The sequence below is a fragment of the Carica papaya genome, chromosome 2, assembly GCF_054855325.1.
Source record: "Carica papaya isolate Zhongbai chromosome 2, ASM5485532v1, whole genome shotgun sequence".
In the NCBI taxonomy this organism is placed as follows: domain Eukaryota; kingdom Viridiplantae; phylum Streptophyta; class Magnoliopsida; order Brassicales; family Caricaceae; genus Carica; species Carica papaya.
In genome coordinates, this window is record NC_142310.1 from 7,988,508 (window position 1) to 8,131,523 (window position 143,016).

The 143,016-nt window shown below is 34.0% G+C and overlaps 13 protein-coding genes and 1 long non-coding RNA gene across 43 annotated transcripts in view; 6 read left to right on the forward strand and 8 right to left on the reverse strand.

Moving 5' to 3' along the window:
• Positions 1-2,673: 2,673 nt before the first annotated feature.
• On the reverse strand, positions 2,674-4,737 carry TKPR2 (NAD(P)-binding Rossmann-fold superfamily protein). Of its 2 annotated transcripts, none has more exons than XM_022054436.2 (6): positions 4,497-4,737; positions 4,190-4,359; positions 3,617-3,805; positions 3,348-3,510; positions 3,069-3,258; positions 2,674-2,972 (listed from the first exon to the last, which is right to left on the reverse strand). In XM_022054436.2, exons 1-6 carry the CDS (start codon positions 4,600-4,602, stop codon positions 2,831-2,833), a joined length of 960 nt encoding a protein of 319 aa, XP_021910128.2. In that variant the 5' UTR covers positions 4,603-4,737; the 3' UTR covers positions 2,674-2,830. The 2 variants fall into 2 exon arrangements, with proteins under 2 accessions (XP_021910128.2, XP_021910127.2); XM_022054435.2 differs by having other exon boundaries at positions 4,190-4,362; positions 4,497-4,734.
• An 18,419-nt stretch (positions 4,738-23,156) lies between these two features.
• On the forward strand, positions 23,157-27,583 carry LOC110824112 (basic helix-loop-helix (bHLH) DNA-binding superfamily protein). 4 transcript variants are annotated; one of them, XM_022054649.2, is made up of 9 exons: positions 23,159-23,506; positions 24,234-25,213; positions 25,311-25,535; positions 25,624-25,689; positions 25,778-25,846; positions 26,181-26,252; positions 26,359-26,571; positions 26,888-26,975; positions 27,066-27,583. In XM_022054649.2, the coding sequence occupies exons 2-9, from the start codon at positions 24,293-24,295 to the stop codon at positions 27,101-27,103; spliced, it is 1,692 nt and encodes a 563-aa protein (XP_021910341.2). In that variant the 5' UTR covers positions 23,159-23,506; positions 24,234-24,292; the 3' UTR covers positions 27,104-27,583. The 4 variants fall into 4 exon arrangements, with proteins under 4 accessions (XP_021910343.2, XP_021910341.2, XP_088069226.1 ...); XM_022054651.2 differs by having other exon boundaries at positions 23,157-25,213; positions 26,368-26,571; XM_088213100.1 differs by having other exon boundaries at positions 23,159-25,213.
• A 674-nt stretch (positions 27,584-28,257) lies between these two features.
• Positions 28,258-40,067, forward strand: LOC110824135 (pentatricopeptide (PPR) repeat-containing protein). 20 transcript variants are annotated; one of them, XM_088213103.1, is made up of 5 exons: positions 28,258-32,120; positions 34,604-35,323; positions 36,595-36,667; positions 37,551-37,626; positions 37,806-40,067. In XM_088213103.1, exon 1 carries the CDS (start codon positions 28,455-28,457, stop codon positions 30,684-30,686), a length of 2,232 nt encoding a protein of 743 aa, XP_088069229.1. In that variant the 5' UTR covers positions 28,258-28,454; the 3' UTR covers positions 30,687-32,120; positions 34,604-35,323; positions 36,595-36,667; positions 37,551-37,626; positions 37,806-40,067. The 20 variants fall into 20 exon arrangements, with proteins under 20 accessions (XP_088069229.1, XP_088069232.1, XP_088069228.1 ...); XM_088213106.1 differs by lacking the exon at positions 37,551-37,626; XM_088213102.1 differs by lacking the exon at positions 34,604-35,323.
• On the reverse strand, positions 37,585-39,779 carry LOC110824551 (uncharacterized). Its single transcript, XM_088213122.1, has 4 exons — positions 39,627-39,779; positions 38,809-39,422; positions 38,291-38,399; positions 37,585-38,206 (listed from the first exon to the last, which is right to left on the reverse strand). Exons 1-4 carry the CDS (start codon positions 39,777-39,779, stop codon positions 37,871-37,873), a joined length of 1,212 nt encoding a protein of 403 aa, XP_088069248.1. The 3' UTR covers positions 37,585-37,870.
• Positions 40,068-41,896: 1,829 nt separating the features above from the next.
• Positions 41,897-45,042, forward strand: LOC110824556 (amino acid transporter AVT6A-like). Its single transcript, XM_088213123.1, has 5 exons — positions 41,897-42,657; positions 43,168-43,320; positions 43,479-43,682; positions 43,924-44,389; positions 44,706-45,042. The coding sequence occupies exons 1-5, from the start codon at positions 42,246-42,248 to the stop codon at positions 44,842-44,844; spliced, it is 1,374 nt and encodes a 457-aa protein (XP_088069249.1). The 5' UTR covers positions 41,897-42,245; the 3' UTR covers positions 44,845-45,042.
• A 2,456-nt stretch (positions 45,043-47,498) lies between these two features.
• On the reverse strand, positions 47,499-61,133 carry MGP3 (male gametophyte defective 3). The gene is made up of 19 exons (XM_088213124.1): positions 60,018-61,133; positions 58,331-58,561; positions 58,103-58,236; positions 57,931-57,997; positions 57,745-57,803; positions 55,802-55,919; positions 55,515-55,628; positions 55,160-55,291; positions 54,655-55,071; positions 53,702-53,752; positions 53,533-53,603; positions 50,682-50,766; positions 50,283-50,435; positions 50,064-50,138; positions 49,496-49,585; positions 49,329-49,376; positions 48,912-49,026; positions 48,702-48,805; positions 47,499-48,308 (listed from the first exon to the last, which is right to left on the reverse strand). Exons 1-19 carry the CDS (start codon positions 60,834-60,836, stop codon positions 48,198-48,200), a joined length of 2,994 nt encoding a protein of 997 aa, XP_088069250.1. The 5' UTR covers positions 60,837-61,133; the 3' UTR covers positions 47,499-48,197.
• Positions 61,134-69,407: 8,274 nt separating this feature from the next.
• On the reverse strand, positions 69,408-78,233 carry CR88 (Chaperone protein htpG family protein). The gene is made up of 19 exons (XM_022041917.2): positions 77,807-78,233; positions 77,334-77,407; positions 76,973-77,098; positions 76,782-76,875; positions 76,587-76,670; positions 75,577-75,720; positions 75,131-75,247; positions 74,478-74,525; positions 74,308-74,388; positions 74,090-74,194; positions 73,878-74,018; positions 73,549-73,641; positions 71,871-71,948; positions 71,525-71,779; positions 71,000-71,102; positions 70,713-70,887; positions 70,530-70,635; positions 69,978-70,067; positions 69,408-69,877 (listed from the first exon to the last, which is right to left on the reverse strand). The coding sequence occupies exons 1-19, from the start codon at positions 78,074-78,076 to the stop codon at positions 69,671-69,673; spliced, it is 2,391 nt and encodes a 796-aa protein (XP_021897609.1). The 5' UTR covers positions 78,077-78,233; the 3' UTR covers positions 69,408-69,670.
• Positions 78,234-78,929: 696 nt separating this feature from the next.
• Positions 78,930-81,889, reverse strand: LOC110814446 (alpha/beta-Hydrolases superfamily protein). The gene is made up of 6 exons (XM_022041928.2): positions 81,280-81,889; positions 81,164-81,200; positions 80,418-80,654; positions 80,278-80,325; positions 79,356-79,804; positions 78,930-79,221 (listed from the first exon to the last, which is right to left on the reverse strand). Exons 1-6 carry the CDS (start codon positions 81,582-81,584, stop codon positions 79,149-79,151), a joined length of 1,149 nt encoding a protein of 382 aa, XP_021897620.1. The 5' UTR covers positions 81,585-81,889; the 3' UTR covers positions 78,930-79,148.
• A 1,694-nt stretch (positions 81,890-83,583) lies between these two features.
• Positions 83,584-85,426, forward strand: RGF2 (root meristem growth factor-like protein). 3 transcript variants are annotated; one of them, XM_088212312.1, is made up of 3 exons: positions 83,584-83,715; positions 84,814-84,925; positions 84,998-85,426. In XM_088212312.1, the coding sequence occupies exons 1-3, from the start codon at positions 83,710-83,712 to the stop codon at positions 85,249-85,251; spliced, it is 372 nt and encodes a 123-aa protein (XP_088068438.1). In that variant the 5' UTR covers positions 83,584-83,709; the 3' UTR covers positions 85,252-85,426. The 3 variants fall into 3 exon arrangements, with proteins under 3 accessions (XP_088068438.1, XP_088068439.1, XP_021897630.1); XM_088212313.1 differs by having other exon boundaries at positions 83,591-83,715; positions 85,010-85,426; XM_022041938.2 differs by lacking the exon at positions 83,584-83,715 and adding an exon at positions 84,371-84,675.
• Positions 85,427-87,091: 1,665 nt separating this feature from the next.
• On the reverse strand, positions 87,092-91,486 carry LOC110814428 (Tetratricopeptide repeat (TPR)-like superfamily protein). The gene is made up of 3 exons (XM_088213125.1): positions 90,702-91,486; positions 87,500-90,031; positions 87,092-87,374 (listed from the first exon to the last, which is right to left on the reverse strand). Exons 1-2 carry the CDS (start codon positions 91,156-91,158, stop codon positions 87,978-87,980), a joined length of 2,511 nt encoding a protein of 836 aa, XP_088069251.1. The 5' UTR covers positions 91,159-91,486; the 3' UTR covers positions 87,092-87,374; positions 87,500-87,977.
• Positions 91,487-98,231: 6,745 nt separating this feature from the next.
• On the reverse strand, positions 98,232-100,687 carry LOC110824105 (uncharacterized). The gene is made up of 2 exons (XR_002541498.2): positions 100,555-100,687; positions 98,232-99,703 (listed from the first exon to the last, which is right to left on the reverse strand). It is a non-coding gene; the product is annotated as an uncharacterized LOC110824105 (long non-coding RNA).
• LOC110824104 (DNA glycosylase superfamily protein) lies at positions 99,697-102,579 on the forward strand. Of its 2 annotated transcripts, none has more exons than XM_022054642.2 (5): positions 99,697-100,852; positions 101,576-101,645; positions 101,737-101,820; positions 101,917-102,058; positions 102,181-102,579. In XM_022054642.2, exons 1-5 carry the CDS (start codon positions 100,477-100,479, stop codon positions 102,457-102,459), a joined length of 951 nt encoding a protein of 316 aa, XP_021910334.1. In that variant the 5' UTR covers positions 99,697-100,476; the 3' UTR covers positions 102,460-102,579. The 2 variants fall into 2 exon arrangements, with proteins under 2 accessions (XP_021910334.1, XP_021910335.1); XM_022054643.2 differs by having other exon boundaries at positions 101,588-101,645.
• A 3,385-nt stretch (positions 102,580-105,964) lies between these two features.
• LOC110824081 (phosphatidylinositol 4-kinase gamma 5-like) lies at positions 105,965-109,667 on the reverse strand. Its single transcript, XM_088213126.1, has 2 exons — positions 109,416-109,667; positions 105,965-108,551 (listed from the first exon to the last, which is right to left on the reverse strand). Exon 2 carries the CDS (start codon positions 108,269-108,271, stop codon positions 106,328-106,330), a length of 1,944 nt encoding a protein of 647 aa, XP_088069252.1. The 5' UTR covers positions 108,272-108,551; positions 109,416-109,667; the 3' UTR covers positions 105,965-106,327.
• Positions 109,668-137,719: 28,052 nt separating this feature from the next.
• The window catches only part of BIM2 (BES1-interacting Myc-like protein 2), a 9,307-nt gene continuing 4,010 nt past the window's right edge, over positions 137,720-143,016 (forward strand). The window contains exons 1-5 of one of the 4 annotated variants that reach the window (XM_088213128.1): positions 137,720-137,878; positions 138,026-138,163; positions 138,362-138,446; positions 139,370-139,439; positions 139,537-139,632. In XM_088213128.1, coding sequence (XP_088069254.1) covers positions 138,034-138,163; positions 138,362-138,446; positions 139,370-139,439; positions 139,537-139,632 — 381 coding nt within the window. In that variant the 5' untranslated portion in view covers positions 137,720-137,878; positions 138,026-138,033. Of the gene's footprint in view, positions 137,879-137,916; positions 138,164-138,361; positions 138,447-139,369; positions 139,440-139,536; positions 139,633-143,016 lie in introns of those variants that run through there. The other 3 variants (XM_088213129.1, XM_088213130.1, XM_088213127.1) reach the window with 3 other exon arrangements.

Below are 143,016 nucleotides of genomic sequence, written 5' to 3' on the forward strand. Positions count from 1 at the left end.
GGAACGTGACCGGAGTTTGATTTTCTATGGATGATTATGTTATGCCTCATCGTTTTCCCAATGGACAAAACTTAATTCTACTTGCCTAATTTCTTAGGATACTATTAACATATATTTGTTCTCTAATAATAAATACATACATATATATGATAGCAAACATCACATTTCCATTAATTATTCAATAAATTAAAAACACGATATTCTAATAACGGATGGTTCTTATATCAAATAAGATCAAACTCGAAATTGGAGGATTGCTGAATGGGAAATTGGTTGGAATTGAAAAGGAAAATAAGCTTAATGAATATTTTTGTAATTAGCGAAAAGGAATGGTGACGTCGCGGAGTTACTTTTTACAACGAAATAATGAAGATAAAATAATATTAAAACCGAAAAGCAAAATGGCATGATCCTTCTCTCACAATTCTATACCTTAATAAATTATGATGATTTAATATAATTTAATTACGTCATTTATAGTTTTATACATAATTTATATACATATATATATAAAAAAAACACGATAGAGTTTGTTTAAAATTGAGATTTATACGTCGTGTAAAATTTAAAGATTTCATAATAAATGCGAAATTATTTATTGTAATTTATCTTTTTCAAATGACTTGGAACATAATCCCCATCTCGGTTCTTATTTATTTTATATAAATATAATAACTAAAAATGGGTTGATTTGTCATTATCTTGGAGGAAGATAAATATACAAAATAAAAAACAAAAGTGTTGGGAAAGAAAGAAAGAAAGGTGGGTTTTTATTATATGAAAGTATTTATTCCATTTTTGAGGGACCAAGTTGTCTTTTACTTTATTTTATTTAATTAATGTATCATCTACTTGCCCGACCTTTTTATTAAAATAATATTATATTACTATCTCATCTCCTTCTAATTTAAATAATCAAATATTTTGAATGATATTTTTAACATATTTTATACTAAATTATCAACATATTAATTTAATAATTAAGATTTTAGTAATTAATTTTTAATTATAAATTTAAATTTGACTAAAAATATAAAATTTATTATTTTATGAATATATTATAATTAAACATACCCCAAAAAAAAAAAAAAAAAAACCGAAGGAATCCAAACACTACTTTACCGCACCTATAGAATCCATAAATTTTTTGTCCACCAAAAAACAGAGAATCCATAAATTAAGTTGACTTGAATGCAAGCTAATAAAGATTGGGGTAGTTGAGGTTGAATATGTTGTAGAATTTAGGGTTTTTTTTTCCCTCCCCCTCCCCCTTTTTGGAGGGATTAAAAATAGGAGATATGTATTGACCCACGTATATAGATGTGTAATGTAGTGGGAACAGGAATAACATAAAAGAACCAAGCACTTGTTTGGTTACCCGGAAACTTCTTGACAGAGAATTTTTCTCAAGAGGAAAACTTTGAAAAATTAGATTTTTAGGTCCACAGGGTGTTTGATATTTTCTTGCTTGTCTATATGTTGTTATGTGTGTTAATTTTTTTTTTTTGCCATTGAGTATATGAATTTACACAACTTGTACGTGGAATAAGTATATGTGGGATGGATGAAAATGATATTTTTTTTTATAAATGTTTAGAATAATCTTTTATTATCCAATATTAAAATACTAAAATTACATTGACAAGATAATTATAATATTTATTTTAGTGTAGCTGATCAACTCATAATAATCAAATACTTATCTTTTTCATAGCTGATAGGGCTCCTACAGTCTGAAATTGTTAATTACTACTTAATCATGGTATTAATTATGGGTAAACCAAGTAATAAATAGTAAACCTTCCAAGTTGACTTCAAAATTCTTGGAAATTATTAAGGATTTTCAACTTTGAATTATTTGAGACAGAAGCTATACGTTCCTAATATATATACCTTTAGAATCGAAGTTTATAATATATATATATGTATATAATTGGGCTGCAATTAAATTGCTTTCAGCCAGTCCGGGAAAATATAATGAATGAGATAGTGGGTGGGTTTGGATTTTGAGGAATTGAATGAGTGGGCTTCTAAATTTGATTCTCTACGTACAAATTAATTAATTAATTAATTAATTCAGTCTTTCTGTTTCTGCTGTATTATTTTCTATACAATGATCATGTTAATACAATGATTATGACTAGGCAGTGATCCCCTTAGCTAGTATTAAAGAAGACAAATTCAAAATTCTACAAGTAAATTGTAGGGTAGATGGGCCTTAAATTGGGTTAACCCAAAGCCTTGGACTTACAATGTCCACATATGGGTTTGAAGCTTCGCTATTCAAGAACGCCTCCAAACCCAAATAGAGGAATCGTAAAAGACAAAGAGTGGCTGCCAGAGAAACCAAAATAGCAATTGGGTATATTTAGAGCCTCCCTAACTAGCACATGCACTATCTGATGTACAAATCTAAGAATCCAAGAGAAGTAGAAAGAGTTTAAACATTTGTTGAGTTATCAATACACCTAGTTCATTATATCATGTGAGTATTCGGGTAAAGTGAAGCGATGAGTTTTTGTGAGTGAATTGCCTTCTATTAATTAGTTGTGAATAGCCCTGAAGGCTGTAATTTCTGCAGTCTCCAATGAACTTGGTGAAGAGATCCTTGGCATTCCAGCAAATCATCCCCAATCCCATCAAGCCCCTCAATTGCCGTAGGATGCCTCTGAATTTATCTAAAAAGAAGATGCTAGGCTTTTCTATTTCAAGTTCAATACTAACTTTTTCTTTAAGGAAAAAGTAACAAACTTGAGGGACATTTATGGAGAAGAAAAATTAAGCATGTCAGGAGTCCACATACAATGACAAAACAGAAGAAGATTAAGATTCAGAGAAAACCCTTGTCTTGAAAGCTCTTGATGCACTCATAAAACATTTGAGGGATTGTCTTGAAAGCAGGGAATCCAAACTCATGAATCTTACTTGTATCCATACTATGTGGGTTATTGTCTCCATCTTTGCTGCTACACCTACACACCCATCCACACACACACACACATATCCATGTATGTCATGCTTAAGACTTTGAAATTCATAATGGAACGATTATTTGGTGGGTCACTCACTTGTTTTCATACGGGTAGGATGGATATTTTGTCCTCAACATCTCAATTATCTCTGACCAATTTGCTACTGAGCTTGAGCATATAAGCCTTCCAGAAACACTGGTTTCCTCCATCGCCAAAATGTGAGCAGCAATTACATCATCTATGTGCACAAACCCCACTGTTACATTTGGGTATTCTCCTACAACACCTGATCAAATACATGTATAAAACAAAAATCAGAACATAAATATACCACAAACTACAAAGCATATAATTTGCTTGTGATGGAAATCTGACCTTTGACAATGGACAATATTGCTAGAAGTGTACTGGTGGGTTGTGGTGCAAGTAATGGACCTACTACATAAGAGGGATTCACAACCACTAGGTTAATCCCATTTTCATTGGCTACCCTCCATGCCTCCTTTTCTCCGATAGTTTTTGCATAAGCATACCACAGCTGCATATAGATGTATAAATCACACCTCACTTGAAAAGTACAGTTCAATTACATACTTCTATATAATTAAAATGCAGTATGTGTATAGGTATATATTGTTAGTTACATCATAACGTTTGCAATATTCTGGGTCGCTCCAGTGTGATTCGTTGAGAGGAGAAACTTGCTGGACATCATAGCGATATCTAATAGAAGAGCAGGAAGATGTGAGCACAACCCTTTTCAAGCTTGTCGATTTTGCACAGGAATTCATCACATTCAAGGTGCCCTTTATACAAGGATCAATTAAAGTTGCCTGCAATGTGATTTACAAGTGAACAAAACTCTCAACCAACTCTGTGTGTGTGTGTGTATCTACAAACTCAAAGACCATCAAAATTTCTGCTTGCCAAATAGCCACAAGGCAATATTGAGAGAGATTGATTATGAGTTCATCTAATTCCATTGGTTAATCTTAAATTTTAGAGATTCCTCCAACAATCCTAAACAATATTCCAACTTAGCAAACATTGGTTTGTACAAAATTAATTAAATCTCAATAGTTCGCGTGGTGGTCATTTGAACAGTCTCTGGGTTTTTTAATAAAAAAAATTATTATGTTAAAGATTAATTTGGGTAATGCAAAAGTGGGTTAGATGATGAAAGTGATGATGAAGTAAATGGGTAAATCAAGTCTTGCCTGAATGTTGTCATCATATGGAACCAGCACGGGTGATGCAGTATGAAACACTCCATCAACACCTTGTACAGCCTCATCAAAGCTTCCGTCCACTAATAAATCAGCCTTCAGTACCTTCAGTCTCTCTTTGGCTCCATTGAACTCCCACAAAAACCCTACTTTCCCAACATCTCCTTTACATTCGAATTGCAAGAACAATAAGTAATTGAAATTACATAATGAAGTTGATATGGGTAGTACGTATTTATATATAATCAAGTAGAAGAGATTAGTAAAAGAGTTAATATTCATATATATACACAGATACCTGGGTCTCTTACTGTTGTCCTTACAGCATGTCCCTTCTCCAGCAACGACTTTACCAAATAAGCAGCTATGAATCCCGTTCCACCAGTTACACAGTACTCTGGCATCTCTCTCTCTCTTCCTCTGTCTCTGTAGTGCTGTACTTTTCTTGGTATTGATGATTTGATGTTATATATATGCGAAGGTGATATGATTTAGATGAAAAAATTACAGAAAAGAGTCATGTGGCCGGCATGTAGATTTATTGATTATTAATGTGGTTATTTTGATGTTGATGAAATGTAGATGGGCAGGTGATTCATTCGAACCATGAGGTTGGGTGTTGTTCACCATTTCTTCTCTAATCTTAATGTCCAGGCAATTTTAAAGGCCTATCAAACTTTCGGGGCCACTTAACATCTAAATGGTCTGACACATTTCAAGACTCATGGCCCAATTAATTTTTATTTTGTAAAAATGCTCCTACTGATTTTTAATATTTTAAATTTATTTTTATTATAGATTTATATTTTAAATCTAAATTATTGTATGATATAATTTATATAACATCCTGTGATCTAGCTAGAATCACAATGTTTGTTTGTACTAAATCATTTAATATACAGTAGTTCATTTTGAAAAATGAAGAATTTAAGCGAGTTCTATTTCAAATTTTATTACAATTATTTACATCACTTCATCCCGATATCTACATTCTCGAAACTAAATAAATTTTTAAAGTTTGGAAACATATATCAATTTCCTTTATGGACTATGTGGTCTCTACATGCGTAAGGGGTCTGGTAATTGCTTTAACTTATTTGGATCTGATTGTGAAATATCTTACTTTGAAAAAATACAACGGGGTGAGCTACACGTGCTCAGTAAGAATAATTTAATAAGTTAACTTACAAATTGTAATTAATACAAGTGGGTCTTCCTACATTTTACCTCCAAGAGCGTTTAAATTATTATGTTCTTTAATCTCTTAAAAGTTTGAGTGCTTTCTTTGTAACTATCCACATGTATTAATATTATCCCTTATATTTTTACTATTATTGTTCATTTACCCTTATCTCACGTAATAATTAAATTTTTCATTGAGATATCAGATAATCTATAATTATTAAGAGTTTCAAATTTTCAATTATTATATTCACACTATAATTATTCTCACTTTTCTTCTAATGAATGCAACAATCTCAGTGTTAAGGAACTACAAATGTAAATATTTATTTAACGTACCATTAACCTCTTATATCATAATTGGATATCGGTGTCTCATCGTACGATGCCGTTTACATCATTATCAAGAGAGAGTATTCAATGCTACCACTAATACGAGAACATAAATCACCAAGCAATATCAATGGAAACCATATGATACTACCAACAGACGGGCTCACAGTCGACCGTGACGGCCACATACTCATACTCGCCCCTTACTGGCCACCTCAAGGTCGCACACACACACACACTGTTCTACCATCCTTGGTACTCACCAGTCACTTCAAGGCCACACACACACAGTTCCGCCACCCTGGCACTACCGGCCACCTCAAGGCCACACATACTATTTCACCATCCTTGGCACCCACCGGCCATCGCATGGCCACACACTCAGCTCACTTCGCCACTCCTGGCAAGCGACCCCTCACCCCATTAATATCCCTTTTATTTATTTAGGCCAATTGTTTTTATTGTTGTCCCTTATTTCAATTTCATTGTTGTTTATGTTCATGAGCCATAACATTATTATTATTATTGTTTCATTTTATATGTACATATACTTATCTCTGCGATACTATTTTTTATGTATCTATATATAATTTTCATTTAAAATCATCCCTTCCATTTATTTTGAATTATTTGGTCTATTAACTCATTGTTCCTGTTATAAGCCTCTTTCCTTTTATTTTTACCGAACTTTAAATTTTGACACAACTCGTTATTTCATTATTAGCCTAGTTTGTTTGTCATATTATTCTTAAATTTTATCATGGATCTAGGCCCACATGTAGATCCATTTTCTTAATTATCACTTGGTTTATTTTAATTAATGTTCACCATTTTTTAAAGGGTTTTTCTTTTAGCTTCACAAGTGAGTTAGGTTTATTCATTTGGGCTTTTTGAAATAAGCCCGTTCTAAGACTTCAAGATTAAATTTATTAGGACCGAATCTCTTTACTTATTAGGCTTGGCCCACTAAAAAATTTTAAAATATCCTAGACTTCCTGCTAGGTCATGATTGTTTCCCCATGTTTGGCCCATTTGTGATTTGGCTTAAGCTCACTATCAAGCTCAATATCGACTCACTAGGAGCCCAAAACTAAACTCAGAGCCCAACCCACTTTGAGCCTTCTACTTTGCCGCTCTCACTGGCTCTTTTTATTCGCATGAGATCCCAATGGAATCACAACTTATATACATTCCAATAACGACAATTAGCAATCCCTTATCTCTTATAGCTTTCAATTTTATCAAAATTAAACATGGTTTAGATTGCACTAATTCACAATCTAGGTTAGCAGGTTAGATGAATCTTACCATTCTTAAGTCTTTGGTGGTTGAGCTTTAATCACAGTGATGATTCTTTACTACTCTTTGAGCTGCACTAACACACACTAATGTGGAACCCAAGATTAACCAATATGATCAGAAACTCACACAATTTTATTTAAAAGGCATCAAAAGAATTGGTCATATAGAAACCCTTCCTACTTAACTCACTACCAAGAATGATAGGAATTAAGGTCACTGAAAATGAAAGAAATAGAATGAAAAAATGCTACAAGATCGTACCTTGATAAGTAGATCCAGTTCTTACTTAACAAGATGGTAGAAGAACCTCTCTTGAAAAGAAATACTCTTAATATTATTGAAATAATTTTTGAATATCTTACAATAAAGACTTGATGGTCTATTTATAGGTTAAGCCAAGTAAATAAAAAAAAATCTCTTAATTTAATTTACAATTACATAGGAAATAAATTAAAAATTAAAAATTAAAGACTAATTTTCTAAGTAAGATGGATTTAGTCTTCACTTTTGATTAAAAGAGATTGTGGTCAAATTAAGAGGGTAGACATATGGAAATAAATTAAATATTAAAAGCTAATTTCCTAACTAAGATAATTTTAGTCTTCCTCTTTAATTAAAAGAGATTGTAGTCAAATTAATGGAAAGACATATAAAAATTTAGGGTCGGCCATAAGATCTCATTTTTGGCCTATTTCATCATCTTTCTTTGGATTGAGCCTTCTTTTTCTAGTCTATGTCCATGCTCATATCATCCCCTCCCCCTTCAAAAACGATTCGTCCTCGAATCAGACACTTCTTATGCAGAGGTTTCACCAATTTTATTTTCTTTAAGAAAATATCCTGCAGTAACATTCTTTTTTCATGTTCCTCAATCATTTATTTCCTCTAGATTTTATAGAGTTTTTGCGTTGCTACTAATCTTTGAATACCTCCTCAGGTGATAGTGGAGTAAGTGTAAAATTCTGACCACTCATGCTGAAGGAATAACGATTCCTATAGCCATCATAAGTTGCATACTTATCATACTATCAAGGTCTTTCAAGTAGGATGTGACTAGCATGCATGAGCACAATATCACAACATATTTTATCAGTGTATTGTCCAATAGAGAAGGAAACTAATACATGCTTAGTCACTTTTATCTCTCTACAATCAATCAACCACTGCAACTTGTAAAGATGAGGATGGTGCGTACATGCTAACCCAAGTTTATCAACTAGAATAGTACTAGCAACGTTGGTACAACTACCCCCATCTATAATGAGGTTACATACATTTTCATTTATAAGGCAATGAGTGTGGAAGATATTCTCTCTCTGGTTACTTTTTTCCGACTTGACTTGGACGTTTAAAACTCTCTAGATAACCAAAGCTTCCCTCTTAGCTGGATATTGAATAATTTCCTCAACATCCTCTAATGGTGGCATGCTATCATTATCTTTGCTCTCATAATCATTAACACTATTAATTCCACCATCATTTCTCAATAACATGATCTTTTTATTTGGGCACTGAGAAGTGATATGTCTAGTTTCGAGATACCTAAAATATTTAATTATACTATGCTTTTAAGATGAGTTAGGTATCATACCTCTTGTATCAAGTAGTGCAAACTTTTCCTTCTTTTCATTTGTTCCCTTGTTTTCTTCTTTCTTAGGTCATTCTGAGCTATAAGTAGGGGTTACATATGATATGCCCTGCATTTTTTACTTGAGTTGTCTCTCAATTTTCATGGCCATGTGCAGCATGTCTTCCACCTCCATATAGTGCTGTAATTCCACCATGTTGGTGATGTCTCTGTTGAGACCTCCATGGAATCTCGCCATGGTTGCTTTAAGATCTTCTTTTATATTGGCCCTGATCATGGCCATCTCCACCTCCTTGTGATAATCGTCAATGGACATAGACTCTTGCGTTAAGCATTGTAACTTTTAATGTATCTCTCTATAATAGTAAAAGGGTCCAAACCTTTTTCGCATGATTGGTTTCATCTCTCTCCAAGAGGAAATTAGTCACTCTCTATTACGCTGTCTAGTGAGGAGTAGTTGATCCCATTACACTAAGGTGTGGTCAGTGAACTCTACTGCTGCTAGTTTGATCTTCTTTTCTTCGTGATAGTTATGACAATCAAAGACTAATTCTACCTTCCTCTCCTACTCCAAGTATGCTTCAACATTATTCCTACTATTGAAAGATGGTATTCTCATCTTGATAGAGCTGATATTACTGTCACTCCTCTCTTCTTTCCTCTCCACCCTATTTTTCCTCTCATCATTACAGGACTCGACCTCATTTTTAAGATGTTGAGTTCTAGGCCGCCTTGTATTAGGGGTCCTGTGTTTTGCTTCACTTCGATCACTACTCAAGTTATCTATCTTTTGACTAAGTCGTGCAAATTCTGCATGCATAGCCCCTATAAGGAGCATTATGTTAGTAGGGCTTTGATGCTCACTTGATATTTTAAGAAGATTTCTTACAAAAAGATTAGTTAAGAAAAAAGTTTTCTTTTTCACCAGTTCTCTTGTATTTTACTCATTTGGCTTTTATCCTCTAATAATCTTACACACTCTTGCCTTTTACCTTTCTATCTCATTTCCTCAAGTTGAGTGCTGGATAGATCCTCTTGAATCAAAATATTATTATTTTAAGACATTGCAAGGAGTCCTATAGAATAAATACTGCACTAATACTAGAAGAAAGAGTGTAACACACAAAGGAAGAGGTAGTATGTTATCAATTATACTAAGCTCTAAGATATAATTAAGATGCTTAGATGTATCAGAGAACTAAAGTTTAGAATACTAAAAGAAACTGAGAGTAAAAAAAATTGACTGTTGATATAAGATGCAAGGATTTGGTATTGCCCCAAGGAAAAATCCGAAAGATATTCCTACCAATCTATCCCAATGTACGTTATGTTATATAAAAAAAAATGTAGCCTTTAATAAACTATGTAAGTGTGAATGCACGTAGCTGTAAAAAAATTGTAAAATAAAAAAGGTTTTACCTTATTTAAAGGTGGTTCTTGCACCGTTTCAAAGAAGGATGATTAAGTACCAAAAAGGAAAGTACTTTTCTGATGGGATTTCTTTCTTTTGTTTCCTTTCTTTTCTCTATTCTTTTCTTTTTTTTTTCTCCTTTTTTCTTTTATTTTTTTGCACAAAAAACAAAATTGTATGAAAACTAGATTAAAAAAATTGGTACTCAACAACGATTTTATCAAGCCAAGAAAACGTCAATTGACATTATGTCTTACTTGAATCGAAGTATGAGATAAATTTTTTTTTGGTAGATGAACAAAAAATAAATAAATAAACAAATAAATGGTGGAAGAATTTAAAAGTATAAAAGTAAAATATAATAGGTCTAGATGGAGCCAAAGCTCTGATACCAAATGACGCGGAACCCAAAATCAACAAACGTGATCAAGAACTCACATAATTTCATTTAAAGACATCAAATGAATTTATCCTATAGAAATCATTCTTATTTAACCTACTATCAAGAATGATAGGAACTAAAGTCACTGGAAATGAAAGAAATAGAATAAAAAAAATACCACAAGGTTGTACCTTGATAAGTAGAGTCACTCATTACTCAACAAAATAGTAGAAAAACCTCTCTTGAAAAGAAATACTTTTAATATTATTGAAATAATTTTAAATATCTTACAATGAAGATTTGGTATCCTATTTATAGGCTAAGCCAAGTAAATAAAAAGAAAAATAAAATCTCTTAATTTAATTTATAATTACACAGTAAATAAATTAAAAATTAAAAATTAAATACTAATTTTCTAAGTAAGATAGATTTAATATTTATTTTTAATTAAAAGAGATTGTGGTCAAATTAATGGAGAGACATATGGAAATTTAGAGTTTGACCATAAGATCTCCTTTTTGGCCTATTACCTCATCTTTCTTTGGATTGAGTCTTCTCTTTCTGATCCATGTCCATGCTCACATCACACACACAACAATACTATGTTGCTGCGAAACCCTATCTAAAAGGAATAGACATGTTTTAGGTTCCGGCATGGGCAAGAGAAAAATGAATACTCACCTCTTATTGCGTTCGCAAGAGTTAGAGGAGCTTGTCTATAATACCCAATTAATTTTAATGTATTTAAAGTTAATTTATAAATGTAACTTTTAATTTTTTAATTTTTTAATTTTAATTTAATGTAAAAATAAAGAAAAATATGTGAATGATGAAATTGAAAATAATTTTGGAAAAAATAGGTGAAATTTTGGATTCTAAGAGTATTTTCAGAAGAAAAATCAGAAACTGAATGTCAAAACGCAATTTAAGAAAGTGTGCCAAGTAGGACACCCAGTCAGCAGCTCCGACGAACCGGAGAGCGCCACGTGGTAATGGACGATGATGCGGTGCCACGCTGGAGGCCACGCTAGCGATCCACGTGCCTGCAATTGGACAACCTAGATTCGCTCCTGCGCGCACGGACGGTCCGAATGCGTTCCCTCCCCAGACGTGATCAGACGGTCAGATTTAAACGCAATCAACGGTTCAGATCCACTTTTTATTTAAATGTGATCAGACGATCCATATCAGATCACGATGAACGATCCATATTCACTTCCTATTTAATCACGATCGGACGGTCCAGATCAAATGCGATGGATGACCCAGATTAAAAGGGGATGAATTATAAATAACACTCTTCACACCAAACCCTAACCCTAGCCCTCCGAGCCCCACTAGAGAAGAAGAACCAGCCACCGGGAAGGAAGCCACCGCCACCGGCCGCCGTGCCAGAGCCACTTCCGACCACCAAAAGAGGTAAAAATTTCTCAATTTACTCGAAATTCAATTTTAAATAACCCCATGGAAAAATTAGAGCAAAAAGACTGGTATATTAGTCAAAAACTGCGGGCAAAGTCTGGCGGTGCCGTCGTGAGAAATTATAAAAAATACCTTTGATAAGGTCCTTTCCGATTCTTGTTCTGCGTAATTCTTCCACAATTGTAATCACTGTTTTCTTCTCTACAGCTTGATTGAAGCAAAATACCCAACCGCAAAGGTGAACCGGTGGAGCCGCTGCACCGGAGAACCCCGTTGCCAGTGAGTTTTGATTTTTTTTTTATTTTTTCGGCCAACCGAGGCCCCTTAACGTATTTTCTCACAGGAATTGATATAAAACTAGCCGAAAAACAGCTGGCCTGAGGCAAACCACCGTCACGGACGGTGGTGTTGTCATCGAAGCACAGGGGAACAGTAGTGCCGACATTCCAAAATTGGCCAAAAAGAGGTTCTGACACCAATTTTGAATTTTTTAGAATATTTTTAGGTACTTTAAATGCGTTTTAATTTTCAAAGAAAAATTTAAGGAACCCGGAGACCGCCAGTAGGTGCAGTCAACAAGTCTAGCATTTCGGGCATCAATTTGAGTAAGAATCCTTCACCTTATTCTCTGTTATGGAATTGAAGTCTAATTAGTATTAATAATACGGTATTTTGGACAGTTTAGAAAATATCCATAATTAATTACTGGTCACCAATGAAGTCAGAATCAGAAATTATTCACTGTTAATTCTGTTGGTTTATTTTACAGTTTGAATGCATGATAATATCTGATTGATTGATCTTATTGTTTGAATGCATGTATGGCTTGCTTTATGTGATTATGGTTGAAATGAGAAACTGATAATTAAAGGAAGTTAGAAAACTATTTGATTAAGTGAATGGATGAAACAATAGCTGTATTGGATATCTTAGGAGATGGTGGACGGACCGGGTACATAGGAAACCCTACCATGAACATTATTTCATACCAGATGGGGTATCGAAATTTGGTAATTTGATACTCATACCGGATAAAGTATCGAGATTTAGTAATTTAGCACTCATACCGAATGGGGTATGAGAACGGTCCGTTAATTGAAAATGTTAAAAGAAATGGTTCACGCGTTGTTGGGACATCCCTATGAATCTCCATGGATACCAGTAGGTTGATAAAAGAGAAAATTGTTATTCTAACCGATTGCATATGAAATTATAATATGTACTATGTCATTGCCTCTATAGATTGTTTTTATAAATCTCGTTACGGTAAGTAGACGATAAATGATTCCATTTATAATAAACAAATTTGCTAAATTAAGAGCTCCATTAGTTATTTTTATGATTTCTACCAATCTTCATTCTGTGTCGGTGAGTAGCGTAATATTCTTATTGGGCTAGTGTAGCTCATTCTTTCATTAACCATTTCAGATCAAGAGAACTAGGATCCAGAGCCTGATCCAAAAGAGAATTGCGAGTAGGATGTTCAATCATTTACTTTTAATTTATTTTCTTTGGTTATTAATTGTTGTTTTAAAAGAGTTATTCACGTAAGCCCTATTTGGTACTTTCAGTTATTGTGTAAGGAATGTAAACTCTAACTATTTATTTCGCTTCCACACTAAATTTATAATTTATTTCCTTTAAAATTTTTGGGGTCGTTACATTGTCTTCGTTCTTCCGCCACTCCCCTATACTCGCCTATCGGGCCTCCCTTTCCTCTCCCTTATTTCACCACTCTCTCTTTCTCTCTCTCACTCTTTCTCCTTCTCTAGATAAATGGAGGTTAGGGTTTATTTGAGAGTTAAAAGGAAGCTTTTATATGGGGTTTGGGTGACTTTGGGCCATTGGATCCCAAGATCAATTTTTAACCATTCAATTTTTCAGGGCATCCCAATTTATTAGTTGGTTGGTTCGGTCAAATTAATTAAAATTGAACTGAGCTGGACAATATAAGTCAATTCGATTAATAATTAAATAATCGAAGGATTAGCTCAAATTTTTATTATTTTTTTTAACTTCAGATTTTAATATATTATTTATGTATTATATATATATATTGTGTTATGTACAATACATATATTTTTATGTATTGTATTATATGTAATATTCTCTTTATCATATATATTATATGCTTTATATGGATATTATATTATATTATATATTTAGTATTATTAATTGATTATTCAATTAATTGGTTGGATATATGGAATCGAAGATTGATATGAGAAATAATTATTTTATTAATAAAAATCAAATAAACTAGCTTAATTAGTTAGCTTACTAATATTCTTAAATTAGTTCGGTTTAATTAGTTAAATTGGTTTACTTTAGTTTTTGTAGAATCTTAACCATTTTATAAATTCTTAGTATTTAGTAGTATGATTGTGCATAAATTAACAAAAATGCTTTAATCAGAGTTATATGTTGCATGACGCCTTTGATCTACTTGTATTACTCATGATAATAGAAGCTAATCTAGGATAGAGGAGCCTTTGAATTCTGTCACTTATTTGACGATAAACTCATTTTGGAGATTATTTATGATTATAGAAATAATATGAACTAAATTTTATGCCAATAATATTATCAACATAAATAACAATAAAATAAATGCTTGAACTTTTTTTAAAGATTAATAAAAAGTAGTTAGCTTTCTAAGAAAAAACTCAGTTGTCTACAAAAATTGACTTAATGGAGCAAACTAGTAGTTGGGGCCATAAAGAGTTTTCTGAAGTTAATCGTATATTGCTTGGAAGCATTTTATTATCAAATCTATTAAGTTGTGCTATATATATTTCCTCTTTAAATGGTTGTGTAGAAAATATTTGAGATATTTAATTGTTACAAATGAATGAGATGCAAGTAATAAAACTAATTTGAGAGTTGTGTACATAACACCATGACTAAATATCTCTTTATAGTCAATTCTATCGAGTAAGTTTGTCATAGAATGGATACCTCAATTTCATATTTGTACCTGTTATTGTTATATTCTTAATTTTAAAGATATCTTATTTTATAATAATTTGAATTTGTATATTATATATAAGTATATCTAAGTGAATATATATATATCTAATAGGTACAAGAAATGTAGAACTAAATAAATGGACTTATTCATCTTTATAAATGAAATAGATGTATAATAATCCACTTTTTTGATTATTTATTATTATTATTATTCTATTGTTCCTTTTTGTCTTCTAATTTAAATTAATAAAGAAAGAATTTATTCCATTACAAATTCCCGAAAGATTTATTTGAATCTGATCCAACAACAGAATTTTTATTAATAAGCATGGAATTGTAAAAAAATGTAAGACTCTATATCTATATTTTCATTTTCTATATTTCTCTATTTGAATTATATATACATACGTAAAAGAGGAAGATGAAATTCTTTTATTTGCCTCAGACTAGTTAATTATAATTGCATGGAAGGAAGAATTCGCTTTTGATCTTGTTGATAGGGGTCAGTAAAGATCTCTTTATAGTCAATACTATCTCTTTGATTGAGCTCTTTAATAACAGGAGTTCTTTTTGTTTTCAATATTACTATTTAGGTATTTTTTGAGTCAAAAAATTTATTTATTTCTAATTAGACTTGTAATGATTCCAAAAATTCTAAAGAAAATAAATTATAAATTTAGTGCGGAAGCAAAATAAATAGCTAAGGTTTACATACCTTACACATAAACTTAAAGTCCCAAATAGTGTTATGAGAATTAATATTTTGAAGGAAATATACAAAAATTAAGGAAATAAAATAAAATTAAATATAACTAGTATTCTACTCGCAACCCTCTTGTGGATCGAGGTTTAGATCTTAGTTCTTTTGATCTGAAATGGTTAAATAAAGAATGAGCTACAGTAATCCAGTAAGAATATCACACTACTCACTGACACAGAAATGAAAGTTGGTATAAAATCAAAACAACTAATGAAGTACTTAATTAAACAAATACATTTATTAATAATAAAATCATTTACCATCCACTCAACGGAATGAAATTTATAAAAGCAACCTATAGAGACAATAACATAGCATTTATCATGATTCCATATGCAATTGATAACAGGCACACATTATAAATCCATATTCAATAAATCAAACAATAACCTTTCTTTTTAGTGGTGGTGGTCTGCCTCGGGTCAACTATTTTTGGTCATTTTCGGTCGAATTCGGCCGATTATACTTTAATTCTTGAGAGAAAAATACATTAAGGGGTCTGGTTGGTCAAAAAAAATACAAAAAATTGAAACTCACCGGCGGCAAGGCTCTCCGGTGCGGCGGCTCCTTCGGCTCACGTTGAAGTTGAGTATTTTGCTCCGGTCAACCTGTAAAGAAGGAAACAGTAATCACAATGGTGGAAAAATTATGTCGAACGGAAATCGGGAAGGGCCTCATCGGAGGCGTTTTCTGAAATTCACCGCGGCAGTGCCGCTGGGCTTTACCCACAGTTTTCGACCAATCGACCGGTCCTTTTACTCCGATTTGGCCATGGGAGTGTTAAAAATTGAATTCCGAATAGAAAGAAATTTTTTTTACCTCTTTTGGCTGTCAGAAATAACTTCGGCACGACGGCGGGTGGCGACGGATCTCATTCCCGACGGCTGGGTCTTCTTCTCTGGCGAGGGTGTCTGGCAGCTAGGGTTAAGGTTTAGTGTGAAGAGGGTTATTTATATCTGTACCCATTTAATTTGAGTTGTCCATCGTGTTTGATTTGGACATGTCCGATCGTGATTAAATAGAGAGTGAATCTGGACTGTTAATCGCGATCTAATTTGGGCTGTTCATCACGATCGAATCTGGACCGTCCGATCGCGTTTAAATCTGACCGTCCGATCGCGTTTGGGGAGGGAACGCATAGAGGTCATCCGTACGCACGGGAATGGATCTGGGCCATTCGATCACAGGCACGCAGATCGCCCGCGTGGCACCGCGTCAGTGTCCATTGCCACGCAGAGCGTTCTAGTTCACCGGGGCTGCTGACCGGGCATCTACATGGCACAAATTTTCTGAATTGTATTTTGACTCCCGTTTTCTGATTTTTTTTTCAAAAATACTTTCAGAATCCAAATTTTCACTCATTTTTTCAAGAATCATTTTTAATTTGATCATCTATCAAATTTTCTTCATTTTTACACTAAATTAAAATTAAAAAAATTGCATAAATTAATTTAATTTAGATCAAATTAAAAATTGATCATTATAAGACTGCAATCAAGAAGCTTTACAACTAAAAATTAAGTGCGATTAACAATGAGGAGGATGAAATTATGTAGTTATTATTTTTCTCTACATATATCAAGATTTTTAACTAGTGAGTAAATTATAAATTTAACTTAAAAGTACAAGTATAAAAGTAGGAGAGAGCCAAAAGAGGTTGATTTAATGTTCACGTGAAAAATATGACTTTAGAATCATATAGTGAGTTCAGTAGGACCGTGTTCAAGGCAAAGGAGGTGGTAGTGGAGGTAGAGATAGTGATGGAGTGTACCTTCCCTTGTTTTTTTTTTTTTTCAAATTGTTCAAGAAAGCCTCTATTGAACTTCATAAGAAATCCCCTAGTAGATTTACACATGGAACTTATAGGAGAGAACAACTAATTAGCCTTCACCAAAATGAAAATATAGCATTAAGTTTTAACTTACAGTGTTAACTATAAACATATATTTTATAGGTATTAGACATTAAAATTCAAGATAAATTACTTTCAAAACTTCTATTTTCCAAATAAAAACAGCTTTTACTTATTAATTGAGAGTAATCACATTGTTTAAAGGTCAACCCAAGTATCCAAAACCACAAAACTACGGGAGAAACTAGTGGTCAGCTCTTTAAAAGTATATAGACATAGACACATATGAGCTTTTCTTTCTTCTCTTTTTTGAAGAATTTATGTAATTTACAAAAAGAAAAAAGAAAAGTTTACAATACAATCAATCAAAACCCATATCTAATCAATCAAAAAGTGTAGGGTAAGGTACCTGATTCCCTTAATAATTGGTTCGATACACCAATTCAGCTTGTTGTAGTCACTACTACTATATTTTGAGAAAGATAAGTAACATATTAATGTGGAAGATGAAGATTATACAAAGAAAAGCCAATGAAGATTCAAAATTATGATAACCAACATCCATTGTTCTTGAAAAGCCCATGAAGATTCTTGAAGTCTGTATATTATTATTATTATTATTATTTATGTAACAATATTTCCAACTAAATAATAGAAATTATTGACATTAATTTGACGCCCTTTTGAATCTGAAATGAATTTCATTTGCATTTTCACAATTGATGTATACCCACTAAATGCATGACTTCTTTTCACCCATTAATTTCATTTACCAACATCAAATTTTCAAGTATGATGACTTCTAGATATAATATGTGATATTATATGTATGTTATAGCTAATATATATATATATATATATATATAAAGGTTATGATATGTAATGGGGACAGTCATATCTAGTTGGAGGGGACAAAGAGTTGGAATATGAGGTACACTTTTATCACAATTATCCCACCAAACGAAGGGGTCCCATACCCTACATTAATAATTTTGATATATACTTATAACACACATGAGTGGTGTGAGTGAAATAATAAGAAAAAGTAGATGAGGAGGAAAAAGTTGGTAACATTTTTCAGGTAATCAAAAGAATCAGAAGAAGAAGAAGAAGAAGAAGAAGAAGAAGAAGAAGGAGAGAAGAAAAGGTGAATTGAATCTTATGGTATTAGGGTTTCAGAAAGAAAAGTGTATAAAAGTTGGAAAACCATCATTCACCACCATCTCATCATGCCCTCTGTAATGATGATTCCGTTAAACTCATAAAATTAAACCTATTCCAAATTCTATACATTATTAAGTTATATCTATCCTCTATCTATACATACATATATATACGTACACCTTTGAGATACCTATCTCATTAATTATTCTGACTTAAATACATATACACATCATATTCTTAATTTGTTATCTTAGCATGAGCAATTAGTCAAAGGACAAACCGAAATGAGCTGTGATTTCAGAGGTTGCTACATTGATTTGATTAATATTATATCATCAACACCCTTTTTTGCCCTTAAAATAAATATTACAATTTAATGGGTTACCTGTCCCAAGAGAAAAGGTCATGAGAAATCATAGGTTAAAATTAATTAATTATGAACATATATATAAGGAATTAAAATTATTATCGATGGACACCTTCCTTACAAATAATTATAAACAAATACGTATATGTTATACTGAAATGCATATACCTAGCAATTATATAATCACTGTTATATCATTATTAATTCGTATCGTTCGAATTACTTTCCAATTGAGTTTTTTTGTATCACTTTTTTTTCTGTTCTGATGATGCTAAAGAGTACTTACGATCTGATATATGTGCACGTAAACTAATTTCTGCTACGGCACGTTTTAAGTAAAATATATAATGTGTGTGTGTGTGTGTGTGTGTGTGTGTGTATATATACACAAGTACGTACCAGTACAAGTACCACCGACCCCATGTATATACATCGTTAATTTAAACAATAATTGTTATGGCTAGATACTTGGCATGCATAATGGAGTATGGAGACGCGCTTCTGATTTTTAATTGATCATAATATAAAAAAGATGATCGGCATGAACAGAAATTAATATTTATATGTTTAATTAAATAAATTGATTAAGACCATCACTCGTCGGGAAGAGTATGTATATATGTGTGTATAATGTATGTGTACGTATATATGTATATGTATGTACACACACAAATTAAAGGGGGTTAGCAGTTGTGCATTTAAGAAGATCTCATATATCCCAGGTTGTAGATGGGATTTGGTTGCCAATTGTTTTTGGCTTTCCCAAAAAAACACCCAATTGCCAACCATGAACCAACTCTCTCATCGATCCCTAATTTATTTAAATATATATATATATATATATGGTACTACTATATTTATTGAATATATATATATATATATATTTGCCAGAAGGGTGGGCAATTTTATGATTAATTAAATTATTCACAAAAAGGTGACGCCAATCAAAAGGTTTCCTATAAAAGGGTAACCCCACATCTCCACGTGGCAATTCCCCATTTGTCATTCTTGGGTTTCTCATTATGAAATTGAAGAAAAAAAATTGTACCAAGGAATCTCAACGTATCCCATCTTTTCTTTAACATAATTAATATATATGTAAAGATGTATACTTTTTATTTTATTTTAATTTTTATGTTCCCTTTGTTTTCTTTTTATAATTTTCACGTCTTCTTCTTTGGACTATTCCCCTCTAGATTTTTGTTTATGGTTGCTTATACAATGTATATATATAATTACCATATCCTCTTAATTAACTAAACCAATTATAACTAATCAAGGTTCTTCTCTTACATGAAGATTGAAATAGAAAAAGAAAATTAAGCATGGGGTTAAGTAAAAGATTAGGGTTTTTTTTTTTTTAATAAAGTAAAGGGTGATAGAGATTCCATTATTCTAAGGCTTAGTTATTTGAGATTGTAAGTCCCAATGCCAACTAATAATGACATGAGAAAAAGAGAGGAAGGGACAGTCCAGTAGTGCAAGCTACGTAGTAAATTAACATATATATATATATATATGTATGTATAAATTTATTATTATTATTATTATTATATGGTTCAATGAATTATCTTTCCTAGGGAAGCCTTGTTTAAAGGAGAAAAAGATAAGTGTGTGTTCTCAGTATATATTTGTGGGTCAACTCCGAGAATGTAAGTAAATTTGGTAGCCACTCCCCCCCCCCCCCCATTTATTTGAATAAATTTTTGAACTAATATACATCAAATCTATAAATAATTCTACTAATTTTGTGGTAATTTCGTTTTCTTTTTAATTCATATTTTAAATAAAAATGATGACAAGTGAAATGGGATTAGGTTGTAACTTATTGCTAATTAATCATCCGAAAAACAATCACGTCGAGAAACAGTGTATTAAGCATATTAATAATTATATTTTTGACTATTTAATTTGTTGACGAAATTATATTATTACTATGTTTGATTCTTTTCATAAAATTTAAAATAAGCGTTTCGAATTTGAAAAAACAAATATCATACACATGGTTCGACCTTCAAATTGAAAAATGAAAAACATACCGTGAGTTTAAAAATAATTTTATTTTTTAATAATTATACATATCTTTATATATAAACATATATTTTAAAATAAAATGAAATAATAATTCTATAATTCAACAAAATCATTATATATATATATGTAGTACAATAATGTGAATAGTGGACTGGTTTATAAAAAATAAAAAAAAACCCATAAAATAATTATAAAAAAAAAGAAGAATATGCATATATAATTAAGTTTAAGGTACCTCCTATGGATGATGGGGGGCGAACATCACAATGTAGCTGCTCAACTTTTGTTTAGTAGCTAAGAGTTAACTTTAATAGGTTATTATTTTTAGGAAATTTACATTAAACACCTTCATTTTTACCATAACCTATACTTAGCCTCTCTATTTTTAGACAAAAATATTTAATATTATTAAGTACAAATATGGTTTTCCAAAATTACAGTAAAAAATTACTTCAAAAAACTCACAATTCCAACATATCTAATATAAATTGAAAAATATAAATATCTAAATTGTTCATAAGAAATTTGAGTTTAATAATTTTAGTTGATAAATTTGTACACATTTATATATAAAATACAAAACAATATAATTTTACTATGGTAATCAAGGATAAGGATTTCATTTCTCATATTCATTTTCTAAGTTAAATGAATTAAAAAATATTTTTTACATTCATTTAATTTAGAATTAAATTGAATATTAAACTTGTATCTATTGCAATATTCTACTAAGTCATTATTAAAATTTAGTAAAATTAAATTTTTATTCTCTGATGCTTCTAAAAAAAAATTATAAGTAGAAAAATCAGACTGAGTCTACTAATACCTTCAATTGTCATAATTCAAAAATTTATATAATTTTTCCATCAATTTCAATTTTTTTGTTTCTCACTCACTATATATTCAAGTCGTAGACACTTATTTTTATCTACAATTCTTTAGTATCTTTAATGAATATTTAATCATAATTTTGAGTAAATGATTAAAAAATTACGAAATGGGAATTAAGAATAAGTGAACCCTGGCTATGTATGCTTTGAATATTTGTGAACCCAGTGATTCCAATAGAATTAACTTCAAACTTAAGGAAAAAACCAAGTAAAATTGTTTTAGAGTGAATTATTTTTTAAAAAAGAACATTGAAATTTTGTACTTATACATACGAGCAAAATTGTTATTTTAAAACTCAGTGTTGAAAGTTAACAGAAACTACAAATAATAGGGGAGAAAGAGTATATATATATATTTTTTAAAAAAGAGGTGTAAGTGGAGACCATTGTAAACTAAAGGGTATTTAGTGCAATTACTTATATATATATATATATATATATATATTATAATCATACCTTAATGCAGAATATTGAGTTTATAAAAAACCCACATTTAATTATCAATTAATTAAAAAGAAGAATCGATAATGTTACCTACATTATTAATTTTTAATCATATAACAATTATGTGATGATAATGTGTTTAAAAATATAGTTAAATTTAACAGATAAATTAATTAGAATTTTAAAATTAAAAATTTAATTGCAACATTGATATGCCAAGTTTCAAAATTTTCAAAAAAATTATTGTGAGAGACAACCATTTTTACAATTAAGCTTGTATATTATATACATTGAAAAGTTTATGATTTTGTTTTTCAAAAAAAAAAAAAAAGAAAAAAGAATTAAAAAACCCTTAGAAAGGGTTATTTGTCCTAATTTTATAAGATGATCGCCTAATAAACTTTTTCACTAAAAGAGTTAATTAAACATACAGTTTCTCCTTCTTCAAGTAAGAAATTTCTTCAACTAAGAAATTAATTTAGAGGATACATGTGAAAGCATAGATAATACAATAAAAAGATCATAAAAACTCCCAGTGTGAAAATTAGATGTACACTGCATGAGCCATGTGGGTTGTAATTTAATTAAATTAAATTAAATTGCTAACAATCTTAAATTAGTAGGATTAATAGCTTTTTGAGAAAAGGAAAGTGTGGAAATGAGGTTGCTAGATTTTGGCTTCTTGACCAAACAAACCCCCCCTCCATTAAAGATACTAAAGCTCACTTCCCAAGGATTAATGCAATAAGATAATCTCCTAATGAAAGTTGGCATCGTCAGTTGCTAGAATAATTGCCCACTATAATAATGCATATTAATGGTAAACTAAAGTTAAGGTGAAATCTAAAAAAAATTCAAAATCAAAATGCTTTTGATGGAGGGAGGTCGCACAAACAAGCAATTACTTATATTTTACAGTAGCAGTGGCGGTAGTTAATGATCAAAGCTCTCTTTTTGATGCAAGCGTGGGTATAAATGGAGGACCTTTGCCATTGTTTCTTTCTTTCACTCTCCCTTCAAAAATACCCACTACTTTCTTTATCTCTTTCTCTCTCTGTATCTTCACTTTTCTGTATGCATTGAGTATTGACAGTGGAGCAGACTAGGGGGTGTTTGAACAAAAGTTCAAATTCCATAAGGTTTATGAGAAGTGAAAAGCTTTGAAATGGAGAGCAGGGTACCAAAAGTAGCACAGAATCTCAAATGGGTATCTTTCTCTGCCCACTTTTAGTTGGGTTTCTCTCTCTTTTTTCTCTCTGTGTTTCAGAAACTCTGACTAGGGTTTTGAATGGGCTGGGGATTATTTATTGTTCTGAAATCAATGTCCTTTTGTTTAATTGACTGCTTCTATCAGACTTCCTCTATTTCTCTTTCTCTCTCTCTCTTTTGTTGACAGGTCCTTTTGAACTTTCTTTTTCTGTGTTTCTTTTTCTTTGAGGAAACCACCTCGTTGTGTTGCAATTTTGGTACTTCAAGTGCCATACTTGCTTTGGAAACGGAGGCAGATTACTTCGTTTGATCTTGGCCACATAGGTTCACCTGTGTTTTCTGGGTGCTCAAGGCCCTAAATTGAGTTCATTTCCGTGGTTACTTCTCCACAACTATTTCTTTTTGTAGCTAGCTTCCCTAGTTATAACTTTGCACATGGTTTCTTTCCTTGGATTGAGCTTTTGACCGAGTCTCATTGAGACCAGAGGCAACTTGTTTCCATTGCAAGTCTCAAGCTTTGTAGTTGGGCTGGGGTTTGGTTGTAAAATTAAAATTTCTTTAACAATATTGCATCTTTGGATTTTTGTTTTTTAAAATTTTGTCTTCCCCCCTTCCTCCCTCTTCGAGGGCTTTGATCTTTGGCTAACCTTATCGAATCCCTTGAGTTCTGGATTTGTATTGGTCAACTTTGGAAGCTCAGTGTCTGTTTTAATTTAAATTTTTAGGTGGTTGAATTGGAATTTTAGGAGAGGTTTCGGCTTTAGCTATTCCCTGTTGAAGACAGATGGATATGAGTGAGAAGGATAAATTTGAGGTGGCAAGGGGCAATGATACTAATCCAATGAATTATAATTCTCCTACTGTTGCTTCAGACTGGCGATTTGGTAGCGGCAATCTTTCTAACACGCATATGGGTCTAATACCATCTGATAATCCAATGGCTGTTTGTTCTTCTTCCTGCTCTGCTTCAATGGTGGACTCATTTGGTCAAAATCTGTGGGAACACCCTCCCAATTCACAAAGCATGGGATTTTGTGATATTAACGTGCAAAACAATGCAAGCACTTCAAACGCAATGGGAATTAGTAAAGGCAGTCCTGCATCTTTGAGAAGTAGCATTGACAGATCACTTGATATGGCCTGGAATCCACCAAGTGCAATGTTGAAGGGGAGTATTCTCTTGCCAAGTGCGCCTGGAATGCTTCCACAGAGCCTTGCTCAGTTCCCAGCTGATTCTGCTTTCATTGAGCGTGCTGCCAGGTTTTCATGTTTCAATGGTGGGAATTTTGGTGATGTAGTCACTCCTTTTGGCATTCCTGAAGCTATGGGTCTGTACACTCGGACTGCGGGCATGATACAAGGACCTCAAGATCTTTTTCTAGGAAGTGAGTTGAAGTCAGTGTCTGGAGGGCAATTTCATAAGAATCAGTTGAATGTTGGTGAACCTTCCAAAGATGCTTCTCTAACAGTAGAACGCGGGCCTACCGAAGGGAGTCCGCTCAAGAATGACAGAAGAAGTGAGAGCATTGCAAGGTCCCAAGATGAAGCAAAACAAGTTGTACCTGGGTCTGGTAATGAGTCTGATGAAGCTGAGTTCAGCGGTGGTGGCGGTGGTGGTCAAGATGAACCATCTGGCATGGAGGGTACTGGTGGGGAAACTTCTGCTAGGTGTCTCAGCTCAAAGAAAAGGAAGAGGGCTGGACAGGTAGAAAACGTAGAAGCTTTTTTTCCAATGTGTCTTTCCTCTTTGTTATGCTTTTCAATTTCTGTAGTTCGCATGGCTAACTTTAAAATGCTTGGAGAATGAGATTGATCAATCCGGAGGAGGCCAACAACCTGGTGAAACGATGAAGGATAATGCTGAAAACCAGCAAATGTGCGAGAAAAATCCATCTTCAACTCCTAACAAGACTACTGGGAAACATGGCAAACAAACATCACAAGCTTCTGATCCTCCAAAAGAAGAATATATTCATGTCAGAGCTCGGAGAGGCCAGGCCACAAATAGTCATAGTCTTGCCGAAAGAGTAAGACTTAACATAAGTTTAAGTTAAAATGAAGCCATCTGCTCTTTTAGTATTAGAGTGGTGGTAGTTTAACTGATTCTGATTACAGGTAAGGAGGGAAAAAATTAGTGAAAGAATGAAGTTTCTTCAAGATCTTGTACCCGGTTGCAGCAAGGTTTGTTTTCTAGAGGATAACTCTGCTATCAAAGTAAATAAATACTGCCTTCCAGTTCATTTGATCTAGATTTGATTTATCATTTCAGGTCACCGGCAAGGCAGTGATGCTAGATGAAATTATTAATTATGTGCAATCACTGCAACGGCAAGTTGAGGTATGGGAATGATAAGTGATATATTCTCCATTTCCAGCCAAGTGATTCTCAATTAGTCAACTTTAATTGGCTATTTTTATGTCTTCATAACTCTGCACGAGCTTTCATCAGAAAGGTTGATACATATGTAAACTGCCCCTTGCAACTAGATTTAGGTTGTTTTAAGTGAGACAATATAATTATTTCCTTGTTATTTTATGCACGAGCCATAATTTGAGAAGAAGACAACTCATAGCTATTTCTCCCTTCAATTTTTTTGATTATCTGTCTCCCGGAATAGTCTTTCTTTGGAGGAGCTCATAGCTAATGCATCTTTTTTCTTTTGGGTTTCCAGTTTCTGTCAATGAAACTTGCGACTGTAAATCCACGACTGGATTTTAACCTAGAAGGGTTATTAACGAAAGACGTAAGTAAATTTGCATTTGTTTCATTGATGCATATGCCATCCTGCGTTTCCTTTGTTTCTCATCATATCCACCAAGTGTTTCTTCATGTAACCAATTTTTATTCAGATCCTTCAGTCAAGAGCCATTCCATCATCTACATTGGGGTTTCCCCCAGACATATCTATGGCTTATCCTCCAATGCATCCATCTCAACCAGGTCTTATCCCTGCCACTCTCCCTGCCATTTGCAGCCCATCCGACATTCTTAGGAGAAATATCAACTCCCAGTTGCCGTCCATGAGAGGAGCCATGACTGGTGGATTCAAAGAGCCTGCTCAGGTATATTTCAGTCTTTTACCAGATTCATGATTTGCTGATCACTCACCTTTTACATAGTTCATACCTTTATTTGGTTGAGAGGAAAGGAGCTGTAGAACTTGCCTATATGATTAGATGCTAGGCAGTGATTAAAGTAATAGAGTTCATTGATTGAAATGGTAAAACACTGACCCTTGATCCGTGAGGGACTGGAGAACATCATTCTCATGCAGCATATGAAGAGAAATTACAAAATTATATTCTGATTGGCTTAAATGTGCAATCTTAGATAGCTCACGGTACATTGTAAAGTGATAGTAATTTTCTTGTACCACAGATGCCAAACGGGTGGGACGATGAACTGCACAATGTTGTCCAGATGAGTTATGGATCCACTGCCCCTCCTGGCGACCAAGACGTAGATGGTATAGTTCATTGCTTTTCTTTCCCTTGCATATATGTATGTTCTTATTGGTGAAGTAAGCCAATAATGCAACCCTCTACTGCTTCTGCAGGATCTCTGCCTTCTGGCCACATGAAAGTTGAGCTCTAAACCTACTTTCTCAAGTTGTACTGGCACCATCAGCGAGGAAACAAAGCTCATTTGAATTTGTTACGAATGCGAAGCTGGGAAAAAACATTCATGGACAATGCAAAGCTGCTATTTCAGCTTGTAGAGTGAGTTGCATAGGCAAAGCAGGCAATCATCTGTAGCTTAAAAAAGCCCGAAGTAGAAGAAGCAGTAGCAAACTTCATGTTTGTTTTGCTTCATTCATACACAGGCTTAAGAAGGCGAGAAAAAAATTGCGGAAACATGTGCTTGTACTGCGAGAAGCCTTGTTCATGGATCAGAAAATGTATAGATTGATATTTACTAATCCTATGAGATGGGATAAGAGAGAAAGATCGTATTTCATCATGATAGGATCTGGGTCTGTTATCTGTGTAGTTTATAAGATAATCTGGGAGTATGCTGCATTATTCAGCTCGGTGTTGGAAGCCATATGCAGTAATTATATATTTACAGGCGCAATGCAATTTCCTTTTTTTTTTTTTTTTCCCCTCCTTCCCTGAAATTGTTGAGATCTGTCGCCGTAAGCAATTGAATGGTCAAAGCTTATCTCTGCAGTAGTCAGGATGATAAATCAGGGTAAAAAACTGATGATATACTCTAGCAGATCTGTAATGGTAATTATCATGAACAGATTCTCTGCTATGAGAATCCATTATTACCTGATAATATTTGCAGAGATAGCTCTGCAGTGGTGGTGGAGACACAAAACATTGGGATTTGGAAGGAGGCAATTAACAACTATAGCCTCTCTTATACGTAACTTGGAAATTTCTTATTAAATTCTGATCATCACCAAATTAGTGACTGCTCATTACTTGAATTTTCTGGATGATTAATCTGCTCATGCCTGAAAGGGAATTGTTTATGTTGATTATATGTTTTCTTGATATATATATATATATATATTTTAAAAAATCTATATTTATTTATTATATAATTAATAAATCTATAAAATGAAAATAATGCGTCCAAAATAGAAAATGGTTGTATATAATTATTTTCTTGACAATAATTTGTTATGATTTTAGATAATAAAAAATGATATTACTTATATTTTAAATATTGACATAATTACTCATATTAATTATGTTATGATTTTAGAGATGATGGTTTGCCAGAATATACACAAACAATATATATTATATATTTTATATAAAATTGTATCAGTTATTTTCTGATTATATATATATATATATAATAAAATGAAGTTTTAAGTAAATAGAAGATGCCGAAGAGATTGGAGAGGTTTTTGTTCCGTTTTCTTTGTTCATTTTCCTACTAATCTGAAGCTTCTTCCCGCCAAATAACGCTTCAGGTTCTACGAACTCAAATGTCTTGGCTCTCTAACCACTACTCTTCACTGTTGAAGCTCTGCTGCGAAACAAGAAACCAGCATCAAGCAAAGCGAATCCACTGCCACGTAATCAAGACCCTCATAAACCCAGAACCCTTTCTCTGCAACAACCTTATAAATGCCTATAGCAAACTGGGCAACATAGATTATGCACGTCGCGTGTTTGATAGAATGGCTCGACCAAACCTTTTCTCATGGAACACTATTCTCTCCGCGTATTCCAAATCTGGGCATCTCTTGAATATGGAAGATATGTTTACTCGCATGCCAAGTCGAGATGGGGTGTCTTGGAACTCGCTTATATCCGGGTATGCCTCTCATGGTTTGGTTTCTGAGGCAGTTAACGCTTACAGTTTGATGTTGAAAGATGGGCCTATCAATTTGAATAGAATTACATTTTCAACGATGCTTATATTGTCTTCTAGTCGGAATTGTGTTGTTTTGGGTAAGCAGATTCATGGGCAGATAGTGAAGTTCGGGTTTGAGTCGTATGTTTTTGTAGGTAGTCCTTTGATAGATATGTACGCCAAAACGGGGTTGATTTCTGATGCAAAGCAGGTTTTTGATGAGATGTCAGATAGAAATGTGGTTATGCATAATACTATAGTTACAGCATTTTTGCGTTTTGGGATGGTTGAGGAGGCAGAAAAGTTGTTTCGAAGTATGAAGGAGAAAGACTCGGTTTCATGGACAACCATGATTACTGGACTTACCCAAAATGGTTCGGAGAGAGAGGCTATCAGGTTGCTTAAAGAGATGAGAATGGAAGGCTTGGCCATGGATCAGTTCACTTTTGGAAGTGTATTGACTGCTTGTGCGGGGCTTATGGCCTTGAAGGAAGGGAAACAAATTCATGCTTTTGTTTTTAGGACTGATTATCAGGATAATTTATTTGTGGGCAGTGCTCTTGTTGATATGTATTGCAAGTGTAAAAGCATTAAGTCTGCTGAGGCTGTTTTCAAGAAAATGAAACACAAGAACGTTGTATCATGGACTGCAATGCTTGTGGGTTATGGTCAAAATGGGCACAGTGAAGAGGCTGTAAAAATTTTTTGTGATATGCAGAGAAATGGGATTGTTCCAGACGATTTTACTCTTGGAAGTGTAATTAGCTCATGTGCAAACCTGGCAAGCTTAGAAGAGGGTGCCCAGTTTCATGGTCAAGCAATAGTTTCTGGTTTACTTTCTTTTGTTACTGTATCAAATGCACTTGTCACTCTGTATGGTAAATGCGGCAGTCTTGAGGATTTTACTAAGCTCTTCAATGAAATGAGCGTCAAGGATGAAGTCTCTTGGACTGCACTTGTTTCTGGCTATGCTCAATTTGGAAAAGCGAATGAGACAATTGAATTATTTGAAAAAATGTTAGAACAAGATCTAAAACCTGATGGGGTTACTTTCATTGGGGTTCTTTCAGCTTGCAGCAGAGCAGGACTGGTGGATAAAGGCTGTGATTATTTTGACTCAATGGTGAAAGAACATGGGATTACACCAACTCAGGATCATTATACATGCATGATTGACCTCCTCAGCCGAGCTGGAAGGTTGGAAGAAGCAAAAAAATTTGTAAATAGGATGCCCTATTCTCCTGATACTATTGGTTGGTCCACCTTACTTAGTTCGTGCAGAGTTTACGGGAATTTAGAAATTGGCAAATGGGCAGCAGAATCACTTGTAGAGTTAGAGCCCCAGAACCCTGCAAGCTACATCTTACTTGCAAGTATCTATGCTGCTGAGCAGAGATGGGACTCCGTGTCACAATTACGGAGAAAAATGAGAGAAAAGGGAGTGAGAAAGGAACCTGGATGTAGTTGGATCAAATATAAAGGAAAAGTGCACATTTTCTCAGCAGATGATCAGTCAAGTCCATATTCATGTCAGATATATGTTGAGTTGGAGAAGTTAAATCAGAAAATGTTAGAGAAAGGTTATGTGCCAGATATAAGTTCTGTTCTTCATGATGTTGAGGAATCAGAGAAAATAAAGATGCTTCACCACCATAGTGAGAGGCTTGCAATTGCATTTGGGCTGATATTTATTCCTCCTGGCCTTCCCATACGAGTTGTTAAAAACCTTAGAGTCTGCAATGATTGCCACAATGCCACTAAATATATTTCCAAAATCACCGAGAGAGAAATACTTGTGAGAGATGCTGTTCGTTTTCATTTGTTTAAGGATGGAGTGTGTTCGTGCGGAGATTTCTGGTGATGGTTTTCACTTAAAAGAATGTTTGGTCTTTGCTTAGGAGAGTGTTAAAAGCTATTGCAGGTTATGCTAAAACATCTCATTCCATTGGTAAACAACCAAGTCCATCAATCAGTACTGAAAAGAGGCTACTTAATAGGCATACCAGAACAGCAGTTGGAGCGCAGTGGGCTATACATATCCCTATAAATGTGATTTGAAGGAGGTTACTTCTCGAACTTGGTGAAATTAAATAGAGATAAATACCTAGTGAGGAACTGAGCTTAATTCAGACCTCTTGGTTTTGTGAGGTCTAGAGGCATTCATTTACTGGATAAAGAGTTTTACATTCTCTGCAAGAGCGATTCAGATATCTATTGAACAATGCTCTGATGGACTGTTGTATTAATTGAGGTAAGACATGCAATCATTTATTTTAGTTTTACTAGGTGGAATTGCCGAATGGGAGGGTATTGTTGCTTTATTCAACATAGAAATTGATCAAATATGTGCAAAGAAAAACACTTGTTTAACACATAATTTACTTAACCACATATACCAGGTGACATTTGATTCTTGACATTTATCCTGATTGATAGACTGATTAATTTGTTGCAAACTGCGAATGATAAGTGGGGAAACTTTTCTTGGTAGAGAGAGCATGTACTATGCGGGACGAACCAAAGCATTAAACTCCTTGAACTGGTCAGGGTCATGTCAGACTGTCAATTGTTTGAGATTTATCCTCATTGATAGGCTTATAGTACTTCGTTGCAAGCTGCCCATGATGAGTGGGGATGCCTTTTCCTACATAAAAAAAGAATGTGCTATGCAGATGAAAGAGGAGAGGCGAGACACGAGGTCAGTTATTTGAAGGACAGAGTTCTTTAGGAAAGGACGACAATGGATGCAAAGAAGAAGGAAATTTGAAGCAAGAAAAGGGAGGCGATCTGAAAACCCAATGGAAACGGTAACAAGCTTGAGGGTGTCACGTCCAGATGGGTTTCTGGAGCAGAAGAGGGCACTGATCTCTCCATAAAAGGGGAACCTGAATGATGATTTGCACCCCTGCGTAGGGGGAGGGAGGGGCCGGGCAGTTCAAGAACAAAAAGGGAGAAAAACTAAAAACTCAGAGAGAGAAGAAAAACCCTAAGCTTCTCTTCCTGTTTCCTTCAAGAATCAAAGGAGGAAACCGCAAGAGGAGCTAAGGTAGTTGAGAAGAGAGAAAAAGAAGCAAGCTAATAGAATGAGGAATGAAAGAGTAAGAAAGGAGCAAACTCTTCTTGTTTCCTTCAAGAATCAAAGGGGGAAACAGCAAGAGGAGCTAAGGTAGTTGAGACGAGAGAAAAAGAAGCAAGCTAATAGAACAAGGAACGAAAGAGTAAGAAAGGAGCAAAGACCAAAAGGTTTCATCAGCCAGCAAATTCACTCAGGAGATTTCCAGTCTGGGCCCCTTAGGTAAATTTCTGTAAATCTTAAAATTAATTGGCATATGCTTTTACAAGATTGCAATGGAAAAGTTTTAATTCTGGAATTGATGAAAGCATGTTGTAATCTGGAAGAATGAAACTCAAACTGCCATGAACTTACATTTGACTAGTATGACTAAGATGAAAAATGTGGAACTGATGCTGTTTGATTAGAATACCATGAAAGGCCTCTGCAATTCACTGTGGCCAATATTTCACTGAATGCATGATTCCAGTTAGAGGCACAATTCTTTTATATGTATAAGGTCAATAGATCAAGTATTATGATTAGATGGTAAAGGGTTAATTCTTTGACGTAGTGGGAATTGATTGGTCAAGTAAACTGTGAAAGAACTCTCTGATTATTACCTAGCTTAGGGCCATTTGCTTTCTTACAAATCTAACAAAAATCCCAAGGACAGCTATGGTGGAATTTGATTTTCCTTGGCTTGGGCACCCTCTTGATGGACTGTGAATGGCTTCTTGTTTTGACAAATTCAGACTTTGGATTGTTTATCTCTTAGTTGCCTCTTATTTCTTATTTGTTCCTCTTAAAGCCGATAAACTTGGCTGCTATGTCATAAAAGCCCATAGGCGTAAACACTGTTGAGAGGTAGTATGGACTGATTAATCATGATTTCAAACTTTGGCTTTCAGGTCCAAACCTGATCATGGTCTAAAACAGCATGGACACTGAAAATTTTTCTCAATTTCTGTATGCCGAATGTCGTTTGCTGTTTGGACTGATTTCCCTTCTTGCTCCCTTTTACATTCTGCTTGGGATTCCTTGGTGTGGCACCGGCTTATTGATGCCCCAACACAATGTCATGTAGCACATTTCCATACTAGGATATTTTTTATCTACACCATACATTCAAGAAATTTTTATTTCTGTTTGGTCCATATTTATGTATGTTTTTCTGTTTAGAAATTCATCTATTTCTGCAAATTATATTGTGGAAGACTGTGCATTATTTTCTTAATGAAATTACCCCACTACATGGCCTACTTGGTGCTTGAATGCACTGTTTTCCTATCTCTATCATTTAGTCTTCCTTACCTGCTGCCTGCTCACCTGTTCTGGGTCATCTTAATCCTGTTGCTGTTAGACTCCCATTTATGCCCTACTAATGATTTGAAAAGAATGAGGATTCTATTCCCTGTGTTTGTCTAAGGTGATATGAAAGAAAACACATGCTTCTTTTTTCTTTGAAAATGGCGACGGCCCTCTTACTTCCACCAGAAATTTTTTTTTTTTGAAATAAAATTATTTGGGGAGTTCTCAGGCAGTTTATGTGTATTAGAGGTTTGCAAAAATTGTAAATGAATGAGGTGTGGAAGTCTTTTGCATAAATACGAGTTTCAAAACTCAGTTTGGTTTAATCTTTTTTACATGATCTGACAATGCTTTCTAGATGTTGTTTCATACCCAAATTTATTTTTGGTTTCACTTTTAGTTTGGTGCTGTCTCATACAATTTCTTTTAGGGCTCTAGGATGTATTTTGGTCCAATTTTTATGAATTATTCTTTTTTTTTTCAGAAATTTCCTCCCTTTAATTGCTATCTTGCTGCTGCTCATACTTACTATTCCTCATCTATTAACCGGAATTTTATCTTTGTTTGTTTATCATTCGTGTAAGATTTTGTGCTGTCCATCTTAAGTATGCTCTACAATTATTTAGGTACCTGTTGGGCTCTGCTTTTAGCAATCCCATTTTAAAATGTCCTAAATGAAAGAAAATTTGGTAGTCCATGTTTTTGGCTTTACTTCCCATTTTTTGGGCTAAAAAAAAGAGTTTTGGGATGTCTAGGTAATGGTTGTTGGGCTGCCATTTGGTACATGCAGAGGTGTTTAGGGAGTACAAAAATGGTAAATAATCTGTTGAATGGAAATCTGCTGCAGTGCACTTGTCATATATAAAAGGGTTGTTGTTTATGGGTCTTAGGACAAGAACCAAAGGCTGTCAATAAGGTGTCAATAAGGTGTCCAGTTCAATAAATTACTTGCAGTTCTTTCTTAAATCAGTTAAATTTAAATGCTATACTTGCTTAAAAATAGGATCAAAATGGGAATAAGGATATAGTTAGCTAGCTTATACAATAAGGTAGGCACCCAACATCCTCCCACCCTATGAAATTTTGACTTGGAATCTTGGGTAAGGACCGGTGCACATTTTTGATGTCTAATTCTGCTTATAATAAGATTAGAGGTGACTCCTATTGCCTTTTTAAATAAAACTTTGTTTTGGAGTTTCGTCCCGTATCACCCCCATTATGACACTTCCTTGATAAGTCATCTACAATCACCTTACTTGATTGGTAACAGCTAGCTTTGTGCTTTATATCATTCTTTAAATAAACCATATAAACTCAACTTTAAGATCTTTCACATGCAAACTAATTATACATGAAGGCATGTTTTGAGCTTGATCACAATTTTATTCTCATTTACTCGAAGGTTTGTGATGTAGGCCGGTGAGTAAATCTCTCTCTCTCTCTCTCTCTCTCTCTCTCTCTCTCTCCTTATCTTATAAAGGGATTGTAAGGAAGCTTGTAACACCCCGAATCTTTGCTTTTTATGCTCAAAACTCTATTATTTGGGTCTAATTGCCATTTTAAATTTCTATTGGTATTTAAATTCTTCGTATTTAATTATTGATAATTTTATATTTTTTTTACTTTTATTTTTTACTTTATTAAATTTAGTATTTTGGTTTATTTAAATTGTTATACTTTATTTTTAATAAATTTTAGGAAAAGACAAAAAAAAAAAAAGAGAAAAGAAAGAATAACCAAAAAAGGGGAGAGGATCCCCCAAAATCCATGGACTTGACAGTCCTTGGTCACGTCGTATCCGCAGCCATGCTCCCCATGCTGCGCGTGTCCCACTGCCGGCCACCCACTCCTCAACCACCCACCACTTGTCCTGTTCGGATGAGTGCCATGTGTCGTCCATCCATGGCCCCTCCATGGCTATTTAAAAAGCTTTCTTCCTTCACTTTTCCACCATTTTTCCCATTCTTCCATTTTAGAAATTTTAGAGAGAGAGAGAGAAAGAATTTAGTGAGAGAAAGAAGCAAGAAGGAAGAAAAGAAAGTAGAAGTTTGAGGAGTTGTCCAAGGAGTACGACGAGTCCTTCCTTTCTCTTCCCAAAGATTAATTTGACTTCAATTTGGTTAAGCGATTATTTGGTATTTTCTCTCACATTTCTGAGTGCATTTTCTAGTTAAATTAATTTGAAATATCGATGGTTTTGATGCATGGACTTATGTGCTTGTTTGGTGACTAAATTATTTGGACATAAATATGTGAGGTATGATGGTTGTACCATATGATGAAATGACTATAATGCATGAATTTCTACAAAAATTGATGTTTGTTTAATTAGATAAGTGACATGATATTATTGAGCATGATGATTTGATGCATACATCATTTGGATAATGGATTATTGCTTATTATGGAGATATTGAGCATGATGTATGAAAAATAAGATGATTGGTAATTGCATGCGAGTTTGACCCTTCGGCTTACTTTGGTGATGGAGAAGAGGGTTATTCTAATAGGTCTTGGTCCAAGAGGATGACTCGAAGGTTAAGACCGGGGAAACATGGGTATTCGAGCTGGATATGTGAAATGGGCCTTTGGACTGGGTATGTGAAATTGATCCCCACTGGATTTGGAATATAGAAATGGTTGTGTTGAACACGAAATATGCAAAGAAAAGAATAAGGAATTTATTGTGAACATGTAATAAGCAAGTGAAAAGAATGGAAAAATCCGTTAGACTATTATCTATGAGGGATTTCTGTTTCTCCCTCCTCTAAATAAATGTTGGAAATGGCTCCCTGTAATGATTTGCGTTTCCTCTACGAGAGTGGATTCGCGTTAGGATATGTAGGGTCATAGTGATGACGTACGACTGTAATCATAGTTTATATATGGAACTGGAATTGACTAGATAAGGTATCGGTGATTCACAGTGGTAGTCAGGGATCTCCTTTGTCCTCAATAGATATATGTTGTAACAGTTTCGCGTGGAAACTAGTAAAAGACTTAACAAAAGATACATAAGATTAAAAATACTATATGAGACTCTATGATGTTCTTGTATGATGATTCTTCTACTTATCTTGAGATTATTGGGTTTGCTGCTTATTTAATATCTATTGAATATTTGACATGCTTGGATATGCCTGATGTGATACAATATGTCTGCTTATGATGTTGATTAAATGTATTCTTTGCTTGGTTATACAACTAGTTCACTAGATTTTCTTAAAGAAAAACAAACGTTTTCTAAATATACGAACGTATTCATCTTGCAGCAGTCCTCTAAGGTAAGAAGTTTATATGAAAATATTGTTTTAGTTATTTACTTTTTAAATCTTAGCCGTCTGGTTCAAATATTATTTCCCTTACTGAGTTTATATGGAACTCACCCCTAATCCATACCCCCCAGATGATGTGGAAGTTGATGATTTGCTCTCCGAGTTATCTCTTGAAGTTTGATTAGACTCATTCATGGATTCTTGGTAATTCTTTATAACATAATTCGAGTGTAATAATTTTATTTCGCACTCTGATGAAAATTCTGTACAGACTCTATTGTTTGTATTTAATACTTAGAATTGCTAATTTATGATTTTTGATGTAAGTATTAAACTTAAAATGCTTGTGAGAGATATCTAAATTTTCGCTTCAATGTTAAACTTATTTTTAGCACTCGTAATTATTTAATAGTTGACTCGCTTCTATCCATTAGGTATTTGGGATGTTACAAAACCTTTCAAAATTTATCATAGGAAAAAAGTAAAATGGAAAATAGTTGTAAAAGGAAAGGGTAGGAGAGTATTTAGACCATGCTCCCACTTGATCAAACCTACTTGTTTGAAGTAGTTCCACCACTTGATCAAAGTAGTTCCGGCTGTTGTAACTAATAGCCCCACCTCCCCAACTAGCGTATAAATATGACTACTGTTGTGAGATTTCATTCAAGTAAAAATTCAAATTCAAATCAGTTTAAACTCTCTCTCTCCCACTCTTGACTAACTCTCTTCTCTCTCTATTTCTCCTTCCCCGTTTTCAACCTCAAAGACTCGAACAACGAGCAAGGTTCCTGACAGGGACCAACTTGTAAGTGGAACTTTACAATAGAGCTTTGTGTTTAAGTTTATTAAAATTTTAGATAAATGTCTAGAACTTAGTTGGATACTTGTAAGTGGAAAACCAATGCTGACAGCAAATTTAGTCAACCTGTTAACTCGATTTAAAACCTGAGTGTTCTTGTTAGGTTGTCAAAGTAGCAGGCACAATAGTGGTCATTGACTTCTTGTCATCGACATCTTTTTTCTTTTAGCTAAGCTGTATGCTATTTCTTTTTCTTTCATCTAAGCTGTATGCTAATTCTTATTGCAGAGCAGATTTGAACTATCAGAGTTCAAAAGGAATATCATTAAAAACTGATGATTCTTATAAATATAATCCATTCAAGGTAACACAACTCAGGATACTACAACAAAAGCAATCCTAAAACTAGAAGCACTCTTGAGTCTTGAATAAAAATTCACTAAACTTAAATTTTGGAACACACATGGAACATAACACGCTTCGTTCTTATTCCTTTGATGAATTTATGGCCTCCCTCTGATTCTGCTGTTGGTTCTGCATCAGGTTGATGAGAAGTTGGTTAGAATAAATCTCTTAATGGACAGCAGGTGTAGTATTCGATAGAGAAGCTAGATGATACTTTCTTGCAACTGAGTGCAAATCTCAATCACTTCAGCTAGAGGTGCCCAATCACCAAAGTTTCTCTCGATAAATTGGTAAGCTATTCCAGTCTTTCCGCTGCCAACAATAAATAGACCACCTTTAATTTCACCTTCTCCTCTAAAATTATGGTCCATTCCCATAGCTTTTGCCCTCTTGTAATTTGCAATGGCCCGAGGATTTAAGACAAATCCTGATAGAAACTTTTCTTTGAGAAGTTTTCCACCTCCAAGAGCTTTAAAGAATTGCATGGCTTGGTCATAGACTACTATACCACCCCAGTATCGAGGCCAGAAGTCTTTAACCTACATCATGCAAATAAATGTGAAGTAACCAAGAAATATAGTTCCCTTGAAATAGCAAGTTGTCGATATAAACTTACTAAATACCTCTGCTTCTATGTGCTCATGAAGAACAGCAAAAAGTTGAACTCCCAATTTATCAAATATGGGTTTTTTCGCATAAAGGCGGTGCGCTTCAGCTCTACACATGATGCACCTGTTGGTAAGTCCAGAAGATGCAGAGAAATAACTGTCAGTAACATTATTTACCGAGAATGTATAATAATTTGAAGGGGAAGTGTTTGTTGATAATCTTTTAATACTTATGTCATCAGGATTTTGCATTTAGTTCTTATTAGTGATCTTTGGGAGGGCAAGGCATCGTATATCATCTATATTTTTCTGTTTGCATCATAGAATAGAGTCGGTATTTTTTAACCTCTTATCGGTTACCATCACTTCAAATTAATCCAGGTTTTTTTTTTTTCTCTAAACCATTACATTACAAATGAGATGTTCATATTGCCTTCTTACTTGAGATCTCAGTAGAGTAGTTTTTGCTATATGTAGATGATTGAATTGATAAATTGCATAATAAACCCGAGCTAAAATACATGGTAAGTTACCCAGGACGTCGGATACAGAGGAGGATAGCTGGCTTGTCTCGCCACAGTTCTGAAGCCTTCATTGGAGGTGTCTTGGTCTTTACTAAACGGTCCATCCCCACCTTATACTCGGGGGTTAGTTTTTGAACTGAGATGTTTTCAATTGCAGAGTAAGGAGCTGCTTCCTCTACTAGAGGAGTAGGCTGCACACAACCACAGGCTCGAGGCTCCGCTGGCTCTGCTGCAACAATCCCTTTAAAGACATATCCATCTTTAATCTTGAAATCAGCTAGTGATTGTTCCGATAATTTATCATTTGTAGAACTCCTGGGAAAAGATTTTGTCTTAGTTGGTGCCTTACTGGAGTTGACAGATTCAAAATGCTTGTAAATGCTACTGGTTCTGGACGCCGTGCCCCTTGCTGAGATGGAAAATGACTTGGGAGAAGGGTCTCCGCATGCATTGCTTCTGTCCACAAATCGAGCTGCATGACCTCTTCTCAGACCATACTGAGAAGCTAGCTCTGCAGTGCTTAAGTTAAGAAGCTCAGGCAGACATTTTCCAGAGGCCTCTAGTCTGTCTCCATATTGCATCAAAGCACGATCATGCAGGTATGTCCTGATCTCTAGTGCTTCCTGGAGTATATAGAGCACAAACTTAGAATCAAATTAGTTATGATGATCTGCACTTGCACACCAGTACCTCGTTCCTAGGAGACTGCTATTATGATTTCTTCAAGAATAAAAGTCATGATGAGTTTTACTGAAAGAGCTGAAATAATCTTTCTGGACAATTCTAGTGAAAGAATAAAGAAACAGTGGTTTTATCGATAACCAAACCTTTTGCTGGTGTGTCATGTTGATTGCGTCCATCTCCTCTGCATTCATAATCTTCAAGGTCGGTACATCATCCCATCCTTCCTCCACCAATTTTGTAAGCATCATCCTCAAAACTCCATTTCCGACAAATTCTTCCATGGAATATGAAGCCATTCTCTTTGGATCAAAGGTATAGTCCAGGTGATTGAATGTGTTTTGTAGCTTCAAGTAGTTTGGATGTTCAAATTTTGTATTATGATTGTCAGGCACAAGCACTTACGGCACCTGATAAGAGGTCTTGATTACCTTACAAAGAGGTGGTATAATGCAATAAATATGCTTATGATTCGGCAATGTCAATGTTCTAACGAGTAGGTTTATTTTTTCATTTTTTTTTTTATTTTTCAATGTCATTAGCATTGCTGAATTATTATCCTTGAAATAAAGAATTCATTTCATTTAGTTAGGCCGCCCAGTGGGTGTGATAATGATTTTTATATGTAAAAAAAAAAAAGCTATTTTAATGTGAACCAATAAGTGTTATTTTATTTGACTTAATTTGGATTTCCATGCATACGGTGTCAGAAAGTTACTTGCACAATAAGCAGATTGATGCTTATAGGAAGGATATGTTTATTTCAAGAAAAGCTATCCGACGACAGAGAAGAGAAAGTACAAAAGCTAGAAAACAATACCTGGGAGATATGTGGAAACTGTCAAAAGATGCTAAGAGAGACTGAGGCAATGGTTGTTTTCTGAGGTTGCCGGCCAACAAAAACAGAGTTGTAACTTGTAAATATTATTTTTATTTGAATATCTATTAAATTTTTATTTTTATTCTAATAAAATTAAAATTTAAACAAAGTTTTATTTAAGCCTATTATATTCTCAATTTATTTGTAGATTTTAATTTTTTAAAAATAAGGAATTCGTTTATATATGATTTATGAGTATATTTATATCTTCAATTTGCATTATATTTTTATTAATTAATAGGAAAACTGTACAAATATCTATTTTTAAATTGAACACGAAGTGAACTCTAATAATATATCCCAAAAAAATTGATAGATTGGGTATCAAGTAGTGACATATGGTAGCCACTTGGGAGTACGTATGAAATGAGACTTTGACCATATCAAGGAGAGAGTTGGTAACAGATTACCAAAGAAGTTTATCCTTGTCTGCGAAATGGCTCCTACACGTTACTATAAACACACATATTGAAAGTGAATAATTAAAAAATAAGTGGGCCAATATTGTGTAAAATTATTTCTTACACTTACTTCTTTCACGAATGACTTAGAAGCAAAAACGTATATTTGTATTAAAATATCACAGTGTTTTGATCGGACTAATTAATGATACCAAATCTACTTTTATATAGTAATCAATAAATATTTATAATGTCGGTGAGAAATAACACGTGTAAATGAATTGAAATTTAATAAATAACTTAATATAAAAAAAATTAGGGTGACTCAGATAAAATTTATATCACACTTCGCTTCTATTAATAACAATAGTGCAAATTAAATAGTAACATTACCAAGAATTCATATCTACAATGGAAACAAATATCCCACTAAATTGCTCCTTTATAATTACTAAATCCTACACACAACAACTATCACAAGAAAAACTCATACTAAAATTATTTTCTACTAAGTGTCTCACTTAAAAAAATAGTATAAGAGAGTCAGGATTTATAAAAGTATTATTGAAAGTTATTGTAATATTACCAACAACAACGATAAAAGTATATAATTTTTATTAGCAATTCTAATATATATTGAATAACAAATAGGTAGATGTTTTTAACAAATTAATTAAACTAATTATATGATTTGATGTGTCATAATTAATAAACCAAAATTTAAATGAAGAATTATATTATCTTAAAAACTTTAAGATTAAAAATTAGAACAAATCAAACAGAATCTAAATATTATTTGATTCACACTAATTCGATATTTATAGAGAATTGAAATGCAATAATTAAAAAAAATTAAAACTCAAAATGTGATGAAAAAATAAAATTCAATCCATTTTGATTTAATATTTAATCTAGACATATTCTTTTATTTAGTTATAGATCTAAGCCGTTCAATTTTAAATTGGTGAACACTCTTAAACACGAGTACCGCAAATATTAATTATTAATATAAGTTAAAGAAATTTTATGTAAATTTTGTAATGTACTTAATATTATTTATGTAAGATCCTAAATATATAAAAGACTAAAAATCTTATTCAACTATATCCCGATTCTCTTCAAGAATCTTTACCGGGGTGAATAGAAGTGTGCAAATTCCTTATTAAATTATTTTAAAGTTTTGGCCTTAAAATTCAATTTCTCAGAAAAAGGAATCGTGATCAATCTATCCACGTCTCTTCGGCTTGTTCCCGATTTTCTTCCGTTCCAGTTTGTCCTTCGAGCAACAAACATGAGAAAGCTGTATGTACGACAAAAGGAAACGAAATCACTGTTTGAGAATGTCATGACATGAAGAAAACAGATGAGAACGTCGTGTTTTCAGTTTAACAAAGAGCTCTACTTATCTGCTCCGAAGTGCCAGGCAGCTGATAACATTTTTCCTAATATTTCCTGTAACCAACAAAAATCATCGGAGCAAAACCATGGCGATTCACGATAAGCCAATTAAGAAAACAAAGAAACCCAACGGACCCAACACCGAAAAATCACCCTTGCTCCCAACAAAGTGCGATGATCATGATAGCGGTTTCAGTGGAGCTTCGTTTAGCGGCGCAGTCTTTAATCTATCTACCACCATTATTGGTGCCGGAATCATGGCGTTGCCGGCCGCCATGAAGGTGCTGGGACTCGGCCTTGGCCTCGGTCTGATAGTTTTCGTGGCTGTACTGGCGGAGGCATCTTTAGAGATTTTGTTGAGATTCGGTAAGGCGGCAAAGGCTGAGTCTTACGGAGACGTGATGGGCGACGCTTTTGGGGTTGTTGGGAAAAGGATACTTCAGGGGTGTGTTCTGGTTAACAATGTTGGGGTGCTTGTTGTTTACATGATTATTATTGGTGAGTTCATATTCCGTTGATTCTTTTGATCATTCTTTAATCATAATGTTGCCACTGTGATTCATTTCCTGGGTTTTGGTAATACTCTGTAAATTCTGCTTTTCTGTGATTGCTCCATGTGTTCCAGGAAGTGCTTATTTAGCTTCGTGAGTTTGTTTTATTCTACTAAACTGGGGAAATGAGAAGGGAAAAGTAAAAGGAAATGGAAGATAAAGTTACGTCTTATTCTAAAGTATTTAACTTGCTATTTTGTTATATATTATACTCCATTGTTTCCTTAGCGTACCTAAAGTAGACACAATTTACAACCACTGTCCTCTTCTGTTCATTTTTCCTCCGAAACATAGTGCAAGTTGAATGAGTATTTTCAGAAGTTAGAAGTGAACGTGAGCCTTAGCTTTATCTGATCTAAAAGGTAAAAAGATCATGTAATGTTGAGAAACTATTCCCTTTTGAATCCATCATTTTGAACAGATGTCATGAAATTTTAATCATGTGTGTTTTGGGAAGGTGATGTACTATCTGGAACATCTTCTAGCGGAGTTCACCATACAGGTGTATTGGAAGGTTGGTTTGCAGAACACTGGTGGAATGAGCGCATCGTTGTTCTTCTTGTTATCACCTTTGCTGTTTTTGCTCCATTGGCAGGCTTTAAGCGCATAGGTTTGTGCACAAGTTCCTTTGCACTTACTGTCTTAATTGAAAAAGATGCTTTATACGTTACCTCTAGCTGCTTTATTGCCATTTAGCAGCAGCAATTTTTTACGCATGATACAGAAATTGAATTTCATTCTTTGTTTAATTGCCTTGTTATTTTGCAGATTCATTGAGGTTCACTTCTGCCTTAGCTGTCGCACTGGCAGTTGTGTTCTTAGTCATTACCGGAGGGATTGCTCTTGTCAAGTTAGTTAGTGGAGATGTCATTATGCCCCGGTTTCTCCCAAATATCGCAGATATTACATCAATCTGGAACCTATTCACTGCTGTTCCAATTCTTGTGACAGCATTCATCTGCCATTATAATGGTATATTGTGTAATTGATTTTCTTGGGAAGATTTTGGGTTTTATATATTCGTGAATCAATTACTTAAATGCGATCATGATCTCATATTCTTACGGATGACATAAGTATCTGCAAGCAGTAGTGATATTTTCCTTTGATTTTACCCTTTTAAGTATATTGTTCAAGGAAAAGGGTGGAAAAGAACGGTGATGTTAAATCCTTGCTGAAATTGCATATGAAACCCAATTTATGTTTTCTGCAGTTCATACAGTTAGCAGTGAGCTTGAAGATCCTTCTCGGATACAACCAGTTATCTGGACGTCATTAGTTTTATGCACTGTTGTCTACATAATGACTAGCTTCTTCGGATTCCTCCTATTTGGTGACTCAACTCTTGGTGATGTGCTGGCCAATTTTGACACCGATCTTGGCATTCCTTACAGCTCTATCATCAGTGACATAGTTCGCTTAAGCTATGCTCTACACCTCATTCTTGTCTTCCCAGTCATCTTCTACCCGCTGCGTTTAAATTTGGATGGCCTCCTGTTTCCTTCTGCAAGGCCTTTGGTGTCTGATAATTGGAGGTTTGCTTTGATGAGCATAGGCCTAATCTCTCTTATCTTCCTAGGTGCAAATTTTATTCCCAGCATCTGGGATGCTTTCCAGTTCACTGGAGCTACTGCTGCAGTTTGTCTTGGGTTTATCTTTCCCGGGACCATTGTTCTAAGGTGAGAAGTTTTATTTTACAAAAATGCAGTGATTACTAAAATATGGGGAAATAGATGTATTAGCATAGGACTCCACGGTTAAAATTATATTGGTTGTGTAGGTCCTACTCTTTTTTGGTCCTACCCTCATGTGACGGGGAACTTCTAGGATGATTCAGTCTGTGTTTTTTGCTAGATTTGGATATAAATATGCTTAATGACTTGATCATCAAGTAATTACAGTGACTTGATTAAAATCATCTTAGACTGGACTTCTTCATGAATTTACAGAGGCTAAGATCCATCAGTTGACTGACTTCCATTTTTGTGGTTTTAGGGATCCGCATGGCATAGCAACAAAGAAAGATAAGATCATGTCAGTTTTCATGATTAGCTTGGCTGTATTTTCAAATCTGATAGCTATATTCAGCGACGCCTCCAACCTGTTAAAGAAGAATTTACCCTCACATGCCTAGTATCATCACTGGGTTGAAGCTTTTTGGAAGATGAAATTGAGTTCTGACTTAAACAAGCTGTTCCGTGTATTACCTGAAGTGAATCCTTAATGAAATGAATAACATCACCATCCATTTGCAGGCAAATCATTACATGTAGGATGTGTTTGGAGGAAAGTTCATTAATGTATGATATGGTATTGAGATGGTTTTACCTTATTTGGATCCTATTCCAAATACGTTGTATGATTTTTTTAATGGCTTTTGCATGGTTTTCCAAACCATCGAATTGATGGTTTTTAGGTGCTAAAAAATTTTGCTTCCATTTTTAATATCACCAATTTTTGTTAATTCCTTATTTAACCGTATAAAAAATTAAAATATCCCATAAAAGAAACAAAGCTTTTCTTCTCATCTTCACGGTTTTTTTCCTCCAAGCCGCGTCTCTCCTCCTCCAGGCTCGGCCCCGCCCCTCCAGCCTCTGCCAGATTCGACGCTGCTGGCTGGTGAAAACCAAGACTTTCTTCTCCATCACACCCGCGGCTTTCCATCATAGCTTCCTTGTTCGAGTTTCTCCAGCCATTCCTCGTTTTTCTTAGTTGCAGAGATATGAACCATTTTGACAACTCTGGAACAATCAGAGGCAAAGCCAAAATTTTGATGAGAAAACATACATATTGAAGAAGAATACCGTCAAAAGTCTGAACTTTTCGTCAGAAAATTTATGGGTTTTGAGGTCTCCTTCCCTTTCAATCCACCCAGTTACAATGAAGAAGAAATGCAGGGACTGTACATAAAAAATATAGACAGGGAGGGAAGGGGGAGAAGAGAGCTATGGGGTTTCTTTTTTTTCTCTTTTAATTTTTTCTGTCACAAAAGCTCAATTATTTCAAGAGGGTTTTAATTGTTCGGAGTTCGGTGTGTCCCCTCACTCATCCACATGCCTGCTTCCCCTAGCCCCAAGAGTTTCTCTCCCCACTGTTTTTTGTCTTTCCCTCTTTTCCATTTTCCAAAAAAAATATATATATATATATATTATATTAATTTCCAATTCTTAACTTTCATTATTTCCAATTCAAATAATTAAATGTTAATATTCACAATTTCTCACTTTACATAATACTGCTTATCTTTAAAAACTATTTATACATACTTGTGCTTATAATTTAAAGCAAAAACTTTAAGACTGAATAAATTAAAATTAAAAAATAAAAGATATTTAGAAAATAAATTACAAATTAATATTTTTGTACATAATTATAAAAAATTAAAAAAAATTTAGAAGTAAAAACAATAATATCTGAAAATGAGATGCGTATATATATTTGTTTTCTTTTAATTATTTCAATCTTCCTATATGTATATTGAATTGTAGTAATTCATAGAAATAATAATAATAATAAATGTTATGTAATAATTAATTTAATTTTTTTAATTTATAATTATAAATAAAAAAAGTATATTTTAAAATAATTTTTTTATATTTATCATTAAAAAATTAAATTTTTATTTTTTTAAATTTTTTTTTTTATTTTTAAAAAAATTATAATTTAAATAATTTTAAAAGTTAAATGATTAAATTATAAATTAAATTTCTTTAATTTATTATTACATATAAAAAAAATATAACTTTATAAAAAAATATAATTTAATTAAATATATAAATACATTATTTTATTAATTTAAATAAAAATAATTATTATTATTATATATTAACATATAATATACTTAAGCATGATAGAAGTTTACCACTACCATACTCATTATCATACAACACCATATATTAATGAATCACCTTAAAATTTATCAAAACATATGTTTAATGATATGTTTAGATAATAAAACATAATGTACTGTACGACAATTCACTGGATTTATCTTGTTTAATTACTTCCAAATAGATACTATAGTTGGTTGGATGATTTTTAATAGTAGATTATGTCTTTTTTTTTTTTTATTTTTCAAACTACTAATTTAGTGATTTTTAATGATTAAATATTTTTCTTCTCGTTTTACCATCACAATTATTTATTAATTCTCGATTTAAGGATAAATCGAAATTTTATTTTTCTTATTTTAAGTATTAAAAAATTAAATTTTTATTTTTAATAGTAAATTTATTTTTTATTTTTTTTAAAAAATTATTAAAAAAATATAATTTAAATAATTTTATAAATTTAATAACTTAATTACAAATTAAATAATTTTTTTATATATTTTTTTATTTAATATTACATATAATAAGATATACATAAATTAATAATTTAACTATATAAACAATTAAATCATCCTATCATTTCAAACAAAATAACTGTCATTGTTATACATTAATATGCTATAACTTCGTAATTGTTATCCTGTGAAACCTTGCCGTACATGAATCACTCATAAAAAAAAATCAACCAAAAACATCATAAGAAGAGTATGGACTTCAAGTGTATTGAATAATCAGGGTATCATAACTCAGAAAAAGGAAAAAGGTCCAGAGAGTTCTTTATATCCTAATTTCCACATTACCAACCACAGCATAATATTAGCCTGCAACTGCAAATACATCTGCGGAAGACATTTCCTGTCACAATCAAGAAATATATGCTCGACTGTAAATGAGTGTGACATGGTGTTATCAATAAGATGAAATGGAGATTAAACTCTCTAGTATTCTAACACGAATATCACGGCAATTATTCCTCTATACAATCATAGGAACTTTATGACCCGTTTAACTTACAAGTCAATTTAGTTGTTTAAATGACAACTTCAATGTAAAAAATGCTATTGATACCCAATCATACAAAATAATTATTACATAAAAGGCAATCAAAGGGCATAAAAACACTAATCCTAAGCCAACTTCTGTAATCTTCCAACCTTTCGTAAAACTTATTGGGAGTTAGCAACTACTGCTCTCATCATGTCCAAAGAATTGGGGGCTTTCTATGGCACCTGAAGCTCCAATCTTGATCCTGTTCAAATCACTGGATCTACCCCTTGCTGAAGCTTTAATTTCCTACTTTACATAGAATGTAAAAAAAACAGCTTCCGATTGATGAATACTTGCCTGTTGCATCATCTTATTTTCCTTATTACCTTTTCGATGAGCCAATAAAGAGTACACAGCTCAATCAAGTGCAGGGCAAAACTTTTTGGGAAGAACCCTGGTTTGGTAAAATCTTGTCTTCTCATATATACAGTATCCAAACGACAATACGAGCAGCCACAACTGGAATTCTTGTAATTCTCCCAGTTTAGTGCAAGGGGCCAGTCGCCTTTGCAATCTCATGCCCACGAGTGAAAGAAACAACTTTCATCACATTTTTCTGTGGATGGTATCATTGTCGAATAAAATATCCAAGAGAAGCATGAGGTTCAGACTAGTTGAAGAAATAGGGAGATTCCAGAACTTCCCTGAGGTCAAAGTCTCCTCTCTCTGGTAAAGGCGGAAACTTTAGCTTAGGGAAAGATTTTTGAAAGCTCTCCAGCAACTGCAAGCACAAATTCGACAGTCAACCAATCACAAGTACAAAAATATCATAGCGAAGCATATACAAATATCTGGCTCAGAATTTCTTAATAGATGTCATTGTATCCCAATAAACTTCTGAACGAGCCCAAGTGAAAAAGGTGAAAGACTCCAGCCTTGTTCTGGAGGGGGGCAACATACTAGCTTCAACCCCAAAAAAAAAAAAAGCTCAAGGAATTTCCCTACTGATCTGTACTTATCTTAACAAAGTAGTTTATCCCTCTAATATGCTATTACTAACCACAATTCAGTAGATCAATCGAGCCTGCCAACAAGGACCAATTCTTACCACCTCTCTGTATAATTGAAAAGGAAATAAAACATACAGTGCAGTATAGAAGAAACAATACTTTACATTTTCCAATATCGGTGCCTCGTAGAGTTCAACAAACTTTTCTCTGAGTATTCTATTCATTTCGTCAACATCACATGCATGTGTCCAATATGAATCATGCACTCCTGTAAATCAGACATTGACATGAAATAGTAAGAGCATATACAAGTACGTGAAAAACATATATCTACATATAATATTGCAAAATACTCAATCACGGCAAGTACAAACCTGCGAAGTTCAAGCCTGCTTTTTTGCAAGCAACAGCAGTCATCATCATGTGGGAACCATCAAGGGAATGTACAAAATTTGGGGGGAAAGCTGTTCTCTGCCGCTTAACCATGATCTATAAAAAACAAAAAGTAAAAATAACAAGGGGATACTTTTCCAGTCTAGAAAAAGTGACAACTCAAGTTGCTTGATGCATATGAGTAAGAGAAAATCAACAAATGGTCAGAGAAATATGAATCAATGAGTCAGTCACTACTTGGAAATTACACCAAAGATCATGACTGAAAGGAGTTTTGCCCAGAATCTTTCTCCTTGTACAGAGAAAAAGATGATGTAAAGCACTCATAATACTTAGCTTTAACTTTAGTTCTTACAGTTGTATAATGACTAAAATTGGAGAAGGAAAAGAAAATTCACCTTGTCAGTTTCTCGCTGTAGTGTTAACACCTGAAGGGAAGTTTTAATCTGCATCCAATTAACATAAAACATTTTAATGACATTCCAAAAAGGACTAGTCCTCTGAAATGGAAGCACATTTAAAACAGTAGTCATTTCAAAATTGCACCAAGATTCTTAGAAATTACAAGATGCCTTCCTAGTTGCCGGTAAGGTTGTACAACAGGAAGTCCAAGAGGAGTAATCCAACACACAGCTTTGTTCTCAGAAGCAATCACCTGATCATATTGGAGTTTAGCGTTAGGTTTTTACAGAAAACTTATACGTCAAAGATAACACAGAGATAAGGCTTGCCAACGCATCAGTGAAATGAAGCAAAAAGACTTTCAAATCAGATTGTGAAAAAAATATTAAGACATCCGATGCACCAATAATCTGAATGCAAAACCATGAATTAGTGACAAACAAATTGCAATAGCAGAAAGTCCCTAACATTACATCTATGTAGGTCACCCTGAAGCTCCAACATCAAATATCATATTATGATGTTAACATCATTGTTGAAGTACACTTAAATTAATTGAAATCTAATAACATGGATAACCCTGATTCCTGCATGTCCATCACCCAAAAACCACACTTAACACCATAGAACATGCTCACCTTTCTAAGGTATTCTGGACACAATAAAAAGAAAAAACAATGTCAACTATTCTGGACAAAATAAAAAGAAAAACCAATGTCAATGGGACACACCTTTGCACATTCACCAAGCCAACTCATGATACTTCTTGCAGCTTCAAACATCTCACCCAAGGCAGTCAAGGTGGTCTGCTCATGCAACAAAACAATCAATTAACTAACCTTCCACGCACACCCAGAGACGCTGATACGTGATCAGCACATAAATGTGCCTGCGAACCCGTGCTTATACACTCACAAGCACACAGACGACAGAAAATGCTTGAATCTTACTTTTGCAGCATAGCAAGACGCAGCAAACAGCTCTGTATCATCTGCAATGGCACAGCGCTCTTTTAACCTCCTCTTGATTTGATCACGGGCACCAATATATGTGACACCATATACTGATGTCATCACTGTCTGCTTTACCAATTTCCGATCCACCTAATGATTTTTGGTTAACGGAGATCAATTTTTAGAAACAAAATATATTCAAATGCATGATTCTGAGTGATGGAAAACCAGCCACATTTTTTTTTGAGCACATTTGGAAAAAAAAAAAAAATCAAAGTCAGCCACATTCGGTAAGACAAAAATCATCAATAAAGTTATTTGTTACACTACTCAGTTGTAGGTTTGTATATTAGATTGATACAAGCCAACATAATAAGCAGAAGAGAAAATACAAACCTGATTGATCAAATGCTTGGCATGTAATGCATTTGGATTAGTTGCAGGATCCTTTTCTGCATCTCTCCGCATGATTTCAAGAACTCTGCACAGAGCAAGATTATGTAATACCAGTATTATTGCTTGAAGCACAAAAACCATTTTATAATTACATTACATAGCAGGACTTGTTAGATTGATATTAAAACATAATGTATAAAGGCTTTGACAATTTAAAGGCTAAGCTACTAAGACCATGTTTAGTTGTAAAAAAACTGTTTTAAGTTCTAATTGATATATTTGTACACAGAAATCTAGGAAGTTTGAAAATAAAAATGAGGTTTGAAAATGATAGTGAAATTTTGGCAAAAGTTTGGAAAGATAAAAATGAAGTACTAAGACCATGTTTTAAGTTCTAACTGATACATTTGTACACAGAAATCTAGGAAGTTAGTGAAAATAAAAAAGAGGTTTGAAAATGATGGTGAAAATTTGGCAAAAGCTTGGAAAGATAATTACTATTTTTCAACTTATATCATATTTTAACTGCCACCTTTCAAATTTTATATACTTTTATGCATATTTTTATTGGATAACAAAAAGCTAGATGAACTAGTTACACAAGCTTCCTACACACTAAACAACTAAAGGTTCCACCGATGCAGTTATAGATACTAACTAAAAAGAATATATAGGATCAAATTCCATTGTAGACAGGCCCCAAGATTGGTGGTACATGCAAAATAGATCATGTAACCAATCTCCTATTGACTCATTAACTAAACAAGAATATCAGCATCACCAAAAATTGGCTAGCTGCCAACAAATGATTTGGTGCTGGAAAATTATCCACCAGAAGTGATGGAAAAAATGAGAAATTAAAAAATGGATCCATAGAAGTTCCAGAAGTTGAATCATCATTAGGTTAAAAGCCTTGCTAATAGGACTAATCTCATAATAGTCTATTTCAATGGAAACTTATTAATTTGAAGAATAACAAAACAGAAAATAAGGTGTTCAACAGAACAGGTCAAATGCATTGTCCTTTATGCAGATCAATCTGTAAGCAACTTGAGATCATAGTTATAGGTATTTTTTCAGCAAAAACAAAATTAGAAGTGATTCTCAAACTTAGTTGATTTAACTAGTATGAGTTTGAACTGTGTAAGCTCACTCTCTTCACCTCTTACAAATTATGTGGAATAGTTACACACAGTGAATTGGAACGCTTGAGTGTCTAATCTTTCCACATTGAAGATTTAGATTTCAGAGTTGCTAGTAGTTTCTATGATTTTACAGTGAATTTTGATTCAAAGTTAATCTTTGCGTCATGTGTTTGATTCTTTTAAATGGAGGTGTTAAATCTATTTGCACAAATTGCTAGATCATTAATTTTATTTTTAAAAATAAAATAGTATGGTATGATTCAATTCACATGCACTAAGGAGGTGCAAACCCATGTGTAAAATTATTTAGATATCGCTCAAAATGTCAATAAAATTCCCAAAGTCCTCAGAATGAATAGAGACACATAATCAAAAACATTATGGTCTGGATCCTTGCACATAAAAATCTAGCAACAAATTTAGATGCCCAAAAGGTTCCATGACGAATTACCATTTACATTTCTCTTATTAATAAAGCTTATTTATCTATGCACCAAAAAAATTACAACTTATAAGGAAACATTAGCACAAAAAGGTCAATGGAAGTGGAAGTGGAACTGGAAGTTCCAGCAGCCCACAAGGCAGAAGAGATGAAAATCTCTAGAGTAGAATGATACACCCACTCAACTCCAAACAAAGAAAGCACTAGTTTACAAAGTGCCAGCCTTAGAAAAATAATAAATATATTAACAAGACTCCAACGAAGAGCTTTCCATATACATAAAAAGTTACATAAGAACGTCAGCCAAAATATCAACAAGGTTCATTTTGGGGGGTCTCCTGAGCTAATTTTTAAAGAGATAGGACACTTATCCTACATTATTTGTTTTCTTTTCTACCGATGTTGGAGGATTCCTCATCCTCCATTTATGTACTTTCTCTTTCTAAAATTATTATTCTCTTACAACATATATATACAGTTATATCAACAAGGTAACCTGAATCTTCCCTATCACAAGAAAAATGACTCTTGAATGAAGTACATAAGCTCAGAAGAATCTTTGTCCTATAAAACAAGTGCAGATACCTTCAAAAACTCTTCTATTTCTCCCTTCTAGACAACTAGAAAATAGCTAAGGGTTGAGGACAAGGGATGAATCTTCCAATCTTTGCCTGTCCTAAAGCCACCACACTCCTTGAGCTTATATCCATTGATCCAAAAAACCAGCAAACTAAGATTAAGAAGATTTGAGGGCCAAATCCAACTGCCCCCTGTATATGTTATTACATCATTGAATAACAGTGCATATCATAACATGATAGTCAGTGCAAAATTCCTCAATAAACAATCTAAAACACATTTTAGCGGTCTATTTAATGAGTTTTATCCTAGCACCTTATGGATATCGAAATATGATTTTTATTTTATGAGGCTAAATATTCCAAAATTCCGTGCTTTCAGCGAACATTTCACAATTATCTTTTACTCTCTTGGCAGATTGCCAAAGGGAAGATGCACTTATCCTATTTCTAGTACCAGAGGTTTCTTTTCTTGGAAATAAATTCTATTCCCAAGCCATGAGATACTCAGAAAGTAGTATCTGTAAAATCTTTAAACAAATCCTTCTTAAACTCATTCCATCTCGCTCCTTTATGCAGAATGGTTTAGCTCCACACCTTGCCACCATTCTCTGATATACAGACACACAAATGATACATATATATATATATATAGAGAGAGAGAGAGAGGGAGAGAGAGAAATTACCGAGCAGCAATTCCTGAATAAACATCGGCAGGTTTCTCTCCTGCTACAAGGTTCACTGCAGCAGCTCCCAACTAAAGAACAAAGCAGTTCAGTCAAAAGGCAGAGAAAAAAAGGTAAGAAAAGGTTCCAGAATAACATTAGGCAGCATTTCAGAAGAAAAAAAATTTACCTTGTCTCTCCCAAGGGCAGCATAATGTTGTAAGCCATTACACGAACCATCCTTGCAAATAATACGACAAAAAAGCTTTTTACTAAAAAGCAGGAAGTAGAGCAAGAAATCATAAGACCAACTATTCCAGAACTAAAAAATCATGATATCTTAACAGAATGGATCAGATCTGATCAGTCAACTTCCATCAGATCTTAGCAAATATTCCCCTTGAAAAAGAGCACATAGAGAATACTACCTCTGTTGCCTCTTAATATGGACCATAATATATCATATGCTGGCAAGTGGCAGAAATAGCATCAGATGATCCAACTCAGGGACACCTTACAGTACAAATACATTAAGGCTATTCCGTCAAAGGGAAAATAAGATTTCAAACATAAATTAATCTTCAACCTCCTGCTTACCATTTGTTTCGGGAAAAGCTGGACTTTTTTCCAATAAATTTTAAAGGTAAATTATTATTAAAAAAAACCTAGTTAAAACTAGGCCCACAGTTTTTGGAAAAAAGTAACAATTTAATCCTTCCATAAAAGATATACACATCAATTAAGTCCAACTTTTTAATAGATGTTAAATGATAATATAATATTTATCACAGTGATAGTTATGTGATTGTTAAATAATAAAAACATAAACTTCATAAGAAATTCTGCTTTTAAAAAACAGGGGAAGAGTTATGGTTTTAGCTAATATGATAACAAAAAAAATCTATAGGAATGTAAAAGGAACATAGAGTGTGTGTAGAACCTATTATAATTTCAAAAGTTTTGCAAGCATAAAATAATGAAAAGACTAGATTTTTATTTTTTAAAAGTTGTAGATATGTTTGTAATCATATACAAACCTTAAGGACTTCTAAGTAATTTACTTATTTTAAAATTAGTGTCAGCTGAAAAATTGCAAATTTTATTTAAGAGAAAATGCATTTAATCTCACTGAGAAAAAGATACCTGGTGGACAGGCATATGAGAAATAGTAGTCTCTGGTGAGGAGCTTCTCAATGCTTCTGCAAGATTAATACACGCTGCCAGGCATTGAAAAGGATCCTCTGCTTCCAACCACCACCGTTCACCTTCAAGAGGTCTGTCTGCAGAATCAAAGATGTCATCCAGATGATTTTCAGTAAATCTTATTCGATCCTCATAGGATAACTTGTCCACACCACCAGCAAATAAATTTGCCAAATGTATCTTCAGCCAGCACAATCCTGACTTTCCAAGAGGTCTTCCCTCAGCAAATTCTAGGATGCCTCGGCAGAGATCAGAGCCTAGATGATTAAGATATGGGTGCATGGGGTATGCACGCCCTCGGAAATCAAGGTTGTGCGGGTAATAAAAACCTTCCTCGTCCATCATTTTTCGAGCCACCTGCTCCTCAACAGCAAAAAATTAATCATCTATCTGAAAGAGGATGAAGTAGTGTTGACTAGATCTAATTAAAAAAAAAGCCTCTTACAGAAAGTTTCAGTTCTATATCACACCGCTGTGAGTGCCTCTCACTATTTTCCTTTTTGGCAGCCTTAACTTTCCATTTCCATTTCCGAATTTCTGTTCCATCTTCAGTATCAGGTTCCTCAGGCAGAGAGACCTAGCAAAGATGGAGATGAAAAAAAAAAAAAAGAAAAAGGATTAAGTATGAATGATATAAACATAAAGCCAGCACCACTCAACAGAAAAAGTAAAGAACAGAGACAAACAAACAAAGAATATTTTCTTCGATCCAAAAGAACAAGGAGAAAATGGACATAAAGAATAGTTTCTTTCATCAGAAAGAGCAAAGCGCTCAAACAAGAAGAAAGTGGAGAGCTCACATCTTCACGATTAACCAAGCCAGCAATACAACCTCCATTAGCCCATATTCTGTCAATGACACCTAGAACTCTCTTGTTTACCCTCCATTTGGTGTTTCCCAATGTATCCAAGGCCTGGTTAACAAAATAGCAACAGGATCATTGGCAGAAAAGATAGTTGAAAATTATTTTCCAACAACAAATGTATATGAACACAACATTCCTCATCAATATAATTATTTCAAACATGAAGAATTGGTAAGTGATCACATTGAGACTATATTTAACAAATCAATAGGGTTTCAGACCTCAAAAACTGGCTCTAATTGTGTTTTTGGAGTTCTTTTAACTGCTTCACGTTGTTGTTTTGCTCCATGCGTTCGCATGACATATGAGGGTAAAAACAAGTACGCACCTCGATCATACCTGTAAAATATTTCCAAGCTTAGATGTAAGAAAAAGGTTTAGAGAAACATCATGAAGTTTGGGATTGTCTCGATTAGTGTCATGTACGGTTAGTTGAGACAACTTTCACCATGCACTTTATGTCTATAGAAAATAGACCTTTTTCAAATTTTAAAATTACTTTTACTAAGAATACAAATGTATTGCATGTGAAAAAGTACATTCAATTTTGGATGTATCAGTTAACACTAATACTTTTAGTTTGAGATAATTTTCACCCTAGACTTTATACATGTAGCAAATAAACCCCCTACCGAAATTTAAACATTAATTTTTAGATGTATACAAATATATTGCATGTGAAAAGTACCTTCAAGGGTAAAAGGATAATTTCCACAACACCAAAGGCAATAAATATTGTTACAAAATTCTCAAATCCCATTATCTATCTCTTCTTTCCCAAAAAATCCCAAATCGCCCTCCCTTTCCTTTTCTTTAAATTAAAAAATAGAGAGGAAAAAGAGAGAATGCATTAATAGGTTGCCATGTGGCTGCCGCACAAATCTCCCTTTCTTACCTGAAAAATGTCAAATATTCATCCACTTTTGTTTGTTTAATTAATCCCTCTTCTCTCTTTCTTTTTTTGTTTTAGCCTTCTTGGTGCAAAGAATGAAAGCTAAGAGACTTCAAGGAAACTATGAAGACTGGGAGATTTTTGAAGAATGATTGATCCTTTTTTCTTTTTCTTTTTTTTGAAATAGAAGAATGATCAATCTATAGAGATCTTTGGATTCTTTAAGAAATAATTATTACTAAATCTAGATAAAATACCACTTTTATTCAAAAGTATTCTGTTCACATGCAACATTATTTTTTTTTCTGAAAAATATAAAAAATAATGTTGCATGTGCAACATTATGTATTCACATTAAATTTCAAGAACTCATATGGTTTGAACTTATGATAGTTCATACTTGTTTTTTTTTTTTTTTAATTTAGTCTGTGTGGTCCAATTTTAAAGTTTAGTCTCTGTGGTCTAATTATCTATCATTTTATGTAAAATCATTACTTTCTAAAAGTAATTTGTAAGTATTTGGATTTAAAAACACAAACATATGGAAATTCAAGGCTAATCCAATCAAAATTAAAAAAAAAAAACATAAAATTATAAAATAATAACTGTAGAAACTAATTACTTTAGGAAAATGAAAAAAAAAAAAATACAAACCACATGTACTGAATTGTCACAGAAAAATCATAAAATTTAAATTGCACTAAAACCAAATCACAGGGGACGAAATTGTAGTTTTTCCTTACATATTAATCTTTTGCAAATATTCAATTTGCAGCAGAGTTACATGTCCTAGTTATGAAACGTCTATATTAAAAGAACTGTGTTAATTGAGAAAATTCCAAATGCAAATTTATAAAATGTCTAATTAGAAGTAGGGCGTGTTATATTGAGATTATTTGGAAAGCATATACCGATATTTGTAACTTTTCCAACAAAAAAGGAAACATAGATAACTCATAGAATTATGAATGCAATGTGATGCAAGTTCATGGAGTATATACATAGTGACTATGATGGACACAATTCATATAAAAAGAAAAAGAAAACAACATAAATTTCCTTTGTGATTCTTTAACAATCCAATATGTCAAAAGTTAAATGCAATCTGCTCCAAGATTTTTTTTTAGAAGAACAAGAGAAACATAGCATAATTCACTGCTTACCAAGTTGATGGCATGCATGTGTACCAATCTGATCCATAAATTAAAATAGCAAAGAACCTAATATAGTTAGAAAACTGGAATGTATAAACATAAAACATTAACGCCATACCCTGTCCAGCTTAGAGGAGGCACTAGCATTGGCATGTAAGGAATGACCATGTGTCGAGCCTGTTTAAACAAACTGAGATTAGCAAGATCCTTACACCTCAGATATCTCCATGTATGCGGCAGGTGGGCAATAGACCATTCAACTTGAAACTATGTGGACTATATGTTTAAAAGGTGTTCTGATTACCGTTTTTTCAAGCCCTTTCAGAACAAGAGGGTCACATTCAATGACACCATATCTCCTGCTGCCTTTCCTGCAGAAAGACATCAACATGTATATGTATTTATTAGAATAATGGGGAGAGGAGACGCAGACAAAGAGTCAACCTGGTTAAGTTAAATAGAGATGATTTTCATACTGAGCTTCTTTCGTGACAGTTTTAAGAGTGTGTACAAAGGCAGGCCTAATATCAGGCGGATCGCCACCTAACTGATCAACAGGAGGTTGAATATAGGCTGTTTCAGTCAACAGCTTAATTAAATAGCAGCCGACCTGGGAATACCAGTACAAAGATATAGTATCATGATTAACACAGGAAAAAGAAGAAGAAAAAACCTTACTATCTACAACACCAAAAAAATCCAACCTTGACATGGACTTCTTGACCCCATGGCTTTGAATCATCATGTCCCTTCACTATTTCTCTTACTTGTTGCACCTTTTGCTTTTTCATCAGTTGAGTAACCTTCTTCCTCAGCCTTTCCTGCTCTTTAATCATATTGCCTTGATCACTGTTTACCGGTTCAGATTCACCTTCAAGTTTTTTCTGTGTTGCCATCTTCTTCTTTGTCTTGTCCAAAAACTTATGAATTCTGGCCTGAGCAACATACAGAATAGTTCATGTAAGTTCTCACCAACATGGAACAGTTGACTTCTACCCCTTTGGTACAGTAATCAATTCCAGATACTACATCTATAACAAGTATGTTCTCGCAACCCTCACTAACCATCAAACAATACAATATAGGTGACTGATTTTGAAAACCAAAGGACATATGGTATTTTGTCAATATGGTCAGCTTAAGTATATAAGCCAAGTTTTGAAGTCCCAGCCTTCAGGACCAACTTTTAGGAAATAAAGATGGGCAAAATGTTTCAACAGGCAAGATCTTGATCAAGGAAGGAAAGCTAACATTCACAGGGAAATCAGCAGAAGAGAGTTATTTTTTCAGAAAGCTAATCACAAAGGAATTCCCCTTTTTCAATTTAAGTAGGACGAAGAAATTTGATCTTAATCAGGAAAAGCCTGCCCAAGTACCAAACATAATGGTGCAGGAGAGACTTTTTTCTTGAGAAGTGTGGAGAACAGACTTTCACAAATAAAGCTGACTTTCTAGAAAAACATACTTTCTTTCTTCCCAGTTGCCTGCAAATTGAATAAATCACTATAAAAAAAATACCAATATATGCATGCAATCCTTTCCTAAAGCATTGCTTTTCAACCATTAACAGAAGTGAATCACTCTACATTCGACATGCATGACATAGCAACTAACTTACTTTTTGAAAGGGTGCAAAACTGATTCTGAAAGGTGACTGATAATAAACGTAACTATAAATTTTAGATTTAACTCTCCAAACCTATTCTCAACGAGAAATATATAGGTCATACATCTGTAAGTAATAAATATATAAGGTATTGCTGAAATTTCCAAAAAATAAATGTACCTATGAAAACACCAAATAAGACACAAAGAATGAATAAACTCCAACTGCTTTACTAAATGCAAATACTTACAAAAAGATGATTTCTGAGATACAAGTTACTTACTAGAATCAAAGAAATAATAATTAGACAGATAACAAACACAAAAAGGCAGTAGCTGTAAAATAGTTAAAATTTTACGCCATTCAAAACTAAATGGGAAGGATAAATTTTGCAGGAGAACAAAACAAGAGGGGCAGCACTCGGGATTTCCTAAAGATTACAGACCTCGATGAACAGAAATAAGGAGAAAAGATATCATCCTTGTTTAGTAAACGCAAATGGTATCACTTACAGAATATACAATTATAAAATCAAATTTGAATATAAGTCTGCAGTAAAATGTTTTATATGCCACCTAATAAGTTGTAGTACAATGTAATACAGTATATACTGAGAAACTTAAGACAGTAGCATGTTTTATTATGATCTGCTTATAAGAATGCAATAAATTCCCTAAATTCGTTTCTGATGTTTCTAAACAAAGTTAATCCTACACTGAAGCTCACTAAAGCGACCAAAATACTGGAAAGAAAGCAAAAACATGAAGGAGTACAAGCTTACGAACCTCATGCTCGATGGCTTCACCTATCTGGCAAGCTGCTTGGACGACCCTAACACTGCCGATTCCTCCAGTGTTCGTCATCAACAGCCCCATCAACTTATGCATGGTAATAACCGCCATCATATCTGAAGGTAATTGCTCGAAATACGGTGCATGGGGCGGCTTAACCTTCTTATCCTTGATTGATTCTTGCTCTGCGGCAATGGCATCACGCAGAGGCTCAAACCAACCAAGGAACAAGGATTTCATATAAGGCAAATTGGGTGCAAGCTTTTGCTCACACATGTCCTCTAGGAGCTCCTGATACTCCTTTGCTGCCTCTTCCCATGCCTCAGTCTCCATCTTTATCTGCCTCTTCTTTAGAACATTATATTTTGCTATCCCCATACCGGCCACCATTTTTTTCGGCTGCTTCAAGTAAGATTCCATCTTATTCTTCTCTTCTTTGCTAATTTCTTCTTGGACTTCTTCGGATCCCGTGAAGTCCTCTTCAGGGTCCGTTGAAACTATTGCCTCTGCAACACTCGCGTAGCCATTGACTTTGTTGATTGACCCAGATATACCAAAAGCGCTATTACACTGGACAAAATTCAATATCCCCAGTTTGCTACTCTGCGGGGATAATAAGCTGATTCGGCGGAAACCCGCGGCAGAAAACGAAGAATTTGCCCAGGTCTGGGTTTCGGAAGGTTTGATTTCCTCGAGAAGTTTGCATCTTTGAGATATTTTGCTCGAGGTAGAAGCAGCAGATAAGCAAGAGCATGACTCTGAGGAAATTCTAATCTTCCTCGAAGAAGCTTGCTTTGCAAAGTTCCTCCACATTTTCAGCTAATGGCGTCTGGTTAACTGATAAAGCAGAACATAGAAGCCAAATTCGGGCTGATCAGGTAAGTTGAAGGTAAGGACAAGGAGAATTTCCTCCCCAGGATATTCTAAGAAACTACAGATACAGAAAGGAAATTCAGATAGGCAAAGAAATGTTCAACCGAAAAAAATACAGAAGAGAGAAACGCAGTGAGAGTGTTAATGGGGGATCAAGAAATCCCAAGGTACAGACATGAAATGGAGAATGGGATTCAAGGTGTAGCCGCCTTTAAACCCTTCTAAAACCTATGTTCACTCAACTCTCTTTTTAGACGTTTTTTCTTTTTTCTTTTTTTGGGAAGCGGAGTCGATCCGATGGGTTCGGTTCGGGTTCGGGTAAACCATTTTTCAGTGAGCATTTCTATGGATTTTCAGAGGCTCGCCGGCTTCGTGATGTCTTGCAGGGCCGTGGCCCATTTCTCTTTCTATTTCTTTTAATTTTTAAAAAATAAATTATAAGCTATTATTTGAATTTTCATTCCAGAAATCCATCATTAGGATGGGAAGTTTGAGTGTGAAGAATTCGGATTCTGTAATTCCAAATTATATCAAGGCATTTGTCTTTAGGTAATTCCTTAGTCTTCAAGTTCAATAATATTGTAATTATAATTATAATTTCGTAAGTTTTTATATATTTTAAGAATTTTCTTAAATAAAGTATCAACTACCTTATAAGATCAATGAATCCCTTATCATGTGCTAATATTATTTCATATAAGAGGATTTGGACTTCAGTTATCTTAATTGAGGAAGGTGTAAGTATTTTTCTCATTCCAACTGCAACTATATTGCTTGAGGAGTCACAAAATATTCCGGTAAAAATACTTCAATTTCTAACAACCAACTTTGAAGAGGTATAATTAAATTTTAAGAGTTTACCCAAATCTGTTTATACACTTAATTATTCTTTGTATGTCAAATTTTCCGTAAAGATTAATATAAAGCATGATATTTTTAAGGTGGAGGTCATCATCAATGTAAGGATTGTAAATTGAAATATACGCTTAGAACCAGTTTTTTCATTTATTTACTAACGACTCTTTGTAAAATATAAAAATAGTCTTTTTGCTACTTAAACAAACACCTCTTGTGGGATTATATTTTACTAATTCTAACCTTTATTTTCAATCTTTAATGTTGATTGAACAAGTTTCTTAAACGAAAAATGGCAAAAAAGTGTCTGACTATTTTTCTGCAGTACTTCAATTTTTTCTCCTGCTTCTATTCGGGTTCTCAATCATAAAGAATGAGTATTTCAGTCAATTAAAAAAAAAAGGAGAAAATACAAATGCTTCGGATTTTCGCCATATGTACATTCACTTAGCTTCTATATACATCGATGTGGCAAAAAAGGAAAAAAAAAAACAACTACAAAGCAACATCAAATACCACATGTAGATATACAAATATTTTGTACATGGGTTAGTATTCTCTTGGTGCTAATTTTTAATCATATTTTTTATACTTCGTAATTAAAAAAATATATATCAAATACCACATGTATAAGGTTTGAAAAGTCACTAAATGGTTATAATAGGGAGAGACATATTTGACTTAGCCAATTGTGTATTTTAGTCTAAAATGAAATAACATTATCCAAAACTCATGGCTAGTATAGAGCCAGAAGTTTTGGGACAATCTTGAATCAAACTAGTCATGGCGCACTTAAAGGCCTGTTTGGACGATGATTCAGTAGAGGTGGTATGATTTTTTCACAATTTCTTTTTTTTTTTTGTCTGCGTTTTCAAATACAATATAATTTTTTACTGGTTGAGTCATGGTTCTCAATACTATGATTTTTTTCATCATTTCAAACCACTGATTTGGTACTTTTATGATGGTTCGATTATTTTTTCTCATTACACTCTCAAAAAAAATTTATTTATTAAATTACCCTTCATTTTATCATTCTTCTTCTGTAACACCCTAATTATTTTTTTTTTGTATTATTTTTATTTTTATTATTATTTTTTTGTATTTGAATTTTTTAGATTTTAATTTAATTTAATTTAATGAAAATAAAAATAATAATGATAATAAAATTGGGTAAAATTATTATTGAGATTTAATTAAAATTGATTTTAGGAAAAAAGGATGAAAATTTGGATTCTGGGGGTGTTTTGAAAAGAAAATCGAAAACTAGGGGTCAAAACGCAATTTGAAAAAATTGTGCTATGTCAGCAGTCACGTCAGTAGCCCGGTCAGCGGTCCCGGGCCAACCAGGACACGCTGCGTGGCAAGAAAACGCTGACACGGGACGGGCCACGTGGGGGATCCGCGTGCGCGCGATCGGACGGTCCAGATCTGCTCCCGCACGCACGGACAACCCAGATCAAATGTGCACACGGATGGCCCAGATTTCACGTGTACGGACGGCCCAGATTCAATCAGGCACGAACGGCCCAGATCGCATCGCGATGGACAGTCTAGATTTAATCTTGATGGACGGTTGAGATTAAAAGGCAAATGGTATAAATAACCCCACCCACACCTGACCACAAAACCTTAGCCGCTAGTGCCTCGCCGGAGAAGAAGAACTAGACGCCGGAGGAGCCGACCGCCGCCACCTGCCGCCGCACCGGAGAATTTTTCGACCACCAATTGAGGTAAATTTTTTGATGCTGAATCCGCCTATGGCCAAACCGGAGCCAAACCACCAGCCAATCGGTCGGAAATCCCCGCTGAAGTCCGACCCCGCCGCCGAGGCTTCCCTCTGTTTTTGCCTCTGATGAGGCCCTTCCCGATCTCCGTTCGATACAATTTTTATACCACTGTGATCACCGTTCTTTTCTCTACAGGTTGACCAGAGCAAAACATCAAAATGCGACTCATGCCGGAGAAGCTGCCGTACCCGAGAGCATCGCCGCCGGTAAGTCTCAGTTTTTCATAATTTTTTGGCCCACCGAGGGCCTTAGGGTTGTTTTAGCCTAGGGACCAATGCAAGTTTGGCTGAATTCGACCAAAAATAGCTGCAACCCGAGGCGGATTGCCACCGCAGGCGGCGGCGCCGTCGCTGGAGCACGGCGGAGCCGCCCTGCCGAAATTTCTATATTGGCCGAAAGGGGCCTTAGATCTGATTTGGAATTTTTTGGGACACGTGCAGGTATCGGTTATGCGTTTCAGTTTTTCGCAAAAAAAAATCAGAGAAATTAGAGACAGCCTATAGGCGCACTGTAAAGCCGATTTCAGACCCCGAAACAAGTAAGGACCCCTCACCCTATTTCCTATCACGGTATTAAAGCTTAATAAATAATTAAACGGTATTTTGAGACTTTATAGATGTATAATTGATGGAGGTTGCCAATGGAGCTCGAATCTGGTACATTGTTGGTCAGTTGTTGTTTGATCTATTTTTCAGTATTAAATGCAGTGTGATGTTTGATGTATTTATTTTATGGTCTTGTATGCATGAATCAAGGTTTTCTTTATTATGGTTGGTATTATGGTTAACCCGATACTGTGTTGTCTTATTTGGTGTTGATGACTTGTTTACATGTTTGTGTATGATTGGATGATTGAGACCAAGAAAAAGGGCAAAAAAAAGTTATGTGAATTGATAAGTGGATAATGTGGACTGCCTGACTAGATATCCTAGGAGATGGTGGACGGACCGGGTCCGTAGGAAACCCTACCGGGAACGTGGTCTCTCATACCGAACGAGGTATGAAGATCTTATGTGTTTTGGCGCCCATACCGGACGGAGTATAGGGACGGCCCTAGAATCAGGTTATTAATGTTCATGGTTCATGTGTAGCGGGGACCCCCCTATGGATCCTCATGGATACTAGTAGGCTGGTAAAAGAGGAAATTTATTGTCTGATTATTGAAGTGCAAAAAGTAGGACATGTGTTCTGTTACAAACTGTATATGATTTTATGATGATTATCATATTTTTGTTTTCATAGGTTATTTTCATGAATCTCACCGAGGTAGGTGGACAGTAAAAGTTTTTATGTTAATAAATTAGTTTGTTATAAATTATACTCTATTGGTCGTTTTTGTTTTCTACCGACCTTTACTTCTGTAGCAGTGAAATAGTGTGATGTCTTTACTGGGCTAGTGTAGCTCATTCCTTACTTAACTATTACAGATCAGGAAGACGTGGTTCCCGAGCTCGTTCCGCAGGAAGACGGCGAGTTAGACGTCTAAGGACTTTATAGCTCCATTTATAGTTTTTATTTCGAGTATCACTTTTAATTAGCTTATTCTTTCATGTTTTGAGTATGTTTTTAGTTATTGTGTAAGGGATAATCAAAATTTTTATTACGCTTCCGCATTTAAGATTTTTAATACATACATCTTTATTTAAATTCCGGGGCCGTTACATCTTCTTTACTTCTCTAAGATTTATTATTCTTCTTCCTCTAAACCCGACACTGAAGAGCCGCACACCACAAATAGTGATCATCTCCAGCTTCTCTTGTTCGATCAGGTAACTAGACATTAATTTCTCTCTCCATTTCTCTGGCTTCTCTTGTTCGACCAAGTAAGTAGACATTGATTTCTCTCTTCATTTCTCTTTTCTTTTTCTGTTTTCAGTTTATTCTCTCTCCTGGTATGTGTTTTCTATTTTTTTATTTTTTTCGTCGTCGTTTGCATTTTGTTTGTTTGGTTTCAGTTCTTTCATGGTCGATTGAGCAGAGATTATTATTAGATGTCGTTCTATCTTGGGAAGCCTGAATAGGCAAGTTACATGTGTGTGCGTGCTCATTTCTGTTGTGGTGTGTGTGTGGCCTGTGTTGGCCGAGATGATGAATTGAACTAGCTGACTAATGATCAATTAGCAGAGAGGACCAAATAATAGATGGTCCGAAGGGGAGGAGATATGGTAGATGTATGCTGTCATTGAGGCCAGAGACATAGTCGTTAAGTGGAGGTCGTAAGAAGAGGCCAGAGACATGCTATAATGGTGTGTAGTGGTTGTTGCTTATTCTGGAAGCCAAACTAGCAGTTTCGTGTGTGTGTGACCATGAGATTGTCAGTGTCTATAAGAGGCTATTGTTTGGTGTTCTGAAAAGCCATTATGGGTGTCTGTGTGGGTGTGTGGTCAACAGATGGTCAGTTTGTGTGTGAGGACGTGCTTTGAATATTCTATCATTGTGGTAGGGTCTGTTGGTGTGGTTGTAGATCATGTTATAGCATGAACAATGTGTGTAGTGAGTGTGTATTTATGTTTTCAGACTGTGTTGGTGCTATGTGGATCGGGCACAACATTGGGGACGAGAAGGGGACAATTGATTAGGATGCAGATTTTGTGAAATATATACACACACAACACCATGATATTAACATTAGGTTCCCTTTAGTAGTAAATAAATTGAAATTGTGTTGTGGATAGCTCGTTGAGCTTTCAAAGTTGTATGGATAAGAACTTACATTACACGAATACTTATTGAGGTAGTGACAAAGATTGACTTACATACACTGAATGATGTATAACTTCCAGGTTGAATATCAAAAAGCGACAACACCTTTGAATATATTTTTGGGTGTTACAACTTTGCTTGTTATCGGCATTGGTCTTGGATCGCTAGGTTCTTTCTACTTTGGTGCTTTTGACTCTTTAACTGCTTATTGTTTTATATTGAGAAATTTGAAGTTTTGGTTTTTTTAAATTGAAATTCAAAAATGAGTAAAAAATGTTTAATATATAATTTTGTTGCAAAAGGAATGGTTATTTTAGCAGAACACATTATATTCAGGAAACTCTTATGTATGTGAGAATTATGACTCCTGTTCTGCTTTTCTACTCTGTTAGAATTCAATTCGATTATTTTTTGATTCATTGCTGTTAGAATTTTTTTCTTTGTCTTTATTTTTTTCTTTATTTCTCATGCTACTCCATATAGGGGAGAATTGTGCCACTTGAGTGAATACTCCATGAAACTACCACTAAATGCTCATGAGTTATTCAATCTTCATCATTTTTTTTATGTAATGCGATTGAATGTGCCATCGAAATTTTCAAAAAAAGCTTTCCAATTATTTCAAGCGCTAATGAACCGCACTATCGGCTAAAGAATGTCAATCGCATTATATTTGCATGTTGTATTTTACACAACTTTTTGCAGAAAGAGGATCCAAATGATGAACTTCTAAGAGAGGTTGATGAAGAACTTAGAAATGCTTCTCATAAGGAATCTATTCCATTTGGTGTTAGGGACAACCATAAGGAAACAGGAAAGGGAAAAGCTATTAGGGATATGATAGCAACTGATATGTGGCTTGTTTATAATAGTTGACTGCTTTACTATGGTACTTGTATTGCTTAAGAATTGTGTTCTGCACAATTGTTGTATTTTGTATAAATTTACTGTATTATATTAACGTTTTAATAGTAATATTGTATTTTAGATTTTCTACTATTGTTCACACTTTATATTTTTATGAAATTCTATTTATTGATAATGATAACTTTGTCCACTAGACTGATGTGTTCTTTATTCTTAATGATAACTTTATATTTTTTGGTTTTGTATTATAATATTGTACAAAATGAATAGTAGGAATAATTCTGCAGATCGAGTAGATAACATTGTCCACTAGATTGATGTGTTGGATGATGCATTAGTAGAAGTATTTTACTCTCAACATTGCTTGGGTTGCAGATCAGGTGGAACATTCACCACACAAGCTGTTGATTGTATCGTTTCAGACTTGAAGCGCACCTACCCAAACATGCCAATTGCAAAAACGCGAGTCCACAATTGCATTAAAAATTTAAAAAGACAGTTTTCAAAATGGTATGATATATTCAAACAAATGTCGAGTGGTTTTGCATGGAATTCGTTAACTGAAAATTTTGACGATGAAGAGGAGGTTTGACAATAACTAATAGAAGTAAATCAAAAAGTGAATCATATGTTATTTGTAATATTTTATATAGTTTAAATAATAACATCATACTTTATAATAGACTAATCCAGAAGTAGCTGAACTTAAAAACAAACGGATTCGAAATTACGGCAAAATGTTATAAATGTTTGAAAGAGATAGAGCTATCGGAGTTGATAGCGACACAACATGTACCTCTCGAAGAGAAACAAATATGAATGTTAATACAAATGCAACAGGAGTGAAGGATGTGATGAGTATAAGTCTCGAAAATGTCAGTATTAATATCAACGTCAATAGTGAGTAATCTTTCCATGATCGTTCAATGTCTCAAACTCCTACTTCACAACTCGAATGTGAAACTCCAAGTTGTTCAAGCTCGAACAAATCAAGATGTTTGGGTACTATCCCAAAAAATGATTATCTACTTGAAAAAATTAGAATGATTGCTGATGCACTCAATAATATGGTATCAGCAAAACATATTTCATCGACTCGGCTGTACGAAGAGATTGGTCATTTAAGTCTCACTAAGATCAAAAATCACAAGCTTATATTTATCTTTTAAAAGAATCAAACATAGCCTGTAGTTTCTTGAGTTGTCTCTTGAAGGTCACAAAAATCTCCTAAAGAATTTGCTTCGAAAACTAGGTAAGGATATATATTAAAACTCAAGTTCGTTTATAAAAACTTGTTAATTTGTAATCTTTGTTTTTTTTTTAATCTTCTTTATTTTTGTAGGTATTTGAAAATGGAAGATGTTGTTATCGACGTGCAAGACTCGAGTTTAAATGTAGGAATATTGTAGAATTTATGTTGCATAATGTATCATTTTTTTTTTATAGTTGGTAGAAATTTATGTAAACACCAATACTTATTTACTTTATTACAATAACGTAATTTATATTTTAATTTATATTTAAAATTGAATGATAATGTTATAAAATGTTCGTATTTAAAGTAAGTGAACTAGTATTATATTTTTGAAGCTATTATATTTATGAAACTATATATATATATTTTTTAATTTTTAAACAATACAATTTATTTATTTTATTATATATAAATATATATTTATATATTCAATTAAATTCATATATTTATATAATTTATTTAATTATATTAATTTTATTATATCTATATATATTTTTTATATATTAATATATATTTATTATCTTTAATTAAATTCTTCTAATTATATTTTTAATTATATATACATATATATAATTTAGTTAATTATATATAAATACATATTTATAATATTTTAATTATATATATTTAACTAAATATATTTATATATTTTTACGCTACATAATTTTTTAATATTTTTCATATATATATAATAAAATAAAAATAAAATAAATAATTTTTTTAAATATACACCCATATCTTATTATCAATTCAAACATAATTACCACTATCGCACATTAGTACGCTATCATCTAAATATAATTAAATTTAAACATTAATAAATTTTACACATACCGAATCGTATTTAACATTAATAAATTATTATCCAAATCATCCAATCAAAGACTATCAGTAGATCAGTTGATTGATTGCTGCGGTAGTAATTTGAAACAAAATGGCATAAGATATACCTGAAGAATTCCTCCAGCGGCAATGTTTATCAGTAAAAATAACATATTCTCTTTTGACATCATGACTAAATGAACTAATATGAACTCTAGTATGTAAACATTCAATAAAATAAGAATTTAATAGAATTAAAGCCTTAGACATCTATAAGGCATCAGTAGAGTGTAATGAGTTCTTTGAAGTGGGGCTAAATTTCATTATGATTTTCGGACATTTCAATCTAGATTCCTTTTTCTCACATGATAAGCACTCTCTCTTCTCCCCCATCGCCATGGAAACAAAGTATCCCTATCTTCTCGTTAAAGTATAGGATTGGTCCACTAAAAAGTCAAAATTTTGGCTAATTCTTTACCTATTAATTAATCGTTCCATGGGTCATTCTCTGCTCTCACCTCTGATGGTTCAATTACTTCTGCCTCAGAGGCTTCTCCCTCGCCTGCATTAGACTCGGTAGCATTTTCTTCTGATGCTTCCTTTACCTCATCTTCTGCTCGACCCCATCTTCCACCAAGGGCCATGGCCATCATGTCATAGATCTTGTTCCCCAACTCCGCTGGGCTGTCAGGCTGCACAATCCAAGGAAAAAATATGAGACCTAAGGTTCTTAACCTAATTTCAATTTTGTTAGACAGAATAATAGAAAAGGAAGATGTTTTTTATACTCACGGTGAATCCACTTGAGATCAATGCTGTATCATATAAGAGGTCAACAGCTTGCTTGGCATCGCTGCTATCTGGCGAATTCTTACATGCAGCCTGCAAGTTGATAATCAAATTAGGTCATGTCAGCTTTTTTACACATCCCATAACAAATTCCCAAGAAAGCATCCAAAGCATCTTTATGAAATTTTAGTAGTAGATATTTTGTGCACTACTAGTCAGTTCAACATTATTACGAACACCATTCTCTGACATATTAGCACCAAGGTGAAAATACTACATTTTCCATATTTGCACATCAAAAATAATTCCCTATATTACTAGTTCTCCATGATCTATATGAGTTAGATAATATTTAAATCTTTCTCTGCCATTCTTTTTCATGCATAGACCTTAAGATTATGAACAACCATCTAGTAATAACCAAAGTATCTTCCCATGCACGGCCCTTACCTTATAGATTAGTAGACTATGGTTCATACATTTCTCAAACTATAACTTACATGTTAACTAGCATCAATTCGACAGAGTTAATCGGAATGAAAAGGGCAGCCATACATTTAAGTCTTTTATAATTGGATGCTCTGGATTAATCTCCAATATTCTCCTGCCCCTCATGAACTCCAAACTTGAAGTGTCTCCAAGGGCTTGAGCCTTCATCAGCCTTCACAAAGATTAAGAATGGGATCAACCATATGTTCTTTAGTTTTCATATTGAACAATGAAAACCAGTTTACCAACCTCTCCATATTAGCCGACCATCCAAACTTGCCAGAAACAAGCACACAAGGAGATGAGCTTAGACGCTTTGAAACTTGGACTTTGGCAACCTTGTCACCAAGCTGTTGCTTTATCCAATCACAGAGAAGATTATACTCCTGTTTTGTTTCTCTTTCCTTGACCTCATCCTCATCACCTGGAGCAACAGCCTACCTCATGAGGAAAAATCCACGCCAGAAACCTCAAGAAGAAAGCTATATGAATAGAGAACATTATGACTGTCGACCAGAAAAAATATAAGCACTAACCAAGCTCCAAATCTTCCTTGCTGATATCAACAAATTTTTTTTCTTTGTAGGTTTGCAGATTCTGGATGGCAACTTCATCAATAGGCTCAATTAAGTACAGAACCTGAAAACAAAAACCTATCAGCTATCTGGATTTAAGTGGGGCAAGAAAAAAATGCGCCAAATATGCCGCTAGACTAAATATTGTTCAACTACTGCATGCTTTATTTTGGATTGGCAGAAGGCAAGGAAAATGAGGATGGTAACCCCACAGATTAAAAGTAACAAATAGCCAAGATAAAGATGATAATGAAATTTCAAGCAAAAGATAGAAGTCATACTAAATAACAAATTAAAAACAAAAAAGGGCTAAATCTTGAGGAATCATGCATTTCTAATTTAACATGAAGTAAAATGTTTTTCCAGAAGTTGAAAACAAACAAACCTAGACTGTGAGTAATCAAAGACAAAAAGCATGCAATGCATAAAAATGCCCTAATACAGCGAAATTTGCCAGCTCACACCAAATCAGCATGAAGGCAATACCTCAATGTCCTTCTGAACCAATTTCTCCAAGAATGGAGCAGTTTTTGCACTTTTCAAGCTGTCTGTTGCCAAGTAATAGATAGCCTTTTGGTTCTCAGCCATGTTCTCAACATACTCATCCAAGCTTATTAGTTCCTCTTCACTTTTGGAAGTGTAGAACCGTAACAATGACGTTAAGCGCTTGTGATTACCAGTGTCCTCAATGCATCCTAACTTTAAAAACCTGCCAAAGTTCTCCCAGAACTTTTTATAATCCTGTAATCAGGTGATCCATATCCAAGTTATAAAAATTGCAGGCATAACAGTAATAAGAAAAGGCAAACAAGGCTCAACTGCTACCAGTTACCTCTTTGTTTTCACTCTCAGAGATCTCTTGAATCATGTCAAATGTTTTCCTGACAAGTCTCTTCCTCATAATTCTTACCTGTAAAATATCATGTAGAAAATAAATTTCATGCACATAATAACAACAAAGCAGAAATTCATTAAAACTGGCACAAGGTCACCCAGAAATTCTGAACTAAGAAAAAACCCACTGATAAAGCCCCAAAGTCAGACTCAGTAGCTGATCTATTTACAGGGATTACAGACACTCACGTGACTCATGGTAATAATGCTGTTGTTCAGTCTGGTCTGGACCAAAAAGGACCAATTCTTCAATATGTTTGAATTAAAAATCAATTATATATACGTAATCTCCAATCCTATCACTTCTTTTGACATATTGTCCAGAACCCTCTCAACCACACTTTTGTCCAGTGGCTACTATCCCATCACTTTCTCTCTCTATTTGTATACCATATACATATTTCCCTTCCCAATGCCATCACTTTGTCTCCCTATACTTATACCATATACATATCTCCCTTCTCTCTCTCTCTCTCTCTCTCTCTCTCTCTCTCACTATATATACATGCACCAAATGCACAATAAGAATGCTGATTGAATTTTTTTTTTTGAGGATTATAGAAATGTTTTAGGGAGTGATACATTTACCACACATTTACATGCTCTCTTCATCTCGGGCCTTCTTTTTTTGGTGTTTTCGGCAATGGGCGCAAACTCAGCGGTGGAGGAGAGAGAAAGGTGGCAGCCACTTAGTCAATCGAACTCGTTCCTGATGATAACAGGGAGCCAAGTAAACTGAGCAGAACTCCACATTCACCACCAGTTGGGAGGAGATAAGAGGTGAGAATGAATGAGAGGCTGCGGCCTGAAAGAGTGAGTGAGATTTTTGCAGATGTATTTTTCAGTGGCTGGGGGTTTTTTCCTATTTATATATCTGTTTTTTTTACCAGTTCAGACCAGGGCCAAGAGCGGACAGGAACAGACCGTCTTCCCGGTCAACAGCCTACTGGACCAAGAATCAGACCAAAAGGCTTTTGGTCTGGTCCAGTCCAAAAGAACGGTTTGGTCTGTCTTTCCAGTCTGGACCAGCAAATTCACACCCCTACAGAGCTGGAAGAAGAAAATTTTTTTTTCTTCTAAAATAAATTTTCAAAGGTAAAGATAGGCATCATTGTCTCCAAGGACAGGAAAAGAAGCTGGATTTTCTATGAGCTCTTTCTCTACAGTTTGGTTAAGATTCTTTAGCTAGAAGTTGTTACGACTTTGTGTAAGAAGTCACTTAGGACTTTGGTTTAGGAATCTGGATCTTATCGGTATTAGAGTTTGACTAAGGAATCAGTAAGGGTCATAATGTAGGAGCAAATTGCCATTGCTTGTCTATAAATATATACATATATATATATATATGCAAGTTGCAGCAATGAGATATCAAAAAATAATTCATCAAACAGAAGTCCTTGAATACCTAAATCTCAAGATCGAAGGGTCCTCTCAAACGAGTCTAAGTCCTAATTCAAAACAAATCATTAAGGAGATAATACGTGAAACAGACTGAATGCTTGCGCCAAGACTTCAATCTAACCCATAACCAGATCTCAAAAGATTGGTCCATGTAACTCATCCATAAGTCAACAAGAATTATATTATTAAGGAAACATGACAAAATTCAGTCTTACAATTCGGCTTTCTTGAAGGATTTCTCGAGAAACATTAAGAGGAAGATCATCCGAGTCCACTACACCCTTAACAAAGCTCAAGTACCTTGGGAACTGCAAAACAACATGCAAGCTTATCAGAAAGCTTGAACCCAGGTCAAATTTGAACTGAAATGTCTAATTTTTTCTCTAGGGATAATATACTAATCACATTTTTTTACATGATGTATACATTTTAAGTACAATGTTTAGTACTTAATGCATCAAAACAAAGACAAACAATCAAAACACCATTATATGAAGGAGATATTACAAAGAATTTCAAGCCTCAATAACACTTGCCCACTTACCAACTCTCCATCAAAATCATCTGAGATAAAAACACGCTTCACATACAAACGAATGTTTTTTGTTTTTGGATTTATCACGTCTTCGTTGTTTAGAGGCCCCATTCCTGGAATGTATAGAACACTCCTAAACTCAACTTCCCCCTGCACAGCTTTTTCATAGTTAATATCCTAACCAGATAAATGGTCAATTTAGGCGATTGAATAGCCAGTACCTCTGTGGTGAAGTGAGTGTATGCAAGTGGATCCAAAAATTCATTAAAAGTCTTCTTGTAAAATTCATGATATTCCTCCTTCTGAACTTCCTTTGCATTACGCATCTAAAAACAGACAAAAGAGTTAATAGATTATATTGCATAGACCTCCAAAAGGACACGAGAACGGACCAAATAATCAAAAAGAATGAATGTGATCATGATCATTTTCCACTCACCCATATGGGCTTTGTTTCATTGGCTAATTCCCAATCCCAGTACTTCTCAGTCTTGGTGGTTTTCTTTGTTTTCTTTTCACCCTAGCATAAATTCAAAAATAAACTTAAAATTGTAATCATAAAGAAAGGACAGGGCAACAGCCACAATTAAGGCATGCACTAGTAATTACCTCTGGCTTTTGTTCCTCTCCTTCTTTTGGTTCTTCCTCCTCTTCCACCTATTCAAAATTCCAATTAAGGACCCATCCATCCACCAATTCAAGTAAACATGGCAGGAAAATAAATAGCATGCATTATATACTAAGACTAGGAGATGAAGAACAAAATAATCTTAATGAGGATTCAAAGCATATAAACGAGAAAAACCCACAGTCGAGAGATGTTGCTTTAAATTAACTCGTTCCAATTTATACGCATTCTAAAGAAGAATGGCTAGAAGAAAGTAGTACTAGTTAACACTGGACTTAATAAAGAGGCAAGTGATAACTGCAAAGAAAATATTTAGATATCCTCGACCGTTGTCCACCAATTCAAAATTCAAATTAAGGACCCATCCAACCACCAATTCAAGTAAACATGGCAGGACAATAAATAGGATGCATTATACACTAAGCCTAGGAGATGAAGAACAAAATAATCTTAATGAGGATTCAAAGCATATGAACGAGAAAAACCCACAGTCGAGAGATGTTGCTTTAAATTAACTCGTTCCAATTTATACACATTCTAAAGAACAATGGCTAGAAGAAAGCAGAACTAGTTAACACTGGACATAGTAAAGAGGCAAGTGATAACTGCAAAGAAAATATTTAGATATCCTCACCTCTACGGTCCTTGATTTTTCCTGCCATGTATAGATGGGAAACGAAACAAACTGAGAGTAATTCTTCACCAAGTTCTGAATTCTAGTCGGCTCTGAGAATTCGTACTTGTCATCCTCCTGCATGAAATACTTGGAGGTCAGACCATTGATTTCTTATAGAAACAAATAAAAAGTTACCAATTCTAATATTTTGTTCCTAAAAAAAATGAAATGTTGACAATTGGTAATAGTATGAAACACCATATACACATTTGATGTTGACTAAAATACCGCATATGAACTTAAAAGGTAAACCAAATTAACATGGCAATGAAAGAGATATCACAACCTAAAACCTTACGGTTTAGTGACTAGCTTACTTTGCCAATTAACATAAAGGTCCCAGTTGATCCTTACAAAATATCAAATTACGCTCCAATAAGAAAGCAGAGAAAGAATAGGATTACCCTTAAGTAAAGAGTGATTTGTGTTCCACGGGGTAGGACCTTGTCAGGATCGGTTTCTTCCCTAATCACATATGAACTACTGTCAGCTTCTGCTTCCCAAACATATTGCTTGTCAGACCTTGGGCTCTTTGTGGACACAACAACCTGGTATCATATAATACAAAATAAATTCGAGTTAGCATAAAGATATGCACACATGAAAAGATTCGATGATGTTTTGATTGGCTTATTTCAGTAGAAAAAGGTGCTTAAAGCTTTTTTTTTAAATAATGTGTTTGGATGACCTCAAAGAAAAACCTCCCAAGGCCAGCTTTTTGGAGAAGTTTAAGTTAATAACCTGTTTAACAGTATTTTTACCAAACTACTCCTTATCAAAATAAATATTACATTCCAATGTACAAAACACACCCTCCTACATAATTAGCAGTTAAAAATTAATAAACATCTCAAACAGAAAAATTTTAATGATAAAAAGTTAATATTCTTATATAGTAAATACAGATAATAAAAAATATACTTACTTTAAAATTATTTTTAAGTATTATTGGCATAAATAATACACTTAAGAATCTAAAAGTTAACTTTTATGTAAAGAGGAACTTGTGCAGAACGAAGTATGTATTTTATGAAATATGAAGCACCTATTTATACATATTTACATGAGAAATAAAAGGAAACAACTTAATTACAATGAGAAGGCTATATTACTAATATACCATTTACCCTATTGTAATACACTTTTACACTATTCCCAACAGAACTGATTTTCATTTTGTCATTTTCCTATATTTTTGGCTTCAAATGCTAATTTTGACAAACATTTAAGACTTATTACAGTGTGAAGGCCAGGGGGGAAAAAAGAATCAGGTAGCCAGAAATTTTAACTGCTTAAAGCTCCTTGGAGCCAACAACCAAATGACTCAAATGAGCTTTTAAGTACCAAAATCCAATTAAAACACCAGAAAAGCAGAAAGCTCGAGGCCTTAAATCAAAAAGGCAAATCACATTACCTTTTCAGCAACTAGAAAGGCAGAATAGAACCCAACACCAAATTGGCCGATCAAACCATTGTCTGCTCCAAGATCGTTATTTTCCTACGCTCAAACATGATAGCAGGTAAGCTACAACAGCCACAGAGGCCAAAGCACTTACTACGAGTTTTTTAAAAACATATAGTTACTTAGGGAAATACAGAAAAATGGTACCTTAAGAGCCTTCAAGAATTTTGAAGTACCACTCTGAGCAATAGTTCCAAGACAGTCCACAAGTTCCTCTTTGGTCATTCCAATTCCAGTATCTCTGCAAATTCATGGAAACTCAGTCACCGCTTTCCTATTCATATATCCAGTAAAGAAGTAACAAAAAGTTAGCATGTTTTAACAAATGATGAAGATACCTGATGGTAATGGTCCCGTTATCAGGATCAGGCTTGATGCGTATCTCAAGATCCCCTGCTTCTCCAAGCAAAGAGGGCTCTGTCACACTTAAGAATCTAAGCTTATCCAGGGCATCACTTGCATTGCTGGAGCATGAGATAGAAGCAAGTCAGGATGCAGACCAAATGAAGAACAGCAGCTTGCACACAAAAGATTCCTTACCAGAACATGATAGATATAAATACAATTGGTACAAAAAAATTAAAAACACACTCTTATGTCTTCCCACAACATTGAAACAAAACATCCAAACAAGAGCAAAGTCCATATTACAAACTTCATTATGCTCCACCATAGCTGACGGGAGAGGCAGATACTCACCTCACAAGCTCCCGAAGAAAAACCTCTTTGTGGCTGTATAAACTATGAACTATCAAATCCAAAAGGCGACTAACCTGCAATACAAAAGTTTCAATCCTTCAGCATCCACAATTCATAACAAAAGTAGAATCCAAAAGTTCGAAGTCCAAAAAAGAGAAACAGGGACTATATTTTGAAGAACCATTCAATCATCCAAGAATTATAATTTGTTTATCTACAACACTAGCCAAGCAATAGCTATCCGATCATTTAGAGTATACAGTTGTACATTAAGCTACATCTCAAATTACTCCATCACAATAGAAGTGCGAATTAGAAAAAACAGGTAACATAAAATCAAACGAGAGAACGTAAATTAGCAATGTCCGTTTACCGAGTTTCAACTTTCATTTCTGGATTTTGTGAAACCAAAGAGAAAGCCGAAAACCAAATGGCTGAAAAACCCAAAATTCATGAAAACTAAAAAGACCCACCTCAGCTTGGTATTCAAACTTCTCGCCCGAGCTCTCAGTCTCTTCTTTCTCCGCAACCGCTGCCTCGCACCTAACCGCAATCCGGTTATTCCCCTTCTCAAGCTTCCAGTTCAATCCACTGCAAGAAAGACCCTTTTTTAGACCATTTGGCGGCAGAAAAACGCTCCTGAGATTCAAGCTGCCTCTAGGGTTTTTAAACGAAAACGGAGTTGACAAGGGAAGAGAAGTCAAAGAAGCAGTCAGTAAGCTTCTGCTTAGAACGGGAGCCATGGACTCCTCGAGAGAGTTTACGGAGCAGAAGAAAGAAAGATAGTGTTGTTAGTCGAGAAGTGGAAATGCTGTAATAACCCGTATGGCCAGTGAATTGAGGGTTTAAGGGGAAAGCAGAGAGTTCTAGAAATTGCAAAGAGAGAGGCGTTGGGGTTTTGGATTTGGAGGTATTTGGATGGAATTGTAAGGTGTAGATGCTGCCATTTCAGCAAACTACCATACCATATCCCTGTCAATTCTGAATTTTACTCAAGTAAGAAAATTTTTTACACTTTAGTAGTATATGATATATTAAAAAAAGATTTTTCTACCCAGTGAATTTAAAAAGCTGGTCATGATTTTAGTAAATAAATGTCATTTGCAGAATTAATTTAAACATTTATACTTATTCTAATCATAAAAAGATAAAACTTATATTTAAATTGATGAAATTTAAAATATATTATCTCAATTTCCTAAAATTTTCTAAGAACTAAATTTTAATGATTTTTAAAAAATTCACCATCTTATATAAATTTCAAATTGTTTAATAACTCTTTAAATAAGATTTCCTTTAAAAAGGTCTAAGATTAGTCTCTCTGTTGCCGAAATCTATAGCTCTTACTCGCAACAGCTCTTCTCGAGAATCAGCAGGTACCACTCGGCCATCACCTTATTGGTACATAATCACCCTGTTGTTACAGACAATATGAATAATCCATACTTACTTCCCACCAAGTTCTAGTATCAGTCCTCTTTGTTGTCAAGTTATGCACCAAGCTGCAGAATCAAGAGTTAGAATCGAAGATATATTTGTTGATCGAAGCAAAGACCAAGATTTGCCAACCGAGAAAAATAAAAGTACACAAGTGTAGAATCTTTGAGAATAATCCATATCACTGCCATAATATGTTTTCCAGTATAAGAGTTTGTTCAGCCGACACCATTACGACTAAAAGAAAGCCTAGTACAACTCCTTAGTAAACTATTTGTGTATCATACAAAGTTACTGGGGAAAAAACAAACAATTCTTTGCTAACATTCCAACAAGGAAGTTGAAATTTACAACTCTGAATAGAAGTTCCTTGTCACCTTAAGCCTCTGCAGCTGCCTGCTTCAGACAATCAACATTGCACAACCCAACTGATCTCACCATATCACCGAATCTGCCACACCATAGACCAGTCCCAATAATCAAAACCAATGAATAAAATTAGGATTTAGTTATATCGTTAACAGCCATCTACTAATGAAAATTGCTCAAGAAAAAGAACGGGGATTATTGCATAGTTACACGAACCGATCAAAGCTATTCCTAGCTCTTTCTGCATGATCTACACTGTTCCTTGCCTTCCCAGAATGATCAAGACTCTTTCTTGATTTCTCCCTCCTATCAGTACTGGCTCTTGATTTTTCTCTGCCACCAGTGCTCGGACTAGACTTTTCTCTTTGTCCAGTACTAGGCCTAGCCTTCTCCTTTTGGTCTGTGCTTCCCCTTGATTTCTCCTTATTGTGATCTGTGGAGTTCACAGGCTGCTCCAGTTGCTCGTTATTGTGGTCAGATGCAATTTGAGGACAAGGTAATTTCTCAATGGCTGATATGAACTTCTTCAGATGTCGTAAATACTCAGGATAGAGTTCTAAGTTACAGTGGTTTCCCCCCTTTAGCCACAAAGGTTCGTACTTTTCTCTACACAGTTCCCACAGCTGCTTACCATGAGAAAAATCCACAATTTCATCTTTAGTTCCCTGTAATAACCACTTAGTGTTAATAAACATCTCTTAGATGTCAGATAATCAAACTGAACCTATAGAAATAAATTTAGCGGAAAGTTTCATACATGTATGATACAATTATAAGGATCCTAACTTCACAAACAATTAAAATCCAATGATCAATATGATACGGGTAACATGTAGCAAACTAAAAATTGGACAATTTTCAGACTGTTGTGTCCAATTCATATGTTAATTAACATTTAAGACATGAAGTGACATTGCTTAATCGCGTATACTTTGCGGTTTGAGGACAACTTGGAACAATTCAAAGGGAGACAAAGAACCCAAGTGTTATTTATCCTCAAGTACGAAGTAAACTTATATATTCCACAAGGATCAATTCGATATTTAGAGCTACAAATTCAGCCAAAAAGTTAAATGTTCTGGCCTTTCGACTATAATTGATTTATGGAAGGACTAAAGTAGATAATAAAAACACTTACATGAATTACCAGAACTGGGCACTGGACAAGTGGAATTTTATCAATGTTCTGGAATAAGAAGACAAATTTGTTCATGTTAAAAATGATAAACAACTGGACACCTAATAAGAAGCAAGACAAGGTATGTAGAAAAATATAACCTTGTAAATATCAAACCAGAATGTCCTCTTCACAGGATACATGACACGAAGGCCAGACAAAATGGGACTGTGGAGAATTAGAGCTCTCAGACGAGGCAAACGTGCGGCTAATTCAAGAGCAGGTCCACTCCCAACTGACTGTCCATACAGTATAATGTCTTCCTCTTTTGCTCCATAGGTTTCTTCAAGGCATTTATAAGCAGCTTCAATGTCTGCATATGTGTCCTGCTCACTTGGCTACTACCCATATCATGTATGCATATATATTACGCACCCATATCAATATACAGAAAAAACAAACTCACTAAGTTGACAACAACCAAAAATAGCTTAAAGAAGCTAATGACAAATTAACCACACTGTAATAAAGTATTGACAAAAGTAAAACTATAAATTCAAAGAACTATTTACATATATGAATATATGCTATAAAAGCTCTATTTTAATTACCAATTCGCTGTTTTCTTCAAAACTCAAAACTAAATTTCCAATCTCAATGACAGCCCTGTATGTTCATTATACTGGGAGGTCAGGAGTACTCATTTCTCAATGAATTTAAAGCGGAAGTTTTTATAAAAAGTAAAAGGTTTGACTTCCTAGACCTAAGCCGCTCACACGTGCTGGGTGTTATTACTATTATTATTATTTTTTTCTTTCTGACATACTTAAACGGCTGCTGGGTGTAATTTTATTACAGTAAAATCTCAGTTTAAGGGAATAGATTTACATTACTGTAATTAATATACCTTTCCAGAAGACTGTCCATACCCAGAGTAATCGTACCTGCATAACACCGCCTTAAAAAATCACACTAATCGATATATACACACATATATATTAGATTATATTATATTACAAGTACCCCATAAGGTTGACATTAAGGTGAAGACTGAGCTCAGCGAAAATGTGATACATCTGGCCGAGATCAGCTGCGTTTCCATGGGAATAAAGCACTGTAAGTGAAGCTGCTGGGTTCTTTACGTACATGGCAACGATCTCGTTTCCCTTCTTCGTTTTTAGCTTCATAACATCTACGTTTTCTCTCTGCTCATGAACATCTGAGATCTTCATCTTCCCCGTTGATTCCTCCACGATCACGCTGTACGACGGCGGGTTTGGCGGGAAGAAAGCGAATTTCGCGGCCATGGATGATGTTGCAGTACCCATCTTCTGTTTTCTTTTTCGTTGATGAAAAAAAAGGGGAAGAAGAAGACGAAGGAAACGTTAATGGTAGATGGCGTTTTGGGTTAAAGAAGTTGATGAGAGGAACTGCATGGCCGAGGCATGAAGTCAAGTCCTTCAAGTTGGGTTTTTCTTGGTTTTATCTAAGAACAAGATGATTGCAAGTGAGACAAAGAGATATGTAGGCGTACAAGTTGTTTCTGTTTGTTTCTTGAGAAAATGAGTGGTATTTTGAGTTTACACAGACGCAGAGAGGAAGAGACAGAGTTAAGAAAGGAATTTTTGTCGGTTATTAATTAATACTAATTTAATTAAGAGTGATTTATGGCCTCTTAATGGCTGCAAAATTATGGGTTATAAAAACATATATCTTAGATTAAAAAAAAAAAAAAAAAAAAAAAATCTTTTATATCTCTATTTTCCTTCTCTTTAAATTTTTCTTTTTTAAGATTTTAGGAAGAAATCTTTTTTGTGAGTTACTAAATGAGAGTGATTTATGGCTTTTAAAAGGATTAAAAAATATTCATTTTATATATTATTATTTATAATAATTTTATGAAATTAAAAAAAAAATCTGATATTTGTGCCAAAATTATCATTTATAATTTTAAAATTACTTGATGACTTTTTAAATTATTTTAAAAGAATTTTTTTACTGTTTTAATATTATTTTTATTATGTATTATTATTTAATGTCATTTTAATTATTAATTATTTATTAAATGCGAATGGTTACTTGTGGAATATCAGGCATAAATTTATTTGTTAGGCTATTGCAATGCTCTAAAATACTTAAAATTTCATAAATAAATTTTAAAATTATGTTTAGAATAGATAAATCGCCCTCCCATAATTTATACATATACATACATATGTATACATACACATCCAGCTCTTGGTATCACCAACTACCCTACACACACACTGTGCGTATATATGGGTTTGAAGTGGAAATTTGAATGTATCAGAAGCAATTATTGACATAGAAAAGGTGGTTTCATTGCACTTCCATGAATCAATTAGACAACAATTTTGGCAAAAGAAGAAAAAAGAAAAAGAGAGGAGATTTTGTGCGACCAAAAGAGGACACAATCACCAATTCATGTGGGACAAGTGACCATCAAATACACTAGAAATTTTTGATTTGTGGGTCTACATATCTTTGAGAATTTTTATTCGTAAAAAATTCTGCTAATTTAGAATTCTTTGTTTGTCGGTCTGTTTATATATGTAAATATAATATTAAATTACGTAAAATATTTATATATTTTTGTTTTAATATGATTGTCCAAAATATTTATCCTATGTTACACACATATTTTCGTTCTATTATAACATTAATTATTTTAAAAAAATATGTTAAAAATTACTATTACTTAGATTGAAATATGAACAACTTAGTTTTGAGGTGACAAGAGGGAAAAAATTAAGGACGTGAAAGAAAGGCGGAAGTCAAAGAGAGTTTACCAGAGGTTCATTTTCTCTCTCCAACCTCTCAGTCAATCAATTTCTCTCTCTAAACCATTATAATCATAGACACTGAAGAAACAAAGGTTTTAAACCCATGTCAATATAAGGGCAGGTTGAATGTATACAACTGAGTTCTGGGCTGTCTTGTAGAAGCCCCATCCGACCCACAATCTCCCCGACGAACTTTGTTATCAGATAATTATAATAATATATGTTATGTAATTATAATTCATAATTCCAAATGAGTCTTGGGATTTGAAGTTTTACCAAAAAATTACGACTCTTCGCATTGGAAATTAATTAATTAAAATAATTATGTATTGAGATCCCGATGTTATTGAATAGGATGAAGTGATTATAATAAAATTCTCTCTTAATTTCGTCGCATTAAATTACATTAAGAATTTAAAATGAAGGTTATGTACGTATAGTAAATGAAATGATCAAATACTGGCTTGTCATGGGAAGCTCAACAGCTGGTAGCATGGAAAATATTGTTTGGCTCAAATTCAAATAATTTCATTAATTACATTAAAAGCTTCCTCTCCATCTCGGCTTAATTTGTTTATATATATAGCCAACTATACTTACAATCTCTGTATAGTGAAAAGAGAGCTTATCCAATCTGCCAACTTCCGAAATGCAGGTGAGTTAATCTAATGCATGTACGTATTTATATCTTGCTGGATTTTGGTAAGTATATCAAAGAATGTGGGGAGGATATATATATATATGTATATATATTTATATCTACGGTATATTGGGTTCCATGTGGTAGAACATGCTACTGAGTTACACTCACAACTTCCAATCAACTAACTATATTTGCTGGTCATGAGTTCAGATTTGGTCCTGACTTCTTCCTTTCAATATACAAGCGCGCACACACACAAACATACATATATATAAATTTTTTACTTCGTTGGTAGACATTTACTTATGTAGAGATCAAGGGGAGACACCCACTGGATTTTTAGCATGAAGTTGAAATTGGAAGCAGCGCTTCCATCTTCTGGATTTTCTTATGCTCTAAAACCGAGTCACGGATTTTCTCCATCTTAAGATTAAATATTATTCTAGTTCTGTATTAGCTATTTATGTAATTTGGTTTACTAGATGTACGCATACATATTTGAATATTCGTGGACGTATGTACGTACATATATATATATATATATACACGTACTATAACGTGTTGATACTTAGAAATAAGAGCTTTTAGAAGGCCACGCCAACCATCGCAAAAACTCTTCTCGTAGATTGCATGGCGGCAGACAAGCGCAAAACACATGCACACACATACCTTTCATTTTACGTTATCGCATGCACCCCACAAACAATTCTTACTTCCTGACGGACCACTTCACCGCCTCTTCTCTCTCAATTTTCTTGGTTTCCTACAAGCCTTCCACCTTGTGTTTTCACTCAATCCTCTTCTATATTTATATTGTTATGTATGTATATATGTTTTCTTATTCTTTGTGATTGTTCAAAATCAAGTTTTTGAGATTACCAATCCAGACATGTGCAGTGACTCAAAGTTCATGATTTATTTTTTCTTTTTAAATCAGAGGATGTTTGAGCTATATATATTGTGTTACAGAAGGTAGGTTTGACCCGATATGAACTTATATTTATAGGTGCTAAAATCTATATTTGACTTGTGTTTTGTCCATCTGTAAACTTTTCTCTCTTCTAATTTGTTTCTCTACTCCACCTTTTGTCTTATTACATATATATACAGCGCTTAAGGAAGAAGAAAGATATTGCCACCATGAAGTTCGTTTGCTTTCTGATCATTCTTCTGTTTTCCACTTTACCAACTCCCTCGTTTGCTGTTGAACTGCATCCTGCAGGTATATACAATTTTAATGTGTTCAAACTCTTTATAATATTTACTTATTCTTTTCAAACTCTTTACAATTTAGATGAGAATACAGGTACGGGAGTAGAAAATGTTAAGATAGTTGGAAACAGGAAGATGTATGTTGATGGGGTTATGAAGATTGAGAGGAAGGAGATAACTGAAAGTGTAATTGACAAGAGGGGAATTATGAGGATGATGCATGAGAAGTGTAAGAAAGCTGGAAACCATTGCGAGGAGAAGTCTGATGATGGAGGTTTTGTTGCATTTAACGCTGATTACCATGCTCCAAGACATCACCCACCCAAGAATAACTGAGGTTTTAACGTTTACGTACATGATATTTTATCTATAAACAAAATCGTTTCAGCATATATATATATATATATCTACATATCAATCCATAGATATATATGGTGTTTCATTCCCTTGTTACTTTTCTTTAGCTTATCAATATATATGATGGGTTTCTTCGTTTTCTTATATCAAGAAATTTGACATTGTTGATGAGTTCATTAGAAATAGTGCGTAGATTAAACAGAACCACTATGTGTCTGTATACGTACATACCAGCATCTCTAGCTTTGCAGGCATCATTTTGAGTTTCTCAGCCATTTCATGCAGCCGCAAGTAAACGATAAAAATCCAGTTGAAAGTCTTATCTTACCAATTAATAGATATGTACATATCAGCATCTCTAGCTTTGCATGCATCATATTTAGTTTCTCAGCCATTTCATGCAGCCGCAAGTAAACGATGAAAATCCCAGTTGAAAGTACCAATTAATAGATATGTACATACCAGCATCTCTAGCTTTACACGCATCATATTGAGTTTCTCAGCCATTTCATGCAGCCGCAAGTACACGATGAATACCTCAGTTGAAAGTCTTATCTTACCAATTAAGGTGTTATCAATCTCTTAAATTAATTTTTATAAGCTACCATAAATATTAAACTCTTAAATTCTAAATCTGTCTTTCTACAGAGGTTATTATTAACCAAATGTTTTTGTATCGGAAGATAATATATGAGTTGAGTAGTTATTTTACATAATTTTGTAGTGTTTTTATAGTTTTTCTATATTAAATTCATTGTTTTAGCACAAAATCTTTCCATCCCATGTTAAAATTGCGCAATCAACCAAATTGTGTGGCGAGAGAAAATTGAGTTTGAACCCTGCATGGTTTTGGCGAACTTGGTCGTCTTTAGTTCTAATTTTTGGATGACTCTGGTAACCCTTCAAGAAAACTTCTCAATTATGCCAAGATGGTGTGTTTGATTTAGAGAGATCGTGGGATGGAGTAGGAGGTATCGTGACATTCAGTGGAGAGTGCGATCCACCCACAACTTTTCCGAATGACTATGAACTTGAAATATATAGTTATGCTTCAAAACATTATATTATTTTTTCTATCTATAGTTGCATAATTTTTATCCAAGTAATATATTTTTAAAAGTTCATAAATTTTATAATTATATTTTTAACTTCAAAAAATCTTAGAAAATATATCTCAACATATGCATAATATTTAATAAATATGTTTTGTACTAGAACTTCATCTTTTTAGTTTAAATTTAAAAATGTTTTTTAAAGAAAATTTTAACACACATAAAAGAACTGAGTTAGGCCACCATTTTAATAGTGTGGGAAAATAAGATTGGATGCATAATATTATTGAGTATAGATTTAAATTTGTTTTAATAATCAAAACCAGTCATTTCTTTGATTTAAAAGAAGTTTATAATTTTTTATTTACAAATTAAAGAAGAAAATATTTATGTTATATGTATCTCCCACTACATATACATTGTGTACATAACTTATTAAGATTCTTTTTGGCTCATTATAGAGATTTTAAGTAGGTATAAATTATTATCTTACCGAGATACACTACATATTGTACTTGGGAGTTTGAGAAAATCCTACATTAAGCAAGAATAAGAATTTGGATATTTCTGAATATTTTATCACAAAGTTTTAAGAACCAAGCAATATAAATTTATAGTAATATATTAATCCAGAGTCTATTTTTAATATATTAATGAAAAGATTGTAACCGGACAGTGCCGCAGTTCGTAATCTATCAAGTGAAAATGAACAGAAATGGCTATTTATGACAGGGGCAAGATGTAATTAAACTGCAGAAGCCAGAATATCAGGGAGTAATATATGCTTAATTTATTTCCAGGAAAATAATTACACCAGGGAAGAATATATAATTACATTATTGATGGAAAAATAACTGAGAGATAAAATTACGAAAATTTTTACCTCGTGTGAAACAACTGTAATCCAATTCAAGAGCAAGAACTTTAAACGTTGACCACAAGTACATTACCCCAATATTGCCATACTTGATAGCTTACCAGCATTGCCAATGGATCCTGAATAAACCTGTATGTTCTGCAGCTCTTGGATTTTATGATGCATGGCAATTCCTACAATAAATAAATTGAGTCGGTCCATAATTATTAATCGCCGTATAACTACTTGCTCTTATGGGCTATCCATTTGAAATTGCAATTGTCAAAGAGAGAATACCATTTTGAAATTTTTTAATTACCTTTGTCTGATTGTACCAACAATTTGTCTTCTGAGATTGATGTTAATAATCACCATCAGGAATAAAAAAGATTGACCCCAACGGATACTGCAAGACGTCCCGGATTGAATTTGCATGTCAAGTACTTCCAGTGTTACTCCTACTTTTCTTTCCTATAGTAAGAATGACGTCCGACACTTTACAAAAGTTAATCTTGGCAAAGTGCAGCATTATAATCTTCTCAAGTAGCAAGCATTCATGATCCATCATCTTTGTAATCCAACTTTACCACTCTCAAAGGTGAATGATGAGGCTGTCACTGTATGCAGCAACAGGAAACAGAGGGCAGCAGAGACTGTCAATAGCCCATTCCCATAGCCAATAAACATCTTCCTCAGGTAGGAACTCTTTTTATAGACCTCACATTTGAACTCTTATAACTTGAAAATGCCATCTCTTTCAAAGATGAGATGCGTCAACATTGTTAATTCCTCATCTTTTATTCAGGAAGTACACCAGATTTTATCATCTCAGCAAGTAATTCACTAAATGAATTGAGATCCCCCTTGTGACAGAAAGAGTTAAGCATCATTATGCAGATCTCCGGATCAGGAGAAATTCCACTAGATAACATCAATGAGTAAAAATATTTAGCTTCACTTGTAAGAAATCTTTTACAAAGTCTGTTGATGATGGCACTATAATCTCTGATTGTAATCTGAAATCCCCTCTCCATCATTTGGTGGAATAGAACTACAGAAATTTGTGGATCACCTTTTGCACTGTGCCCCTTGATTATTGTGGTATAAGCAAATTTTGTCAAAGTAACATTTTGCTTCTGAAGAGAAACCAGGAGCCTATAAGCATCGATTAGATCCCCATACACACAAAGGCCATTAATGAGAACATTATAGGTGACAGATGTTGGCTGCAGATTATGCAGCAGCATCTCCTCGAATAACTGGAAAGCTTTTGTGAAATCTCTAGCCTTGCAAAAAGACTGAATAATGATATTATATGTGATTTGATCAGGAGTTAGTCCCCTAGCGTACATGTCTTTAAGTAATTGTAGAGACTCTTGCAGCTTTCTCTGTTTGCAAAGGCCCTTAATAATTACAGTGTAAGTGACATGATTTGGTCCAATGGCCTTTTCTTTCATATCCTGAAGCAGCTCGAGCATACAGCATATATTTCCTTCTTCACTGTATGCGTCCATAAGAGTCGTATAAGTTACAGCACTTGGTTCAAGTCTATGCAGCTTGATGGTATCTAAAATTTGTCTCGCCTGAGCTAACTTTCCGTTTTTGCAGAATCCATATATCAGAGAATTGAAAGTAACTATAGTTGGATTAATCCCCTTTTCAATTATTAGTTTGTACAACTTTACAGCCTCCTCAATACAACCAAGTTTAACATACCCATTGACCATGATATTATACAAGACAATCTCCTGTGAGAAGCCACTCACTATTAATGAATCAAAGTACTTCCTTGCCTCAGATATCATCCTTTTCTCACACAAACCCAGCAGAATACCCCCATGTGTAATAGAGTTTGGGAGGATTCTCCTTGAGCACATTTCATTGTATAGTTGTATAGCTCTTTCAACTTCTCCTTGTTTGCAGAGGCCATGGATGAGGATAGAATATACAACAATATCAGGATCTAAACCAGTACTTTCCATTTTATAGAACAATGACAATGCTTCATCAAGCCGCCCATTTTTACACAAGCTGCTGAGAAGTACACTATATGAGATAATATTCATCTGAAATCCCCTTGAAAGCATCTCATCCAACAATTTCAGTCCTTCCTCAATATTGCCTGTCTGGCAATGCCCACATATCAATATTGTGTATGTGATTATATCTGGATTTAATCCTTTAGTTAACATTTGCTGGATGACCTTCCAGGCCTCATTCATCAAACCAAGTAGACGAAATCCTTTGGCAAGAATGTTGTAAGTTACTATGTCAGGCTCTACCCCATGGTTCTCCATGTCATCTTTTAATTCTAAAGCTTCCTCTATGGAGCCAGCTATACACAGCCCATGGATAAGAATATTGTAAGTATATACATCAGGAAGCAGTCCAAACTTGAGCAACATACAGAAAAAGGACTTTGCAATATCTGCCAAACCCAATTTACAATACCTCGACATGACAGTATTAAACGTAACAACAGAAGGCCCAACATTTTTTCCCTTAGTCTCCTGGATGAAAGATACTGCATCTTGTAGCCTGGATTGCCTACATAAGCCATCTACAAATTGAGAGATAGTGTACTCACTCTGAGGACTCCCACTAATTTTGATTTTGTCAGACACATCCCACATAATATCAGAGTGCCTAAAGTTGTACAATAGACTGTTATATGTTTCAATTGAAGCTGCCAAGTTCAGATCTTTCATATTTGCAAGGACGTAAAGGGCATCGTGAACCATCTCGGATCTTGAAAAAACACAAGCCAGCATATCCCATACCACTTCATTTGAATCCCAGTGTCTGAAGCTATCCAAGAGGAGCTCACAAAGTAAAGCAGCTGAGCCAGAGCCTACCAGAAATCACATGAAATCTATAAACAAAAAACAGAAGCAACATTTAAAATCTCAACAATAAAAAATTTCGTTATTTTAAAGGTCGTGTTATCAGATTGCAAGGAAATTCTTTCTCATATTAGGAGCAGTGAATCAAACAGATAAATTTTGAGCTGAATCTTACAAGAATTTAATCTTTTAAAGGCTGCTTGTATCGTTACCATCCTCAGGCCCAGTTTCTTCCGATGGATTGTGTTTCTAACAAATCCCGAAATTTGTGGAATTCATTTTAAACCCATATTTAGTTTACCCAAGAGATATGCAAAATTTGTTGAAATCTAATTTTTTTCCCACAAATCCTACCCAGAAATTTGTACTGAGTTTATTTTTACTATATGTGAAAAGATTTTAACTAACGAGTGCAATTTTATAAAAGTTCAAAGATTTCTTCCAAATATAGTCTTAGTCAATACAGAAAAACATCGGACAAATTTTCCCTTAATGTTGAAGATTACAACAATTTCGAAAGTGTCAACTCCAAATTGATACTTCCACGATTTCCAGATAGAAACTTAGGGATCAAAACATCAATTTCTTCCTCACTTTCCAAAGTTTGGACTACCAAGACCTTCTTTTACGTAAACAAGAACGCAATTAAAACACGTAAAAGAAAATAACATAATGCACCTTCCTCTTGCAGCATTTTCTTTAACAACAACCGAAGGTCTCGGAATCGCCTCTTTCCCGCCAAAACATGGCAAACAACAAGCCTCGAAAACCTCGAGTGCTGGAAACCATACTCATCCCTCAGACAATGGAAGAATGCAACAGCCAAATCAGGGCTCTCAAGCCTCAACCCGTCGATGATCTTATCAACCTGGCACTGATTCAACATAGAAACAACGCCTCTAAAGTAATGCCCGCCTAGAAATCTCCTAAACCCCAATTCTTTCAACCCCGCGAGGATATTGTGAACGGTGTCGCTGGGATTTGAAGAGATGAAGGTGGTGGCGGTGGCGGTGGTCAGGGGGTCGGCATCGAGTTTTGCGACAGAGACTGAGGGTTTAGTGAAGATGAGGGAAGAAAGAGAAGCGACAATGTGAGATTTTTGGGGAAACTGGAGCGGTCTCCATTTACAGAGCATGGAACGGGGTTTAGGGTTTTAGCGGGCGGGAGCTTGTTTCTCGAGAATCTTTCTGAGAAACGAGTGGTAGAGAGAGAGAGAGAGAGAGAGAGAGAGAGAGAGAGCGAATCGGAGACAGAGAAGGTTAATATCTGAGATGACAAAGAGACCAGAGATATTAGGGTTCCAGAGAACCGTTGCATTCCCGGCAATTTTGAAGGTTTACTTACGGTGGTGCAAAAGATCCAAGGGGTTTTGGAATTGACTGTTGACAACTGGGAGGCAGAGGAAGCCTTTAAGGGAAGAATGTAACGACGTCGTTTTCACTTTCATCTTTTGGAACTCTTGTTTTGGATGGAAATTGATGGGCTCTTGTCCTGAAAGGGGTTCGTATGCATGTTTATAATTTTTTATACATCAATTTGTAATCTATAATTTATGTACATTAAATTTTATTTAAGGCACATCATCATTTTAAACTATGAATTTATTTCATGTTATTTATAATTTAATAACATTATTATTTGTATAAATTATTACTTTTCGAAAAGCAAGCTAAAATTAAAAAGAAAGTCAAACAATATAAAATTTTTATCAAGATAAAAAAATATATTAATTAAGTTATAAAACAGAAAATATCATAAGAACATGGAGATAAACAAGTTTAATGCAACTATTTTTATCAACTTATGATCTAGATAAATAGTAGCATTTTAATTTTTTATGATAATATATAATTTTAGTTTTAAATTCTAATTTCTTATTCAGAAATTATATTTTTTTATTTTTAAAATAATTGTTTTAATTTATTTTAGAAACTTTTAACTTCAAAAAATATTTTATATTAATATCAATTAAATATATTATTGGACCCAGAAATGGCAGAGAGAGCTGCGAAACTCAGATGATAGTCACGGGTGGAAGATGATAGAAGCAAAGATATGAGGAGTTAATTTCCGGGACCCAAGCTCCATTCACCAAGGCAAAAATTCAGAGAGCAGCGTCAAAGGAAGGATTTAGGCAGTTGACTCCAGAAACAAAGGGGGAATGGGATTTGATAGAAGAGAGACTGAGAAGGAAATGTGGGTTTCGGCTACAAAAGGAATAAAAAGAAAGTTGGGAGGGGAGAGCGAAAACAGAGAGAGAGAGAGAGAGAGAGAAGAGAAAAAGGAAGGAGCTTTCGGGTTCCTTCTGGACACTTCTTCTTCGGGTTTGAGAGAGCGGAAAATCTGAAACAGAGGGCTATATGCGTGAAAGGGGGAGGGCGCTTGAGTAACAAAAAAGGAGGGAAATAGTGGAGGAAAACAGAGAAGATTTCTGAGCAGAGGAGTGAAGCAATGCCAGCAGAGAGAAGGGAAAGAGAATTCCGGGAAAGGTAATATGTCCTGTAATTGATTTTACTCAATTTTCGTTGATTTCAAATTTGTTCTGAATTAGCTTGATTGGACAAAATGAGTAGCTTTTATGTATTTGATTCACTGGATTAATGAGAAAGAAATCTAATATGAATGTGGTGAAGCAATTAAATGTGTATATCCTTTTCTTATTTTCAGAACTAAATTGAAGTTAGTGTTTAGAGTCATAGTTTGAGATTACTATAGTGAAGGATATTTGACTCAGTGACTATATTTTTCCCTCGTGTTTTTAAAATAAAATAAGGTTTGGAATTTCAAGTGATATTTCTTTTTGAAATGGTAATAATTTAGTGTTGCTTGAATTTGTGAATCGTCTCCTTTGGTTTTGGTTTAATTCTATAAAATCGTGTTTGCAGGAATTTATCTTTCAATTGAGATACAACTATTGAGTTCTTTAAATTTTAGCAGGAATAAGAAAGTTGTTTGTTTGATATATAAAGCGCATATTTTGAGCATTAAAAAAACCGCTGTGGTGATCTTGAAATTCTAGCATGTGCTCGCTGTCTACAGACGTTGTTGTATTTAATCATTTGGTTCTTTTTTTTTTTGAAAATATTTACTAAGTAGTGTGATGCATGCTTTTGACCTCGTTTTAAAACTTAACTTCTAACAATTCTAAATAAGCAAAATTAGGTCTTGAGCTACTTCAATTGAGGAGCATACACCAAGCATTCTTCGAAGTTTAACAAATACAGCGTGCTTGAGTGGTTTTGTCATAATATCTGTCACCTAATCTTGACTTCTATAAACTTCAAATCAATTGTGCCATTGTTGCATAGATCACGAAGAAAATGGAATCTAACATCAATACGTTTGCTTCTTCCATGTAAAGTAGGATTTTTGGAAAGTTTGATTGTTGAAACATGGTCACATTAGATTGTTGTGGAACCTTGCTGCTGGATATGGAGTGTTTCAAGCAATCTTCTCAACCAGATAGCTTGCCCTGAACATGTTGCTGCTGCAATGAACTCAGCCTCTATACTAGACAAAGTAACAATCTATTGTTTCTTCGATGTCCATGACACAAACCCAAAACACATCAGAAAAACAAATCCAGATGTACCTTTCCTATCATTCAAGTCACCTGAAAAATCACTATCAGATAATCCAATCAATTTTTTTGTGGTTTTAGCTGCATAAAGAATTTCAAAATCAACCGTGTCTTTTAAGTAACCAAAAAAAATTTTTGCAGCAGAGAGATGATTCTCAGTGGGATTCTCCAAATTAAACTAACACCATACATGATGTCAGGTTTGGTTGTAGTTAGATACATCAAACTCCCTACCATTTGCTTGTACAAGTTGGCATTTATCTTCTTCCCTTCTTCATCTTTCATCAACTTTAAACCAAATTCAGTTGGAGTACAAACTGAATTACAATCCTTCATTCTGAACCTGTCTAAAATCTCAAGAATATACTTGTTTTGTGAAACAAAAATGTCCACTAGTGACTGCATAAATTCTATACTGAAAAAATAATGCATTAGTCCCAAATAACTCATATCAAATTCAGTCATCATATTTTTTTTTAAATACATCAATCATGACTTCATCATTCCCGGTATATATCAAATCATCAACATATGAGTTTATGAGGAAATTTCAGAAAATCTTTTTTAGCAAAATAGACATCTATACGGCCATACCAAGCTCTTGGAGCTTGCTTTAGTCCATACAAAGTATTTTTTAATTTATATACCTTTTCTTCACTGTCTTTCTTCACATATATAAGGAGTTGATCAACATATACCTCTTCTTGCAGTTCACCATGCAAGAAAGTTGATTTCACATCTAATTGATAAATAAACCATGAATTTTGTGCAGCCATGGACAACACCAATCGAATTGTATCCAACCTTACAACTGGAGCAAACACCTCCTTATAGTCAACTCCAAATTCTTGTTTGTACCCCTTCACAACAAGTCGCGCTTTGTACTTGTCTATTCTGCCATCTTTGTTTAGCTTTGTTTTGTAAATCCATTTAACCCAAATGGATTTTTGCCCCTTCAGAAGCTCTACCAATTCCCATGTATTGTTCTTTAAATTTTTGATAGCTTCTTGAAATGTAAGGGGATCATAATTTGCAAATAATGCAAAACGGGTGAGAAGATCTTCAGATTGATTAATTCCAATTACCTCATAATCTGACATCCATGTTGGCCTTCTTCGAACACGATGAGAACGCGAATCAACTACTTTTTCATTTTGCTCATCCATAGCTGGTTCATTTTGGGCATTTTCAGAGGCAACTTCTGCTATAACATGCTATTATTTGGGCTGATTTGCTTCTAAACCATTTTCTCCATTAAAGCTTGTTGGGATTTGTTCTCCAGAAGCAATTTTGTCCAATCATCAGAACTGATTCTCATTAAAAATGTCTCGATTGATGAGAATTTGCTTAGTGCTAGGATTATAAAGGTTATACGCTTTTGATTGATCACTAACACCAAGAAAAATGCATTCTCTCCCTTATCGTCTAGTTTTTTTCTTTTTTAATCTGGAACATGGGCATATGCAACACACCCAAAGATTCTGAAGTGATTTACAGCAGGCTGTTGTCCGTTCCATACTTCCTCTGAAGTCATGTTTTGAAGTGCAAATGTTGGACTTCTATTCAAGATGTAAATACTCCACTTGACTGCTTCAGGCCAGAAACTTTTTGGAACTCCACTGCTCGTCAATAGACTTCGCACCATGTTCATGATTATGCGATTTTTCCTCTCGTAAACTCCATTTTGTTGGGGTGAATAAGCTGCTGTAAGTTGTCTCCTTATTCTATAAAGTTTACAAAAATTTGCAAATTCATGTGAGTTATATTCTCTCTCACGATCTGAACGAAAAACTTTTATAGGACTGTCAACTTCTTTCTCAACAAGTGCTTTAAAACTTTTAAAAGCTTCAAAAGATGCATTTTTTTCTGTAAAAAATATACTCAGATTTTTCGAGTATAATCATCAATAAATATTATAAAAAACATTTACCACCATTGGATGTTGGATTGAGGGGTCCGTAAATATAAGAGTACACCAGTTCCAACATGTTCCTTGCTCTCCATGACTTCCCTTGTGGAAATGGAGTATGTTGTTGTTTGCTAACAACACATTATTCACAAACTTGAGAAGGAATGACAAGTGAAGGGAGACCCGTCGCCATATTTTTTTGCTCGAGTTTTTAGTCCACCAAAATTCAAGTGGTCATATCGAAAATGCCAAAGCCATGAAGAATTCTTCACTTCAGCCATCAAACAAGATTGGGTAGCTTGTATTTTCAGCGGAAATAGCCTGTTTGCACTCATTTGAATAATTGCAATAACTCCCTTTACAGGATCATATATTTCACAAGCTCCCTTTTGAATGGTTATAACATAACATTTTTCTTGCAATTGACCAGTATTTAACAAATTACTTTTCAAGTCGAGAACATAATATAATTAGAAATAGTCTCCACAAAACCATTCTTGGTTTTAATGTTAATATCATCTTTTCCCATTTCATTTATTTTAGAACAGTCACTAAAACTTACAATTAAGTGAAAACTTTCATCTAAATGAGAGAAAATAGACTTACTACCACACATTAATGTTAATACCACCTTTTCCCATTACATTTATTTTAGAACAGTCATCAAAACTTACAGTTAAGTGAAAACTTTCATTTAAATGAGAGAAAATAGACTTACTATCACATATGTGATTACTGCAGCCCATATCCACATAACAAACTCCAGGAGTAGGTTCCTCATTGGTTAGAACAGTCATCAAAAGAGTTTTAGCTTCATGATTCTTTGCGAAGTTTGATTTCTCCCCTTTCTATTTGTCATTAGACAGCTTGATACGACATTCAGAACGATAATGACCGAACTTATGACACTTGTAGCACTCAATTTTGGATTTGTCATAATGTTGAGCCCCTCCTCTTCCTTTGTGTTGAGGTTGATAATCGTCATAAGGTTTAAAATTCTTGCTGCCATTTTTGTTGCCTTGTTCTCCCCTTCCTCTTTCTCTTCCTTTGCCCCTTCCTTCAGAATTTAAGGAATGATAAAAAATAGAAGCCTTTAAAGCTTGCTCCTCTGTAGTTGAATTGCGATTTATTTTCTGTTCATACACCAGCAAGGAGCTTTGTAATTCATCAAGAGAGAGTGCATCTATATCTTTAGATTCTTCAATCAAGCAAACAATGTAATCGAACTTTGATGTTAAAGAACGCAAGACCTTCTCTACAATAGTGACATATTCCATTTTCTTACCATGAAACTGCATTTTATTGCTTATCTCCATGGTTCTTGCAAAATAACTAGTAATAGACTATCCATCATTTATTTGCAGAGTCTCAAAATCCCGTCTCAAAGTTTGAAGCTATGCACGCTTGCCTCTTACTAAATCTTGATATTTCTTTTTCATTGAATCTCAAATTTGCTTGGAGGTATCTTTGCATAAGATGGTCTCCAAAATCGAACGATCAATAGTCTGGAATAAATAATTCTTTGCTTTGAGATCCTTCAACTTCAATCCCTCAATTTCTGTTTTCTGCATATTAGACACAGCTATTCTAATTGTTGGTTCTAAAATTCCTTTCGAAACAACTTGCCAGTACTCCTTAGATCTGAGGAAATTTTTCATCAACATACTCCAATAATCATAGTGACTATCGAAGCGAGGAATTGCAAGTTGTACAAAATTGTCAGATGCCATTGACAATAATAATTTCAACAAAAGAAAGCTACTGTTTTTCTCGTATGAATTAGAAACTTGTGGCTCTGATACCACTATTGACTCAAATTAAATAGATTGCAAAAATGAGAATGGAGTAAGAAGACAAAAACTGAACTTAAAACCTTCTCAAAATTAATAGCAAATTAACCTATAAATAGGCATTACAATCAGTAAACAACTAACTCATAATTCCTATAAAATAGGAAGCAATAATTCCACTACCATAAACTAAAATGCTAAAACTTAGGAACCATCAAAGTATTAACCATAAAATCTGTAAAATAAAATATTTTCAGTTAATTACTAAGTTACTATTAACATTTCAGGTCCCATTCTTCTCGATCATGTTAATCTCCTTCTTCATGGCAACTCTCCATACTTCATATGTGAACTGCATCTTCAAAAGAAGGACCTCAACTGCTAAATTGCAATATTCATAAATCCAGGGAAAAAACTGTCTTGAGAACTGGAGAATCAGGTGGAGACTCAGTATTTTCTTACCATCGTAAGTTGGAGAATTTTGAGGCATTAGGAGAGGAAGTGAAGAAGATTTACTTGCCACTTCATCCTTTTCTGGAACGCTGTTATCCCAATTCCAATCTGATAATTCATTAGCAGTTACATCTGTGCTTACCTAGACTTTGTGCCTTCAAGTCGTAGACTATATACCCTTTAGAAGTTAAGGAAAAAATTCCTTCTACTGCCCTTTAATCCAGCTTAGTTCGTCTGGCCGAAGGTACATGGATATAAAACATTGAGCAAAAGTTTTTCAAATGCTTAGCAGATGGTTTAATATCACTCCATCCTTCAGTTGGTGTTTTCCATCCAATGCTTTAATAGGCAGTATATTCAAGAGACAGACTGCTGTATAGACAACTTCATCCCCAAAAACGAGTGGGAAGTCTTTATCAGTCATCATTGTTCCAGCCATTTCTACCATGGTTCTATTCTTCCTTTCAGAAATTCCATTTTGCTAAAGTGAATAAACAACAGTTGGTTGATGATTAGTCCCCTGGTCTGCACAAAACTAATCAAATTCATTTAAGGTATGCTCTTTTCCATGGTCAGACCTCAAATTGCTTACCATACATCCACTGTATTCCTCCGCCATGGCTTTAAATCTTTTAAATACGGGAAAAACTTGCCTTTTTTTGTTCAAGCAATAAAGCCAAGACATCCTTGAGTAATGGTCAATAAAAAGTACAAAGTTCTTGTCATTGCTCAATGAGTTCAACACTTGTAGGTCCACACACATCTATGTGAACTAATTCCAACTTTTTCTGTGCCGTCCAAGAAGAATAGTTTGGAAATGATTTCCTATGCATTTTTCCCAATTGGCAGGAACTCAATACATCCTCCACCATTGACATTTCAGATAAATCCTTCGTTAAACCTCTAGAATGCAAATTCTTTAAGGCAATATAATTGAAATGTCCAGATCTTCTATGCCATAACAAGGACTCATCTTTTTGTGCTAAGGTAACTCTATTACACAGCTCATTCCAATTTAAAGGAAAGCTTTTGTCAACTCTAGCAATCAAGCTATCTTGAGGTTCATAAATGGAACGATGATTATCTTTAAAAGACAAAGAATAACCATTTGACAGCATTTATACTTCACTGATTTGTCTACAGCACAAAGCAAGCCTTCGTTCATAGCCGTGTGGCTGGCCCAACCACCATCAATGAACCATGTTTGATCCTTGCTTCATTGATCAAATTAAGAAGCCATAAGCAGCTTATCACAATCATCATGTTCTTGTTGATCAATGAAGTCAGACTTGTTGTTGTGGTTGAGTTGGTGCTACATTCTTCTTCATTCCGCAATATTTCTCGATAAATGTCCCCACTTCTTGCAAAATCTGCATTGAATGAGCTTCTTCCGTTTATATCTACAATCATTTTCTTGATGATTATCCCTTTTACAGAAACTGCATATTGGAAATTTTTCCTTTTTACAAGCATCAGTTGAATGACCAGCATTCTTTCCTTTTCCAGCTCTGTCAGTTCCTTGTTTCTTCCAGTGTTTCACAGGTGGCTTCCATTTCTGCCTTACCCGAAAGGTTCCCTCTGATATAGCTTCATCCCTCATGTTGGTCCTTTGTTCTTGTGCCTGCGGTTTGTTAATAATTTCAGTAGCTGAAGGATCTTTTAAATCACACAATTCTTTAATTGTTGGAACTTTCTATTCAAATCTAGCTGGTAGGCTGATGAGCATCTTCTTTATGACCTTTTGATCACTAAAATCTTCTCCGAACAATCTTTTTCTATTCACAATTTCCAGGAGTTGAGGAATAATTCTTTAATTTTCACCATCGTTCATACTTAGCAGTTCAAATTCTCGCTTAAAGGTGAAGAGTTTGACAGTCTTTACCCTCTTACTGCCTTCAAATTTGAAAGATTGACTTCATTGGAATAAAAATGGATGGGATATCTTTATCTGTGGAGGAGTACAAGTTAAGATTTAACAGTATTTTTTACTTGCAATGAGACGAACACTACAACTACATATTTATTCACCTCAACTAATTAACAGAGGGCTGTTAGTCTAATCATTTGGATTATTACTTTTAACAATCTTCTTTATTAATTCTCTCTTTCAGAGACAAACTACATTAATATTGTGTAATTCTCATTTGGGTCAATCTTTTGGAGAAATCTCAACATCAGAGACAAAAAAAATTATATACGACACACACATATATATGTATTATATATATACGACCCTTTAATCTGCCTAATTGTTTGTTGAGAGACTTTTGGTTATCAGGGTCTAATCAAATCCAATTCAATCATCATCACTGACTTTTTATATTAGAATTAAAAACTTCCATGCCTTGGTTCATCTTAAGTTTGTTTTAATTTATTTATTCAACAATACTTTTAGCTAAAATTTGTAATGTCTGCCATCTCATATTAGTAGCAGTGAGTATATACACACACACACGTATATATACTTGTATAATTTATTCAAACTGCAAATATAAAATAAGGAGAGAAAGGAAATTCTATAATACATGTATATATGGTATTATTAATTTTGCTTGAAAACTAAGGAGAGAAAGGAAATGTATAATGAAGTTCACATGTCACCAACTTAGGTATCCCACCACCATTACACATACAATTTATAATAACCCTAGACCTTTTAATGAATCTTCAGCACACACACAGACACCTTTTTATTACTTATAAAACTTTTTAACACAAAATATGTCTAAGCCAGGTTGTGTGAGAAAACACATTGTGGAGAAGAACACAACCAGGAGGGAACAAAATTTGAAAACTAACCAGAATTTTTTGTCGAAGCACCTCAAGAGAATTTACCCAATTGGAATTCACAAGAGCAGTTCATCGTTATCGTTGTCATCTTTATCGTTGTCCTTGTCACAAAATTCTGATTCTTCCCTCACTGCCGATTCCGCGGCTACGCTGGAGCAGAAAATTTCGCTGGCGCTCCACTTGATTGGGCCGCACGAAGAAAGGAAGTATTTGTTGCCAAAACATGTTCAGCCACAGCAACAGCACCAAACTGAGGATCTGAGTGGTGAAGAATTGAGGAGATGCAACTGGATAACGAAGAATAGTGGTAAGCACTTTCATCTTGCTTTAAAGCTTTTGCTTTTCTTGTTTTATGCATTTACACATACTTGGTATATAAATAGCACGCGCAGATATATGTACACATACGGGAACATGTCACGGTAAAACATATCTACCTTAAGTTTATATCAATTTTGACATTGAATTAGTTCAAATTTTATTTAAAAGTCACTGATTATGATAATTCAGATTATACCTAGAAAGTAATGGAAACCCAAAAAAGAAAATCACAGACGGGTAAATGGTAAATAAGAAGTGAGATTAATGGGTTCTCCAAATTTTACTGTTAGGAGAATTCTTAATTAGTAATTTTGGAAGAAACATCAGTTAAGCAAACTTGTCTTTTTTTTTTTTTTTTTTTTAATTGTAGATTCGAACAAAAAAATTACCAAATTTGACATCATAATCTAGAAGCTAAATTTTGAACATGAATTGAAAGTGACAAGTGTCCTACTTTTGATTCCAAATTTTGGCCATCACTTTAATAATATGAAGATTTTATATTGTAGTTGTTGGGACTGCTTCTATTGCATCGACATTGATAAATATCCAAATAATTGAGCAACCACCAGAAAACCATATTACACTGATAAAATTATATACTATATGCAGCCATTCATAAAATTTAATGCAAAACCTAATCTTTTTGTTGAGTAAAAATTCATAAATGAACTAATTTAGTTGTAGATTAACGTTGATATCATTAAAGGTTTGGTTACAGATGAAGTTTATGTGTCGTTTCATGATGAGCAATGGGGAGTTCCAGTTTATGATGACAAGTAAGTGATGTTTCAATTTACATTTATAAGCTGAATTTATATATATATATATATATATATGTTTTGACATATATAATAAGTTACAAAACAGTCAATTGTTTGAGCTGCTCGCAATGGCTGGCATGCTGATGGATTTCAACTGGACTGAAATTCTAAAAAGGAAACAAGTATTCAGGTAGAATTAATTAAATTTCTTGCAGAAATTAGAATATACTTAATTTCATTGTAGTGTAATGCAATGCAATGTAAGTTTTTGCTGGTAATTCTGCAGAGAAGCCTTTTACGGATTTGATCCGAACACGGTAGCCAAAATGGAGGAAAAAGAAATTGAGGAGATAGCCTCCAATAAAGCAATAATGTTGCAAGAAAACAGAGTGAGGTGCATTGTAGACAATGCCAAATGCATTGTCAAGGTAAGTTGAATGTTGATTCCTATATCTCAAAATTTATTTTTGAAATTTTTTTAACTCAAGTTTGAAAATTTACCAATTTGAGAAATTGGTAAAAAAAAAAAAAAAAATGAATGAATGATTAGATTGGGAGAGAATTTGGGTCATTCAGCAGCTACATGTGGGGATATGTGAACTACAAGCCAGTGATAAACAAGTACAAATATCCAAGAAATGTTCCATTGAGAAGTCCGAAGGCAGAGGCAATTAGCAGGGATCTAATGAAGCATGGGTTTCGATTTGTAGGACCCGTCATCGTTTATTCCTTCATGCAGGCTGCAGGCTTAACCATCGACCACCTTGTTGATTGTTTCAGGCACAGTGAGTGTGTAAGTCTTGCAGAAAGACCTTGGAGGCACATCTAAACACCATTTTATATGTACTTCACAAACTCCTACAGAGGGATTATTATGTACTCATAGTTTATCGCAATTTTTATTTTTTTAAATTTTAATACTATTTGAGGTTGAAATTTCATCATAAAATTAGATGATATGTCTGAACACCCGCGGGGGGAGGGGGTTATGTAATGTCATATGTTGAATATGTAATGTTTCATATTCGCCGATAGGGATAGGATTCAATATTTGTTTAGTTCGGTCCTTGATCATTTTAGACCGGAAAAATTGAATCATTTTACTTTAATTCAATTTAGACTAAAATAGAGCAGTTTAAATTGAAAATAAAAAAATATAATTTTACTTTCAATTTTATTTAATATTAATTTACTAACAATTTTTTAAAAAAAAAAAATCGGAATAAAATGTATTAATCTTTCGGTTCAATTTGATTCATTTCAATCCAATCTGGTTCCATACTAATAAGCAGTTGTAGACGCCATGCAAGCTTACTAACAAAATCGATATAAACCTAAATGACTCATCAAAACCTGGCCGAGCAGCCTCTCGTGCGCAGCAGAGAGCTTAACTTGCTAGTGCTCCGGTTGAAGATATCTAAAGCTTTTCAAATTTTAGCCAGCCCAATTTACCTATTTTAACAACTATATATCCAATTTAATTAGTTTGAAATTTACATTTAATTAAACAGAATTAGTATTAATTAACACGTTAAATTGGTTTTGGGCTGGTTAATATATTTGATCAGTTGAGTTCTTTTAGAACAAATCACGTATGAATAATAAGATAAGAGTTGAGAAAGGTAGAAAGCTTGGGTTTGGGCCCAGCCCATAGCCTAATCATTAATCATGCCCATTAATAGGATTTTACAATGAAGTATGACATATAATATGTATATGTGTGTGTGTGTATATATATATATATATATATAATTTAACATGTACTAAGAAATTTTTTCTAAAATAACTAATTGCAAGCAACGTACTGTACTATAAACTTGCTTAATTAATTGAGAGATCAAATTGCAAACCAAAAGGATTTTTTTTGTTCTAAGCCACTTTGATGATTTAGTAACCACGGCAAACGACTTGAAGGTTATCAAACGAGAACGCTTTTACATACATACATACATACATATATATATATATATATATAATTTTAAGGTTTTTAGATATCATGAAAGTACGTATATAATCACGACGAAGCTAATGATCTTGTCTGCAAACGTTGTAGCTTTTCTGATTCTGTCTATTATTATTCACGCAGGTGAACATGCATGCATGATAGCGCTCGAGATGGACAGCCTGCTTACGGAGCCGATTTAAATCAATGCTTGTTGTCAACTCATTTAAACTATTAACATCCTCTCTTAATCAGGAGTTGAACACTTCAAATTTAACATATTTTTTGAAAAAATTATATAATTTATAATAATAATTTCAAAAAATAAAAAGTTAATTATTTTTTATTTAAAAGATTAATTATGTAAAGCTTTCGTCACACCCATAATCATTAACATATATATAATAATAGAAAAAAGAAAGAGAGAAAAAGATGTCTTCGATCCTCTAAGCAGCCAGCACATGGCTTCAAGTCTTAATTCATAGTCTTTCAATAATCATATCTTCACCACAGAGATGCATGATACCTTTTTTTTTGTAGGTTGAAGATGTTGGAGAGACAACATGAAAAGTCTTGAGTCCCACTTAAAAAAGTATTTTATTGAACAAGATCATTTTATCTTCAATTGCAATCAACGTCTAAACAAATCCCCAAGTGGCACTAAACTACAAAACCCACTATTCATATCTACAGATTAGACTGCCACGTTGATTCTTGGACCATAATATATATACATATATAAACATCCATTCATCAACTATCTATATATATATATATATATATATGTTTCCTTTCCTATTCAATGCTGCAAAGTCAAGTTTAAACAAAATTAAATTTAGCATGAGTTACAAAAGGTGAAAAGCTGCGATCTGGTGACTAGCAGGCATGTATATATTGTGTGTTTATATAAGCATACGCACAGTGTTAGATGAGAACCTCCACCAAACTTTCAATGTCTTATCTCTTGGTGTAGATAACATCCATTTTACACGTGAATGCGACCCATTGATATCGACACCATAAAACAAAGCCAAATAGAATGTTATATATATGATGCTAATCAAATCATTTCTACTTATGCCCAGCTACTATTCCTACCCATGCATCTTCGAAAGTACGTTTCTGAATAGTAAATCGAACATGTAATACATATTTACCACCATATATATATATATATTTATATATATATACACATACATATATACATATATATATATTAGTTTTTGATAAGTGTGAGAAAAAAAAAAAAAAACCCTGAAGGTAGAGACATATTTTTGTGAAGGGATAAATATTATCTTTAATCCGGTATATTTTTATGATTCATAGCTATTAATAAGTACTTATTTGTTTAACAGTTAATTAGCTATGGAATAAAAATAGTTTATTAAATGTATTTTATATTATTATATAACTTTTTATCATTCCAATATTTATACTAATTTTTTAACATAATTAATTAATATAAATATCTTAGATTAATAATAATTTTCACTGTATATTATTTTTTTATAGTAATGATCAACTCATAACACTCACTAAAACAAAAAATAAAATAAAATAAAATTTTAACTTAAACAAGATTAATCTTTTGTTTAAGAAGTGGATTACATTATTATTAAGATTTGATTATGACGGAATTAGTAGAAATAATTAGTAAAAGCCAAGAGCTTAGAAGACTCCGAATTCTTTTGTCTACACTTTAAGACATCAATCAATACTCGTCTTTATCATATCTCTAAGGCATAATATTAGCTGTCACCAATCAATATCAATAAATAAATAAATAAACAAACAAAAACACGAAACAATTACATACTTACATATGTCCGCCCATATTCTATGTGGCAGATAAACAAAAAAAAAAAGAATTTTAATCAATTAAAATTTAGTAACGTATATATTTCCAACAAAATATATATTGAAACGCTCAGCTTTGATTATATAATTATCATAATATAATCAATAATATTGCAATTTAATAGTTAAAAATTCTTATACTCTACTTAAAAGAATTTGTTTAGCATTAGATTCGGAAATCTGTGACATTAGGGCAGAGGCAGAGACCGAAGCTCGGTACATATATCGGTGTGTTTGAGAGAGGTGAGTCAAGAATTAAGAGTTTTAGCAGGGTTGATGGAGGGAAGGATTGTTAGGACAGGTTTCCTCCCTCTTTGTTAATGTCAATTTCCTTTCTTGCTGAATTCATATTTTTGTTACTTTCTTCTTTTGTGCTTAAAATGCAATTCTCTCCCTTGATTTTGAACAATCATGACATAAACATTTGAGTCTTGTCTTGTTGAGAAGACTTTCCAAATCCACATAAAAAAAAAAAAAAACTCATGTCGCCACAGCAAATTGACATGCAATAATAAGCAAAGAAGAGAGTTGAATATTTACAAAAATTCTTTTCAAGGATTGCATTCTACAAATTATTTATTTAACAAAGTAAGTTCGGGGCAGTGAAAACAAAAAGAAAGAGGAAAAAAGAAATCAAAGACCAAAAGGTAACCAAACCAATTCTACTCAGCTCTCAACGTTGCTGATGCCAAAGTAGGCCAAAGATATTTACAGCTACTGTCTAGCATCTCCCAACTACAGCGCACCTTCCGCAGTCTTATCTCCCAAACTAAAGCACTTTCTGAGGGAGAAAAACCCATATTCTTGACCTATCCTAACAATCCTTCACTCCAACAACCCTATTAAAACTCTTATTCTTAACTCACCTCTCTGATACTGATATATTGCAATCTCAATATCAAAACTGGCACGATGTACCGAGCCTCTGTCTCTGTTTCTGCCCTAATGTCACAGATTTCCGTTTGTGAAATGCTGGGTAAAGTAATTCTTGAAACTTCTCCAGAAATAGAATCCATTCCTCTTCGTTCATGTCTGCCAACTTCACAAAGCTTGTGCTCGCAGGAAGTTGCTCATTCGCACTGTTGTGCCCAAGTGATGTGCCAGAAAGGTAGCCATTTTCTGCTTTTACTGTGCTGAATTTTGGGAATTTCTGGCTCTTATCACTCAAGCTTGTATTCTTCAGAGACATTGAAAGCCTTGACAGGTCATGGATCCTTTCAGGAGCTCGAGGCACAACAAATCCTTCATGCTCAACTTTTGCTTCACTTTCCTCTCCCTCATCCTCTTCATCCTCCTCCTCAATGGTTTCCTCAAGTTTTGAAAGCAGAGAATGGCCATTCCCAACCCCAATATCAAACTGGAATTGCAATCTGGCTATATAATCATCCTCTCCTACCTTATGTATGTTCTGTTCTGGTCCCTCGCAATCTATATCAAATTGGAATTCCTCATCCCCTCTGTCAGACTTGGGAGATAGCACCTCCCTCTCAACTATCACCCTCCTAGCCTCCATACATACAATCTCAAGCTCACTTGGCTCCTCTTCTCCTGCGCGGAATTCCCTACTCATCATCTCACCAATTTCAGCAAGACAGAGACCAAAAGCAGCAGCTTCCTTGAGGAAAATTGTGCAGAGAACCAACACACGAAGACATGCCTCTCGAATCATGGGTAGCTCCCTTCGCAGCATCTCACAATCCCGAAGAGGATCAAGATTTTCAATATATTCAAGTTCGTCATCCGAAAATGGAATTGAAGCTTGAGGCCAATGAATCCACTCAAAGTATGGATCCTCCAAGGTTTCTGGCAAACATAGGCCATGGTCAATTGGAATGAGCTCCACTTGACCAAAACTTCCAACACAGTCAAGCTTTCTGACCAAAAGATTTCCAGCATGCCTGTCTGTGTTGAAAATCCTGATGTCTAATATACCTATGCGATGCACAGCAAAAACTGGGAAGCTTGAGGTACCATGGTCACTGGCATCAAAGTCGTGTGGTATGAACTGTTGGAAGGACGCAATCTTGCTAACCGTCTTCCCTTTATGAGATTTGTTTACGTTCACCCCATCATTGACATTGAAGATTGAGTGTGTAATTTTCACAAGGGCAGTTGGAGGCACATTTGCAAAGTGATCATAGTCAAGAAGGTAAGCGGCAACCTCTCTGAATCCAGTTTCCCCCACGCGCACTGAGCGTTTCAAGCCAGGTTGCCCAAGGGCTTTACCAACAAAGCCTTTGGGGTTGTTAGGAGCAAAAGGTTCTTCATCCGTTGGCTTCACAATTGCAACGCTTTCACCTCTGCTGTTCCTGAAATAGTATGCACCTCCAAGCCCACCATGAACAGGAAGGGGTTCAACACCCATCTTCATTGCCTTCACGGTGTCCTTGATCAGCTGTTTCATTCTATCAAAGTGATTCGACTGCCCAAGTATTTCAATGGGACCACTCTGATCCCTTTGCTGCATATCCCTTCCAGTAGGTGAGAGACATGGAGTAGATGAGCTTCTATGTAGAAAATTTCGCGTTAAAAGAAGATGAGAATCATTACGAACAGCAGTGAGATCATTCTTTAGCACCATATCCCCGAAAGTCAATGAACTCTCCTCAGTGGGAAAATTAAGGGCCAGTTGCATCCTCCGTTTTACAGTATGTGCATTATCACCACGATCTAATTCCATACCCAAAACACAACCAGTTTCTGTTTGCACAAACACCCGCCTCCGCCCTGCAGGTTGCTTCCCTTCCATTCTCTTGCTACCATGATATTCCCCACGTAAAGCACTCTTAAACACTGTCACTGCCATCTGGGTTTGAACAGGACTTTCCAATTTATGAGACATGAAAAAGGATATCAAAATGGCTTTTTTGGCTGGCGACAGAGGCAGCAGTGGAAGAGAGCTTCTTCCCTGCCAATAAAGCGCCAAAATCCCAAGCCAACAGCAGTATAACGAGAAAGAAACACAAACCAAGAACGATCATCAAACAAAGAACTAAAAGACCAAACAAGCCAAAGTGCAAGAATCGGAAACCTCTACACAGAATGAGAAAGCAACATAAACTTATTCTTGAGCTACATTGAGCAACCCATCTTTTGAGGCCTTATCCGCAGGAGAAGACAATCTGCAAGAAAAGAAAAAGATATGGACTCAAAACACCAAAAGACCCAGTCTTGTATCTTACAAGAAGATCCTTCAGAATATCTAAGAACAATAAACTTCTGCGGGAGTTACTAAATCTGAAATCAGAATTAATTTATGCATATCGCAAACGAGACAAATCTTGAAGTAAATGATTCTAAATGGATAGCTCTAAATTTCTGACAAAATCGGGGCTATTTTATTAATTCTTCATAATAAGGAGAATCTAACGTATACTTGGTCTTTCTTCCTCATAAAAATTTCCTAAGCATTAATATAGTATTAGCAACTGACTCAAGAAACCCGCCCATTAACTATCTTTCCATATTGATTGCATAAATTTTAAGCAAAGAAACGATAAAAACAAAATTTATTTTTGTTTTCCGAAAGGTAACGCAGAAATTTAATTAATTTAATAAATCAATCAAAATGCAAAGAAATCTCAATTATTTCAATAAATCGACCGCAAAATGAGACACATTAACAGTAAAAAGGCCATTGAGATCTTGTTTGGTTCATTTCTAAAACCCCAAACAACGACAACATAACGATTTAAGTAACTCAAGAAAACTCAGCAGTTGGCACATTTTTTTAAAACCGAAACAAACTTTTCTTACCGTTTCTCTCATTATCCAAAAGTTCCAAACCAACAAAGGAAAGAAAAAAAGAAACAAACAATTTTGTTCCTTAATGAAAATACTCTCACTCAAATTTGTAGGGGAAAATATACCCAAATCCAAGACCCAAAATATGTCCAAATTGGGAAAAATCAATCAAGAACCAGGATACAAGATATCAAATTTAGAGATATCACTCCAGGAGACACATGAAACAAAATGAAACTCACCAGATTTGGAGATCTGAACGGCACATACCAAAAAGGAACCTGAACCCCCAAAAAGAAACAGCCACGAGAGAAACGTTAGAGTTTGAAAGACGATGAATAAACAGAGGGGGGGGAGAGGCCAAGCCGAGCCAAGTAAAGCAAGGATGGTAAGGTTCAAGGAGGCATGGAATCGTCCGAGTTGACTCAGTGAGTTCCTGGTCCAAGCCCTCTCTCAATCTCTCTCGCTCTCGCTTCCAATTTCTGATTCCTCGTTGCTCTGTCCTCCCTGAAACGGTCTTTAACTCTTGCGCGTAAAGCTGAGGTTACAAAACTAACCCTGGTTAAGTCCCCAAAAAACAAAAGCACCAAAAAACATAAAAAAAGGAAATGTCCTCTCTCTCCCTCCTCTTCGTGATTCGAAGAGTCTAGAAAGAGGAAACACGACCGTTGGATTTTGGGCAGTGAAGAAATATGGACCGTCTGATGAGCCTTGTGTGCAGATTGTATGGAGAGAAACTGCAGTAGTGACGTGGAGATAACGGATTGGGAGCTGACGTGGCGAGAAGCAGGTAATCTCCGCGAATGAGAAGGGTTTTACATTTCATCTCGGTCGGTGTGGGACTGATAATTGACGGAACCCCGATGTATTCTCATAATCCCCGAAATGCCCTTATTCGGGAAGACCATTAACTATGACTTTTGAATTTGTCAATTTTCTCGGATCAAATTTTATTATTTAAACACTTAAATTTTGTTTTTATTCTACATTTTTTATTTATATTTCTAAAATAATAAATATATAATTATAGATTATGTTTGGTAAAATATGAAATGCTTGTAGAATTTATTTATAACCAAAAAAATTATTTCATTTTTTATGAATAACAAGTTACAAAACTTTTTCTTGCCTTTTAATCTTATTATAATTTTTTATGATAATTCAGTTTCAATAGGTGCTTTTATCATTTTATTTAAATTATTAATTTTCGTGCTAATTTTATTGTGTATTATCTTTTTAATTTTAGTTTATCGATCTTCAATTTTTATATATTTATATTACAATTTCTTTATCTAGTTTTGAATTTTAATATACTCGTATATAAAAAATTAAATGTCATAAATTATTTATTATATAGTCTTAAAAAAATAATTATGTGATGTAAAACAAATTATGAGGACATAAATACTTTGTGGGTAAAAAACTAAGGTTTCATGTAAATTGATTATGTTGATAAAGTGAGATGACATAAGAAAATTTTGTCACTTTTCTTTTTTTTTTTTTTTACTAAATTTTTTAATATGAAATAATTGATAATTTTATTAATAACTAATAATAATTATCATCATAATTAAATTAAAGTGAATGCTAACAATAGCAAGTTTTATCAAGTTGATATTTTCATTTGTGCTTATTAGATCAAAGTTAAAAACAACAAAGATAGCACTGATAAAAATAGCAAACATGTGGTATTTAAAATAAATTTCTTTAATCTACATTAGATAGTAAAAAAAAATGGAGTTTACCATGATTCAATATAGAAAGATGAGGTGAATAATTGCAAATATTTAATTTAACAAATTAAAAAAAATAAAATTATATTTACATTAAAAAATGTTAATAAAATTATTAAACTCCTAAACGAATAAACTTCAGTTCAATCAATTAAAAACAAAATTAATCAGTTTGGTTCATTCAACTCAGTTGTACGTTATTTAACTTGAATTTTTAATTTTATTTTTTATTTTTAAAAATAATTATTTAACTAAATAGATAAATTTTAAAGTATTTTTTGATAGAAGACAAAAGTCAAAATCTGCTTTCAATATATTTAAATACAAAAGTTATAATATATAGTTTTTGAAAATTGACTTTTTGTTTTGTTGCACTTTAACTAAAGTAAATTGTTTCAGCTTGATTTTTGAACCGATTGAAGCAATTTTTAATTTCGTATCAATAAATATTAATTATAATTTCTTCATTTGGGTCAATTTTAAATTCATTTAAATCCGTAGTTTGCCCGAATGAAGTCTATGGTAGTTACTATATGCGGGTGGCATTATCTACATTAATTATTATCATAATATAAATAAATAAATTATTAATATATAGTATGTGCCCTACCATGTTCAATATTATAATAAAAAAGGCCATCACCTCCCAATATATTAGATTTTTATTTTTCAAAATCATAACTAATTAGAAATAGTTATGTTATACTTAAAACTAATTATAATTATATTAAGCATTACCTAATCTTTGTAAGCTCGTATCCCAAAAGCGTAAAAGTAGTTAAATCCCATATATAAATCACTCTTCAAAAAATTTGTCACAGCTTTTTATGACACGCTTTATTCACCTTAATTTGTCATGTTGGGTGGGACCAGCTTAATTAATTACGGTTATCATTATCATTATCGTTATTAATTAACCAAAATGCTCTTTGATATTTTATGATCTGAAGATTTTTATATCTAATATTGATTATTTATTTAATCAGATCATATAATATACTAGTTTTAAGTATAAGCTATTTATTAGATTTTAAAAATCTGAGAGGCAGTTAACTTATACTAAATAATAATATTTAAGATACAAGAGTGATTCTTGTAAATTTTCTAACCATAGAAATACATGGTATAAGCTTTCATATGATTGAAAATGATATATTCTTACATACTAAATTAACCTTGTAAATTTTATTTTCTTATATTCTTGTGAATGAGGTATCTAATTAGAATAAGTCGCTAAAAAAATTATACTTATATATATTTTTTTATAAGAGTATAACGAAATCAGATGTATCATTATACTAATTTAAAAAATAATAAACTATTGATAAAAATAAAGATAGAATATATTAAGTGAATCATTTTTACCCTTCCTTTCACCTCTCACCTACAATACGAAAACTCGTCCTAATAATAATAATGATACAAAGGATGCTAATTTAAAAAGTACAACCATAATAAACTCTTGATAAGAACAAAATTAGAATATATTAGGGCAATCATTCTTACCTTTCATTTTACCCCTCTCCTCCATTATGAAAATGCATCTTAATGATAATAATTATAGTAGCAATAACAATAATAATTGATATAATTATATCCTATTATTTCTTAATAAAGTCATCATACTTGTACAATAATACTTTTTTTACTCAAACCATAGCTTGGAAAGCTTTTCATACCCAAGGAATAAAGATGCCTTGAACAACCTACCATCATCACCTACACACTAAACTCTTAAAAAGATGCTCCAATATAAGCTTTAGTGTCCGAGTCACTAGACAAGGTTATACGCATCTATACGAGTCGTTAAGACAAAAAAAAAATGATGATAAATTACATGTCACATTAAGTAACATCTTCATGTATAAGACTTCTAATGATGTTCAAATATTATCTTAAGTCAATCCTTTCTCAAGTGTCATGTTAACCAATAGGGAGCCGCCTGAATCAACGAGTATCACTCTCATGCTACTACATGTTTTGATATTCAAGTCCTTATAAATAACTTATCAGATGAAGATAATACTTAACCCTTTTTTTTTATTTGATGTAAAAGTCCAAACTAAAAGAAAATGATTTATTATCTAAATGCGGAAGTAAACAATAAAGTTATGATTTACATTCTTTACACAGTAAATTGGAATGTTTAATAGGGTTACAAAAATGTCAATTCTACATTCCTTCGTAAAAAAAATCAAACGATAATTAAAAATAAATAAATTGATATTCTAGGGAGTTAACCTCCACTAGCATTTGACATAAGTTTGGGAGGTGAACTACTCACAACCCTCTTACTGATTGAGATTTGGATATTAGTTTTATTGGTCTGAAATAGTTAATAAAAGGGTGAGCTACACTAGTCCAATAAAAATATCACACCAATCACTAATATGAAAAATTAAAAATTGGTAAAAATCACAAAATAGCCAATGAAGCCATTGATTTAAGTAAATATATTTAATATTAAAATATTTACTCTATACTTATTGTTATAGGCTTTCCAAAATCAATCTATGAAGACAAGTAACCAGATGACATTTTAATTTCATGTATAAGATTTGTAACTCTTCATTTTAACCTACTTACTAGGACCCCTGGGGTCTATAGAGATATCCCCTTACTCGTGAACCTAGTATCTAAATTGACAATTAACCCAGTCGTACCCATACCTCGTCTGCTGATGAGCGCTAAACATACCATCGCCTCGATACTTTGTCCAGTATGAAAGTAAACTATATCTCGTAAAATCTTCCGGTATGGTATGAGACTTCTCAGTCCCGTCCAACTAAGATAATGTCCACAATAGAGTTCCTTATATATCGGATCCGTCTACCCTTTCATGGGTACCTAGTAAGTTTTTACATATATACATCTTCATTATCTCAACAACCACCAATTTCATACCAACACCTCATTACATATTTACGGATTAACCTAAAAGGCGTATAAGCAAGCAATACAGTTTATGATAACTGGGTAACCAAATAACCAAATAAATAAAAAAACAATGTAAGAAAAATCAAATAAAGCAGATAACCGAGGACACAGTTCAAACTAGCAATTTAATACACATAATTCAATAGTAAACATTTTAAGCAATACATGAGAAAATAAATAGTAAACTAGGACAATCGTACAGTAACCAGTTCTGGCTCCACTAGTAACTTGTAATTATTATTAGAGTTTTTTTAATTTTTACAAAATATAGAATTATTGATTTTTAAGTCTCAATTTACCGTAACAGAGAATAGGGTGAGTGATGCTTACCCGAGTCGGTATTTCGAAACGTTGTGCTACCCACTGCACTTTTTGATGAGCTCTGAATTTTTCTAAATTTTCTCTGCAGAAATCAAAATACCTGTTATGTACCCAAAAATATATCAAAAATCCAAAATCATTGTTGAAAACCCTTTTTGGCCAATTTTAAGGTTCTGGCATGGCGTCGGCTCCATCACCCATGGCGATGGTTCGCCTCGGCTTAGCCAGTTTTGGCTGATTTTACACTTATCCTAACGAAAAATACATTAAGAAGCATCGGTTAGCCAAAAAAATAAAAAAATTGAACATGTTGGCGGGGGGTCTCCGAGTGCGGCAAGAGCGCCAGTTCTCATTCGCGGCTGGGTTTTCTTCTTCAACCAACCTGCACAGAAAGAAACGATGAACACAATGACCAAAGAATCATGTGAAACGGGAAATGGGAAGGGGTCATCCGAGAGGGTTTAGGATTTTAACCGCAGCGGCTCCGATGCGGTGGTGGCCGATGCTCGTTCTCCTTCTTCAGCCTCTAGTTCTTCTTCTCTGGCGAGGGCAGGTGTAACTATGATTAAGATTCCTTGAGATACAATATTTAAATACCCATCCTGTGTCGATATGGGCCGTCCGCTCAGAGATACGTGACCCTCTCTCGTCCGTTGAATTCATCTTATTTAAAGAATGAATCTGGACCGCACGATTGGATTGAATCTGACCGTTTGATGACGTCTAAAGAGGAAACGCATCTGGGTCGTTCACACGCGTGAAATGAGATCTGGACCGTCGGATTGTCAGGCACGCGGATGGCTTACGTGGCTTCTCGTGCGGTGCCGATGTCAGCGAGGTTGCCACATGGCATGCTATGGTTTGCTGGGACTACTGACCGGGCTGTCGCACGTGGTCAATTTTTTTTTGCGTTTTAACCATCTATTTTCAATTTTTCTTTCAAAAATACCTCCCGAATTTAAATTTTCACTCATTTTTTCCAAAATTATTTTCAATTTAATCTCTAATTCATTTTTTCTCAAAAATTCAATAAAACTAAACTAAAATAAATAAATTTAATTAATTATTTTATTAATAAATGAAATAATAAAGAAAATAATTCCGGACCGATTTTCATACTCAGGTATTACAACTCTCCCCCTTTAAAAAAAATTTAGTCCCTCAAATTTGTTACCCTCTCTCTTAGTTAAACAAGTGCGGGTACTGTGGTTTGAAGTCGATTCTAACTCCCAAGTGGCCTCTTTCTGTGTGTGATTCTCCCATAAGACTTTGATGAAGAGAATCTCTCTGTTGCGAAGTACTCTACTGTTTCGGTCCACAATGCTTACCGGTAATTACTCATAGAATAGATCCTTCTGGAGTGAAAAAGGCTCGTGGGACAGGATATGTGAGGGGTCCAGGTTGTACTTGTGTAACATGGACACATAAAATATATTATGGACTCTGGATAGCTCTGGAGGTAGTACTAGTCTGTAAGTGAATGTACTAATTCTATTTAAGATTTCAAATGGCCCAATGAACCAAGATTTAATTTTATTTCTTACTAAACCTATTGATTTTCTTGAAAGGGGTGATGTTAAGAAACACCCGATCACCTTCTTCAAATTTTAAATCTCTTATCCGGACGTCTGCATAACTCTTCTGCCTACTTTAAGTTGTCTGGACGTTCTTCTTAATTTTAACTATCTTAGCTGTAATCTCCTCTACAAGATTTGGGACAAACAATTTTCTATCGTTCACCTCTTCCCAGTAGATCGGCGACCTACAGGGTTGGCAATAAATGTCTCATACGGAGTCATGCCGATGTTTGCTTGATAACTGTTATTGTAGGCGAATTCTATCAAAGGTAGGTGATTATCCCAATGACGTTCGAAATTTAGAACACAAGCTCGGAGCATATCCTACAATGTGCAAATCGTCCTCTATGATTCCCCGTTGGTTTGATGATGGAATGCGACAGTAAGGGACAATTTCATTCCTATGGTTTGCTGAAAACTAGAACAAAAGAGAGAAGTGAAACTGGGGTCATTGTCAGATACCACTGTCACCAGGACTCCATGTAAGCTGACTATTTCCCGCGTATAGATTCTTTCTACCTTGTCCAATAGGTCGGTCATCTTGATAGCTAAGAAAAAAGAGAACTTAGTGAGCCGGTCAACAATTACCCAGATAGCATCATGTCCTGAGCGTGCATTAGCCAACCTTGTCATAAAGTCCATGGTGATATATTTTCATTTATACTCCGGGATCGATAATGGCTGAAGTAACCCATCTAGACTTTGATGTTCCGCCTTAACCTGTTGACATATTAGATATTTAGAGACAAAGTCGATTATCTCTCTTTTTACTCCGCTCCACCAAAATCGAGGTCGCATATTTTGATATATCTCAGTACTTCCAGCATGTATAGCGAGCCTTGAGCTATGAGTATTTGTCATGATGTCCCTTTTTAGTTCATTGTCATCTGAAACACACACCATATCTTGAAATTTGAATAATCTATCGGGAGAGACCCTGAATTTTGGATTTACCCCATGTTCTACATCCTTTCTAAGAGCTACTAGGATAAAATCAGTCAATTGGGCTTCCTTTATTCTCTGAATCAAGGACTGTCAGATGAGCGAGGTATGTAACCCTTTTCAAGTCCCGAAACCGTATTTGCTGTGCAGTCCCTACTACCTTGTATTCACAAATCATTAGGTGAGCTAGCATACCTGCACTTTTTACGCTGAGCGCGTCCGTTACCACATTACCACTTCCCAGGTGATACAAAATCTTATAATCGTAGTCCTTAGAGAGTTATATCCAATGTTTCTATCGCATGTTGAGATCCTTTTGAGTGAATATATGCTTTAAACTCTTATAGTCTGTGTAAATCTCAAAAGTCTCCCCATACAAGTAATGGCGCCAGATTTTCAGAGCGTGAATAATAATGGCCAATTTCAAGTCGTGAGTGGGATAAATTTTTTATGATTCTTCAACTGCCTAAACCCATAGGCTATGACCTTCCCATACTGCAGCAGAATACAACTCAATCCTAGATAGGAGACATCACTATATACTATGTATCCACCTGTCCCACTCGGTAGAGACAAAATGAGTGCGATAGTCAACTGCTTCTTAAGTTCTATAAAACTCCTTTCGCAATCTTAGTTCTATTCGAACTTAACATTCTTCTTTATGAGACGGGTTAAAAAGCGATTAGGCTAGAAAATCATTCCACAAACATGTGATAATAACTTGTTATTCCCAGAAAGCTACGAATCTCCTTAACTGAAATCAATTTTTTCCAATCAAGTACTGCCTCAACTTTCTTGGAGTTCACTGACACTCAATCCTTTGATATGATGTACCATATGAAGGTAGTTTGCTCGAGGTAAAACTCACACTTGTTCAATTTTGCATACAATTTCTTTTTTTTGAGAACCTATAGAACTTGAGTCAGGTGATGGGTATGATTCTCTCCACTTTTTGAGTATAGTAGGATATCATCGATAAATACAATGATAAATTGATCTAAGAATTGTTTAAAAATCTTATTCATCAAGTCTATAAATATAGCCGATGCATTGTTTAGTTTAAAAGGCATGATCAAGAACTTATAGTCTCTATACCGGGTTCTGAAGGCTATCTTGAGAATGTTTTCTGCCTTGATCTTTACCTAATAGTAACCTGGACGCAAGTTTATCTTGGAAAAAATTTGTGCACCCTGTAACTGTTAGAAAAGGTTATCAATTCTAGGTATGGAGTACTAATTCTTAATTGTGACTATGTTCAATCCCCTGTAGTCGATGCATAGTCTCATGGTCCCATCTCCTTTCTTTATAAATGTGACTCAAGCACTCCAAAGATATATACTTTGTCATATGAATCCACTATTCTATAACTCTTTGATCTGTTTCCTCAATTCTCCGATCTCTACATGACTCATGCCGTAAGGGGCAACTAAGATAGGCTAGGTGTCAAACTGAAAGTCTTTAGTGAACTCGACTTACCTCTCCACTAACAGTCTGGGTAGTTTATCAAGGAATACATCCAGAAATTCTCGGATGCCGGAGATTTCTTGAATAAAAACTTCTTTTTTAGGTTAGCCTATTGTAGAAAAGATAAGCGAGTAAAAGCATCACACCAATGAGGCAATTGCTATAAGGAAATAATACTTTATTAATTTGTAAATGACTCTTCATTATGAGGGTTGAATATAAGTTTCTTGTAAAAATAATCTACGGTTGTGTGATACATCGCTAACCAGTTCATTCCCAGAATACATCAAAATCCCTCGTGTCTATCTCTATTAGGTGTATACTTAATTTCTTATCTATTATGTGTATAATACAAGCTTTGTATACAAACTCTCCTAGTAGTGTCATACTCCTAGGACTATTCACAAATAATACATAATCAAAAATTTCGAGTAATACATTCAAGTTTTTTTCAAAAGCATGTGAGATTAATGAGCGTGAAATACCAGTATCAATCAAAAGATGTGTGAGGTGGTTACAGATAGTGTACATACCCTGTATCACATCCGAGTTGGCTTCAGCATCTTGCTGAGTGAGGTTGTAAGCTCTACTATGCATAAGAAATCTGGTTTGATTTTGATTTCGTGGACACTCTCTCGCGTAGTGTTGGGCACTCCCACATATGCGGCAAGTATTGCTGAGACGATAGTAAGGTCGGTCCCCATGATTTTTACTACTGTGCTGCCAAGTCTTATCGCGTCCTGTTGCCGGAGCCTGAGGAGGAGACCGAGTCACTAGCCTAGGCCTCTTGTTTTGCTGAACTGGCATAGTGAGTGTTGGTCTATAATGTGGAACTGAGGGTCTGAAATTTCTCATTACTGGAGGAAAGATAAGAAAGTTTCGCTCTACTAGTTGTACCTTGGCCAGAACGGCTGAGTAAGTTCTGAGCTCAAATACGTATAGTTGGTGTCTGATATCAGGATGGAGGCCTCACTCGAACTTCTTTGCCTAACTGCCTTCATCCATCATACTCTCGGAGGAATACCGACCTAACTCTAGAAACCTCTGCGCATACTCTGACTCTGTCATGTCACCATATACTAGGTGTGCAAACTCCATCTTTTTTAGATGTTGAAGGTGCTCTATGAGGTACTCTGTATTGAAGGCCATTAGGAATTATTTCCAAGTGACTGAAATGGGCAGGGTGACCTACTTGAGCTGCCACCAACGACCTGCCTTTCCTACGAGCATTAGGTGGCGAGTACCACCTTCTGTTCAAGAATCACCTCAATATCGCGAAAGCCTTTTCTGTTTCAGCTAACTAATACTCGAGCTCTTTGAAAAAGGATGTCGCTACAAAGGTAGATGGATTTAGTCTTTTATACTTCTCAATGTAGTTTGGGTCCATCATGGGTGGAACCAAGTCTAGAGGAAAAGGGACTGGATTATGCTGGGGAGGGTTGGGGTGGCCTTGTGGCGGCATCTGGTTGTATGGTGGGGGCACCAGATTGTACTGTGGCAGTGTTGGATGATATGATAGAGGAGTAGGGTTGTATTGGGGTGGCTCTAGACCTTTTCACTCCAAGATTGGCTCAAACTGTGGCAGCGGGGGAAGAGTTAGACAACTCCTTCCTTTCCTCTTGAACCTCCTTGGCAGAGATGAGTCTCTTCAGCATTTCAAATAGTTGATCAACATCATCTCGAAGCGATCCATCCCGTGTTGCTTGATTTTGTACGGGCCTTCATTTCCTCGTATCCTTGTATCTACATTTCACAAGGAAGGGTTGAACGACAGTTTGTATTTAGTGTTTTTAAGTCTTTGTATAAGGAATGATTTTGAGAAATGTAGCTTTGATACCAACTATAAAAGCCCGAACTAAAAGAAAATAGTTTATTATCTAAATGCGGATGCGAACAATAAAGTTAGGATTTACATTCCTTACACAGTCAATTAGAAATGCCCAATAGGGCTACGAGAATATCTCTTCTATATTGGTTCATAAAATAAATCAAACGATAATTAAAAATAAATAAATAGATATTCTAGGAGGTTAAACTCCACTAGCACTTGACGGGAGTCCGGAAGGTAAACTACATACAACCCTCTTGTTGATTGGGATTTGGATCTTAGTATTCTTGATTTGAAATGGTTAATAAAAGAGTGAGCTACACTAGCCCAATAAGGATATCATATTAACCACTGATATGAAAAAATGAAGGTTAGTAAAAATAACAAAATAACCAATGGAGCCATTGGTATAAGTAAATACATTTAACATTAAAACGTTTATTTCATACTTACTGTTATGGATTTTTCAAAATCAATCTATGAAGACAAGTAATCAGATGACTTTTTAATTCCATGTATAAGATCTGTAACTCTTCCTTTTAACCTACTTACTGGGACCCTTGGGGGTCCATAGGGATATTCCCTTACTCATGAACCCAGTATCTAGATTGACAATTAACTCGGTTGGTCCTATACCCCATCCAGTGATGGGCGCCAAACATACTATTGTTTCGATATCCCGTTCGGTATGAGAGTGAACCATATTTCTCAAAATCTTCTACTATGGGACTTCTCAGTCCCGTCCGACTGAGATAATGTCCACAGTAAGGTTCCCTATATACCAAGTCCATCTAGCCTTTTCCAGGGTACCCAATAAGTTTCCACATATATAGGTCCTCATCATCGCAACAACCACCAATCGTATACCAACGCCTCATTATGTATTTACGTATTAACTTAAAAGGCATCTAAGTTAGCAATACAGTTTATGATAACTGGAGAACCAAATAATCAAATAAACAAAGAAACAGTGCAGGGGGAACCAAATAAAGTTGATAACCGAGGACACAGTTAAAACTAGCAATTTAATGCACATAATTCAATAGTAAATATTTTAAGCAATACATGAGAAAATGAACAGTAAATTAGGACAATCGTACAGTGACCAGTTCTGACTCCACTAGTTACCTATAATTACTATTAGAATTTTTTTAATTTTCAAAAAATACGAAATTATTGATTTTTAATCCTCAATTTATCGCAACAAAGAATAGGGTGAGGATCCTTACCCTGATCGGTATTTTAAAATGTTGTACTACCCATTATGCCTCCTGACGGGCCCTACGTTTTCTTATATTTTTCATACAAAAATTAAAATACCCGTCACGTACCCAAAAATACTCTAAAAATCTAAAATCAGTGTTGAAAATCGTTTCCGACATATTTTAGGGTTTTAGAACTGGGCTGCCACCCACGGTGGTGGTTCGCTTTGGCCTGGCCGATTTTGGCCGGTTTTATGCGTGTCCATACGAAAAACACATTAAGAAGTCTTGGTTGGTCAGAAAAAATAAAAATATTGAACCTACCAACTGGGGGGGAGGGGGTCTTCAGATGCGGTGGCCTTCGCGCCTGGGGTTCCTTCTTCGACTAATCTGTACAGAAATAGACGGAAAACACAACAGTAAAAAAATTGTGTGAAACGAGAAACGGGAAGGGGGTCATCAGAGAGGGTTTAAAGTTTTGGCCGCGACGGCCAGTGATCGGTCTCCTACTCTGGTGTTTGGTTCTTCTTCTCTGGCGCAAGCAGGTGCAGTTAGGGTTAGGATTCTCTGAGATGTGATGTTTAAATACCCATCATGTATCGATCTGGGCCGTCTGTTCTGGGGTACGTGACGACCCTCTCTCGTTCATTAGATCCATCTTATTTTGAAAATGAATATGAACCACACGATCGGATTAAATTTAACTGTTTGATCGCGCCTAAAGAGAGAATACATCTGAGTTGTTCACGCGCTCAGGATGAGATCTGGACCATCGAATCACTGGGCACGTGGATTGCTCGCGTTAATTCTCGCGTGGTGCCGATGTCAACAAGATTGCCACACAGCTTGCTATGGTTCACTAGGGCTGCTGACCGGGCTGTCCCACGTGGTCAAACTTTTTATTTTTGTATTTTAACCCTGTATTTTTAATTTTTCTTTTAAAAACACCATCTGAATTTAAAATTTCACTAATTTTTTTCAAAATTATTTTCAATTTTGTCCCTAATTCATTTGTTCTCAAAAATTCAATAAAATTAAACTAAAATAAATAAATTTGATTAGTTAATTTTTTTTTATAAATGAAATAATAAAGAAAATCATCACGGGCCGATTTTCGAACCCAAGTATTACATTTGAAGTATTCTAAGATGCCATTATGCTATTTTTATTATCTTTCACTATTATTGTTACTTTTTCCAGTTATAGAATCCATGTAAGAAGTATTAGTACTATCCTCAAACCCTATATATACTTTATATGTTAAGGAACCAAGAATTCCCAACCTTGACTTTTTGTCTTGGTTTGTAAAATTTCTCATTGTATCTTGACTTAGACAAACACATAAAAAATAAAAGGAAAAAGGAAAAAATGACTTTAACGAGAAATGAGAGATAACATAACATATTCACTATGTCATTAGGAAAAAATATATTGACCATGAATAAAATGAACAAAACAATCTCTAAGATAGTCTTAAGGGACCATAACCCTTATGGATCATGAAAAGAGAATATAAAAAATATTAAAAAAATTTAATATGATAAAGAAGGCCAAAATACATAAGTGCCCATTGAACTACACAAAAACGTTAAAGATTCTCCGTGAACTTTCAAAAAAGAAATAAAAAATTCTTCATCTTCATTGATTTTCTCTAACACTACTTAGACATATTGACATAACACGTGACATGTTAAGCCACATATACATCATATTTCAATTTGTTGACTTGACGTCCACACCAATACACATGTGGATGCTATGTCAATATTTTAAATTAATTTTAGTCCTTTGGAGAGTAAAACCAACTAACTCTCTATCTGACTCTATTAATGCATATGTTTCACCTCAAAATGATAAAAATAGCTTTAATCCTCTATTTCCTCTTCCTCCTCTCCTTTTCCGCAACTTAGATCAAAACCATAACCATCAGTAACGATAGCCATTCCATGATATTGGGTGTATCCCTTTTATTGATTTCATAACCAAATAAATTGTGCCTTAAAACATATCTTGATGCCACAAGTATCATCTTAATAGTCATGAGGAAGCCATTAGTGCTAAGTCTCGCATTGATAAGGATAGATCTCTTAGTATCACCTTTAATCTTGTAACATAATAAAAAAGGTAGAAGTAAGGGATAGAAAGAAAAACACGAGTTTGAGGATTAAACTTGGTTAAGATGATGATATGGGTGGGTAATCAGTGTAGCTTTCTTCAAATTTTGGCTATATTTTAGTGGGTTTAAACAATATAGAATTAATGATTGTAGCTACTATTGAAGTTTTCTTGGGAGTTCCCATGGTACTCTCTCTCTCTCTCTCTCTCTCTCTCTCTCTTTCTCTTTCCCTTTACCATTATCTCTATCTTTATAACTAGATTTTGATCTTTTTATAATGGTGATTACGTGTATGAATTAAGGAACATGTGTTCTTGCTTTGTTAAGAATGTTGGTAATGAATTATCTTTCGACCTTTTAATAATGATATGAGAAAATGGTTGAGGCGAGGAAATAGGAAACTTGATAAGAGCAAAAAGATATGAATATTTGTGATAGGACATAGAAGATGGAATAAAAATCAGTAAAAAAAAGAAATCCTAGTTGAGTGGGGTAAAAAGGGTTAAAATGATTACTAACACGACATCCACGTGAGTGCCGACCTGGATGCTCTGTTGGTAAATTAGAAACAAACATGGTTTATCCATGCCAATTGTTAGGTTAGTGAGTCTAAATATTACTAGTGAAAGTTAATTGAAATAAGGAATTTTGTATTTTTTTTAAAGTTCAAGGAGAACTTTAAAGAAAAAAAAAAGTTTAGGAAAAATTTTGAACATTTTTTATACAGTTTAACCGATATCTTATATTTTGACTGAAGAAATAATTTTAGATTTCCACATTTTATGCAGGTTGAATGACTGAAAAGTGCATAAAGATCATTTATCATATTGATATACCAAATATTAGACTCGTTTTATCAACTAATATGGAATAATTTTTAAAAGATGATATGTTGTGTAGAAGTCGTCTTAATTATAGATAACAATAACTTGATTGTATTAAAACTTATATCAAATAAGGATTAAAGAAATATTGCTCGAAAGACTATACATATGAAGAGATGTATTAATAGTCGTAACCCAAACTTAAAAAGCTCAATTAACATGACAAACTTGCCATTATAGTGCATAACCATGTTCTCCCTTTCCTTATCTAGGTAAACAAAAACCATGGTCCTCAAAGACCATATGAGCCCAATAAAGTGGCCCTAGTTTATTTTTTGATAAAGTAAAAGTAAGCTATGTAATGGTAATGCCTCTCATTCGTGAACCTCCTAAAAAACCTTCGCAATAGATGTTCTAACCATAACAACTTACTGAGAACTAAGTGAAAATAAATAAGAAGAGAAATTGAACGTAAAGGTAACTTTTTTTGGCTATATGAACTATTTTAAGTAGTTGTTCTACCATTCTTAGCATCCTCCACTATAACTTTGATGCCAAAGTTTTCTTTAGTGTCTTATTGACTCTTTATCTATTTTATAGGTTGAGAAACTTGTAATTTCTATGATATAACAATAAATTTGTTTAATTTTTTTGTGAAATTAGTTTAAGTTATTATTTATTATTGGTTCCTTAAAGTTGTTGCAAATAAATGTTAATTATATTGGTAAAAAGGAGAAGAAACTTGATGTAAAAATTATATTGGTGAAGTTGAAAAAAAACGAGAGGTTAAATTGTTTAAAGTTAAAAGTTAAGATGTTTTCACATATTCCAATTTGCTAAGATTTATTAAGATTAATTAATAGATATTAAGTTTAGTTTGTGTTAAACTCAAAATAAATTAGTTATTTGTAATGTAACCGTTTTTGTTTTCTTCTGCTACAGTACAACACAAAATAGCAGTATATGTATTCCAGTAAGCTGCAAAAAAACAAAATTCAGAAGAGATCAGTCAGATGACCCCCAAAACTCGTTCTTCCTTCACGGTGCCGACCACCCCAGTTTAGTTTTGGTGTCAAATCTTCTCAATGGCTACAACTACAACACATGGGAGAGAGCAATCAGGATAGCACTGACCGCAAAAAATAAATTGGGATTCATAGACGGAACCTACGATCAACCGAGCAACACCGACTCCCATGCCGCAGCTTGGTCGCGTTGTAATAGTATGGTGATTTCTTGGTTGCTGAATGCTGTAACAAAGGAGATAGCTGACAGCTTGTTATTCCATGAAAGTGCACAATCCATCTGGACCGATTTGTAGCTTTGTTATCAGCAGAGCAATGCACCGCGCATCTACCAACTGAAATAGAGCATGAACAACCTTGTTCAAGGGTCACTCAGCATCAACGCATACTACACATGAATGGAAACAATCTGGGACGGACTCAAAACTTATCAACCAGCTCTAACCTATCACTGCGGAAACATGAAGGCGTGGAATGATTATTAGGAACAAGAGTTTGTCATGACTTTCTTAATGGGATTAAATCCCTCCTATGCTGCTATTAGAACCCAAATTTTGATGATGGAATGCTCTCCGTCCATTTTGAAGGTCTTCTCGCTGGTGGTGCATGAAGAGCGGCACCGTGCAATCGGCTTCGACGCACACGCAGAAACGGGTCAGGGGTCTGGATCTTCCGTTGCCCTAACTCAAAGAAGGAGACGACCCACCTGTTCACACTGTGGACTTGTGGGCCACACTATGGACAGGTGTTACCGCTTGCATGGCTACCCACCAGGTCTCAAGCCCAAGCCCAAAATACATTTTAATGATGGACATGTCCAAGTCCAAAGCCAGACCCGTAATGCTTCAGCTATTTTTAATGAGGGGCAAGTCCAACTACAAGCCCAAGCCCGCAACCCCTCAGCTATCTCTTGACCCACTCCTGGAACCAGGTCCTTCAACCCAACTGGCCCTCAATCCAGGCCCGGTTTCTTCTCTGCCAACCAAGCCTTGGCCCGTGAAGAATTTTTTCCAGAACACAAGTCTTCCTCCTCCTCGGGCATGCACCCGATTGCACGACCAGTGCAGAATTTTGCTGCCTCTGTCGATGCTTGCATACTGGCATCTAATTCCGCTACTTCCTTCGATGACTTAAGCACATCGCAAATTCAGAACTTTATTGCTCACCTAAGTGCACGTCTCCACCAACCGAACTCTGTCATCTCACCAGACAGCCTCTCTTTCTCCACAAATCACGTCACTCCTGATCCTCACGCGGCAGGTATATCTTCCACCCCCTTTTGCCTTTCCAACTTCACACACACACTTACCTCTAAATGCTGGATCATTGACTTTGGAGCCACACATCACATTTGTTGTACACCCACCCTTTTCACAAATCTTAAACATGTGAAACCCATCCCAGTCACTTTACCAAATGGTAGTTCAGTGTTAGTCAATCAAGTTGGAAGTGCACTCCTCACCGACACCTTAACTCTACATGATGTTCTCTTTGTCCCTCATTTTTCCTTTAACCTCGTCAGTGTCAGCATGTTGACCACTACCCACAACTGCACAATTAATTTTTCTCTTCATTCTTGTGTCATCCAGGACCGCACTCGGGACTTGTTGATTGGGAATGGTAGACGCATTGGCAACCTCTACTAGTTAACTACCATATATTTTCCTTTTCCTGCTATTAATTATGTTTCCACTAACTCTAAAAGTAGCTTATGACACTTTAGAATGGGTCATCCTTCCTATGTAAAACTTCAGTATATTAATGAAGACTTACAAACTTCGAATATTTCTCATTGTAAAATTTGTTATTTGGCTAAACAACGTAAATTGTCTATTGTTTCTAACAATAAATTATCTGACCATCCATTTGATCTAATCTACATCGACATTTGGGGTCCCTTCTTTACACCCACTATCAAAGGATACAAATATTTTCTTATAATTATTGATGATTGCACTTAGACTACTTGTGTGTATCTTCTTCGTCAAAAGTCCGACGTTCTTACCATTTTTCCTGATTTTTATACTCTCATCCTTACACAATATAAAATTTTCATTAAATCTGTGTGATCAGACAATGCACACGAGTTAAATTTTCATTCATTTTTCAAGTCAAAAGGTATTGTTTCTTATCATTCTTGTGTTGAGTCTCCTCAACAAAACTCTGTTGTCGAACGAAAACATCAACACATTTTAAATGTGGTACGTGCTTTACTATTTCAATCCCATGTTCCCCTTATGTATTGGGGCGATTGCATCTTGACTGCTGTTTACCTAATCAACCGTACACATTTCCCCTTGTTATCTAATAAAACTCCATTTGAACTATTAACTCAAAAAAGACCATCCTATGATCACTTGCGTACATTTGGTTGTTTATGCTACTGCTCCACTCTCGATAGTCATCGCCATTAATTTTCACCTTGTTCTAGGACTTGTGTCTTCCTTGGTTACCCTTCGGGTTACAAAGGATATAAACTTCTCGACATCGAGAGCAACCAAATTATCATCTCACGTTAACGTCATTTTTCATGTACATATCTTTCCATTTCTTTCATCTCACTCACCTGATCCTATTCCCAGTGATTTTTTTCATGATCGTGTTTTACCTCTTCCTCTCCATACGTCTACACACTCTTCAGGTTCTCTTGATACACCTGTCCACTCGTAACATGAGTCTTCCCAAACATTATCATCTCGCCCACTACGTATAACACGACCACCTTCTTATTTGTCTGACTATCACTGCTACCATACAGATACACATGCACTTTATCTCATTTCTTCATTCCTTACTCATACCAAACTTACACCCCAATATCAAAACTTTATTTGTGCCATTTCCTCCCACATTGAGCCTATCAACTTTTATGAGGCTAACCAGTCCGATGTTTGGATGAATGTTATGAACATGGAGCTACGTGCCCTAGAGAACAATAACACTTGGTCTATTGTTTTCCTCCCTCCTAAGAAGAAACCTGTTGATTACAAATGGGTTTACAAAGTTAAATATCAAGCTGATGGGACCGTAGAAAGACACAAAGCTCGTTTGGTTGTTAAGGGCTACACACAACAATTTGGCATAGATTTCCTTGACATCTTCTCTCCTGTTGCCAAATTGGTTACTGTCAAGATTTTGCTTTCACTAGCTGCTATCCATGGTTGGCGCCTGACTTAATTGGACGTCACCAATGCTTTCCTTCGTGGTGACCTTCACGAAGAAGTTTATATGACTATTCCTCCAGGCTATTCTCCTCGAGAGGGGGAGACTCTTCCACATCAACCTGTTTGCCGCCTACACAAGTCAATCTATGAGTTGAGACAGGCTTCCCGACAGTGGTTTAATAAGTTCTCACAAGTATTACTTCAAGAAGGCTTCCATCAGTCATAATGTGACCACTCCCTATTTGTCAGGCAACAAGGTAAAGCCTTCCTAGTATTGTTGGTGTATGTTGATGATATTGTTATTACTAGTAGTGACAATCAGACTGTCGAAAAGCTCAAAGCTACACTCAGACAAAAATTTAAAATAAAAGATTTGGGTCTCTCTGATATTTTTTTGGACTTGAAATTGTAAGAAATGACACATGAATCACCTTATGTCAAAGAAAATATGCGTTGGATCTGTTAACTGAAACTGGATATCTTGGTTGTAAACCCTCATCTATTCCCATGGATCCCAATATCAAGATTTCTAAAGATAATGGCGAACTTCTGGGTGATATCACCAGCTATCGGCGACTGATTGAAAAACTATTGTACTTAACCATCTCTCGCCTTGACATATGCTACTCTGTCAATAGATTGAGTCAGTTTCTGGCTGCTCCTAGGACCAGTCACATTCAAGCCGCTTTACGGATTCTCTAGTATATCAAGAGGACACCTGGAGAAGGTCTATTCTTTCCTTCATCATCTACCATTAAGATTAAGACCTTTTTTGATGCTGATTGGGGCACATATCCTGACACTAGAAGATCCCTCACACGGTTATTGTGTTTTTCTTGGGTCTTCATTAGTCTCATGGAAATCAAAGAAACAGCAAGTCGTTTCTCGGTCATCTACTGAAGCCGAATATCGCTCCATGGCCAACACTACTTGCGAAATCGTTTGGATTTTGAAATTTTTACGAGATTTAAAAGTGCAATATCAAGGTCCTGCATTACTTTACTATGATAATCAGGCAGCTCTACACATTACTTCAAATCCAATGTACCATGAAAGAACAAAACACATTAAACTTGACTGTCATTTTGTTGGTGAGAAGATTCAAGATTGTACCTTGAAGACGATGCACATATCCACTTGAAATCAACTTGCAGATTTAATGACAAAGGCACTTCATCCTACGCAGTTCGACAATTTGTTGAACAAGATTGGTATAATAAATTTGTACTCTCCATCTTGAGGGGGAGTATTAAGATTTATTAATAGATATTAAGCTTAGTTTGTGTTAAACTCAAAATAAATTAGTTAATTGTAATGTAACTGTTTTTGTTTTCTTCTGCTACAGTACAATACAAAATAGCAGTATACGTATTCCAGTAAGCTGCAAAAAAACAGAATTCAGAAGAGAAATTTTCTTTGTCATTCTGCTCTCCTTTTATTTCATTTTTGCTCTTACTTCCTTTTCTATCAAGATTAATAAATACTTATACAAAATTTTATCATTGAAAGTCATTTTACTAAGTAAATCAATGATTGTAACAATAATGTATAAAATAGCAGGGTTGAGGTGAAAATAAAAATTGTACGAATTCTTTTAAATCTAAAAAATCATTTGTTTACAGGGTACTTGGTGTTTGTTAATTTGACAAAACTATTAATTTCTATAAGCATAATGATAATAAAATAGTAAGTAATCAATATTACAGTTGAGTATTTGATTGGATAATTAGAAATAATAACTATATCCTTACGGTAGAAGGAAATATTATAAGCTTTACGATTTGGTAGTCATTTAGTTAAACAAATACTATAATTAGATATTTCCTCATTGTGTAGCTCTATGAATATACATATTATGATGATACATCATCCTATTTACATACATAACCAAAAATTTCATTTATTAAAAAGAAATTTGCACTAAAATATCTAAATAGTTTTATATTATAAATATTATATAGTTTTATTATTCTAAAAACTTAGAAAAACCATGTTGCAATTAATACGCTTCTTGATTTGATTAAATAAGAATACAAGATGTGGTAGGTGCAGAGGGTGGCGGTGGTAACGTGAAAGCCGCATCATCATGTTTTGGCGATCTCGAAAGAAGACGTGCAGGGCAGTCAATATTTGATTTTCTTTTTGTTTTTTGTTTTTTTTTTAAAAATAAAATAAAAGAAAAGTGCAATTTAAAAAATAAAAAAGAAATAAAGAAAAGTTAGTGAGTGGATCTGGTGGATAATGTAATGATAAGCTCGCCCTCATGCGGTCAACGAAAATCCTTTTGACTGGTGTCCGCTTGATGGTGACTCATTAACATTTCTAATCTCACCTGTCGGTTTTATCCGTCTCCCATAACTTTTTGTGGGTCCCATTTCCCTTGTAGGGTCATTTTTGTAATTTCATACGATTTATGACTAGAAAGATTTTTAGGGTTATTTTGCCCCTCTATTTATATATATATATATATATATATTTTTTTTTTTTTTTTTCTGGAGCTAATTTCTTGCCGATTCTCTTATAACTGTGATTGATGAATACCTTTTATTTTAAAGCATAAGTATTTTTTTTTATAAATATATATAATATAATATTTGTTCCCTGAGGAAAGTTTAATACATCAATTAATGGGTGTGGTTTAATATACATACATACACACATATATATATATATATAGAAATCGATTATTTGAAGGGAACGAATAAGGAGAGACAAAAAGAGCATGAAGAGGAGACAGTCTTAATTCGGGTAACGACCAAATGCGTTGAACCTTTCTAAACACAAAACGACGGTGACGATAAAATAATACGACTCCATGTCAGATAGAGATAGAGTATTTGATGCGAATTATGACGTAACGTAAAGTATAATTTCAGTTTTTGTCTAAATCCTCTCAGTCCGTGGGCGGTTCTGCTGCTGCTGCCCGCGGATTCATCGGTGCTCCGCCTGCTGTTTCATTCCCTTATGTTTGCAACTTCGTCCACTTCCACTCTCTGCATTAAGATATCCGTACATCTCAATAATTCAAATGCATTTACATATATATCTTTTTATATGTATACACACACACGCACACACGTCATTTGTCTTCTATCAGTTATATAATTTTCCTACTTCATTTTCCGTTTTATTATAATATTAATTTTATTATTATTATTATTATTATTTAAGTATGAAAAGAAGTGAAATCTTAAAAAAAATAATTAGTTCATTATAAAGAAATAAAAAGAAAAAGGAAAAGAGAAGAGAGAGAGAGATTAAAAAGAAATTAGAATGGGCTTTAAAGCCTAACCCAATGCCTGGAAGCCCATCTGAAGAAAGGAAGAAGGCCGATAGGAGAAAGAAAAAAGGGAAGGAGGAAAGCCCGCAGCCCAGCTCGAGAATCGTGCAACCCGTCCAGCAACCTGCCTCCGACGAGAGACACAAAACAACGCCGTTTTATCATAGCTTTGGCTTGAAACGATGCTGTTTCATCAACTCCGGATATGACGTCGTTTCATTAAAGGACAAAATAGAAGTCCTATGGTTCCTGGTGGTCGAAAGAGGAAAACAAAGGAGTCGGTTTTTGGCGACTGGGGAAGAAGGAACAAGAAAGGAAATGGAAAGAAGAAAAAAACAGAAAGAAAAAACAAAGGAAAGAATGGGATATTTTGCGAGCGGGAGAGGAGGTAAAAAAAAGGACTGTTCGGGAGAGGAAAAGGCGGGATGACGACGACGACGACCGATGACTGATGGAGTCATTACATGATGATTGTGTTCGACTATAAAAGAAGGCCGAAGGATGCTTTTCAAGGGGGGGAAGTTCAAGAGAGGGACAAAGACGGTGACTGCGAGAGGAAATCAGGGAAGGAGAAGCCGAAATCCAGAGGGAAAGTTTTCTTTTTTGATACTTTTGTTTACAAAATTTGGTTTATGGGGAAGAAACCCGATAGAGTGAGAAGCTAGCTTCTCCAGTTTCATCTGTTGTTAGGCAAAAAAAAAAAGACATAAAACTCGTATTTAACCGTGAGATGTAAGACTTTGTGTGTGTATATAAATATATGTATATCAAGTAGTAATGAAAAAGATAAAGAACACGAAGCAAATTTGGTGAACTAGTAAGCTAGTTGATACTTGAATCTAATAGGTAAGAGTTTAACCAAAACAACCTTCAATTTTTCTCCGATAAAATGACAATCTATCTCGTTGTGTTTAATTCTTTTGATGAGAAATGAGATTGGTTGCAATGTGTATGTTAACTTGGTTATCACATAGGATTTTTGCAGGTGCTTTGAAATGAGCACCCAAAGTTAGAAATCAATTGTTGAATCCAAGCAAGTTCACTGGTAGTGACAACTAATATTTAATACTAGGTTTCAACAGATGATCTACACATAATGGACTCCTTCGTTAGCTTGCCAGGAAATCAAAGAATCACTTATAATAATACAAAAATCAGTAGCAGACTTCCGAGAATAAGTGCAACTAACCCAATGAGTATCTAAGAAGTCATAGAAATGAAGAGTATAATTCGTAAAAAAGAAGAGACCTTTGAGCTAATGAAATAGCTAATGAACAACTTTAAGATGAGGTTCCCTTGGCTTTGAGAGAAACTGACTAATCTTATGAACCGCAAAGATAATATCTAACTTGGAAAGAACCAAATATAACAGGTGCTCAATGATGTGAGAAGGATCATCTAACAACTTACCATTAAAATTATTAAGAGAAACTTTGGGATTTATTAGCATATCGGCAAGAAAGCCAGTGTCTCGCAAAAATTATCGTGGAGAGAGACTAATGGTTTTAGAAGAAGGAACTATCTCCAATCTCAAGAAGTATTTGATACTGTCCAAATCCTTCAGTTTGAATTAACTGTAAATAAATGCCTTGATAGCTTGAATAACCTTCAATAAAAGACATGCTATCATAATATCATAAATATAAACTAAAACAATCACAAAATAAGAATTTGTTCCTTTGGTAAATAAAGAATAATTTAGAGTAAAAAAAGTCATATTGAAGTAAAAAGTAAGAAAGTTTCTCATTCCATGATATTAAAGTTTGTTTTAAACTATACAACTTAAAGATGATCTTGGCATTAGAGGCATATTGCTTGCGCTTTATTTGATAGTCTAAAGGTAAAATACATATGGACCTCTTCTAATAGATCAATATTCAAGAAAGCTTTATTGATATTGACTTATGTCAAAATTTAATTTTTTAATAGTAAGGGCAAATAGAGTCTTGTCAATAACTAATTTCGTGATTAATTTTTTTTTTTTAAGGAATCAATTCCTTTCTAATGGGTATTTTAATCTATAGTATTTTAAATTAATATTTTTTACTTTGTTCATTATTTTGTTTTAAGTACTTTATGTTTATTGAGGAAGATAATTTATAGTTTTTTTTTTTAAAAAATATTAGAATGTATGATTTGATTTTAGACCTGTATATACTAGATCAATCATTTTAACTATTTTGTTATGATTTCTGTATATAGTAAGTTCGTTTTGAGTTGTTTGAAGAGCAGAATAATCTGTTATCACGCATATCAAATTAACACCTAATATACTTATCGTAATAATGATAAACATATATGTTCAAGATTTCTCATATAACTTTATTTGAGATTATAACTTCACCATATAGTATTAGAATTTCAAAGTGTTAAAAGTTTGGGTAGTTAAATAAGTTAAACTACTACTCAATTTCGAACATTGAATCTTTCTTGCATTTGATTACCGCATTTAAGTAATATAAATTTTACTACTCAATTTTGAACATTGACCCATTCTTGCTTTTCCTCACCTCATTTAAATAATGCACATTTTTTACCATCTAATAGTTTCATAATGTTTGTCATCTTTATTATTTTCTTTCAATTGTAGTATAAATGAAAGTATGATTTTATGATGAAAATGGTTAGGCTTTTAGGTATTTTTGGACTTTATTATATAATTCCTTCAAATCTTGGGTCATTAGCATCTATAACCTTAGAGTCCTATCATTATGAGTATTTAAATTTATATATTACTAAATTAAATATTAGTAAATAGGATTTTATATATTGTATAAAATATAAAAAATTTGTGTCATGTTCTTTCTCATTATATAAAAATTCGTATTTGTGGTTGTGTTAAAGACATATTGAAGACAGAAAAAAAAGACATATTACTATTCCATATAATGGTTTGAAGTGAGTGAAAGAAATAACAATAGTGTTAACAAGAAAACTACATTTAATGCATAAGATACCATGACAAAGTTAAAAAATAAATATATAAGTTGTATTAGAATCTAAAGAAGTACCAACTCGAACAAGTAATATGTCTTCCACATCTTTATGTTCTCTTTCTCTACCTCTCACCTTTTTCTATATTTTTCCAGAACGATAACTTTTCATTAAACTGCAATAAATAAATATGTAACTGATATAAGTTTATGTTGCAAATAATTAAATACGACAAGAAATAAAATCTCTCCCTAATTCATTAATAATGTACATGTAAACAATAAATAGCATAATATTTCAATAATTGCACAATAATTCTTTAAGTTCTTTAACTTTATATATTTCATTCTAACTCACCATAAAAATGATCATCTTGATTTATTTGTTGAAAATATTAACTAAACATAAAATAGAAATAAGAATACATAAAATAAATAAGATTATAAAATTTTAATAGATTTATAATTCCTATATATCCATAATAACCAATATAGAAAATAAAGCTAATTTGACTATAAATTAAATATAAAAACTATGATCCATATATATATATATATATGTAATTGTTTTCTAAATCAAGGACTAGTAAAATGATAAATTCACTTGAAGTGGCAAAAGAAAATGGGGACAACCAATCCTATTTTGCAATAACATATGTACTCTTTACCCGAAAGGTGACAAGAAAATATGGAATAACACACATATGGACATAGTTATTTATATAATAGGTACCAAAAAATGAAGAAAAAGAGATAAAAAGAATTACCGATTCTTTTTGTGACTTTCTAAGAGCCTGAATTTGCCATGATCTATCCTCATGCATGCAAAATCTTTGTCTCTCTTCTTCGTCTTCATCAGATTCAGAGACGCTGAGAGAAGGAAGTTCTCGAGAATCTAAGTCAATACTGATTTGGGTATTGATCCTCATAAACTCATGATCATCATCTTTCAAAACTTTATTATTCCATTTGTTGGACGAACAATTTCCCAACAATATCTTCGCAATAAACTTGATTAACCTTATTCCTTGAGGACTCGTAGGGTACAAGTAGACAATTCTGTAAAAAAAGCTTGCAGATTTAAAGACAAAAACACATGGCACGACACAAAACAAGAGAAATGGGATTAAAATGAAACTCAACAAGATAGCCGATGGTAGAATAAAAAATGGACAAAAAATAAGAGTTGTAGAGAGCTTTAATACTCTAAATAATATTATACGTCGTCTGTTAATATTTTGCAAAGTTAAAGGCATTGGTGTCAGACGTATGCTAACTAGGGTTCTACAATCCCTTGTGCATAGTTGCCTTGATCTCAATCTAATATTGGTTGGAACTACAACATCACTTGTTATAAATTTATTTATTTGATTACATCCTAAAAAAATGTAAATACAAGCTTTGTTAAGATTGTCATGATCATACAGAGTATATGATCACCTTTTTTTATTTGCTAAGTTGTAATCCTAGAACAGTTAATTTGATTTGCTATATTCGACGATAAGGTAATTTGTTAAAATTCAAGAAAGACTTAATCATAATTTGCTATTTAAAATTTCCACGAATATTTTAGCTTTAAAATGAATGGACGGCAAATGATTTCGGCCTCAAAATTACATTTGTATTTTTTATATTAATAGAGTCAAATTACTAATTTGTTTTATCTTCATAATCCTTTCAACCAAAAGTAGTTTGTATAGAATTATACTTAACGTTAATAAGAAGTAAAATCATCAATGTTATGTTAGAATTTATATACACATGATAAATTTCTCAAAAAAAAGAAAAAGAAAGAGAATATATATATATATATATGCCTTTTATTTCTTACTATATTTATTATAATGATTATACTAAATAAGTTCTTAAGTTGTAATTAATAAATAATTATTTAAATATTTAATTTATTTATTATGTTTATTATATTTTAGTGTTTTCCATATACATAGGTCTTGAAATATTTATTACTATTTTTGTCTTTTATCCTATATGCATCTTTTGTCTAGTAAATAACTTATTCAAAATAATAAATGTATTTTACTAATAAAATTTCAAGATAAAATATCAATCACTTATAATTTTATTTGTGAAATTAGCATTGGAAATTAACTTTCTTGTTATTAAATTATTATTGCAAAAATTCAACAATAATATTATTGAGAAACAGAAGCATGCATTATGATTTATATAAGTATTTATTAATTAAGTCAAATTTTAGATACTAATTTTATAATTTAGATGTTTCAGATTAAATTATCAAATTAATCGTTAAAATTTAGTATTTGTTCTAATTTAATTTTTAATTTTTATCAAATTTTTTTAAATGAATAAAAAATAAAATTTAAATTTAAATAGGCTTTAACGATTTGATAATTAAATTATTATGTAATTGAAGCTACAAATTTTTTCTAATTTTAGAAAATAATTTTTTTTGTTATGTTGGATAATTTAAATCCTAACTTGCTCAAAAGGTGAGAGGGTGGTCATGTGAGCAACGTGAGGAAACGGTCGTTACTTTTGTTTTATTGTCTAACCCTCAAAACTACCGTGGCTCCAGCTGCTTATACGTTAGTTTCCACTTCCTCACGTGAATCCCGTCTTCTCTCCGATATATATATATATATACACACACACACACACATAGATCTGAGAATGTTGAAAAAATGTGTTCATAATTAAATTTTTAAGTAATTTAAAATATATCAATTTTTATTTTAAAAATAATAAATAATAAACATTTAAATGAAGTATTAATTTCAAACAATAAACAATATTTATAATTTTAATAAAAAAATATTATTTACTCTAAATATTTTTATAACTTGAGATTATATTAAAAATAAAAAAAATTAAGATTAAATTGTAGACTTATTTTTCACTTCTTAAACTTATATTTAAAATACTAATAAATAATTTATTTTGAAAGTTATGGAACACGGAAATTAATTTAAATCTACGGATAATTTCTGAAACTCTCTACACTGACAGTTGATAAGAAAACACCGTTGAATCGCTGATGGAGCTCAAGTATTTAGAAATTCTAGGCCCACTCATGCAAGCCAACTGAGAAACACGTATACAGCACCGTACACGTGTCTCAGCAAATAAACAAACGGCCAAAATTTGTGACTTCACGAGAAGCCCATGGGCTAATCCATATGCCATCTTTTCTCCACTTAGACCCGTTTCATTAGCCACTGATGAAACCAGAACAACCCCAGAGCTAAACTGGTTTAACAACCGTGCTTGTGTTTCTTTCTACCCGGTGAAGAAGAAGACAGAGAAAAGAGAAAAAACAAAGACCACCCCCCCCAAAAAAAAAAAAAAAAAAAACAGAAAAGAAAAGCACCTGCTAAAAGGTATTGCCTTTTATTTCCGTCTTCCTAGTATGTTTATTTTTTTTTTTTGAAGATATCCTTTGCGAGGTTTTTCATATATTATGATGGTTGATATTCTCTTCGTCAATTTAACATTTGGGTTATGTTGCGATCATTTGAGAAAATTAGAAGAGAAGATGAGAACAGAGAAGGGAAATCCAGAAGAGGATGAGTACGAAGATGAGGAATTCGGTTCCAAGAAAGAAGGTCCATCGTCAAATGCTCCTGCAACAGCCGTTAACAATAATAATAATAACAAAAATAAAGGTATCATTAGATCTAAATTAAAAAAGATCCCTCTTTTTGTTCTTATTATGTGATGAGTTTTTCTTGGTTTTGTTTGTTTATGGATTTTATAAAGTGGGTAAAGTCTGATTTTTTTTTTCTCTCGTCTGGGTTGTTGAGCCTTTCTTTTCCCAAGGATAGACTATATAAATTTTTTAATTTGGTTTTGTGTGGAAGTAGACGGGAAGAACAATGATAGGGCTAACGCTATGCGATCCAAACATTCTGTTACTGAGCAGCGGAGGAGGAGCAAAATCAATGAGAGGTGTGCCAATTCTGTTACATTACGTCTTCTTTGTATGACCTTGTATTCACATCTGGTATCTTCTTATTTTTTAGTTGAATGTACAATTCAATAACAAAGCATAATTTTCTGATGATGGAGATATAGAGATTGCCAAGGTATTGTTTTTAAAGCCAGAAAGCAAAGCTGTCTCTGCATAAACTTTCAAAATTATTTAACTAAACAACTTGTATAAATAATGCTTGATACAAACGACTTGTTGCAAGTTTGGAGGAGCAAACATGCTCTCTTTTCAGACGTTTGTGTTATGTGTTTTAGAAGGGAGGAGACCCAGGGTCACCTCTTTCTTCACTGTGATATGGCTTGGGAACTGTGGACTATGTTGTTTGATACCTTTGGTTGCTGTGGGTTGCTCCCCATTCTCTCGAGTATTTCGTGAACTCATCTTTTTATGGGCATGAGGTGAGGAATGAGGCTAGAATATTTTGGAGAGGGCCTCATTTGCGGGTTTCTGGGTGTGGTGGTTGGAGTGCAATTTTAGACTCTTGGAAGACTGACGGTTCCCAATGCAATTTCTTTATGGGCTAAGGCTCATGGATGTCTTAGAGATATTTCTGTATCTTTTTAACATAGAAATTGGGAGAGGGTGGGGGAAGGATTTTGTTTTGACCTTTATTTTATGTTTTTGGCTTGGCATTCTGTTTTTAGGAGAGTTTTGGCGAATTTCTGATCCTATGCTTTTGTATTTCTCGAAATGCTCTCTTTACTGATAATATCTTTTCTTTTATCGAAAAGAAAAAAGAAGCGTAGCATGTCGTGCTTAGTTGTGGGACATATTGCTTTACCACATCTGAGAAAGGTTCAATGATGTTAATTATTAATTCCGACTTCTTTAAAGTTTCTACACCATTGAGCTTGATGAACCATGGCATGTTGATTTTCAGATTTCAGATATTGAGAGATCTTATACCCCACAGTGATCAGAAGAAAGATACAGCCTCCTTCCTTTTGGAGGTATATCAAAGAATTTTGCATTTATTATGGCATTCGTTGAATTTTAGTTTATGAACTTTGCTTTTTTTGTCAACTGACTATTGTTATTCTTTTGCAGGTCATTGAGTATGTCCACTATTTACAGGAGAAACTACAGAAGTATGAGGGTTCATATCAGGGATGGAGTCCGGAGCCCACAAAGCTGGTGCCATGGGTAAAGTTGCGAAAAATCAACTGTTGATCTTTTTCTGCTTATTGATAGTTTGTTTTTTATGGGTCTAAACGTTTCTTCATGTGTTGAATGGGCTGCATCTTACACAGTTTGTGGCTTTGGCAAGGAGATGGTCTTTCAGTCTTAGTTACTTATCATTATTTGAGCATATTATCTTTGTTTTCAAGATATATAAGTGTAATACAGTTCTTTTGTAACTATTTACCGAAATAAATCGAGTTGCTACTTTGAGATGCTTTGGATAGAGAGTGGTGCAATTAAAGGCCAGATATACATGTAAAAGTATTTGGTCCTAGAATCTTTAAACCTTTATGATCCATTAATGACAGCTAATATGGGGATTTACGGTAATGTAAATACAAAAAATGATCTTTGTCGAGAGCATCAAGAATTTGACTTTGTGCATTGACATATTGTACCTACAATTTCTTTTGAAAAGAAAAATAAATATTTTAAACATAGGCAGCAAGGGGTTGCTACCTACGTAAAATGGAGACGGAAATAAAAGGTCATGCACAAGAGAACCAAACAAAAGATTCCCCAAAATCTTCTCCATTAAGGAGAGTGTGGCCTTTAAACAAAATAAAGAAGTTACAAGCTAGTGGTCTCTAAGACCAAAATTAGATACAGCTCCCCTAAAAAACTTTCTATTAACTCTCTGCTTCATTTGTTCAGAAAATGGTATGAGAAAAAGGCCCAGAAGCTTCTTTTTTTTCTTGTGAGCTTTAATTTCTTTTGAAGCCGGCAACTTGACCTTAACAGAACCGCTTACCATCCACTTGATACCCATTAAACTAAAAGTCGAATTGATGCAAGAACAAGATCCAGAATTGAAATAGTTTTATATTAAGAAAGGTCCATGTAATTATTGTTTTACTTAGTATTTTTAGTTTATTATTTTGGTAGATACTTGAAACTTAGTGTATTTATGCAGGTATAAATTATAGAAACTTTTAATTTTCTCCTTTACTGTTTTAATATTTTCCTTATTAGTTATAATTAATGCCTTTAAAAAGGCAGTAACAATCAATAATAAGAAGATTGATAGTAATGGACTAAGAATTTCTTTCTTTAAGATTTTATTTCATGTTATCTATCTATCTTCATTCTTGTAGTTATTATTCTGCATGACGAGTTTTGTTCAATTTATTTTTCCCTATAAAGTTAGTCTAATGGCTATTCGTTTTTCATCAATCGGTATTAGAGCCTAACTGCTACCCATGCATCTGCCGAAGATCTACTATTTGGAGGAAATAAAGAAAAAACAATTGTTCACAGCACAACTTGGCAGTCTAAACCTTTCTTGAAAAAAGAAAAACAAGAAGAGAACATATTTGGAAAACAATCTAGAAGTCTCCCATATTGCATAATACCTCCATCATCTCAAGTCGCTCACAATGTCTAGAGAGGTTCAAGCGGTCCATACTTGGAGCCACAGCTGTAAACTCTGCTTGAAAGCTCTTCGCTGCATTTTCTAGATCTCCCCTTTCCGAGCATCTCAGGTAAGATTAACTGCTTATTTAGGACCACCCCGACCAGAGATAGCTGTAGTTGGCAGCCCTACCTTCACCGCTGACTGGAGGCAATGTGTTTATCTAACGCGCTTGCGACTTGTGAATTGGCAAGTGTTGTTTGACCAGTTGACACAAATTTTGTTGCTCTTGTTTGACCAGTCGGATTCAAGCTCTTATAGACCAGTTTTGGATTGGACTGGTCAAACAAGAGAAGTCAAATTTTTGTGAACTGGTCTATACCAGTTTTGCACTGGTCAAACTGGCTCCCAATGTTTTTCAATGTCTATAAACTTTGAGTTCAGTCTGGTCAAATTTGAATCACGTGGTCACTTTTAGAGTAAATAAAAGTTAAAGGTGATATCTTGACATGGAACTCTATATATTATAATCATATCTGGTTACATGTGATACCTTGTCCCAAGTTTTTGGTCCATATGGATGGATAGAAAGTATTGAAATACTTCCATATAATCAAGTTTTTATCTAGTATCAACATCTTAAACATGCTGTCGATGCTAGAAATTCTCTAAATGGTCGATGCATTTATGTCAAATTGTTGTTGGATGAATAATCACACATTTGACCTAAATGCAAAAGCCAAAGAATTATGAGATTGTTTGCAACAGTACAAGAGTAGAGCTTTAGAGTGTACATATTCCTATATTAGAAGATGAGATCTTGAAGTTTCTTATGAATCATCATGGGCAGCACTAGGGACATTAGCTCCAACTGAAGTTATTTCCATTGATGTTGACCTTGTGAAGCTCCTTTTATGCCTCATTCTCCTATCCGAGTTGTTCTTGTTGTGGTAGTAAACAGATTTCTTAGAACAATTTCATTTTGCCTTGTTGGGTTTCACGATCATATGGAACCAATAATTTTGGTTAACTTTAGCCTTTTTATGGAGATTATCACAATTCTTGACTTTTTGAAAGTCTTTTCAATTGTGATGATTTGTTGTTTCAAATTCAAGTCTGAGTTTCATCAAGTGACATAGAAACGATGTATAATAGGAAGATATAGATTTAGAATGGTTTTAGTATGAAGAAAGGTCAATGTAGTTATTGCAACTATTTAGTATTTTTATTAACTTATTTTGGTAGATTTTAAATTATTAGAAATTTAGGTATTTAGTTAGGTTTCACAATATAGCAACCTTTTATTTCCCCTTTTATTATAATCTTTCTTATTGGTTGTAATTAATGCCTATAATAATCATAATTAATAAGAAGATAGAAGATGATGTATTAAGCATTTCTGTTGTTAGGGTTATCTCTCTGTTTCCTTTCTTTTAGTTATTTTTGTGTCTAATCTATCCCATTTGATTTATTCTCTCTATATTTCTTCATCTTGATCTCCAATTTCTTCTCTATGTTTTTGTTTCTAACCTAAATTTTCTTTATTTTGAAACTAATTTTAAGCAAGTTAGTTTCAGGCCTACTTGCACTACATCATGAATCCCACAGCTTTCTCCCGTTTTGAGCACCATAAAAGAAGATACCTAGGGAAATTTTATCTTGCATGTAAAATGAGAACTGATTGGTGATGAAATAGTCCCTTTTCCTCAAATTATCTGCGAGGCTTGCCAAACCAAAAAAGGTTAAGCAAGGGGCTTTATGTTTCCAGATTGGCTTCCAGGGGAGTATTCAGGATTAGTCACAGTTCAAGAGGGCAAAATAGCAACATTTGATCGACAACCTCCCATTCTTGGTGACTTTCCAAACTGCCTCGTATTCACTGCACTGGTTCATTGAGCAATTCCAGGGCTGCAAACAAATTACTGAATTCCTCAATCTCTCAATAATTATTGTAGATATCATGGAGGACAATGTGCTATGAGCCACCTTCCACA

What these genes read in the sequence shown, in the direction of transcription:
- MGP3 (XM_088213124.1), bottom strand. Translation starts at nt 60,836, where the DNA reads ATGTGGAGGAACTTTGCAAAGCAAGCTTCTTCGAGGAAGATTAGAATT. An exon ending in TGAAAGGGCTTGAAAAAACG is followed by an intron (nt 57,804 to 57,930) that starts GTAATCAGAACA and finishes TTGTTTAAACAG; the next exon opens with GCTCGACACATGGTCATTCC. An exon ending in ATATAGAACTGAAACTTTCT is followed by an intron (nt 55,072 to 55,159) that starts GTAAGAGGCTTT and finishes GTTGAGGAGCAG; the next exon opens with GTGGCTCGAAAAATGATGGA.
- LOC110814428 (XM_088213125.1), bottom strand. Translation starts at nt 91,158, where the DNA reads ATGCTCTGTAAATGGAGACCGCTCCAGTTTCCCCAAAAATCTCACATT. An exon ending in GAAAATGCTGCAAGAGGAAG is followed by an intron (nt 90,032 to 90,701) that starts GTGCATTATGTT and finishes GATTTCTGGTAG; the next exon opens with GCTCTGGCTCAGCTGCTTTA.
- LOC110824112 (XM_088213100.1), top strand. Translation starts at nt 24,293, where the DNA reads ATGGATATGAGTGAGAAGGATAAATTTGAGGTGGCAAGGGGCAATGAT. An exon ending in GTCATAGTCTTGCCGAAAGA is followed by an intron (nt 25,536 to 25,623) that starts GTAAGACTTAAC and finishes TTCTGATTACAG; the next exon opens with GTAAGGAGGGAAAAAATTAG. An exon ending in AAGGGTTATTAACGAAAGAC is followed by an intron (nt 26,253 to 26,358) that starts GTAAGTAAATTT and finishes ATTTTTATTCAG; the next exon opens with ATCCTTCAGTCAAGAGCCAT.
- LOC110824556 (XM_088213123.1), top strand. Translation starts at nt 42,246, where the DNA reads ATGGCGATTCACGATAAGCCAATTAAGAAAACAAAGAAACCCAACGGA. An exon ending in TGTTTACATGATTATTATTG is followed by an intron (nt 42,658 to 43,167) that starts GTGAGTTCATAT and finishes TGTTTTGGGAAG; the next exon opens with GTGATGTACTATCTGGAACA. An exon ending in ATTCATCTGCCATTATAATG is followed by an intron (nt 43,683 to 43,923) that starts GTATATTGTGTA and finishes TGTTTTCTGCAG; the next exon opens with TTCATACAGTTAGCAGTGAG.
- RGF2 (XM_088212312.1), top strand. An exon ending in TGTTGAACTGCATCCTGCAG is followed by an intron (nt 84,926 to 84,997) that starts GTATATACAATT and finishes TTTACAATTTAG; the next exon opens with ATGAGAATACAGGTACGGGA.
- LOC110814446 (XM_022041928.2), bottom strand. Translation starts at nt 81,584, where the DNA reads ATGGGTACTGCAACATCATCCATGGCCGCGAAATTCGCTTTCTTCCCG. An exon ending in TCTGGTTTGATATTTACAAG is followed by an intron (nt 80,326 to 80,417) that starts GTTATATTTTTC and finishes TTCTTATTCCAG; the next exon opens with AACATTGATAAAATTCCACT. An exon ending in GCCCAGTTCTGGTAATTCAT is followed by an intron (nt 79,805 to 80,277) that starts GTAAGTGTTTTT and finishes TGGTTATTACAG; the next exon opens with GGAACTAAAGATGAAATTGT.
- LOC110824104 (XM_022054642.2), top strand. Translation starts at nt 100,477, where the DNA reads ATGTCTAAGCCAGGTTGTGTGAGAAAACACATTGTGGAGAAGAACACA. An exon ending in CTGGATAACGAAGAATAGTG is followed by an intron (nt 100,853 to 101,575) that starts GTAAGCACTTTC and finishes ATATCATTAAAG; the next exon opens with GTTTGGTTACAGATGAAGTT. An exon ending in ATGCCAAATGCATTGTCAAG is followed by an intron (nt 102,059 to 102,180) that starts GTAAGTTGAATG and finishes ATGAATGATTAG; the next exon opens with ATTGGGAGAGAATTTGGGTC.
- LOC110824135 (XM_088213103.1), top strand. Translation starts at nt 28,455, where the DNA reads ATGTCTTGGCTCTCTAACCACTACTCTTCACTGTTGAAGCTCTGCTGC.
- TKPR2 (XM_022054435.2), bottom strand. Translation starts at nt 4,602, where the DNA reads ATGCCAGAGTACTGTGTAACTGGTGGAACGGGATTCATAGCTGCTTAT. An exon ending in GACAACAGTAAGAGACCCAG is followed by an intron (nt 4,363 to 4,496) that starts GTATCTGTGTAT and finishes TCGAATGTAAAG; the next exon opens with GAGATGTTGGGAAAGTAGGG. An exon ending in CATATGATGACAACATTCAG is followed by an intron (nt 3,806 to 4,189) that starts GCAAGACTTGAT and finishes ATCACATTGCAG; the next exon opens with GCAACTTTAATTGATCCTTG.
- LOC110824081 (XM_088213126.1), bottom strand. Translation starts at nt 108,271, where the DNA reads ATGTCTCATAAATTGGAAAGTCCTGTTCAAACCCAGATGGCAGTGACA.
- LOC110824551 (XM_088213122.1), bottom strand. Translation starts at nt 39,779, where the DNA reads ATGGCTTCATATTCCATGGAAGAATTTGTCGGAAATGGAGTTTTGAGG. An exon ending in CTCTGTATCCGACGTCCTGG is followed by an intron (nt 38,400 to 38,808) that starts GTAACTTACCAT and finishes ACTTACCAACAG; the next exon opens with GTGCATCATGTGTAGAGCTG. An exon ending in ATGAGCACATAGAAGCAGAG is followed by an intron (nt 38,207 to 38,290) that starts GTATTTAGTAAG and finishes TGCATGATGTAG; the next exon opens with GTTAAAGACTTCTGGCCTCG.
- CR88 (XM_022041917.2), bottom strand. Translation starts at nt 78,076, where the DNA reads ATGGCTCCCGTTCTAAGCAGAAGCTTACTGACTGCTTCTTTGACTTCT. An exon ending in AACGGGACCATTACCATCAG is followed by an intron (nt 76,876 to 76,972) that starts GTATCTTCATCA and finishes ATGAATTTGCAG; the next exon opens with AGATACTGGAATTGGAATGA. An exon ending in CTGAGAGTGAAAACAAAGAG is followed by an intron (nt 71,780 to 71,870) that starts GTAACTGGTAGC and finishes ACCTGATTACAG; the next exon opens with GATTATAAAAAGTTCTGGGA.